Source organism: Pipistrellus kuhlii, unplaced genomic scaffold (genome assembly GCF_014108245.1).
Source record: "Pipistrellus kuhlii isolate mPipKuh1 unplaced genomic scaffold, mPipKuh1.p scaffold_m20_p_5, whole genome shotgun sequence".
Classification (NCBI taxonomy): Eukaryota; Metazoa; Chordata; class Mammalia; order Chiroptera; family Vespertilionidae; genus Pipistrellus; species Pipistrellus kuhlii.
This window is the reverse complement of record NW_023425551.1, coordinates 64,000,644-64,144,822: the sequence shown is the minus strand read 5'-3', so window position 1 is coordinate 64,144,822 and position 144,179 is coordinate 64,000,644. Positions and strand designations below refer to the sequence as shown.

At 35.5% G+C, this 144,179-nt stretch overlaps 1 protein-coding gene across 1 annotated transcript; it reads right to left on the bottom strand.

Moving 5' to 3' along the window:
• Positions 1–26,937: 26,937 nt before the first annotated feature.
• Positions 26,938–140,090, bottom strand: BMP5 (bone morphogenetic protein 5). Its single transcript, XM_036414939.2, has 7 exons — positions 138,862–140,090; positions 83,352–83,544; positions 67,263–67,411; positions 44,508–44,702; positions 32,754–32,830; positions 31,313–31,423; positions 26,938–27,519 (listed from the first exon to the last, which is right to left on the bottom strand). Exons 1-7 carry the CDS (start codon positions 139,349–139,351, stop codon positions 27,370–27,372), a joined length of 1,365 nt encoding a protein of 454 aa, XP_036270832.1. The 5' UTR covers positions 139,352–140,090; the 3' UTR covers positions 26,938–27,369.
• Positions 140,091–144,179: the final 4,089 nt, after the last annotated feature.

Here is a 144,179-nt window from a genome sequence, read left to right as displayed (position 1 = left end):
AATGCTATGTTATAACATTTCTGTTCTTAAATGTGCATGCAGAGAAAGCAATCAAGGGGAAGAGCTGTAATTATTCTTAAGTAATTTAGTGGGCTGTCTGCAGCTAAAGTGAAGGAAATGAATTCTAAATAGTTAAATTATTTACCCATGTAGAACTATGTCATTTGTTTATATTAAAAACATATGTTCTAAATTGAGAAGTAAATTTTATTTCATGTACATTTGTAGAGGGGGAAATTTTGTAGTTTCACTTGTCTGAAAATGACCATAATATAGAAACTAAAATATGCTGCCTTAAATTAATTAAATCAACTTAATTCATAAATTAAGGACAATAATTGTATGTATTAGTCTCTATAGTGTCAGCCTTGAGAATCTTCATATTTAAAACTACATTGCTAAATATCTCTAGGGATAATACACCAATCACAAAAGAAGCTCATTCTCATCTTTTTATTTTTGACCTCAAAGAGCATTACGAATTTGACCAACTTCACTCTTCAAATTTAAATTTCAAATCTCTTATTCTATTTTTCTGAAGAAAATCTGTTCTTAAAGGGTATAAAATTATACTGCCAAAGTTATTAAAAAGGCTTCATTAGGTAAATGAAAAGTTTTTGATTGTTAATATTCATCTTTAAATATAACTTGTAATTTAAAAATCAGTCTCATTTCTTTATATAATATACATAGTAGGATTAAAATGCATTTCTTAATAAATATATTAATTATTTTTAAAACTCTAAAAATCACATTTTTTATTAACTCAAATAAATTATTTTTTAAAATTCCTTTTAGGAGAATAAAATACTGAAATAAATTACAAATAAAGGGTTACTTTTATTTATTCCTTCAAAAAGTATTAGTTATGTATATATAATTAAGTAGAATGAATATCAAGTGAGATTAATTCTTATAGTATATTTGTAGATAGTGAACCAATTTAAAGAATGACTGTTTTCAGTCCCAAAGATATAATTTGATGGATTTTTTTTACACAGAAAAACAATGTTATTTCATTCAATCTCAAGCATGTGATTTACAGGGAGTGGAGGGAGGCAGAAATAAACACAAAAACTTAAGAATCTGACCCATAATGCTTTGGAACTCTTTATGCTACAGATTTGGACTCATTCCAAAAGTGTTAAAATAGATTCTGCAGACTTTTAACTCTCTACTCCCATAGAAACCTTCAACACTATAAAGAGAGAAAGTAATTTTTAATTTTCTGTATATCTTACTCTGTTCCTTAGGAGAAGAGGTCGAAGGGAAGAAATCTACTTACAGTCAAAGAGGCAACAGAACCAAGGAGAACATTTCTAACAAGGGAAGAATTACATTATTCTGCCCTTCTCAATGATTAAATTACCTGATATCAATTCAGGGTTCACATAAGACTGATTATGAAATCATTAAGAGTTAGGAGGAAGTGCCAAAGCCAGTTTGGCTCAGTGGTAGAGCATCGGTCTGCAGACTGAAAGGTCCCAGGTTTGATTCTGGTCAAGGGCATGTACATTGTTTGCGGGCACATCCCCGGTAGGGGGTGTGCAAGAGGCAGCTGGTCGATGTTTCTCTCTCATCGATGTTTCTAGCTCTCTATCTCTCTCTCCCTTCCTCTCTGTAAAAAATCAATAAAATATATTTTTATTAAAAAAAAAAAGAGTTAGGAGGAAGTACCAGGCACTCTTTTATCTTTGAACTATCCCTAAGGAAATCTGTAACAGAAGGAGGAAGTGTGGGGGAAAGGGGGAAGCCATAGGACAAGAAAGAGAAAAATAACTCTAATTTTGTACAGACTTTTGGACCACACACTTTAGCTTTTTGAAAACTACTTTCCACATAGCTTTCTTCCCAATGCAAATGTTATTAATAATACATTTATGTTATTAATATAAATATATACTGGGACAACAGTAGGACATTTAACAAAGTGAAGTTTATGAGTGAAGAAAAAGAGGATGAAGTTATTTATAAATGCTGGGAAATGCAAAGTTCTTTCCAAACATAGTGGAGCCCCATCCATTTATTTTAATCCTTGGATTGTTAGCTTTTTTTTTTTTTTTTGAATTATTTATAAATGGTGTTTACTCATGTTTTAAATAAAATCCATAGCTACTTCCTATTTCTATATACACAGTATTTATTATTCATTGTGACAATTTCAACAATTTAGAGTTTGACTTAAGTCAAACAAATTAGTTTCACATTTTTTAGTTTAAAAGACTGATGAGTTCAATCATACTATATATTCATTTATACACATTTACACACAGTTACACTAGTAAAATGAACAGATGACTATAAATCATGCCAAAATAGAATGCCCTGTAGCATAGATTGCATCGTCTGTGATATATGTAGCATGACCCTGTTTAAAAAATGCTAGTTGCACAAAGGGAAAATGTTAACCTATCTGAGAAGTATCCTGTTGACATAAAATCTCATTCTAGTATTTAGCTTTTTCTGTTTTTAACAGTGTCAGGCATAATTGCAAAATGAAGCTTAAATCAAAGTTGGTAAATGGGCCAAATAGTCACACCTGGGAAGAGAATGAGTAGTTCATTGGATCCCAAAGGAGGACCAGAGAGAGCAAGTGTTTACCAGAAGCTGTGGGGGATACCGAAATAAGAGAAGTTGAAGGAGTCAATAACTGAGCTGGAAACAGAGTTTAGTAAGTTCCAGAGGTGAGTCAGTCAGGTAACTAAAAGACGTATTAAAATGTAGAAATAGGAACCTGAGTTGGAAAAGTATATAGAAACAAAGTAGAAAGGGGCTGTGAAGGTTCATCCAACCTGGTATTGCCCAAGGCTGGCTTTAAAGAACTTGTTAAAGGGGAACTTATTCATAGTTTGGCCCACAAATGACTGTCAGTTCTCACTACCTCATTTGACATTTTCTTTTCAGATTGACATGTGTGTGTTTTTCCAGCAAACTAAACTTAAACAATTTGAGTAATGAGATTGTCTCTTCTAGTTATTATCCATTTAAAGAACAAAAAAGGTATCAGAACTTGGCTCCAGATTTAGTGTTTGTATTCATTTTATATGGTTGCCATAACAAATTTAATAGCTTGCCACAACACAAATTTGTTATCTCCCAGTTTTGTACGTCAAAGTCTCTGCCTATTTCATGTTTTTCATAGGCTATCATCAAAGTGTCAGCATGATAGGCTCTTAACAAGAAGCTCTAGGGAAGAGTGTGCTTCTAGGGTCAGTCAGGTTGTTGGCAGGTTATTCAGGGTGCTCCTTGCAGTTGTAGGACAGAGTTTCCCATTTCCTTGCTGGTTGTCTACTGGTGATTGTTCTCAGCTTCCAGAGGCCATTCATATTCTCTGGCTGGAATTCAAGTGATTGCACTGGACCCATCCAGGTAGTCCAAACTATTCTCCCTATTTTGAAGTCACCTTACTAGCAATCTTAATTTGATCTGCAAATTCCCTAAATAGTAGTGCCTGGATTAGTGTTTTATTAAGTAACCAGGGAAGGAAAGCTTAGTTCCGGTGGGGGTACCTTTATAATTCCGCCTAAAACAGTTTTACTACCAAAAAATTGTGTGATCCCAGACAGAGAAAGCATCTCCCCCTTAGATATAATTTCCCACTGCAATATTTTAAAAAAAAATGGGGCCAACTAAATTTTAACGTTCTTTCCAGCTCTGTGTTTATACCTAAGATCTCAGAACTTAGCACAGTGACAAGCATTCAGTTAGTGTAAAATTAATATTTGAGATTAAATAAATGGCTATCTTTGTTGAATATTGACCTTGTTTCATTTTTTATTTTTAAAAACTATATTAATAAAAGTGTATATAACATCTAATATTTTATTATATATAAATAAAAATTTATATAATATTTTCACAGGCTTAAAAATAAATAAAGAAAAACTTCAGTGACACATTCTCTACCTTAGGACCATCTTACAGAATTGGAAAATCCTGCTGTTTACATTGTCCAATGCTGAAACTATGCCTTTAAATAATATACTTATCCTCCTCTATTTTGATGTAGAACATATCTATTGCTTAGTCACAATAAAAGATGAGAAACTTACCAAAATTACACTCCATTACCCTTCTTCACTTACATCCCAAGTGCATTGGTGACTGTGGCAAATTACAATTTCCAAGATAAGATCTCCCATTCCTCATCTGACAGTGTGATGCTGATCTCTGCTCTCATCAAGATGTGGAATGCTTGTTCCCCCTGCTTGAATCCCATACTCTTGTAAAACAGCAGAAGTGATGTTATTTGACTTTCAAGGGTAAGTCATAAAAAACCAATATAGCTTTCTCATCGTTCTCTTGGGATGTTCATTCTTGGAATCCAGCCACTGTGCTCTAAAGAAACCCAGATCACAAGGAGAGGCCATGTGTAGGTGTTTCCAGCCAGCAGGCCCCACTGAGGACCTAGCTGACAGCCAGGATCAACCACCAGACATGTGAGGAGACCTTAGAAAAGACTCTAGACTCAGCCACCATTTGACTGTAGCCACATGAGACACTCCGGGAGGAGTTGAGCCAGATCAATCCTCAGAACCATGAAGGATAATAATAGCATGATTACTGTTGTTTTAAGCTACTAGGTTTGGGGCTGGCAATAGATAACTGGAACATTTCTATACATATTGTATATTAAGTTTTATTGTCTTGGCATTTTGGTCAGAAATTCATTATAGTTTTATTTGATTTGATGAATGGTTTGCTTTACTATATAAAGAATAAACATTTAAAAATAGTGACACTCTGGTTAAGATGGCAGAGTAGATAAATACTGTACTTATCTCCTCCCACAACCACATCAAACTTACATATAAAGCAACTGCCCTTGAGAACCACCTAAAGATTAGCTGAACAGAACTCTTATAACTAAGAATATAAAGAAGCCATGTTGAGACTGGTAGGAAGGGCGGAGACTCAAAATGAACTGGTGCAACATTCATGTGAAGAAGTTAAGAACTAGGGGAATATCTGGTTCTTCCTGAGGAGCAAAAAATCCCATTCCCATACTGAGCTAATGATCCCACTGCACCAGTGCTGGGAAGAGAAGCCCTCACAACATCTGACTGTGAAAAGCAGTGGGGATTCCATCCTGGTAAGACAGGGGGCTCCTGTAGACTGAGGTGTCCTCTTAAGGGGCCTAGCCAAAAACTCACTTGACCACAAACACTTGCCCTGAGCTCCAGCAAAGAAAGAGCAGCTTTAAAAGCACCAGGATCATACAGGGAGGAACTGAATTGTCTGGTTTCAAGGTGAGAGCTGTATCTGTAACAGAAAGGCAACATTTTTCTTTGTGGAGCCCCCACACACAGCTGGCAGATGTACATTGTACCCATTGGCTTGGCTACCACCACTCACCTCAACCTGAGATTATTCTCTGAGACCCCACCTCATTCAACCCTCACACCAGCCCAAAACTCATGCAGTAGACAGTCCTCATAAGCTGCCAGCTTCAGCCCATGCTGTTGACTTTCCCAAAATCTCTCAAAGATCCACTAACCCAAAACCAGCAACTCAGCATGCCCTATACTTCTTGGTAAATGGCCCTGGGCACTAGTGACAGCTGGCCTCCGTTCACAGCATAGCCTCTCCCAAGGGCTTCCAAGTCCAGCATAGATAGCTACCAACTGCAGGTCCCTTTATAGCTCTTATCAGGTGTCCACAGGACAGGCTCAGGCAGTGGCTGATCTTGGCCTGCACTAAAACCCCTCCCAAGAATGTTCAGAGCCAACACACCTGGTGAACTGCTTCAGAATACTGCAGAGAACCATTTAATTAGCCCTACAAGTGACACGCCCAAAAGGTGGACTCAAGAGGCACCTGAGCCTTGCTACAACAAATCCCACTCTGGAGGACAAACTTGGCGTGAAACTTAATCTGCTTTAGTCATTACCAGTCCTCATCGGCAGTCAGCTTGAGGGTCAGTTCCACTCACTGGCACGCCAACAGCAATAAAGAAGCAATTCTAAGAAGAGGACACACACAAGGGACATCTCTGGAGCACCCAGCTCACATGACCAGGGAAACTATGCCACTGGGCTACATAGGACAAGTACTACATAAGGCCACCCCACCAAGAACAGGAGAGACAGCAGATCTACCTCGTACATAGGAAGAAACACAGGAAGGCAGCCAAAATGAGAAAACAAAGAAATGTCCCAAATCAAAGAATAAGACAAAACTCCAGAAAAGCAAATAAACAAAATGGAGGCAAAAAAAATCTACCAGATACAAAATTCAAAACTTTTTATAAAAATGCTCAATGAACTCAGGGGAAGAATAGATGAACATACACAGAGATGGAAACATTTAAAAAACAACCAGTCAGTAATGAAAATACAATAACTAAGGTGAAGAGTACACTAGAAGGAATCAACAGCAAATTAGATAAATCAGAGAACCCAATCAGAAATTTGGGGGGCAAGGTAGCAAAAAACACCCAGTCAGCAAAAAGAAAATTAATAAAAAATTTAAAAAAAAATCCTGTTTGGCACAGTGTATAGAGCATTGGCCTATGGACTGAAGGGTCCTGGGTTCAATTCTGGTCATTGCCACATGTCCAGGTTGTGGCCTCGATCCCCAGGAGGGAGAGTGCAGGAGGCAGCTGATCAATGATTATCTCTTATCATCAACATCGGAAAACACAGATATTTACATTATGATTCATAACAGTAACAAAATTACAGTTATGAAGTAGCAACAAAAACAATTTTATGGTTGGGGGTCACCACAACATGAGGAACTGTATTAAAGGGTCACAGCATTAAAAAGGTTGAGAACCACTAGTATAGAGGGTTGCTACTGGCAGTAAGTATAGGTCAGGAATATTGCTAAATATCCTACAACTCACAGGAAATCTCACTAATAGAAAAAATGATCTGTCACAAAAGGTCAACAGTGCCAAAATTGGGAAACTTTGGAACATACCTATTAAATTTAAAATTTTACTTGTTCCATATATCACTTTTGATTCCTCTGGATTTAGTGGATATATTTTCTTCCTTCTTGTGTGTGTGTTCTCTAAATATGTGTAGATCTTAGTTTATATTTATGCCAAAAATAATTTGAAAATACAAAGGTGAGCCATTGATTTTTCTCTCTGGTTTATCTTTTTTTGACAGTTTCATCCTTAAATGAGAAAGTGGACTATTAGTTTCTGATAGATAGGGGTAATGTCACTATCTATCAGAAACTATCATTATGGCTTGCTTGGGTATGGAGCAGGCAGGCTAGGGATCCCTTCAATTATCAAATAAAAAAGACTTTTATCCTTGGGATAAAGTAATTTACTGTATTTTACCACCAGTTGGAACTTATTTTTCTTCTTTCTCTCTCTTTCTTTTAAAACATTTTCCCTGTGTCTTGATTTAAAGGTATGGAGTTATTCTATATTCTTCTCTACTTCTCTTTGAGACCCAAAGTCATTCTAGAATACCTTCCCAGATACCGTGTTTCCCCAAAAATAAGACATCCTCCGAAAATAAGACCTAGCGCATGGAAAGATAAGACATCTCCTAAAAATAAGACCTAGCACAACTTTGGGAGAAAAAATTAATATAAGACACTGTCTTATTTTCGGGGAAACGGTAGGTTTTAGGTTCTAGCTTGGAGGCAAATATTATACTACTGCTGTCAATCACATTATCTGCATACATGGCAGAGAAGGAGGGAAAGGGACTAGGTCTTTTCAGGCCTGCTATTATGAAAGCAGTGATTTAATTAATTAATTTCCCTGATGACTCCCAAGTCCCTCTCCTACTCTTTATATTGTCACTGAACTTAGAGTTTCTCATGGGCTCCATTAGGATTGATTGCTCTCATTTCTGCAATCTTGGCTGGGATTCTTGGGCTCTGTTTTCTCCATGAATTCCACCCCATCTGCTTTTTAGCTCCAGGGTTTGTTTCTACTTTCAGGTGTACAGGTAGCTCCATATATTGTTTTCCAACACTTTTGTGTTTTGATTGTTTTAAATGTTTGTCCTTAACATTTTGGGAATCCATGGGTAGGGGGAGAAGTAAACATGTAAACCGGAAGCTCCGCTGAATCAGTGACAGACCTTAGCTTTACATATTTGTCATATTTATTGTCAAACATCATGTATTTGGTCATGCTCCCCAGAAACATATCCTTAGACAATGATTCTTGTGCAAATGATTTATTGATGATATTCTGCTAGGGGACACTAGTATGAGTGTAGGGAGGCCAGAAGGAAGATACCAAATGTGATGGGAAGAATAACACCCTCCCTCCAGAAAACTGTCACACTCTAACCTCCTTAATCTATTTACATGGCAAAAAGAGTCCTACCCTTGTGATTAAGTTAAGGATCTTGAGATAGATTATACTGTATTATCCAAGTGGGCCAAATATATTCACAAGAACCCTTAAAAGTGAAAGAGGAAGGCAGGAGTGTCAAGGACTAAGATTTGAAAACACTGCCTTGCTAGCTTTGAAGATAAAGGAAAGGCCCACAAGCCAGAAATAAAGAGAGCTTCTATAATGTAGAAAAGGGAGAGAAAGAAGAAAACAATTCTCTCTTAGAACCTCCAGAAAAACCACAGCACTTCCATATTTCATTTGCTCAAATCGACCAATTCTGGATATCTGATTTTCAGTTTGTATAGTTTTAAGCCACTGAGTTTGTGGTAATTTGTTATAATCGCAATAGGAAATGAGTACATCAAGCAAGGGCAAAATCTCAGGCAAAATCCATCAGAAAGCATCTTGGCCTGACCCCACAGAAGCACTCCAGGGTGCCAGAACAAGGGGCCCATCACCTGGATACTACATGGCTGTGATACTGATTGTTACTTATAGTTAAACACCCAGGTTTTCTGGCTTTCAGGCTGGGGTGAGGAAACACCGAAGTGTACACAGGGTTCTTGGATAAGCACTGACACCACTCACTGTTGTATTGTACGTAGCTGCGCCCCGTACACTCTTCACCTGGTTTTCTTCTGCCTTATGTGATCCGGATTTTACAGAGGTAAATACATCTCTAATTTCCATTTTCCAAGTCAAGTTCTTCAGTACAGTTGATTCTCTCTGAACCTAATTTATGGTTTTATCTAGAAAAGTCCTTTTTTGACTAAGACATAGTCATTTTCTATTTATTGTAACATAAGTTTAGAACAGCATAGCAAAGGAGTTACAGGGAAGAAAAAAACCTCCAGAAAAATGTAAGGAATTTGGTGCTGGTCATCTGACTGAACTTTTAGAAAGCAGCAACATTTTCATTAATATTCCAAAATAAACATGAAACAGCTCTTAACATAAAATAAAGGCACTGGATTAAAGTTATTATCTAAGGTCATCAGTAATCAAAGGCAAATTGGAGGCAAAGATCTGGGATACTGTGAGTCTCATGCTAGGGAACAGTATTAATGGTGTAAAGAACTTAAAGGTATAAGGATAGTAATTAATTCTGAATTTCGAATCCTATATCATAAAAGGGTAATATGCAAATCGACTGAATGGTGGAACAACTGGTCGCTATGATGCACACTGAGTAGGCAGGCAGATGAGTGGGTTGGGGGCAATTAGGCAGGCAAATGGTTAGGAGCCAGTAGTCCCAGATTGCAAGAGGACGTCCAACTGCCTGGGGCTGGACCTAAACTGGCAGTTGGACATTCCCTGAGGGATTGCGAGAGTGAGCAGGCTGAGTTGAAGAATGCTGTCCCCCCCCCGCTTCCCTGCCCATGCACTGAGCCTCTTGTGTTTACAGAATCACCACCACTATCACCTTGCTCAACAAAATTAAACACTAAATAATAATCTCAAGAAATTATTCCAATAACACACATCCTCAAGTCTAAATCTCTGCCCTTAACCTAATAAGTGAAAGAGAGAGAGAGAATTGTTTCACTCATCTTTTCTTTCATCTACTCATTTATTTGAGTGTTGTCTATAATACATACATTGTACATTGGCATCTGGCTAACTATGTGAAATAACAGGTATAATACTAAACATATGTACAACTTAGGTTTCAGAAAGCTTTCAGTCTCATACTGTAAGGCAGATATAGAATATCCTAAATATAAGATACAGTTATATTTAACAAATATAAAATATTTAGTACATTAAATATATCAAGTACATTGACCCTCTGATAAAAACACAATTCTGTCATTACTAGTAGGTCATTAAAGGTAAACTGGCTCAAGAAATACCATGTTGGTTAAATAATTACCTCGAAAATATGGGATAGAGAAATATCTAATCTAGGTAACATATTCCTCCCCACCAACACACTCTTCCTGATTCTACAAATAAGTTTCCATCAGCTTTTATAGAAAAAGTGTATTATGTATCATCTTCACCATATGAGAAAGTAATTGTCTACATCATCAAATCAACTTGGTACTTAAAATGTGTAAAGATTTAACCAGCTGCTAAACCTTAAAAGTTACATTTCTTTGATTTATAAGGATTTCCTTTAAAAATATTCAAACTTAAACCTGAAATCCAAAGAACTTACACTTGATTTTCCTGAAGTTAGAATCATATCCAAAGATTTCAGAGTACAATTAAGGTTTTAGTGTCCTAATGAATGTATAACAATCAGATCTAGAGCTCTGGTTTGTCAATTCAATCAGATATGCTGAAATCCAGGTGAGGAAAATTATATTTAAATTAAATTGTTCCCTTTTTGTTGAGCCAGAACTATTCCAGTCAAAATTGTAAAATCTTAATCATATGGCCCAATTATCACTATCTTATTGCTATTCTTCTGTGTGTGTGTGTGTGTGTGTGTATGTGTGTTTAATATATTTTATTGATTTTTTTACAGAGAGGAAGGGAGAGGGATAAAGAGTTATGAACATAGAAAAGAGAGAAACATCGATCAGCTGCCTCCTGCACACCTCCCACTGGGGATGTGCCCACAACCAAGGTACATGCCCTTGACCGGAATCGAGCCCAGGACCTTTCAGTCCGCAGGCTGACGCTGTATCCATTGAGCCAAACCGGTTTCGGCTCTTCTGTTGTTTTTTATACTCTTCAGCATGTACAGCTTTTTCCCAGCTAATATAAAGGCTGCTAAGGCATTTGCTTTTATTGTACCCCCTTGTCATTAGTTTTATGTAGGATTGTGCCAAGCCAGCATGGTCAATGGTGACCCTGAGTGGGGGCAGCTGAAAGGCTTAGAAAAGACAGATGAGAATGAAAACTGGGTCTCGGTGGGATGCTGCTTCCTCGTGTACAGACAACACCACACCCCACAAGCTGTGTCTTTATTTTATAGCAGATGCCACAAGGCAAAGTAGGGGAGTGATCAAGGTGTTTACAACATTATCTTGCATTTCAATCCTACTCAACTACATGCACCTGAACTCCATCACTCAGGTACCACGTGTTTGAACCTCAGGTTCAAGATTACAACTACAGCTGCTGGCTATAATTGTGCTGGAGGGCTCTGCCCTACAAATGGGGACTTACATGTGGCTATGAGAGGACTGTGCCCTCTCATCAGTCCAAGGCTTAAATCTGTCCAAACACTGTAGCTGCGCCCCATATAGGATACAAAATTTTTAACCAAGTCTCAATTGTTTAACATTCCTGCTGCTGTTTTAGAGATGTGTTGTCATTGTTCCTGCTGATGTTGATTTTGTTATAAGCAATATCAGATGAAATGTAATTTCTTAGATCTCTGTCAGAAACCATTTAGTCAGGTGTCCAATGCCAGTGTTACAGAGACTAAGTCCTTCACAGTTGAGTCCTGGACCAGGGAAGTACAGTAAGAAGCTCCATATGATCACCAATACAAAAGCATCTTCTTCACTGAATAGTTTCTGTAATTCCTGTTGTCAAATTACCCTCTTTCAAATTGTAGCTACAGTTTATTTCTACAAATTGAATTTTTCACCTGTTGAAACTTAAATATATTTCTTGCACTGAATGAGACACTAAACTAGTGACATCACCCTTATGAGTTCCTGTACATAAATTTAATAAGAGTAGAACAAAACAAAAATGGTACCCAATAGTTTATGGTATTGGGCTGCTTAAGTAGAGCAGAAAATAAATAAAAGAAGTTTTCATATCAGGAACCCATGCAGGCATGTACAAACTGGACTTTTGAGGTGGATGAGCCTTCCAGATACTTGTGAGAGAAGTGACCAGAATCGGTATGATATTCTAAGAAAAAGTATTCTGAAAGAGGAATGGGGACAGATGAAAAGCAATGTAGTCTTTCTATACCCCATATTTCTCAAGATCAGCCCTTGAAGGATAAAATACACAAATATTTTCTCATTTATTTTATTCACCATAATATACTCCTTTGGAAAAGTGTCCAATTATAAGGACTTGTTAAATGATTGCTTAATCAAATGTCTCCCACCAGAAAATAATTAACCAGTTCTATAAAAAAAAAATAACCTTATGTTAATTAGAATGTATAATAAACAATGGCTAACAGCTACACAGGTACTCAGAAAACAGAATATACCAGCTGGTAGGAGACAATAAGTGTCAGGATTTTTCTACTATGTTATTAAACTAAAAACTACTCTTTTTCTTTGTCACCAATTGTTCCCTTGACACAAAATAAGTAGAGGATTCTTTTTTATTATTCTGGGAAAAAACATTGTTCCAGATTGACAATGTAGATGCTTGTGACAGAAATGGACCAGTTGTTCTTTTTAAAATATATATATATATATATATTATTGATTTTTTACAGAGAGGAAGGGAGAGAGAGAGTTAGAAACATCAATGAAAAACATTGATCAGCTAGCTGTCTCCCACACACTCCCTACTGGGGATGTGCCCACAACCAAGGTACATGCTCTTGATGGGAATTGTACCTGGAACCTCTCAGTCAGCAGGCTGATGCTCTATCCACTGAGCCAAACCGGTTTCGGCTAGACCAGTTGTTCTTTTTTTTTAAACCATCTTTTTTTTTTTTTTTTAATATATTTTATTGGTTTTACACAGAGAGGAATTGAGAGGGACAGAGAGTTAGAAACATCGATGAGAGAGAAATATCGACCAGCTGCCTCTTGCACACCCCCAACTGGGGATGTGCCGGCAACCAAGGTACATGCCCTTGACTGGAATCGAACCCGGGACCTTTCAGTCCGCAAGCCGACGCTCTATCCACTGAGCCAAACCAGTCCCGGCTGGACCAGTTGTTCTTAAATGCCATGAAAACTAAGGGGAAAGAAAGTACTGGATACAGTACTATGTATTTACTGCTGCCAAATTAAAGAAAAACACATTGTGAAAATAACTCCAATGGTAAGTCAATGCTACTTGTTTTTGTTTAAAGAATATAATAATTACCTTTGTGGTTTAATAACACCATTAAGAATTATTTGACATGTACAGCAAAAATTAATTATAGCTTTTTTCTCTTCCATCATAATTTAATGTGGGACATGATCCTAAAAGTAGAGCTTGAGTTTCATTCCCATGGGAAAATAAACATATGAGAGATTCTGTGCATCTACAGTCATTCTAGAAATACGAAGCTGTATAATGCAGATCTCTGCAGTTGCCCAAAACTAACATTTCTGAGAAACCAGAGCATGATGATAGCCACACTAGGGGTTTTGTGAGTGTTTTCCACCACTAAAAAAGAAAAAAGGAAAGAAGAAAAAAAAAGAGTACTTGGAACAAACAAAAATTGCACCTTATGTTTACAGCTCTGTATCAGTAAGTTAAATCCACAATAATGTTGTGTAACAACCAACCACAGAAATCTCAACAGCATATAGAAATAAGCATTTATTTACTCACAAGTCTTTAGTTAATCTAAGTTGGCCAAGACTTGGCAGCTCTGTTGATTTGACTAAGCTCTTTCATATGTCTGTGGGTCCTTAGCTCCGAGATGGTCTCATTCTTCTCCTAGAACGGCAAGCTAACCTAAAGACATCCTTATGGTACTGGCAGAGGTGCAATAGAGAAAGCTCAATCATATAAATTCTTTTCAGCGCTTTCTTCATATCACACTCATTAGACATTTTCATTAGACAAAGCAAATTATGGGCTCAAATTCAAAGGTAAGGAGAAATATATACCAATTTTTTACTGAGAGAAAATGTCAAAGATCAATGTCAAAGGATATAGATACAAGAAAGGGTGACTAACTCTATTACAGTCTACCATAACCCCTACTGTAGCTACAGAGGAGTTGGCCCCAACTTCTATGGTTTTCATCTCTGTTTTATGGGCCTCAAGAGCCATCCCATTTTTTATTGGTGATTTTCATTTGCTTTTAAACACATATTTATCACTTAATCACCTTACACAAACCATTCACAATTAATTTAACTATAATCATACTTTTCTTTATCCATAAAGATGTAACTTAGATAATGTTAGGTCGCCGAAGGAGGAATTCAGGAGGCAGGAGTGTTGAGGGATTATGAATTTATTTGATCATCCACACACCAGGTGGATGCAACTTTTAAAGGACTTTTGGGGGGCTATTTTTCTGGATGGAGACTTCTTTGTGCATACCAGGAGGGGAGATAATGGGATGTGGTCACCACAAGTGAAATGTGGACTCAGCAAAAGGAATGTCTATAGAGAAATGGCCTGAAAAGCCAGTTCCCAGGGGAGGGCTATCGTTTCAGTTGCTCAACCAAACCTAACAGATAACACCTCTTCCAAACTGCCTGTTTGGGGAAGTGATGTAGAGAAATATATTATAATATTTGAGGTTTATTCTTTGGGGAAAGGCTGACACCACAGGCCAACAATTGAGCATCTTAATGAGGAGGCCTCTTAGACAGTGATGCACATACATGTGGTGATGAGGTGGCAAAGGATAACAAGGAATGGGGGCATGCACGCTCTCTCATCTGTGCTTCATGCTTCCACTCCATTCTTTAAACTGCAACGAGGCAAATCTTTTCTTAGTATTTTCTTTCTAAATCATTCTCCTTATTGCATTATCCCCATTTGTTTTAAATTCTTTGCTATGAGCCATATACAGCTATTATGATAAAGTAAACAATGAAGCTAAACACATCTCAATAGTTTCAGAAATTACTTTTGGCTTGAACAAACTTAGCTATTTACCCACAATTAACAAAGTAATAAACTCTTCCCCTTGAAACATTTTAGATTCCAATTTCAGAGTTTCTGTAATCAACTAATAATTTTCACAAGATCCTTAGAATAATAATAATCATGAATAAAATTGCAGTATCAGATTTTTCTGACTTCCTACATTTTCCTGCTCATTGTGTACAATACTTGACAAAGCACAAGTCCTGACTCTTTAAGTAATCTTTTATTTCTTAAGAATCAAGTAGGTTCATTTGAAGAAAATAAAGGATCATCTTCACATTCTTTTCACTGGCCTGTTGAACATAAACTTGGATTCTAAGAGATGCAGGAAGAGAGTTCTAAAAACATGTTCAAAATACAGTAGAAAGACTTAAGAATAACATATATCCTGATAAATGTGGAAACTCTGGAAATTTTTTGAGATTCTGGATTCAAAAATCATCTAAAAGGCATTGTGTTTTTGAAGTAGCTTTTATTTTATTGTCCATGATTAAGATTCCTTTCTATAAGGCCAGTTTATATGCACTGAACACTGTTAGCTAATCTGGTGCCTTTATAAATTTTTGCTTCCTACAGTCATACCGCATAATTTTGGTGTAGTTTTCTCATGATTCTTTTGCCACAAGAAATAAAACGACCACTTACTAATTTATTTTGTTGTTATTTTTTTGCATGAATCACTCTACTATATTATTTTAAAATACTATTACCAAGAAAACAGAAACACTAACCAGGAAGGATATATACACCCCTATGTTCATAGCAGCACAATTTACAATAGCTAAGATTTGGAAATATCCTAAGTGCCCGTCAGAGTCATAGAAGCATCAAATAGACTGTCCAACCTTTGAGGGAAAGTGGGGTGGGGGGCGGGGAGTGAGGGGGTAAGAGATCAACCAAAGATCTTGTATGCATGCATATGAGCATAACCAATGGACACAGATGGAAGGGGGGTGAGGACATGTGCTAGGGGTTGGTGGCAGCCAGGGAAAGGTCAATGGGGGAAAAAGGAGACTTGTATAATACATTAAACAATAAATAATTTAAATTTAAAAATACTATGACCAATTGTCACAATAATAATTATTATTATTATTATTATTATTACCAAATAAAAATGAGGAAACAGACTCAGAATCTTATATGGCATGTTAAGGACTTAGGATATTATTCTCCAGGAAACACAGAGTAATTGAACAGTTTTAAGCAAGGTAATGAAGTGATCAGAGTTATATTTTCGATAAATTATTCTTACATCATAATTTCCCTAACCATGCTGATTTGACACAGTTAAGAATAGAGGTGGAGCTTGTCAAAAGATACTTATAGTAGGAGAGATGAATAATAATACTAAGGCAGTAGCATTGTTAGTGAACTTTAGCTTCACCTTACTTTTTTTTAACTGTGAGTAAACTCACCATAACACTTTTCTCAACAAATAATCTTCCAGGCAGCCCTTACTAACATATGAGAATTGAGAAGCATATAAATATCTTTGCTGTTCTTTCTTCCCAGGATTTGTATTAGCCTTCTAGATGGATTTGCCACCCTACTTAACTTTCACCCTATTGCCAAATAGCTTAGATTACACTAGAGGCTCGGTGCATGAATTCGTGCACAAGTGGGACAGCTGACTCGCCCCGATAGGGGCCTATTGGACAGGGCCAGCCTGGGGGTCTAATGCTGGAAGCTGTAGCTTTCCCCCAGCTGAATCTAATTATACTTTCAGGATGGCCAAAAGAAAACCCACAACAGAACTGTTTTGAATCTCATGTGCCATGAGATGAGGTTGTTTATGTGTTGTTTGCAAACGTATAACAAGATGGATGATGGACCTTTAATGATTTTTGGGTTCTTCCCAGTGCTCTGCCCTTAGTTTTCCAATGTGATCTTCATGTCTGTTTGTTTAAAAGTTTTTCTGAATTCGAGGGTGTCTACCCTTCGCTGTTGCTCCTGGCAGCCTATGGGTCTTCTTCACCACAACTTTTAAAGAGAGTCTGAAAGCTCTCCTAATCTGCAAGGCACCGCAATTTGACAAAATCCCCACCCAGCCTCTCTACATTCCTCAGCAAAGGGCCGCCATCCTATTAATGCTTAGGTCAACTTTTTGGCTAACTTGGAAGGTCTCCTGGGGCTGTGGGCCAAGGAGGGAGAATTCCATACCTTGGCTGCAGGATTAGCAGAGCCCTCTGGAGACTCTGGTTGGGGACAGAAGGAACTGATAATTATTTTATTGTGTTTTCACTAAATGTACATGCACCAGGGAGCCAGGGAGTGATTTAGGGGTGTTGGGGGCTGATCAGGGGATGAACTGGCTTGGGGGAGGAGGGTTTGGGGGGCTGATAGGGGCCCGGATCAGGTTGGTTGGCTGCCACAGTGTCCGTCACAGCTGCTAGTCATTCTGGCCATTTGGTCGTTCTGCCATAATGTCGCTGGGCTTTGTATAGTTAGATAGATATCACAATATTGTTATAAGAATGGCTAATGCTATAATAAAAAGAAGCCAAAATGAAAATACAGGAAGTATGTCTTCCCTCCCTTTTTCTCTCTGCCTCCCTCCTATCTGGCTGAAAACCTTCACAATCCAACATTCCACTTGAAGGATAGGGAAGGAGAAGGAGTCCAAAGCAGTTAAACTTTCTTCGTTCAAATTAGAAACATGTTTCACACATCACTTCACTCACATTCATTGGTGAGAACTATGTTATGGGGCCAGAACTAGCTGCAAGGTGAGCTGGGAATTATGGATTCAAGCAGAGCAGCTACATGTCCAAGATGAAGAGAAGGGATTTGAGGAAGACACAAAATTCTTCCTTAAGTTTTTTTTTTTATTATATAATTACCTTAAATTTTTTTCCAATTATTTTAATTAACCCCAAAATAAGTTGCATACACTTTCTCATTCAAGTCTCCATGTTATCTGACACCTGACTACGTAAAGGGCACTATTTCCAAATGATGTCATTTAAGCTTATTGTCACAATAAAATTAGACAGTAAAAATTCCTCTTCAGCCTTTCCCTCTCTTGTTTCAAGCTCATTTATTCTGCTAGACTGTAATGCATTCTCACATCCCAATGCTCTACGTCGATATAATATCAAATTCCATGTCAAATGCTTCCTCTTCTATAGAGCCAGACTTGATCACTTTAAACAAAATAACCATTCCTACATTATTATCCTGAACTCTTTACCTAGAGTTAGGGTTAGGGACTAATTATTTTTTTTTAAAGACTGTTATTTTGGAGTATTTATAAATGCAAAGTAATCTTATATAATAAAACTCTAATAGGCAAATTGACCAAATGACAGAACAACTGGCAAAATGGCTGGTTGCTATGATGCCACTCAGCCAGGAAGTGTGAGAGAGGGCTAAGGAACAGCAATTAGGTGGGCGGTAAGGAGTGAAGAGGTCCTAGACTGCGAGAGGGAAGTTCACCTGCCAGCGTAGGCAGACATCCCCCGAGGGGTTCCAGACTGTGAGAGAGTGCAGACTAGACTGAAAGACCCACTCCCATTGCACAAATTTCATGTACTGGGCCTCTAGTACTTATATAAAAACTAGAGTAGAGTCCCCTGGTGGTCAGTGCACGTCATAGTGAGTGGTTGAACAATCTTATCATATCATTAGCATATTACACTTTGATTGGTTGAACAACGACTGGATGACCAGACACTTACTATATTAGGTTTTTATGATTCAGGATGAATGGAATAGATTGTTGCAATAATAATCTCCAATTTGTTCATGCCTATTTGTATTTATTTCCTTTATGTATTTCCCTTTCACATGATCCCTGGGCTTGTGGAACAATAGGAAATGTGATACAATATCCTAAAAAAGACTTGCACATAAAGCTGTGCTTTCTAACTTCTTTAGGAATCCTGTGACCACTAGCATGTAAGTAAGCCTGGGTCAGCCTACTTGAAGACATATGGTCTAACAACCATCTTCCCTCCTGACAGACTGCTAGCACAAGCCATATATACCCTGAACCAACTACCAGAAATGTGAATGAGGCCATCTTGGACCATCCCAGCCCATCAGAGTCAGAAACCAACTGCAGCTGCAGGAGTGAGTCCAGGTAAGATCTCTAGAATAATCATAGCTGAGCCAAGTCCATGTTACTAATCCACAGGATTGTGAGCTAATAAATCTTTGTAACCCACTAAGCCATAAAGGTATTCTTTTCTACAACAAAAGCTGAGACAATTTATATAGGTACATTTTATAAAATATTAATAAAACATTTTTATTACCAGTCATACTAAATAATAGCATTGTACATGGTTCCCTTCTCAATTAAAATTACTTCTCCATCCCTTTGGGATAGCCAATGCCTTGAATTATACATTTTTAAAATCATTGTCTTCCTGTTGTTTGAAGTGTATATAAGATTATATCATTTAGTATTGCTTTATTTTTCAATTTATAAAAAATTACATCATGCCAAATGTAATTTTCTATGATGTACTTTATTTTTTTCAACATTATGTTGTGATATTTAACCATTGAGTTATGACTTACATGTTTTCACTACTATATAATATGATATCTTTGTCCATTTCCCACAGATGTTGATCTGTGACATGCCTGGGTTTTTAGTTGTATCATACATATATTATTGGTTATTAAAATGAATACTTTTGTCATAAACCTTCTTGTATAATTTTTTTGTTCAGATCTCCACAAATGTTCAATGTCTCCACAAATGTTTCTTGTAAACATGAGTTTAGAAAAGAAATCATTAGATGGCAGAGTAATCATTAGGTGGCAGTGTGTTCTTTACATGCTTATGCTCAATTGTTTTCAAAGTTATTTTACCAATTTGTACTCCCATTAGCAGAATAATAATCCATATTCTCTCCAACAGCCAGCGCTAAAACAATCTTCATAATCTACTTGCCAATCTGGTGGGAAATATTATCTCACTGTGGTCTTCATTTGACCTTTCATAAATGTTAGTGAGATCAGGCATTGGTTTATATTTAATTGGCCATAAGTTCTTTCCTTTTTTGTGAAATGCCTAGTCAAATTTTTACTCATTTCTCCTTTGGATGGTTCCTATTCCTTTTTCAGCCATTGCTTTACTTCCCCCACCCCCCCTGTTTTCTTATCCCTAGAGTGCATCTCATATAAAATTAGTTAATAAATAGGAACTCAAACTCTTCATCAAGGAAACTACTTTTTTTAGATAATAGAGAATGGCACATGCTCATTTACATAGCCTTTTCACCGATAATATTATAGTAAACTGGTTTGAAATACTTATTTCGACACATTAACCATTTGTCTTTCTGGTTTGAATGTTTGTCACTCTCCACATCCTGTGGAGAGAAAAAGTAAGAAAACAGACTTCTTCCAGTTGCTCATTCTAGTTAAACAAGACAACAGACTTGGCTAAGATCTTCTAAATCAACTCCCACAACAGCATCTAGGATGCCGCACTCCCTAAGAGGGCTGTTCGAAACCTTGAATAATAAAACAGATAAAATACAGAACATACTTAAAAGACTTCTTCAGGCTCTAGAGACACAATTTGAGGCCCTGATAGTTTAAACTAGTAAAACTGAAATAAAAGCAACCAGCACAGATTAAAGGTATCAGAAAAAAAATAATTCATGCATTCTATTTTTGTAATTAGTATCAACACACGATACATGATTATGTCTAATGATAAATAGAATATCTTAACCCAAGAATAATAACATCTACCTACAGTATCGTTACACTACACCAGTGTTTCCCAAACTTTTGACATATGTGTGCCCCTTCTATAATTTTCGTAACTCTGAGTACACCTCGTACTAATGAGAACATAGAATTAAGAGCAGTTAAGCACGGTGCAATATATATCCCCACCAAACTCCGGTGCAACACATACCCACAACAAACTCTTCCCGTACCCCTGGGGATACACGTATCACACTTTGGGAAACACTGCACTACACGATCAAGAAAATTTTGGACTCATTTTCAAATTGTTTCTTTGTGATGTAAACTTTTTGTAGTAGTACTAGCATATTTGATTCTCTAGAAAACAAACTTTCATACTAGCTACATTTTAATGCAAAAAAAAAAAAAGTTCAGTGTTACAAAGAACAATTGCTGTAATGTTAGCCCAATATAAAGCTGTCTAGTAAACAAAAGACATTTTAATAATATACAAATGAACTTACAGTCAAGAGGTTAAAGAGAGAATTGTACCCTGAGAGACAGGGATGATCAAAAATCAACAGCACTTCTATGGAGGGTTTTCAAAGTATTTTCTTAGCCACTTTAACATTAAGTAATATTTTAAATCATTATGCCTCTCTTAAACCTTTAAAGCTCTCCCTCATTACATATCCAGAATTTATTGAAAATAATTTATTACTCTTTTGTTTTTTGTTTTTAAATGACTCATTTGAATGTAACATCTGTGCCAGTGATGATTCATTCCTGCTCCCAGATATTTAGCATCAACCATCGTTTTTTTTTTCCCTCATTACCATATTCACTTTACCAAAGCTCTCTCGACTGTTCAAAATGCACAGCAAACATTATTCAGAAAATCATATCACAATGTTTATTAAACATATACCTATTTCGTTTTCCCCCCCTACAAAACTTAAGAGTTCCAACTGACCTTTCTCCGTAAACAGAGACAACCTGTTTCATAAAGTCCTTTGGCAGACTGGAGCAGAAGTAAGTTGGCTGTCTTCACGTAAACACCTGTTTCACATGATTGGGCACAATTAAGCTGTTGGTAATAAAACCTGGAGGACGATTCTCGTTTGTTGCTAGCACCTTGTATCTGCAGCGATGCTGTAAATACTACCGAGGTCTGATCATTTACAGATTTGTATGTCTGGCCAGACCTCTCCATTAATCCTTGGATTTGTGTTTCAAGCCACTTTCTGCACATCTCCCTCGGAAGTTGCCATGCCCCAAATCTAACTCTCAACTTCTTGAGGTGACAACTCCCTGTCCTCTGCTGGAGTTCTGTCAATGTGTCCTACTTCTTCCCATTTCTTCAGGTCGTGTTAATGGGAATCAGCCTTAGCTCATTCCTCTCACATTAGCCAATCCTGTCAACTCTACCGCTCAGAGGTTCAGATTTTCATTAATTCTCACCACTCCTACAATGACCTCAGCTCACCAGCCCACCTTACCAAGCCCTCTGGGGCTGGATTTCCCAATATCCCCCTCACTGTCCTCCTGCTTTGGCTCTCCTACCCAGGGCTCTCCTCACAATTGCCAGTGGTCCCTTGAAAAACCCAAGCCTCTTCCACTCAAAATCTCCTAATGGCTTGGCCTATCTGGATACCATTTCAAGTCCTTACAGTGGCCTTTAAGACCCCTCAGAACCCGACTCCCTGCTACCAGCCTGAGCTCCTTTCCCGGGGAGACATCTCTCCTCTGGCTTGGCCACACCTGCCTCCTGGCTGTCTCAGAAATGCCGGCCACCTTTTGGCAATTGCTGCTACCTTTGTCAGCAACACTCTTCCCCAGATGTGCACAGAAGCCACTCCTGCGCTGGGCTCTGTATTCCATTCTGTATCAGCGCTGTACAAAGGAGGCGCTGCTTTTCCAGGTTCATGGGGCCCCTTCCCTCGTGTACTTTATAAATGCTAAATCACCCCTGGGCTCCAGGTAGCCTCTTTGTTTTATCAGATTCGCATGCCCTACAGGTGTCCCTTCTAGAATCACCCTGACCTCACTCCTCCCAGAAACACAGCGAAACTACATGGAGTCTGTATGGAGCAGTTCCCTCTGGGGGGAAACAAACAAACAAACGTCCTAAAAGCTGGAGGACACCTTCACATTCGGCAAATGAAGGAAACCACATCATCGAAGCCCAGGAAGGGCTGACACACAATCTCAACACAGTGACCAACGACTGGGAGGGAGCTCAAACGCCCAGCACTGGACACCTGACAACTGAGCGCCTCCAAACACCTGGCTTTGGTAATCAATGGGGTTCTGGCAAAGTGAGGAGCCATGGAAGCCGGCACAGACTTACCTGCTGGCCCATTTCAGAAGCAGCCCTTGGAAAGCGCCCTGACTGGACAGACACTCACCTGCGCCTTATGAAGTGTTGGTCTGAGGGCAGAGCCCTGCTGGGATTTTCTAAGGTGGCTGGTAGGTGCCCTCCTTCTGCTCCCCCCACCCCTGCCTTCCTAAAGCCAGATAGGGGCACCTTGACTTTTAATTTTCTTTTCCTTTCTAAAATTTCTTTCTTTTTTCTTACTTTCTCTTCTCTCTCTCTCTCTCTCTCTCTCTCTCTCTCTCTCTCTCTCTCTCTCTCTCTCTCTCTCTCTCTCTCTCTCTCTCTTTCCCAGCAAATGCACCTTTTGCACTCCTCCTCCAAGGGTGCTGTCACTGCTGCTCCAGAGGCCTCATCGCCCAGAGGGGACCCTCCATGTTGCCCCTGTGTTCACATCAGGAGACCTGGTTTTCTGCTGGTGCCTCCCAGCTGACAGCCCTAGGTCACCTGCCTTTGGAGGCCAGGGGAACTTGCATTCTTGGGTCCCATGGGACAGTAACAGCTGGATAAACTGTTCTTTGGCAGACTGTCACCTCCTGCAACCCAGCCCCTCACCACTGCACAGATCACAGACCAAAATGGAACTCTTGCTCCCCACTATTATTAGCAGCCAATTGCTTCATCATTAGTCTTGGACTGACCTGTTTGGTGTGTTCAACGGGAGATAGTTTGCCTTCAGAGAACAAGAAAAATAGGTTTATTTGCATTACGCTTATTAATTTGTGCAGCTATGCAGTGACTGGTAAGTTAATGTTCAAGAAAAAATATTAATTTTCATTAAAATGTTCTATTCTTTTATGTTAACGATGACTCATTTATTTCAGCCCTTTGTATTCAGCATGTCTCTATCGAAATAAACCTACGTTTCTATGAAAATTGAAGCTTTTGGTTTTTTTGCGGCCCACATAAACTCAAACCTTGTTTACCTGGCCCATGCTAGCCTTTGAGTTTGACATGCTTGGTTGTACATACATTAACTTTGAGGGAGGCTAGCTGAGTTACCTGATTCTGACAAATTGAAACTAAGATGCAAAGGCGAAAGTGCAAGTTTTTCTAAAATATCTAAAATGTCTTTGTCATTTCTAATGGCTATATCTAATCTGGTTTCTTCTGTCTTTGAAATCCCCATCTTTCAAAAAGGCTTTAACAAATATTACAACTGACTGAAGTAATTTTTATAGAATCTTTGCTCTTTTGAAATTACTGACTTGGATATAGTGTCACTGTCCTGCCTAAATAAGAATAAATACTGGCATTTCTTCCTTTTCCCACTTTCTCTTCAATTATGATCTTAACCAAACTTGATAAAATACAGATGTATAGATATATACTTAGCAATGTATACTCTTTATCGGCAAAGCCTTCTTCACTTGGAACTTTAAAAAGTTTGAAGCAAAAAAAAAATGCAAAGAGAAAACATAGAAGAGGAGGTAATCTGAGATGAAAATTGGATGATAAATTGAGCACTTGACTGAACGGTTATAAGACGATGGCTTGTGTTTGGGAATAAGGATTTCTTCTGCCATGAATGGAGCTGCAGCATGAGCTAATTATTCATTGTAAATGTCTTGGGAGATGATATTTGCCAGACTGTTTAGTAGCCAGTAGACTTTGGCTTAGATTCAATGATAGTGATACAGGGATTATAAAATGAGCTAAAAAATACTTTTGAATTTTCTTTCTTGTAGTTTTCTTATAATTTTGTTCAATGTAAACATTTATTTTTGCCTTAGTTTTAAAGAATTTGAATATTTGTGATTTATAACATATTTCAAAAAGGATTAGGGACGCATTATAAAACAAAAGTATTATAAAGCAGAAAAATTAAAAACAAATACACAACAAAGTCAATATATAACTAGCTAAAAAGACTTGAGTAGTTGGATCCTAATGAAATAAACCAAGCTAGTCTGATTTTTAGTAATCAGAATATAACTGAAGAAGTTATGATAATAGTTATTTGAGAATATGTAGCTGAACATGTGTATACTAGAGGCTCAGTTCATGAAATTCATGCACAGGTAGAGTCCCTAGTGGCTGCCAGCTGCCAGCCAGGGCCTCCCTTGGCACCCACCTTGGCTTGGTGCTGCCCACTCACCTGCTCTACCATCCCATTGCAGTTCCACTCTTGTCTTTGGGCTTTGGGGCCAGCAGCACCTCCACATGGCTGACACCTGCCATGTTCCATGCTGCCCCCTGGTGGTCAGTGCACATCTAACTCCAATCTGTCAAACTCCCACTGGCAGGGACAATTTGCATATTAGTCTTTTGTTATATAGGATATTTATACAGATATTTAGATATCATTTGAAAAAACATGAAAATACTACTACCAATAATCTCCCTTCTTAAATGAAATAGCAAGTGAGATATTTTCTTATTCGAATAATTTTTGCTACTTAAAATAATTTGTTGTTTAAACAAATTAAGAAAATATTAAATTTATTGAATTTTGCTTTGCTTATTTAGCAGTGAGTTATTTATTAACACAAAAACTAGTTTTGGCAATTAAAAACAACATAAAGAGTCATGTAATCCACATACCTTTTATATCTGATATTCTTATAGTCTCAGTTTGTGACATACTTATGTGCTATCTATATATCCTTCAAATAAAGACTCAAACCAAGAAGCACAATAGACACTAGCATAACAAGTTTAATATATTTTAAAATATAGAAATATATTTAAACAGCACATTTAAAGAATAATATAATAGACTTCCGTTTCTTATTCTTACAATGGTATGCCATTAATTAAAAAATATATTATTTAATGTACCTCCAATATAGTTATTATCAAATCTTTAAGATAAACTGTATTTTAAAAAACATTGCAACATATCTGAATTACAAACAAACCCATAACATTTTAAGCTATTTCTATTTTTACTTGAAAGATCCAAAAGAGTGATTAATAAATGGTGCTTTATGAATAATCTAGATGAACTTTAAATAGGGCTAGCCATGGAGCCACGATAAATGGCAAGTTATCCATCTAAATGTCATTCTTTAAGGAATCAGTGTGTGTTAAAGAAAAGCCCTAGAAGGCAGAGCAAGAAACAGAGAGAGAAAATAAATTAATTTTAGAGGGGAGAACACACATGCACATACACACAACAGAACCTTCCCGTTTGGAATTATTTGTGCTTGAAGAAGGGTTTACAAAATCCCTTTACAAAATAAGGTTTTCGTTGAGCTCATTCTCAAAGATATGAAAAATGGATTTCAGCTGTTCTTTCGAAATGGCAATTCTGTCAAAGCCATTCTGGGATTTTTGGTAATTTCCTCCAGTTTAGTTTCAGTGCTTTTACCCTAAATAAAATCCCTCGCATCACATCAATCAACGGACTCGGTTATGAAGGAGCGCTAAAGAAAATGGCTCTGTCGGCATCTTGCTCCGGTATATTTTATGCATGCAGTGACTCTTCTCTGCGGCGGGGAGGGAAGTGGAGCACACGTAAAGTTTTCTTTATTTTGGACTCCTTTTAAACCAGGAAAAAAAACAACAACCTGCAGCAGTAGTGTTGTAGATAATAGGCAGACATGACTTATTTGAGGTAAGAAGGTTGTACTGCCATTTTTTAGTGTTAACTTGGAAAGTTATGGACATGGGCTCAAGCCTGTCTCCACAGAGTTCCTAAAGCTTTGAGCTCTTTGCAAAATCTGCAATTCACCAGCCAAAAGGAACATGCTCCTACAGTTACACCAATTCTGTGAAAGCAAACAGTTACAACAATTATGTGCAATCTTTCAGATTCTATGTTCTGCCTACCATTTATTTATTCAAATCCAGTTCAACATTTCACTTTATTGAATGAATTAGAAACTCTAAAAGAAAAAAAAATGTATCTATCTAAACATTTTTGTTTGGGCTGTTATTTTTTTTAAGTTTTACTTCTAAATAAATATCCTATCATAGTTTTTATTGGAGCAACATAACCAAATGCATTCATCAATATTTAATAGTAAAAGGAGTTCTTATTTCAAAAAATATATTAAAATTGTATTAGAAAAAAAAAATGTTGACATGGAATTGAATTGGATTTATCATACCTCATTGAAAGTTAGACTGGGCAATATATTGTTTAATGTAGTGACCTATAAAATAGATTTCATTGATAAGGCATCCATAAAGGAGAATATATACCTTTAAATAAATAAACGTGACTATATACATGATATTGTACATAGGTAGAGATGAAATGAGCCAGACTAATTTTACAAAATTCTCCTTTTGTCTGAAAGTATACTTTTTATTGTAGTCATAAACCTTAATACAGACCCTTTTTTTTTCTTCTTATTTCCATTATGACTTAATATTAGTGGCAGCCACAGGAGCGCACTACCATGTTTCTGTATTTTTTCAAAATGACATTGGAGCTGTCATCAAAGTAGAGCACAGAGATGGCGTTTAATTTGGTTGGAGCACAACAAGGCTTTGGTACGTGGTCAGGAAACATCAGATGAACCTGGAAAAGAGAAAAATGTTTTGTTTCTTTAAGAAATAAGGTAAATATTTTGCCTGCAGCTTTAAAATGGTATGCTTGTCTTATCACTCACCATCCATCACACCCTTCACTATTCTCTTTGTGTTCAGTAGCTGAGTTGGCTGGCAATAAAGGATGTGTTCGTAAGCACTGACACCTAGAATCAACCCAGCAGTTCTAATTATGTGGTGGGATCTTAAAAAATGTTCAGACAGCTAAGGAAAATACCTTATATGGAAAAACCAATGAAATTTTTTCCTGGGGAAAAGAACATGGCAGCTAGAACTGAGTTGCTTTTTGGTTAAGACAACTTCTATTTACTTCTTGAGAAATAAGAATTTATAAATGTAAATCAGTAAAGCTACACAATTGGGCTGTAGGAAAATTTAGCTCTAAGAATTATTTCAAAGGGATAATTAAACAATAAGTCATCAAAATTATGTCAACTCTTCGTTTTCCATTGTAAAGGGAACTTAAATATAACAGCAAAATAAACTCCAGGTATAACCCAATATTTGCTTTAAAGTTTAAAGAAATGGTTTCAACTCTTCACAGATTTTTTCTGCAGATTGGTTAGAGTTTAATATCTTTTTTTTATTTTTTGAGCTGACAACATGTTTTATTTTTCCTGAGTATCTATCTGTTGATTATGTTCCTTTTTTATTATTATTATTTTTTATTGATTATGGTCTCACATAATTGTCCTTATTCCCCCATTCCCATCCCAAACTCCTCCCTAGGTATCTTTTACTTTCTTTATCCCGTAGACAACTACTAAAATGCAAGCTAAGCTAAATCAGAGGTAAAAAGCCTAAATATTTTATGAATTGAATATCTATCCCCCCAAAAGCCTAAAAAAGGTAGCTGCACATGGAAAGTGAAATTCTTAAATAAAGGGTTTATTCTCATTTTGATCAGACTGGCAGTCTGCCTATGGTCTGAGCAAGGAGCCAAGACCTGGTTCCCTGTTCCCACCCAACTACCCTAGTCCTTCCCTCAGAGGGGTTTATGGGAAGTCCCATTGATGAGTCCAGAGGGATCTACAAAAAGCAAATATAGCATCCTAGAGTTTGGCTGTACAATGTCCTGGCTGAAATGATATAAGAGCCCTGCATATGGACAAAAACAGAAAAAAAATGAGGTGATCTGACACAAACTTGAAATTTCCTAAGACCTCACAAAACTAAAAGTTGGATAGTTTCTACAAATTTCAGATGCAGCTTGTGTCCCTCATCAGTTTTATCTTCCATAACACGCACATACGTGATTGATCACCCTGTTTCAATGGAGCTTGGCAGCCTCACGGAGCATTTGCTTAAAATAAAAAAATAAAAAGGATTGTTCTTGAATGGTTTCTCAAACATATTAGTCACAAAAATGCTCTCCTTTAACAATAAACATGCCTGTCTTCTTGTTTCATGCCCTTCACAGAACAAACAGAGAGAGCACAATGCCAGGGGGGAAACAGCAAACTTCCCATGGGTGCTTCAAGTTCTATGATGACTTATATCCCACACCCCAGGACAGTGGTGCAGAGTGGGGTCTTGTTCCAAGTGCAGATTTTTTTTTTAATGTTTGTTTTTTGACACTGCCTTCTATACTATACCCCAAAAGCTGACAATATGTAAATATCTATAAATAAAAAAGCCTAAGCGACCATTATGACTGGACAACCTGACGACTGGCTGGTAGCTATGATACACACTGACCACCAGGGGACAGATGCTCAATGCACAGGTTCGGGCTCCCTTCTGTCTGGATCCGGCCTACAGAGATCAGGCTGAAACTGGCTATCTGTCATCCCCCTAGGGGTCCTGGATTGTGAGAGGGTACAGGCCAGGCCAAAGGACCCCAATGGTGCATGAATCCATGCACCAGACCTCTAGTATTTTCATAAGAAGAAAAAGGGAAATGAGAGAAAGGGTTGTATTTGACAGTTTCTTCAATAAATAGGCATTGCTTCTCTTGAGGGAAATGTTCATACATTAGATATGTATCTCAGGAAGCAAAAGGCTACTTTCTGAGTCATTAGAATGAAAGTAATGAGAAGCAAAGTAGTTTTTGAGAAATTAAGCATTATTTTTTATAGGCTGATAGTGGCTGCCCTTTCTGACACTACAGAAACACAGTGAGCATGGCTATCCCTTCAGGGCATGAAATAGCAGCATTGTTCTCTGTATGGTCAGCTCTCAGTCAACGTGAATTCTCATAGACATGAAGAAAAGGCTAGACTTCATAGCATTTATTTTTCTTTTTTACAAGTGGGTGTTTGAATACAAACATTCATCCTTGCAGAGCATACCTGCTCCAGACCCCCCCAGAAAAGTTGTCCTATATCATGAACTACTTATCTGTAATTGTTAGCAAAGATGAAGGCATATCATCCCTTAAAATTCCTCCAGGAATTCTCTCTATACTTTGTATATGGTATGGAAGTAGGCAATCTCATTGGTCAAGTCTCAGAAAAAGAAGAATATGTATAAGTGACTACCTTTCAAAATATGTATTTTGTTTTACCCCTCTGCTTCTCTTACACCACATTTATTTCCAAAGTTTTTGCCAATGCCCAAGCTCTAGTTGTCATAGACATGTCTTTGGTGTCTAGCTATTTGGTAGTACATTGGAAGTCAGTGAAGACACCAGCATAATGGGCATTCAAGAATTTAATCTATCAATATAGATACCCCATTTCTTATTCAGAAGGAAACTGAGCTACTCTTTTCATTAGCTTTCAATTTTCAATTAATTTTGAAGAAAAGAAAAAAAAAGGTAACCTCCTGAAGGGTCAACTCCTCACAAATTCTAATAGTTACTCCTTTTTTGGTCATAAACAAGCCTCATCCACTAAGATAGATTATTTTACTTGTTTTTATTTTTTTGCCCAATAACTACTGCTCTCTTATTGCCATTCATCAAATAACCCCATTCGCATCAGTAAGTCTGGAGTCTAAAATGTTTTCTTTTTCCTTTTCTTTTCTCCTAATTTCAATAGTTAAAATTTTCATATTAACCCTCACATTAATTTGGAATAACATCACATAGTCTATTGTACCTTCTAGGAGCCTGTCACTTAGTCTTCCAGAGTTTGTCCCTCTGCCATAAAGCAGGTTCATCAGACTCTTAAAGAGGTTTCATGAGCTCATTAAATAGAGTAGAGACACTTAAAGACCACGGAGTCAACACCTATCTTTTTCACAAAAATAAGCCTAAGCTATTACAGATTAAGTAATATTTGATTTTTTATTTCATGAGTCTGGAAAGGGGAAACATTGAAAATTATTTTTCCTCTTAAAGGTAAAAAAAGGTATTAAGAAATAGAAATGTAACTTCTACAGAACTTTCATAATGTCACAGTGGGTTATGGAGCATCCTTAAATAATTAGAGTAAAAGCCCTTAGATGAAACTCACTACAGCTATTATTCAATGTTTTTGAAATAATTATTAATGAATTGTTGGGTTAGAAATAAGTCACTGGGATTCTGTGTGATCAGTCATGTTGCATAGTGAAGCGATCGCAAAATGAACACATAATGTGATTACAACTTCCCTAGCTGCATCCTTCCCTAATATGAAATCAGGATTCATCTTTAAACCAGATTGAATTTCCTGACTATACCCATAATTTATAATATTACTTTGGTTCTGAAGAGTCCAAACGAATTTGAGAATAGAAGATAATACATTGATAATTACCAATGGATGCTTTCCATTAAAATAATTTTATATGAAGTTTTCATCTTAAACCAGTTTAAATCCTACAAAAACAAAGCATACCAGAGTTTGAACTATGGCATGGTTGGTAGCATTCATATGGGCATTGAGTGGAAAAGAACATTCTCCATCACAATAAAATGCAGCATATCCTTCTGGTGCTATAATCCAGTCCTAAAATGCACAAAAAAAGAGGAGAAAAAAAGTAATATGAAAATATAATCTTAAAAATACTCAAATATATATAAATCTGGATATGTTTCTTTCTCTTCTTTGTCCAACAATTAGTCTAATAGGATAGCCTCCCGCAAGTCTTTGATTTATTTTTAAGTTGACATTCACAAAAACATATAAATATTTTCACAAGAAAATGTCCTCTATAATTTCTCCCACGAGGTTACTATGCACAATATTCATAGTATGTATAAATCCATGCATTCATGAATAAAGCCATAATCATGAAATAATATTCTAAATATTCTTTAAACAGGAAATGATGAACTCTGGAAAGTTCAAGTGAACCAGACCAAAAAAAAACCAGTATAAACTTGAGATAATTCTCATTACTTCTTAATAACTCATTCCTGGTTTTGAAACTTGACAACCTCCAAAAGCTTTAATATTTGTTTCTTGTACTGTTTTTCTTTTCATTTGTGCATTAGCTTTATAGACTCTTTAGAAGAAATGAATTGAATCCATTTTCAAAACTGCACATGAAAAATTTTAGAAAACTAAAAAATTGACATGTCATAATTGCTCTATTTTTTCCCCTAGAGAGGTAAAAATTGACCCAAATATAAAATTTGAAAATGTTGACATTTTAATATGACTTCTCAATAATATAGCTCATATTCTGAGAGCCATTGTAATAGAATAATATAATCTAAAACACTTTAATTTAAATTATTAGTACATAGAATTATTAAAAACTCTATTGGTTAAATTCTCCTCCTTGCCCTATTGAAGAAGCTAATCATATGTTTATGAAGCTAATCATATGTGAAAGACAGCAATAAGTTTGAAGTGCAGAAAACCAACTTTATCTGGAAAAAAAAATTTTAATGACAGAGACAATAAAGTCAAGAATTTTGTTTCCTAGACTGATAGTTTGGAACCATTGGGAACAAAGAGAATTGCTTTAGTTAATCTAAAAAAAAAAATAGTATTAAAATCAAAAGTTTGAAATACTTAAAAAATAAACCTTTTTTTCACTTTCTAAATATTATAAATATCCTTTCTTCTTCAACATAGTTTTATTATTTTTACTATAAAACCTAATAATTATGTTTTTTTGTTTGTTTTTAGTATGTGGTCAAAAGGAAAAATAATTATGTTTTTATGCTGAAAGAATAATGGAGAAAAAATAATGTGGATAATCCACATACTGAATAGTCGGTTAAAATAACTGATTATTGTATTGGAAAATTTACTGACAAAAGTTACAAGGAACTCAGGATTTATCATAAAGCAGAAAAGAACACTTGAATTGACTGATCATTCTTACCTGCCATCCCAGGTCCCGGAAACTCACATAGAGTTCATGTTTCTTACAGGCTTGTTTTTGTTCGCTTGTGTTATAATCTGAAGACAAAAATCAGATTTTAAACAGATGGCAGCTCATTGCATATACTACTACTATTTCTTTGGTGAGGTCACTAATAAAAAAAAAGAAGCTATATTTGAAGTTGTAAAATGTGAGTTTGAGTCTTAAAGCTAAAGCAACTTGCTAAACATGTGATGTTACTCAGTTACTTATTCTGAGTTTCTTCCTCTATAAAATGTAGACAATAGCATTTACCTTTTGGGGCTCTAACAAGAATGTGGTTAGACTCCTTATGTGATGGTGCACAGCATGATGCCTAGCTGCTCAATGAATGCTTATTCATTAATTTGTGCATATTATAGCAGCACTTCATATATTTATATCGGGTCTAATAATAATTAATGCCGTTTTTAAACATTCGTTTAAAATCGCTTGGCGTTGACTTGAATTGACATAACCTTCAAACACGTGGTATCTACAGAACGTGTGAAATGCAATTAACAAGTTTTGCTTGAAAAAGTTTGTGTTTGGTTTAGTTTTTGTTGCAAAACTAGGGCTAAGAAGATGGCGGATGAAGAGCATATTCGGCACTGCATGCTTTACGAGTTCCAATTAGGAAGAAAAGCAAGTGAGGCTGCAAAAAACATCTGTAGTGCTCTTGGTCAAGATGCAGTTAGCGCCAGAAAATGCCAGCGTTGGTTTGAGAAATTTCGCGAGGGAAATTTTTTGTTAGATGACAAGAGTGGTCGAGGCCATGTGTCCAATTTTGATCAAGAAACTCTTCAAGCTCTTTTGGTGCAAAATCCTCAAATTACCCAATAAGAGCTTGCGACAACTTTAAATTGTTCACAAAAAACAATTTCCAATCAATTGCGTGCACTTGACAAAGTCCAAAAGTTTGGAAAATGGGTTCCTCATGAGTTGACCAACAACAACCGTAATCAAAGAGTCACAATTTGCAGTTCGCTCCTCTCTCGTCAAAACCGTTTGCCGTTTTTAGAGCAAATTGTTACCGGAGATGAAAACTGGGTGCTGTATGTTAATTTGAAAAGGCGGCCTCAATGGTTGGACAAAAATGAGGCTCCGCAGCCCACGCCAAAACCTCACTTGCATGCAAAAAAAGTGATGTTGTGTGTTTGGTGGAATTTTAAAGGAATTCTTCACTATGAACTTTTACCATCTAACCAAACCATTACAAGTGCAGTGTATAGTGCCCAATTGGAAAGGTTAGCCCAAGCTTTAAGAGAAAAAGAACCCGCGCTGATTAATTGGAAGGGCGTAATTCTTCACCACGATAACGCACGACCGCATACTGCAAGAATCACTGCTGAAAAACTGTGCCAGTTGGAATGGGAAGTTCTCCCTCAACCTGCATATTCTCCTGATATTGCCCCTTCCGATTACCATTTGTTTCGTTCTTTGCAAAACTTTCTTCTTGGAAAAAAACTTAATAATGAAGAGTGCCTCAAAAATGCATTGACCGAATTTTTTGCATCAAAATCACAAGAATTTTACAACAGAGGGATTAAAATGCTTCCTTAGTGTTGGGCACAAGTAGTAGAAAACAACGGCAACTATATTGTTGATTAAATTTTGTTGTATTGTTTAAATAAATTCGATTTAAAAAAAGTATTAGAAAATGACATCAATTATTACTAGACCTAATATATATTAGATATTCATACAATATTTTTCAACATCATCCATGAAGTAGACAGTGGAAAAGTACCAATTGGGACCCTACTGAGTTGATTTTATTTTGACAAATATGTTAAACTCAGGATACCCAAAGTTGGCCATTTGATCATCCTCCCCAAATCTGTCCTACTGGTAGACCTCTTTGTTCTTAACTGATGGCAGTTGCCCAGTTTTATAACATTTCTTAAATAAAAACATTTAAAAATATTTGAAGTAAAATAATTTTTTTTTCTCTCCCACATCCAATCTTTCAGGAAATCCTACACATTTTGCCTTCAAATTTCACCAAAAATACACCCTCTCTCACCACCTGCATGACTGTTCCTTGTCCAAGGCACCGTCATCTTTCACCTGAATTACTGCAATATCCTCAATAATATTTTCCCTGTTCTGCCTGGCTCCCCTACCACAAAGCAGCCAAGTAGACCTTTTAATAAGTCAATTGAATCATATCACTCCCCAGCAAAATGTCCCAGGAGGTTCTCCATACCCATAAGAATGAAATATCCCCACGTGCTTTATTAGGCCCCATTACTTCTCTGATGCATTTTCCACTCCTCCTCCTCTCCTTCACGCCAGTATAGCCAGGACACTTCCTTGCTGTTTGATGCACACGTCAGCTTTCTGTTACCTTAGGGTAGGGGTGTCGAACTCAATCAGAGAAGGGGCCAAAATCTAAAATCCAGCCTAAATCGTGGGCCGAATGGTTTACTGAACAGTCATAAACTGTCATTGTGATGGAAACGCAGCGGAGTGCAGTGATGACAGCGCGGTGCGGGCCACATTGCAAGGCCTGGCGGGACGGATTTGGCCTGCGGGCCTTGTGTTTGACACATGTGCCTTAGGGTCTTTGCTCTCATGGCTCCTTCTTCCTGAAATGCTCTTCCCTTGCATATCTATATACCTAATGCCTATAGCTTGTTCAGTTCTTCACTTAAGCATCATCTTGTCAATGAGGCCTCCACTGACTTCCTTAAACCAACACCCTAATATTCCCGGTCTCCCTCCCCTTTAATGTGCTATGTCATTTACTCATTGATTATGTGCATTGGTTCTTGTCTATTTCCTACTTTGTCAACTACTCAAGGGCAAAATATCTCATTTGATTCTGGTATATCTGGTATATTTTGGTTCACTGGTATATCTCCGTGTCAGTGACAGTGCCTGGCATACAGTAAGTACTCAATAATTCTTGGAGGCATTAATGAATGAATTCCTCAGAGTGTTTCACAAATTATTTGGAAATAATTACATATTTTGGAATATAACCTGAAAAAACCATAACTTTTAAAAATTGTTTAAAAGATATAAGGATAAATGGAGAACCCTGATCTTGTTTCTGGAAAAAACAAAATATGGAAGAAACAGATAACTTTACAGAAAATCTTTCAATATTGTCTTAAAGTTTGTTCACACCTTGCACCAAACATATTTTAAAAGTCAACCCATTTTGATTTTTTTTCCAACACAAAATAAGAAAGAGGGGCAATTTTAGGGTAAGGGAGCCAGCAAAATAATTTATTTTCAAAGAAGACAGCTACGTTGTTTTTTTTCTTCCTAGAAATAAATGATGCATTCACTCTGACAGTCATCTCTGGCAAACCTACTTAGCAGTTTACTATGCAAAGCAATCTGTCATAAGATATCACCTTTCAGTGTAATTATCCTCCACCACTAAAGAAAATATAAGCACATCAAAGATCCAAGGAGCCTGTCTCAGTGGGCCCTGTCATCTCCTTTCACAGTTACTTCAACTCCTTATTTATTTAACGTCAGTCTAGAAAACAAGATAATGATTAAATTTTAAACCTAGACAGGTTGCCTTCTAATTCAGACTTATTCCTACTGTGCAATTACCTTCATTAAAACAAATTAAATATGTTGATAATGATGGGAGATGGAGGAAAGAGAATTTATTTGAAACCCAGCACTCATTCTCAGTAAACTTCTCAATCAGAAGAACATAGAATGGACAAGCCTCCTATAACTATGTAAAACAAGATGAAATGGATAATATTTCCTGTATCATTTTTAGAGAAAAGAGTTATAGTATTAGTTTGATTGCATAAACTTCTTGATATTTGGATTTTTTAAAAAGCCAGGTATGCATGATACCAGGGGTCAACAAACATTTTAAAAAAAAAAAAAATAGACAGTTGCCGAAACCGGTTTGGCTCGGTGGATAGAGCGTCGGCCTGTGGATTGAAAGGTCCCAGGTTTGATTCCGGTCAAGGGCATGTACCTTGGTTGCAGGCACATCCCCATGGTGGGGGGAGGGCATGTAAGAAGCAGCTGATTGATGATTCTCTCTCATCAATGTTTCTAACTCTCTATCCCTCTCTCTTCCTCTCTGTAAAAAAATCAATAAAATATTAAAAAAATAAAAATTAAAAAAAACAGACAAGCCAATATTTTAGGCTATGGAGTATCCCTTGCAACACTCAACTTTGCTGCTCTAACTTGAAAGCACCCATAGACAATATAAATGAAATGGATAAAACTTGACTTATGGATTCTGAAATTTGAATTTTATATGAATTCTACATGAAACAAAGTAGTATTCTTCTTTGGAATCTTTTTCAAACATTAAAAACATTCTTAGCAATTGGACCATACAAAATAGGCAATAGGCTGAATTTGGTTCATACTTCACCAACTCCTGCATTAGACAATATGAGGGATATTTATTCTTTTGTCTTTGTCTTAATTAAAAACTCTGGATATGAATAACGACGTTGTAGCCAATAACACATACAAGTACGTATAAAAAGCCATAAACTATGTATGTGGTTATTTGAATTCCATGTTTATAAAAAAAAAAAGTAGAACTTAAATGTCAAAATATATCTGTTCCATCTATGCAGCTTTTCATGCAAGCTAAGTGATGTATATAATGTAACATCACATAAAGGTAACGAGCAATGAAATTTATAACAGAATCTGGTTCCAAGAGTCTGATTTCATAGAGCGTTAGGACCATATGCTTATTCTGTCAGAAATAAAAATTAATGGATACTGAGTGAAGTAAATGTTGTACCCAAACCAGCAAAGTCTGCAGTTAGGTTTTCTATAAATGGTTGGCTGAATAACTGGGGGAGGAAGGGCAGGGAAGTTAGATTTATATCTTTAAAAAATACTGATTGGCAGCCTTTCAAATATTAAAGTAAAATGAACATAATGCTACTGTTGATGAACCTGCCCACAAATAAAAAGTTGTGCCAGAAATTACCAAAATGATTTGGTGCCAGAGCACACACTAGAAAAAATTGCTAATATTCCTCAGTCACAATGCAGATATCATAAATATAGCATTTCTTTGTTTTGTATCTTTACGGTAATAATATTGGGAAATCAGTGCCAAAATATTTAAAGCATTATTAAATATTTTATGCTAATTTCTTTGTAGTCAATTTCTAAAAAGAGTAAAAAGTCAATTATTTTTCTTAGTTTGATTTTTTAAATTATTTTTTCTAGAAAAAAATAAACATTGTAAAATCAAAATCAAATACATGGTGATTAAAAGTAGTTAAAAAAATTTCTGAGGTTTACAGAGAGCTTCAATAGTCTGTCCACTCATTCCTGAAAAAAAGCAACCAATAAATAAATATAGGCTAGCCTATCTCTGAAGGATACAAAAGAAAATCGAGTCCAAAAATATCTAGTTACCAATATGGGTTTCTTTTTCTTTAAAATTTAGTATTAGCCCCTTTAAGGGAAGAAATATAGATAAATCTGTAACATAACAAACAAGAAAGAGAAAAAAAAATCCAAAATAGAATTTAACATTTAAGCACATCAATTGCTTAAACCAAATATGATAAGATATTGTGTTTCAAAGTAAAAGCCAAGATGTTACCATTCCTATGCTTAGTTCCCCAAAGAAAAAGGAAGTCAGCATCTACAGCATCAGGATTTTAATCGATTTATAAAAATGGAAATGACAAATCAATGAGGATACAAGAAGAGGTAAAGAAGCAGAAATGGTAAAAATTTTATTTGGCCTTGGGAATAGAGAAATTCACAATAAACCCAAAACAATACCAATTGCCCCCAAAGATGAGGAATTTCAAAATCCAATGAACTCCTCACTTGAATGTATGCACAACCCAGTAGGAATTAGTGTTATTTATTTGTGTAGAAATAACTTTTTTCTTTGTTTGAATGTGTGATGCAAAATAGACATCTCAAAAACAATCATTATCTAGAGTGTTTGCTTCACGTGCTTAGCAAAGCACCTATGATCCAAACTTCACACCTTAGAGCTCATTGACTTAAAAACCTGTCCACAGACCTGAGTTTCAAACTGCCTTCCAGACATCTCTAAATGCAAGTTTCCCAGATGCCTCCTACTCACTATTTTAATTTCTGACTTCACTCCTTTGATGTTTACTATTTTGATTAACAGGATACCAGTAATCTAGCGGCCCAAGTCAGAAAATTTAGTAAGTTTCTTGGTTTCCTCTTCCTCCCTCATATCCTTCATTAAATCAGTGCACAAAGCCTCACTAAATTGACCAATTTCTAGACTACTTAACTGCTTGGAAGCCCTTTTCACATTTGATCACCTCCTATTACAACATCCTTTCCTGGTAACTTACTCTAGGATAACACTTTATCCCTGCTCTCCTACATCTCTATCAGTCTTTGGTCTCTTTCATAGAATTGCTTTTTCTCCTGATTCTATACTTGAAGTGTTGATGTTCCCACTGGAGTCTCTCTCCATGCTGTTTTTCTCTTCCTGTTTCTATGGTACTGTCAAGGCATAGGCTACATCTAACAATTTGGGCTCACATCTACATCTTTTCCTTTGCCTTCCACTTATACTTGACACTCCCATCTCCAGAGTCCCATTTTCACTCAGTCCTTGTTGGCCTCATTCCACATATTTTGGTTTCCACTTCCACTCTCTCCAATCTATAATTTTTATTGCATGAGGTGTTGGACTAGGCCCCTACTCATATTTGGGATTTCAGTTTCCTCCCTTGGCGTTCCACTCTTCACTCTGATGCCAAATTTAACTTTCAAAATTGCATATCTGATTATGACTCTCCTTTTCTGAATGCCTATATGAAGACACCATAGCTCCTTATCATCACATACCTACTCTTTATGACTTGGTTTCATCATCGTTTTCTTGCTGATATAACACTCCTTTCACACAGGAATACTTGCACACCCAGCCATTTGACACTGGTACTTGGCTCTATAACTGTGCATATCAGTCTGAAAAGGCTTTATCTACACCTCCATTTCTGGAAAATGTCTACTCTCAAATCAGTGCTTTATGAAGTCTTCCAGGCTATACTAGGGCACTAGCTTAGGTTCTTATAGTTTAATCTTAAATATTAAAAATTAATACTATAATAAGCATGTACCATGGTTATCAGTTCTTTATACACAGTAATTCATTTATTCCTCACAACTCATGTAACCTTACCCTATGGGGCAGGTACTATTAAAATTTTCAATTTATCTATGAAGAACAGAGGCAAATAGAGGTGACATATATTGTCCAAAATTATACAACTAGTAAGGAGTGGACCTAGGATTAAGTGATAGAATGATATGGTGATGATAGATAGGTAGGAAGATAGATAGAGTGAACTAGATGTTATATGCACCAAAATAATTGTTGTTTTAGGAAGGATTTCCAAAGTTTTGTATAACTCAGTATATAGACATAAGCTTTTAGTGTTAATTACAATAGAAATCATGAAGATTAGATGTATTCTTATATGTGCAGTCTTGCAGAATTTTCATTGATTTTGAGAGCCCTGATTTAAAAAGAACCAAATGTTCTTGTTTAAGAGTGATATGATTAAATAAACTCTCACAAGCACTATTGACTATATTGCAGTAGAGGTCATCAAGAATAAGGTCACCAATTTGAAAGATAGTGGAGACATACTGTTAAAAAAATAGATAAAACAAGGATATAGCATTCATAAAAAGGCAAAACTATGGAGACAATAAAAAGATTGGTGGTTTCTAGGGAGAAGTGGGGGATGAATAAGCAGAGGATAGAGGATTCTTAGGGCAGTGAAAATACTCTATGTGATATTATAACAAAGGATATACATCATTTTACATTTGTCCCAACTTACAGAATGTACAACACCAGGAGAGAACACTAAGGTAAACTATAGACTTTGGGTGATTATGGAGTGTCAATGTGGGTTCAACTTTGGGTACACATCTGCTATTCTGGTGAGTGATATTGATAATGGGGGAGACTATGCATGAGTGGAAATAAGGAGTGCATGGGAAATCTGTACCTTCCTCTCAACTTTGTTATGAACCTAACTAAAACTTCTCTTTAAAAAGTTCTTAAAAATACATAAAATATATCAAACATGTAGTTAAAAACACATAACAAAAATATATTCTCCAAAAGAGACTATCTATGAAAGAAAATGTTTGGAAATACATGTACCCTGTTGATATCGGGGTAACCTATCTCAAAAGGATTAATTGATCAAAGGAGAATCTAACCTTACTTGATTATTTTTAAACAATGAAAGTGTATAACAAGTACATAAAATATTCTAAATAATTAATCCCAATTAATTGTTCTTTCCGGTTTTGATTAATATGTTTGTCCAAGAGATATTACTTTAGATCGCATCCACTAGGCAAAAGATAGTGCCTGTCAGAGTTAGAACAAGTGCACAATGCTTTCATTATAGTCGCTTTTGGAAAGAAAGTGTCCTAAGAAATCACCATGGTGTAGGGCAGGGCCACCAATAATTGGATTCGCCTTCAAAGATCTCTGGTATGGAAGCACACAATAAGTAATCTCATCAAACTGTTCTGCAGTGAATCAGGACTTGCTTTCTGGCCTTTTAGTGTGTTTTTGTTTTGGTTTGGGTTTTGTTTTTTTTAATTCTTAATGCTCTATTCTTGCTGGCACTAATATAAGACAGCATCTTGCTCTCGGTAGGTTCTTTAAAATTTTTACCAACCCTGTGCCTTTATATCTTAAAGAGTGGCTAACCTAAAATTTAGCTATTGCCTCCATTTTCTTCCCCCACACCCAAATTCAATAAGCATCCACTGTACTGCTTCATCATGAAACTGGCTATTTCTCCCATAACATGCCTGCTCAATCTTCTTGCCAAAAACTAGAGGAACAAAGAGGGATAGTTTCTGCAGAAAACCTGGGAGCTGCAGTTCAGTGTATTTTAACCTGAGGAGGGGGTTAGGTTTTCCCATACAGTCAACACATTAACTTAAGCACCAAGTATTTTGGTGGTTTCTGTTATATGCTAGACATGGTTTTAGGTTCTCCCCCAGAAGTATGCAAGGGTAAAATGGTATTAAGAAATCAGAAGGCAAGAATCTTTGAAATAGGAAAGAAGTGGTGTAAACACAGCAATAATAACCTGGGTTTTAATTCTCCTCACTAATTGAGACTGTCAACATTTGATGATTTGTCTTTAAAAAAAAAATGCAATGAGGCAAACATCTACTAAAACACTCCTCCTTCCTTTCTTAGCCATGGAGTCTTTGCACAGTGTTTTATTGTAAAGGCCTAGTACTATTACAACATTTATTATTTATATTTGGATAATTTTAAAATTTCACTAGCATTTCAAGTCTCCTACGTATCAAATTTTGTGTTTATATTAGCATTCCCTTTCCTTAAAGCCCTGTCTTTTAGGTCAAATTCCATAAGACTTTTTCCCCGTCTGCTTGATTAGTACCTATTGAAAGGTTAAGTCTCATAGACACAAACCAGCTACTTTCTTCCTCTTTATTATCAAAATATGAACTCGCTCCAAAACTATCTACCACATAATTCATAGAAATAGTTGCCAATGACAAACTTTTAAAAGAGAAAATATTGGTCTATATTAGAATAATTTTGTGCTCTAAATGGTGTGAGGAAACTGGTGAAAACTTACGTGATTTCTGCCCCATATGTTTTATTCATCTCTCGGTATAAAAGTACAATTGTTACTTGTGGTCAGGAAGAGAAGATAAACAGAGTTCACCAATGGGGAAAAGGACTTTGATGATTTTGTCCTCTAGAATGTCTCTGCCAAAGATGTTATGAGCTCAATAATAAGTACAGGACTTGGGCTTTTGCCTTTGTAGTTTCCTCAAAAAGTATTTACTCATCTATTCAAGTTTTAACAAACCTTTTTCTTAATGCAGTCTGCTACATTAAATTAAAAACATTTCAACCAATTTCAGACCATTCTACATGAAAAGAAAAATATACAACTTTGACAGGGGAGTATTTACAAGGAAGGAAAGGTCTTAGAAAGTTGTTTTTCCCCCAGCTTTCATATTAACCAATTACAATTTTTGCCAAACTAAATATCTTGTGAAGATCTTTATAAAATAGATTGGTAATGAGGCACTACTATCATGTTTTATTTTTATGTGAAAAAGATGGTTAAACTTATTTGTTGGATAATTATTTTAAAACATTGCTCTAGCCCTGACTGGTATGGCTCAGTTGGTTGGAGTGTCATCCATACACCAAAAGGTTTCAGGTTTGATTCCTGGTCAGGGCACATGTCTAGGTTGTGGGTTTGATCCCTGGTTCAGGTATGGACTAGAAGGCAAAAGACCAATGTTTCTCATCTCTCTCTCTCTCTCTCTCTCTCTCTCTCTCTCTCTCTCTCCCTTTCCCTTCTTTCTAAAATCAATAAGCATGTCCTTGAGTGAAGATTAAACAAACAGATAAACCAAAAAACCACATCCCTCTATACATAGCATGTAATTCAGTATAATGTTTTTGGGTTTTGTTTTTTTCCCCATAAAGAAATCTTCCCTCTTGCTTCTGTTGTTAAATATACCACATAGATTTCTTTCTAACAGTATTCTCCTAGTGCCCATACTTTAGGAAGTTTCCAATGAATTCCACTTATTATTTTTGTTGACAGTCCCAGATGCAAAAACAAACAAAAACGTATGTGTTTTTATATGATTTATCAGTTTCAAGTGATTGAGGGAGGGGAATGAAGAGTTCAGGTATAATGGCAAACACTGTCTAGATGTGTCTTTTTGAAAGAGTTAAGCATCCTAATTTGCTGAAAAGCCATATACAAGGATTACATCTGTTTTATCTGCCAGCTCATCTATTGTGCCTCGCATGTGGTGACCATTAACATGAAGAACACATATTTCACAAATGAACCAACATGTTAGACTAAGTTGAGTGCTACAGTAACTTTTCCCCTCCAAATAGACTTATTGTTTAGAGATAAAGATAATTTCTTGGCATAAAATAGCCATCATTTTTATCTAAAAAGAGCTTATAAAAATCTGTCTGTGGCCTGGACTAAGCAAGGCACTTATTGGCATAAATAATATAATAAAATCACTTCAGATTTTGGCAGTTAGAGGCATTTAGATCAAATTTACTTTTATAACCCTTCTACCTATCAATAGATTAAATTGCAAGCTCATTGGGATCCATTGGGTGTTTATAATATTTCATTGTAAGATTTTATATATACATGTGTGTATACACACACACACACACACAAACACACACAAAGGCAGATTATCTAGATAATAGCCCTCCAAAAATTAATGGAAATATAAATATTATCTTAATTACCTTAATTCCTGTTTCTGTTGTCAGGGGGGGAAAAAATTTAAACTGCCTGATTCACATGTATTGTTTTAAGTACTAAAGAAACATTTTATGTTGAATTTACCTGGCTACCCATCCATATTTGCGAGGTCCTGGGGAGGTCAGCTCAGCAAGCTGTGCAATTCACTTTTGGCTAGACTTTGTTGACGTAGCCATTTCATAATTTTATTACTGCCAGCTTGATTTTAATTTGAACTGAATCTTTCAACATAGCAAGGCCAGCCATACTTATTTTAAAATGAATTACCAAGTGATTCACTGATGAAACATTCTAGGGATGCTAGAAATATTGCTGGGTGATTTAATAAACCAAATAAAGGTATATCCAGAGAGTAAATTTACGGTGGCTACTTGATTTGCAACATGTGACCCCATAACTCTGCATTTCTGCTCCGGTGTTACCTTACCTCCGGCACTGGCCATTCTGGAGGAGTCCTGGGGAGAGCTGGATTTGCTGCGGTTTTGGTTTTTCCGTTTGTTGGCTGCTCTCACGGAGCGCAGGAGTACCTCACTTGCCTTGAAGAAAGCCACCATGAATGGTTGTTTTGACTGAGGCCCATGTCTCCCCACCAGACCAGCAGATTTGACGTTGATACTGCGTCCTAGAACACAATGCACAATCACACGGTTTATGAAAAACGAGATCAAGTTTACTTGATGTGAATGAATTCTGAGGATACTTTGGGGGGAAAAGTTTTAAAACATTATCAGAACCTTTTCTTTTCAGGCCAAATATCTTTATAAACATTGTGAGTTTACAATTACAGGTAATTATTCATGCTTGGTTTTGCATTTTGCATCATTCTTCCACCACAGAATACCCTCAGGCTGCCTCCACTGACAGAGTCCTCAGTTCTGGAAGTCAGCAATACTGTATGTGGGAAGAAGGTTGACTACCATCAGCCAGGAAATGTCCACATGGAGTGACAATTTCAAAAATATGAGCTATGGACTCTTCTGTATTAAGTTCCCTACAATTTTCCTCCGAGTGATAAAAGCTGAATGGCTGGCTGGATGTTGCTACTTCCCCAGCTTCCTTGGAGCCCTTCAAGCATTAATTAGTGCTGATAGCCTCCCCCTTGCCCTCTGGCCTGTGCCCAGCAGACTTTACAGAGCTGGACTCTACCTAAAGCTCTTCCCAGGTCATTCCAGAAGCCCCACTGGGGATGGGAACTTGCTTTAAGTGCCAGTTTCTTCTCAGTTTGGAGGTAAACATGAAAATTTCATAATTCCCACCCCCCTTCTGAGTTTTGACACAACTGGATGTTTACTGAAAAGATTTCAGAAGATGCAAACCAAGCCTGGCGTCTTTCAAAAGGGAGAAAAATGCCCGAAGGGCACAAAGACTGACCTTCATCTCTAACCTTCCTGAGCCACTTGGTGTGGCTGTGCATCAGAGAAGAATGGCCAATAAAGGAGTGAGTTAGAAGTCAAGATGTCCTAGGGACTAGCAGCAGAGATTAATAAAGTACATCTCCCTTTGGGGTAATGATAACATTTGTAATTATAATAAAGCCAAATGTTTTGGAGCACTTGCTACGTATATGCAAGGCATTTTACTGTTTTCCTTGTGTTATTTGATTCCAGAATAATCTAGAAGTTACTTATTACTATTTCTCTGTTTTACAATTCACTCTTATTATCCTATCTAGTTTAAAATAATCACTGAAAATATTATATAGACCATAAATATCTAATATAGTTTAATACTATCATATATATGAAGCAAACCATTGGCTGATATTGGTCCATGAAAATCACACAAAGGGAATGAACTATGTCATCTTATGTTGTAAATTTAGTTGAGTTACTCAAAACTCATGCAAATTTTCTACTTGACAGACAGGAATTGCCCATCTTTGAAGAGTAATATATGATGTGGTTTGAAATACTAGTATGTGCATGACTGACTCTACTCTGCCCCACGGGAGATGTGCATGTTTTCTTAAAACATTTATTCAGTAAAGGCTGTGGAGCAACCTCAGTCCACTCTAAGGCCTGACCCACCTTAGAAGAAAGAAAAGGGAAACAAGCCCCTGAAACAGCATCAATGGCTTTTTAGCAAATAAACTCTTGCTCTTAACAAAATTTATCTTGGCAGCATAAATACTTTTGTGTATCCTGCATTGTGCAGAGACCTTCCACCATCAGAAAATGAGACTGTGTCATGTGAGGCTGTGCAGCTGTTGGGACAGACACAGAGGTCCTTTAAATGGGGAGGTATTGGCTAAATAGAAAAGTGTGCTCCAGTGCAGGCAGCATCAGGATCCTCACCAATTGTCCTACAGCATATTGGCACAACCTGTTCAGTCCCTACAAGTATTAAAACGGCATTCCACCTCACAAGTGACACTCTACTCAGTCCTACCCAAGAAAGAACTTACAAATAATCAAAGCAGTAAACCTTAAACAAATAAGCATATAGGTTTCTCTTTTAAATGCAAACTTACAGTGGCTTTATGCCAGAGTCTATATTTCTTAGAAAAACTCTATCACTGGCATAAATGAAAGAGGCAGTTTGATTTGTGGTCAGAGCAGTTTCCATTCTACTTCCACTGTAACAAATGTATTAATTCAGCTCAGACTTCCTCCTTCTGGCAGCCCTTTTGCTGTAAAAAGAGAAATTAGAAGTTCCAGCCAAATACCATACCTTGAACTGACCCACTTCAATACATAAACACTTTTACAACATGTTTATTCAGGTGTAGCAGTTGAAATTGGTTTAAGATGTTTCCAGTGACAGAGAGCTCAGCAAAAGAAAAAAGAAAAAAAAAGAACTGAGAAACTTAACTGTTATGGAATAGAATAACTGGCAATCTGTTCTTCAAATTTTTGATTTTTTCCCCCTGTCTTGGAGTACAGCATAAAAAGTATTTGTTGAGCTTTTATTTTGATTTTTTAATGAAGTGTTAATTTAACAGAAACTACATTTTTACTTGTATAGATTGATGACTGCATAAATTATTTTTAATATATGATCTTTCTAATACCGAAATAGGTTGCTGCAAGATGTTCACAAATGGAATACAGTAAAATCGGTTTTCCATTCATTACAACACACACAGACCCTTTTATAGCTAAATAGGCACTTAACGCAAAGTTCCAAGTTTCCTTTGGTTTGCAGGAGGGTTTCTTTTATTATTTTTCTAGAGACTTTCAATATTTTAATTTTTATCTGTGGAGAAATACTACTGCTCTAAAGATTTATGTTCTGAAAACCATAAAGATGTGCGTGTGTTACAAATATGGGTTTCTTGGGCTTTACAAAGGTGGATATTGTGTGTGAAGCAAAGTACCCTTCAAACCAATGTGAACTCCCTTTAAAATAACTTTTGATATTATTAAGTTTCCTCTTGGTTTCCTTTTTACTTCAGCAATGAGGTGACTATTAAGATTCCATAAGTTAATGCTTGCTCAGTTTCTCTTAGTCTTGAGCTACACCATAGCTTAACTATTCGACTACTCCTTCAGACACAATACACCTACATTGATTATGTGGACTAAACCTTTTGAATGGCTGAACAGTTGTTTTCATTAGAAGTGCTAATGGGAACCCAGACTATATTACATGTATTGAAAATATTGAATCTTTTATAAAATTTATTTGAACATGTTTAACTTTATTATTAATTATACAGTATGTTTTAGATATGGCACATATAAAAATAAAGAAGCCTACCCAAAAGCATTCGATTTAGGAAAATCTATATGTAGGTGTACGTTAGTATGGATTTAATTTTCAAAGCTGATCCTTATTTTTTACTTCTAGTTTAAAAGATATAGAATAACAGACAGATGATTCATAAAGAGTAAGCATTAATATACCATAAAAATGGGGTGGAATAATGAAAAGAGTATTAAGTCACAAGGGTGGGAAGGACATCAGCTGTGCCCAAGCTTAGTCACCTTGAGATTCAGACATGTCTAGGCATAGCTAGAATACTGGTAGGAGTAATCCACTGCACATGTTTTTGGATGGGGATGGAGCAACCTCATGGGAAAGTCATCCTAAGGAAAAGGTGAATTCCTAACTCAGATTCAGAACCATGTCTTAATGAGTATACGGAAACAATGATTTTAAGTCTGTGAAGCTCCAATTAGGTTGTATTACTAACTTCTAAAGAACAAAGAGAATTCAAGAAGATGTCATAAAACTGTTTTTATCTAAAGTCCCTATAAAATACTAGGAAGGCAAGACATCACTACTTTGGAGCTTGGTTAGTAATGTGACACAAGTGGTGGAAAAAGGTTTTCCCGAAGTCAGAAGAATAGCTTTGGAGCATCTCCTCATTGGTACAGGATGTAGGACCAAGATTATCTCCTATACTAGCATCAGCATGAGTTTCTGAGAGTGGTCGCGGTTCAAAGGTGAGCAGAGCATTGGGACTTTAAGGTGCATCAACAACTGTACCAAAGTGAGAGACGGTGCCAATGATGCATGAAGTGACTGTTAGATCAAGAGGTCACCTCCCTTGCATTATATCCAGGCCCTGATGTTGTACACTGGGCGGATGGAAGGGATGGGATCTGTTAAATGGGTCGGGTGATAACAAGAGAAAGAGAAGAATTTGGTTGTTCAAGTTTAAATAGCTTTGGCGTCTCCTACACAAATGGGAGAAGACAAGAGATAGCAAAGGCCCTTGAAGAGCTTACCAGCAATCCAGTGATTTCACTGATGGCAGCTACACACAAAGAAACAATGCTTATGCCCACTTATCCTAGGTTTGTGTATCATAGAATTCTTGGATTATAAAATGAAAGAGACCATGAGAACAAAAGTGGAAGTCCGGGGATTAGTACTGGCAGAGGTATTTGTCTTTTACGTTTATAAAAAGAATACCCATTAGATTGTTGCATGTAAAAACTTTTAGAACTATTCATATGTTGGCTGCCATATTGCCCCTCAAAATGACCGTACAAGTACCAAGGGAAGAGAAATAATGTGAGCAGCAAATATCTGGTCATATAATTTCCCAGTTGTATTAACCACACAGTGAATAAAGACATGGCTAGGATGATATCTTCTAAAAAGAAATAATTATTCTCTTCACACTGCAAGCAAGAAGCACGGATGTGAGTCTGGGGCTCGTGCCTAATACATTTTATCATAATTGAAGCTGGAGATTCAAGACTTCTAGATACACCACTAGGACCCTAATGACTTTGGGTAAGCACTGGGGTCAGGGCATTGTATTCACATCTGTCTAAGGACACACTATTTCACGTTTAGAGTCGGAGAGAAGGTAAGCTGGCAAACCAAAGATCCATCCCAAACTCACTGGTTTTGTATTTCAGGCCATTCTTTTTGGAAAATGTGACTTTCAAAATGTTTATTTCTTTAAAATCAGGGTTATTAAAGGAGACTCTGACATAAAACAGCTCTTTAGAGACATGTTGATGTTATAAGGATAAGTGGTTCCAAATAGGAGCATTTAGTTTCCCTCCAGAATATACAGTTTGAAAAACATTCATTTGAGCATTTATCAGAATCTAAACGTTCATATCGCTCTAAGATGTTAGCATAAATTCCAGTTTGTTTTTTCCCTTATAAACTCACAGTAATTGACTGCTTAACCCAAAACACCTGTGATGGAACCCGTGCACAAATTGTCTTTCCTTCATTTCAGAAAAGATTCTTGCAGTATCCTTTATGAATGATTTCATAGAAAACAAATCAGTGCATTGTTTCTCATTCACATATGCTCCTGATCTTTGCTTATTTGTAATCTGTGATTAAATTTAATTCTGGGGCTCTTAAATTATAGTTTCTGTAATTCCAAATTATACTGGAATTTAAATCCTCTAGAAGCAGATGATTTAAAATGTGCAGAATTCTCTACCCATCATATAGACCAAATCATTTTATATCAGATTTTAAGGAATGTGGAGAAGATACAATTTTGTCTACTTAAATTGCGTATATAGTTTAACTCAGTGTGACCTTAAAGTAAGCACATTGCAATCTAGTTCTCAATTTCTACTCTGTTGTAATTTGATGAAAAATTTGCATAGCTTCTAGTTTTATAGTACAAACATAGACTTATGACCAGATATAAGCACATGGATTTGATATGTCACAAGCAGAATTTTACATTTGTGCTGAGAACTTTCTTGTTTTTAAAATGTTTTACATTGCCTTATAATCTCAAGCACCAAGAAAGGCTGGGCAGTAGATGATCTCAGTGATACAGGAAAACTTTTAATTTATTGGGATAACAGAGTGTAAGGTTTTTGAATTATTCTTTATATCAATAGTTAAGTTGGGATTCTGTCTGACAAACCAGACTCTTCATGCAGTGCCTTTGCCAGAACTTCCCACTCTCTTCTTTATACTGATATTTAAATGAGTAAATTAAAAATAACCACTTAATGACATATTAAATATTATAAATTAAATATTACATGTGTACAATTCTATACTCTCTATTGAAAAGGATTAAAAACCAAGAAGGAGCAAATGTAATGTTATAGTCTTTTTTCCCAGTTATGATGTGACTTAAAACAAAAAAGTGTACACACACAGATATTTATTTCTTTAAAATCATAAGACATTTAAATAAAAGTATAATGATGCATATTTTAGCAGAAATAAACCCATAGGGTCTTTAAAAATTATTTTTATGTCTTAATATGTCAATGAAGAAAAGCTTTTCTACTTCAAACTCATTTTAGTTTATTTCATAGTCTGCATTTCATACTTGGCATTTATCAATAGTGGCTGAAGTGGTCCTCAAAATGAACTTACTACAGTTGTTTGGGAAATTTATGAGTGTCTAAAGGAAACATTCTTTTATACTAGCTTATATGATATATTGTTCAAAATATATATTTTTTTATCATACAGAAAAGCATGGTTCCCTAAATGTTTGACCTTCCCCTTCAATTTGATACATGAACCTGTGAAATGACCACAAGCTGCTTGTAGGATCCTTGCAATAGGCCAGTATTACCAAAACAGAAGAGAAATACATTATTTTGACATCCAAGAGAAAGAGTGACAAGAGTAAAAGATGTTTTCCCAAATATGCAGTAAAGATACTGAGATATCAGATGCATGTGCCGTGATAAGTGTCTACTCTGCCAAAAAAAAAAAAAAATGGAGTTTCAGACATTTATGATTTATTTCTTATACTATGAAGATTGGATCAAAAAGTATTCATCTGAATGAAGAGAAGCAGACCTTTTCTTCAGTTTCTCCTGTCTTTGGCTATAGCAAGAATGTAAATTGGCCTACTCCACATAAGGACCATTCCCAAGGGGAGATCTCATGCCTCATTGATTCCATGGTGGTCCCCAGAACAAAAGCATCCTTCTGAGCTATAAGGATAGGAAATAATATGGCTTTTTGGAGTGTTTCCAGAGTGTCTCACTGGGGTAATGAGCATCATCTGATCTCATAGCATAACTAGAACTTTTATATAGTATTAGAGGCCTGGTGCATGACATTCATGCGGGGGGTAGGGGGGGAAGGGGTATCCTTCAGTTCAGCCTGTGCCCTTGCAGGAAGCAAGCCTAAGCTGGCAGGCAGACATCCCGGAAGTGGTGCTTAGAGCTGCCACGGAGGCAGGAGAGGCTCCCGCCACCATCACAGCACTCGCCAGCCATGAGCCCGGCTTCTGGCTGAGTGACACTCCCGCTGTGGGAATGCACTGACCACCAAGTGGCAGCTCCTGCATTGAGTGTTGGTCAGTGTGCATCATAGCGACCAGTCATTTCACTGTTTGGTCAATTTGCATATTAGCCTTTTATTATATAGGATCAGTTGTATTACTTCAAAGAGAAATAGTGTGCTAGATGTACATGTAGCTAAAGCTGGTACCCAAAAGTAATAATGAGCATGCCTTTCAATAGGGTCAGAGCAACTAAGAATTGATGTGGTTGCTAATTCAATGCTTCTCAAGTTAAGAGAGAAACAGCAGCTGCCATTCACTGAAGCATGCTTTATTTACATGCATGATCTTATTTATGCCTCATAACAAAACAATGGCTACATTTCAGAAATGAATAAAAATAAGGTTTAAGAAGTGTCAGGTGTTTGTTTAACTCCACCCTGTCAACCCTAACATAGTGTGCTATTCCTTTAAGTATACAATGTTCCCTTTGTCAGGGATTGTTTAGGGCTGATGCTTTCATCTTGAGAGGAGTGGAGGAAAACCATCCATCTCATTGGTCTGTCAGTGACCCACAAACTGTCTGTCAAGAGCAGTGTTGGAGCTGCTTGTTTTGTTAAGTTTAAAATCGGATTTTCCTTAGGAAGTGGGAAGATAAGCACCGAGCACTCCTTGCCAGCCACAAAAGGGCAGGTGGTCTCCCCGGTTTCTATTCCATTCAAATGGAAACTTGCCATACTGCAGAGAAATCGGTGTGCATTTTTAAGGACCTGGGGTATATAATTTCCTCATCGAAACAGTTTCCCTCTAATTTCAAATTTTGATCATCGCTTACACTCTAAACTGTTGGTTTGTTTGTTAGATGCTTTTGTTTCTGTTTTGGTTTTCCTTCCTCCTCTGTGACCTTACTCCACATGTGCCAAAATTGAACTCTCAGCACCAGAGAACTGACGTGACTCCTCAGACCTTACACTGTCTAGAGGTTCTCTCTTCTGCCCACAGTGTTCCCTGCTCGTGATGCAAAACCAGCCCTGCTATTTTTGCAATATGTCTTTAATAAACACGTACCAGCAAGAAGTTAAACTTATAGTGGAAAGAATAACAGGAAAGACAGCGTTCATGCTTTTGAGTGACAAAAATAAGGAGAATTTCGTATTCTTCATGGTGTTACATCAATGTAAACCAAGAAAATATTTACCCCTCAGATCACTACTTAAACCAGGGGTAGAGTCTAGAATAAGGAATACAGCAAACAACAAAAACTGGACTATGTTCCTGACATTGGCATTTGTTGGGCAAGACTGGTGTTCCATGATTACTGTTCTGAATTAGGGAAAATCAAAAACAGAAATACAGATGTGGCCAAACACGTCCATATCCATTTTCATTAGGGAAAGCTAAGTGATGTTAAAGTACATCTTTCACCAGATAATGAAGCAAGACTAACTCCTGTTTGTCTCTGCTTACTTTATAAATCACTGATTTCAAAACTCTCTTTTATGTATGTTTTTTAGTTGTGATGCTAAAATTTGGATAAGCAAATTATGTTTGCCATGTGGCTTTCATTCAAATATAAACATACTATAAATTAAAACAAAGGAAATTGCCTTTAAAACCTCGTTCTGAAATGTTGTGTATAAAATAGACACGGTAAAATAGCAAAGGCGAGTTTTACTATTTATTACTGAATATATTCTATAATCAGCATCTGTTTATAAAGGAAAGTTACTTTCTCACTACAGATTGTTGCATAAGACCAAACTAGGCTATTTGATGCCCATTTCAGAGTTCTACCTGAAGAAAAATATAATATAGATATCAAAAATAGATATAGATATTCAAAGAGAAATCAGAATCATGGTTTTTCATTATCAACAGAACTAAACTATCTATAAATTAGAAAATTCAAACCTTTTGTTCAACATATGAGAACCTAGAAAAGTAGTCTGATGAAGTTCTGCTTATATGGGTAAGGAAAAAACAAAACAAAACTAAGTACACTGTCAATTTTAAAATGTGTTTCATTGCCAGAGATTTTTCTTTTTTGGAAGTAACATTATCCCAATGTGTTATTCTCCCAAAACACAATTCAGGTAGCCCAAGACCTTTTTAAAGTTGGAACTATACCAACTCACCATCAGCCTTGATGCTGGGAGAAGGGATCATGTGATGAGAGAAAGGAATGATTTTTTTTTTTGAAACTTGAGCTACATTCTTGACTAGCCTGAGGATGAGTTTGCAACACCCCTGGTTTAAATTAGAAACTTGAGCACCAATTCAGACTTGAAGAGAGTGGGGGAGAGGTAGATAGGAGGGTTCCATGGTGGGGAGTATGTATTGAGGGACAGTACAGCAGAGAAGGCGAGAAAGCAAGGGGAGGAGAATCTATCAGAACATGTTAGTGAGTGACACAGTGCAGAAAAGAAGGGTGAATTTGGTTATCAAATTAAAAATAAAGAAATTAAATATGGCTAAATTCAATTACACAGTGAAGTCAATCCCTGGCAAAAGAAAAGTTACTTTTTCTTCTTTCATTTTATGAATTTATCAAATTAATTTTACTTGTGTAAAGGGGGGGGGGGGCTAAAAGAACTATTGAAGTAATGTAGTTAGATTGAGAAAACAAAAAATATGATAAAACTTCTATTACCTTTTTTTGGGCCAGATCACATGTAAATTCCAGACAGAAAGTACAGAAAGTATAAAAAAAAAAGAAGGTAATGCCAAACAAATTCAATATAAAATCCAGTGTTGTTCCACAGCAATCATTATTAAATAGCATTGTTTTACTTGGAAATTATAAAAATACTTTTTTTATCCAGGTTATAATTTATACAAACTTCATATAATTTGTAATAGTCATAGTATGTAAGATCTGGCTCTGAAAACAATGCGTGTTTAGGTTCATGGACAAGATTCTTAAACTATCTAAGCCTGTTTATTCATGCACAAAATGAGATAATCATGAAGATCAAGTAGACATTCAATTTAAAGAGCTTAGCAAAATGCCTAGTATTTAGTAAGTGCTCAGAAAAAAATGTTAGTTTTCTTTAAACTATTAAAATTATTTTGATTAAACATCACAGCAAATACATAGTTTAACTATTTACTTCAAATGAACTAAAGACATACCTACAAAGTAAAACCTGGAATTAATCATGAAAAAGAAAAAATGTGAAATATTTAGCATAGAAGAATAATTGATGTTGATAAAAAAGTACTACAAAAACAGTAGATTTTCAATTAGACAGAAAATACATTTTGATAGAGTGAGTTTGAACATAAGGTATAGTTTATGAAAATATTATATGATTAATAAGATAATTAATAAGATCGTGGGTTGAACAAAGAAATTTAACAGTGCTCCAACATTTATGTTTGGTTACCCTAGCCATGAAAGGCATATTGACAATCTCGCTCATTTTTATTCAGTGGGAAATAGCAAAAATCTAAAGCATACAGGAAGATTTATGTTCTTTGATGTGCCTTAATACATTACATGAGTTAGAAGACCCCTAGGTCACAGTGTACATGAGTTTGGGAAATAAACAAATGCTGTTTCAAACACCAAGGGAAATCTATGTAATATTTATTTTCAGTAGAAATCTAAATATTTTTACCATAAAAATAAAGGAATCCTCAAGTTTTCTGAATCATCCACATAAAATGACTGTGCGGATGGCTATTAAGCAATGTTATTTATTTAACACAATATTTGTTTGTTTATTTATTTTATTGAATTTATTTGGATGACATTGGTTAATAAAACCATATAGGTTTCAAATGTGCAAACCAATAAAGCATCATACACTCACCACGCAAAATCTAGTTTCTTCATCCCCTTTTACTCCCCCTTTGACCACTTCCATCTTCCCCCAAACGCTTTCTCTCTGGCAATCACCCTACTGTTATCCATGTCAACTGTTATGTATGTATGTTTTGGGTTAATTCCTTCACCATTTTTTTTTTCACCCAGCATCCAATGCCCCTCTCTTCTGATATATGTCAGTCTGTTCTAGGTATCTATGCTTCTGTTTCTATTTTTTTATATATATATTTTTTCTTGATTTCAGAGAGGAAGGAAGATAGAAACATCAATGATGAGAGAAAATCACTGCGTTGAATAGAACTGTGACCTGGTTCATAAATCACCCCTCAACCACTGAACCATGCCGGCCTGTCCTGTGTATATATATATATATATATATATATATATATATATACACAGTATATATATATATACAGTATATATATACAGTATATATATACTGTATATATATATACTGTATATATATATACTTTTATTATTAAATAATTTTATTGATTAGATTCTATGTGTGATTTCATTTGGTATTTGTCCTTAAAAAATTAGAAACTAATACATTGTCAAATTAATTTGTCTTCATGTTTTTGAAATTTTATAGAAATATGAAACAAGCCATTTTAATATTCTATGGAAATTTTTAGATTTTGTTTTTGTTATAATACTGAAAAACTTTCTGTGGCACTTAAAGGGAATATAATCCTACTAAAAGCTGTAATAAGAAGTCTCTAAAACCCTTAATAATGATAGATTTTCAACTATGAACTTATATCTGATACCTCACATGTAACTAAGTTTCTGCCTCAGTATTCCCCAAAAGAAAGTGCTTGGAATTTGTTGATTTCCTATACCAATTTCTCAATTTCTGATTCTATGTGTCTTGAGTTTGAGTTTGACTGTAAATACTTAATATCAGGCTCCTTTACCATAGTAATTTCTATTTATTGTGCCCTCTCTGAATATATTATCCTTTCTAATAAAATAGTAATATGCAAATTGATTATCACTCCAACACACAAAATGGCTGCCCCATGTGGTCAAAGATGGCCACTCCCATGTAGACATAAGGTGGCTGCCACAAGATGGCCAGCAGGGGACGGAAGTTGTAGCTGATCAGGTCAGCAGGGGAGGGTAGTTGGGAGGGACCAGGCCTGAAGGTGAGCACAGTTGGGGGTGATCAGGCCTGCAGGAAAGGACAGTTGGGGAGGACCCAGGCCTGCAGGGGAGGGCAGTTAGGGGGAACCAGGCCTGTAGGAGAGGGGAGGTAAGGGGAACCAGGCTGGCAGGGGAGGGCAGTTGGGGGGGACCAGGCCTGCAAGGGAGGATAGTTGGAGGCAATCAGGCCTGCAGGGGATGACGGTTGGGAGGAACCCAGGCCTTCAGGGGTGGGATTTGGGGAGGACCAGTCCAGCAGAGGAGGGCAGTTAGGGGCAACCAGGCCAGCAGGGCAGGGCAGTTGGGGGGAAAGGCAGAGCAGCTGGGTGAGGCAGTTGGGGATTATTAGGCCAGCATGGGAGGTCAGTTTGGGGGGACCAGGCCTGCAGGGGAGATAAGTTGGGGTGGACCAGGTCTGCAGGGGAGGGCAGTTATGGAGGGGGACCAGGCCTGCAAGGGAGGGCAGTTGGGTATGACCAGGCCTGAAAGGGAGGACAGTTAGGGACAACCAGGACAGCAGGGGAGGGCAGTTAGGGGCAATCAGGCCAACAGTAGAGCACTTAGGCATCCATCAGGCTTGGCAGTGGAGTGGTTGGGGGGTGATCAGGCTGGCAGGCAGTAGCAGTTAGAGGCAATCAGAAAGGCAGGCAAGGATTGGGAGCCAGAAGTCCCAGATTGGAGAGGGTGCAGGCTGCACCCCCCATGCATGAATTTCATGCACCAGGCCTCTAGTATATGTATAATGCTTAAAGTATCATATATGCTTCTAAAATTACAATTACCTAACAAATTATCACATGCAATATAATAATCCCTAGACAAAAGATCAAATAAATGATGAATTCATTTCCACAGCCATTAATTCCCATTTCTTAAGCATTTTTTTTTCTTGTGCCTTAAATCTGCCTTTGTGTGTGTGTGTGTGTGTGTGTGTGTGTGTGTGTGTGTGTACATTGATTTAATTTCTGGACTATGTGAAAAAATCCAATATTATTTATTTATGTTACCTACTTAAATATTTGAAGGTAAATATTCCTCATCTATCCTTCTAATTTATTCTTAAATATTCATCCAAAAGCCAAGCAAGTATGCTCTAATCATTCTTAACATTAAACACTACATAAACAATTAATTCTTTTATACTAATATTTATCTAGAAAAATCATAGGAGTATATTTTACTTTTTACTTCCAGAAAATTTACAAAGATATGCGATTCTTGCAATTTCACTGATGTAGACTCTCATTTATTTACTTGAAACCAATTGTCATCACCATAAATTCAGCAGAAGGGAGCCATATGCTTTTATGAACAAAAATGGCAATTGCTTTATAAGACAAAGTTCAGATAAGGAGAGAGAATATTATTATATCTCAAAATGTTTAAAAGATCCTTTGATAAGTAGACATAATTCAACTTTCTGAACTTAGATAAATAATCATAAGAAACTATAGTCAAAATAGCAGGACAAAAAGAAAAATATCACCCTTGATCTCTGAGTTTCTTTTGCTACTTATTAGCACTATGTCAGCTGATAGTCAGATTAACCAGCCACATAGATCATCTGAAACTGGACATAGATAAATAGTCGTTGGACAACAGAGTGGTTTAATTTAGAAATTTTCCCATGAGATTAAAAAAACAATGACTGTCTTTGAGATCCTAAGGATAACACAACAACAAACTTATTTAATAAAATACTTTCATTTAAAAATAGCACATTTAGGAGATATCACAGGATACTGTAATTGTGAAGAAAATTTTTATCAGTATGATAAAGAACAACAGGAATAAAAAACACCTCAAGGTTATAGAAAAATAACTAATCCTATTCGTTATTATTAATGTAGATATAATGGTTGTCAATTTCCAGGAATGAATAGCAATGACAAAAAATCCCACAAGTCAAAGAGTAGAGAACATGGAAAAACCCTGGATAATAAAAGTTTTAAAGGACTCACTTTTAATTTCATTGTGTTGGTTACTAAAGTGAAGACTTTGTTTTTTTAAGTTTGCACAATAATTTCTTGGGGGAAAAGGAAATTAAATTATTGGAGCTTTTAGGACAACTCTAAATATAATATAATTCCTAAAAAATAGAATAGAGAAAACTCTTGTGTACCAACAAGCAGGAAATAAGCTGTACCTTTACCCCTTTACAATGTATGAGAAATATAGCTGATGGTCAACACGGGTTACAGTCTAAGAAGACAACCATTACAATGGTTCATTTCCTTGACTTTCAAGGAGGTCTTCTTTAATGTTCTTCCATGCATTTCATAAGGTATCTTCAGTTTTCTGATGGTTTTATGGGAAATATTCATACATTGGGAATTTTATGCAAATTTCTACAAATATCAGTACAACATGTTATATTATGAAGTATCAGGTCCCCCACTCTTTTTTTGTTAATATATTTTATTGATTTGTTTTTTACAGAGAGGAAGGGAAAGGAATAGAGAGCTAGAAACATCGGTGAGAGAGAAACATTGACCAGCTGCCTCCTGCACACCTCCCTCTAGGGATGTGCCCGCAATCATTGTACATGCCCTTGACTGAAATCAAACCTGGCACCTTTCAGTCCACAGACCAACGCTCTATCCACTGAGCCAAACTGGTTTTGGCAGGTCCCCACTCTTTAGCAAACACTGTTAATATTTCTCTAGCCATGTGTTCTATGAGCAATAAAATACTGAGTGTAAGTCTACAATCTTTGTGAGAAGTCATGTTGATGTGTAAGGCTTGCTAATAGGTTTACTAGTCAATTACTAATAATTCTCATTGAGACCTGTTTGTTGTTATAAATTCTTTTCTAATGGTAATTAATATAGGGAAGAATTTAATTATTTATCCCTGTATATAATAATATCTAATGACAAAAAAACTTTTCCTTATATTATTGATGCAATTAGTTATCCACAAAATAATTTTTTCTAATAATAAAATAGCTGTCCCCATGTGGTCAAAAATTGCTGCCTTCATGTGGACACAAGATGGCTGCCACCAGATAGCCTAAGAGAAGTTGGTGGGGACCAGGGAGGGCAGTTGTGGGAAATCAGGCCTGCAAGGGAGGGCAGTTGGGATGACCAGGCCAGCAGGGGAGGGAAGTTGGGGGTGACTGGGCCTGCAGGGAAAGGCTGTTGGGAGTGAGGGGAAAACCCAGGCTTGCAGGGGAGGACAGTTGGTTGGGACCAAGCATTCAGGGAAGGGAAGTTGGGGGTGATGAGGCTAGCAGGAGAGGGAAGTTAGAGGTGACTGGGTTGGCAATGGATGGCAGTTGGGGGGGACCAGGCCAGCAGGAAAGGGCAGTTGGGGGGAACCAAGATGGCAGGGGAGGGTAGTTAGAGGTGACCAGGCTGGCAGGGGAGGGCAGTTAGGGGTAACCAGGCCAGCAGGGAAGGGAAGTTAGGAGCAATTAAAATGGCAGGGGAGCAGTAAGGCATTAATCAGGCTGGCAGGGGAGTGGTTAGGGGATGATCAGGCTGGCAGGCAGAAGCAGTTAGAGGCAGTCAGGAAGGCAGGCAGGTGAGCTGTTGGGAGCCAGCATTCCTGGATTGTGAGCGAGACTGGGATAGGGTCTAAACAGGCAGTCAGGCATCCCTCAAGTGGTCCCAGATTGGAGAGGGTGCAGGCTGGGCTGAGAGACAACTCTGTGCATGAATTTTGTACACTGGGCCTCTAGTATGGTATAATAATAATCTTACTTTTCTTTGGTAAACTATGATTTGTGAATTTATTTAAAACTTCCTTAGAACATCTGTAAATCTGCCACAGTGATATAATTGATCCTAAGTTAAAAGAGTGCCATCAAGAGTAAATAAAAAAGCCTCTGTGAACTACTCTAAATAATTGAGCATGAAAGACCTACATTCCTGTCTTATTATATTCCAGACCCTATCATCTAACATAGCCTCACACTGTCCTTGTAAGATAATTACTATAGCACTCATTTTATTGGTGCTGTAGCTAAATATGAAGTATTTTGAATGAGTCAATATTTGAATCTAGCTTTCTTAATGATTTCTTCTTAGAATTATATTTCCAGACTGGAGCTATCTATTCTATTTACTATACTTCTTATTTAAATTAGGTACCAAAAATTCTAAGTTACCTGTAACATTGTAATATAATTGATAAAATATGATGGAATTTATATTGGACAGTTTTGCCTCTGAAACATTTTTCTTACTTGATTTGGCTACAAAATTTAGTAAAAACTTTGATATTTCTAACTATAAATCTTAATCTTTACCTTGATATGTTTGGAAAGTATGCCACAACTTTGTTTGAAGAAAAATGGATTTTAGAGTCTTATTTTTTTTAAAAAGAACTTTAAAATGTTTCTTGGACATTAAACAATACCTTTACAAAACAACATTTTGATGACTTGAATACAAATGAATCAGAAACATACGGATTGAATTTTCCTTTATGTATAAATGGGTTTGAATAGAAAGAAAAATACTCATTGGCAAAATTCATTCTGAATATTGCCAAACCTAAAATGTCTGAAAACATAGGGTTTTAAAAAGACATTCTAATGATCTCAGAAAATACTATATTTGTTTTTCCTATCTCTAAGTTATTCTATGAACTCAAGTTTGAAAAATAATTAATTTACTTAGAAGGGTTACTCTATATAAAATATCAAACAATTATAGGATTTAGGGTATAAACTTCACTTGAACACTAGATTATACTGCTGTTTAAAAAGCCTTATGTGCATATATGTATAAATTATAAGAATTATAGATTTAATAACCATTTTAATAAAGTCCTAATAAGTCATATAATTTAGAGAATTAAAAATCTAACACTAAATGATAAGACAGACCTAAGCCTACTTATTTGTTAGTAAAAGAGCATACATATTCTATCATGGTGGTTTATTAATCACTATGAGAGTGTTCTTGAGCACTTGGAAATTGATTTTGCACAATTACATAACAACTGCTTCCTTGGAAACTCTATAGTTGTCCATTAAAAGGCAGCATTTTGTTTACTTGTTTACTTGCACCTTTGTTCACTTTATTTTCCTGAAACAAGCCTATGAAACTCAGAGAATCATCTATTCTGCATGAAGAACAAAACACAACATCAATAGAATATTTTTAAACTCTCATGCCAAACCCATGGCAGTTCATTTGTCAGAGTTTTAAAAATAATATTTCACAGATTGACATATTTTCCACAGGTCCTCTGAGAAATCATAACCTACTTTTAATTTCAACAGCCTTTTGATTTCCAAAATATATTTAGGCCTCTGCAATCTTTTCTTTGGAGGAGCAGGATAAACAAAATTTAATAATATTCATCATTGACTTTCTCCTCACCTTATGATTGAAACTATTTTAACTACTGCACTGTGGTTTGTGGTACAAATTTTTTCTCCTGTGTTATACCAAACTGGTTTGGTTAATAATCACCCAAAATTTACAGTTTGGAATGTCTTTTTAAGAGTAACATGTTCAGTGTCAGGTGTCTAAAAGAGCCTTTTAAATCACAAACTCATTCAATGATCATTCAAGACATGTTTTTAATACCTACAACCTGCATTGTACGAAGCACCAAGGGTGTGATTGTGAACAAGAAATACACATCCCATGACCTCATGAAACTGATATTCTTTCCAACATGTAATCACAATGGTGTTGCTGTGATTGATTAAAGCAGCAAGTCTAGTTCTTTTATGAAGTGTGAGTTAGCTACAGAATATATTATACATGTTACATTTCATGTCCCTTCCATGATTTGTCTCCAAATCACTTTCCTAATAGCATCTGCAATCGTATTTACACATGAAAGTTGTTCTAGCCAACTCTGGACTATTGACTTTTCCCAGACCATACCATGCCATTTTCCCAGTCCATGTATTTACTCACATTGTTTAATTCAGGAATGAATTCTCTCCTTGGGTTTGACCACTATTCCATATGCATCCACAACTCCTTTCCACCTCAGCTCCATTCCTTGCAATCTTACCCAGCTGACCTAGTTTAAAAGTCGTCTGAACCATGGTCCTTTTATCTGTGTCCCATTGAAACTCAACCATGTCTTTTCTGTTTTCTTATAGTGTCTTGATTATATTACTATTTTTAGCATTTATAGTGTCTTATTCTTTCTAAGATTAACTACAAATGTCTGTCTCCCAAGTTATATTGTCCTTTAACATTGTGTCTTACATGTATAAATGCAATAATTTTATGTTGAACAAATAAATAAATGAATAATAGTCAGTGAGTGAATTTGAAAGCATACTTTTCTGAGTATCACTCTTTTATAACTTCCAGGTACTTTTGCTAAGAAATAAACATATTTAAAATCCATTATTGCAAATAAAAGATGGTCTGTCTGCTCTTTTTGAAGTAATATCCTAATATCATGTTTGAGAGCATCAACAGTAGTAATGAATGGAGCAGTAATAAGTGGAAGCATCTGGTAATCTATGTTTATAGAGAAATGTGAGTTGTATATTCTCCATGAGGTTGCAGTTAATAAAATTAAGGTACTGGGAGGGTCACTCGCATTTCTCGGGCTATATATGCTCTACCTCTGGTTAAAATCTGTTTTAAGGATTGCTTAAAAGAAAAAAGCCAGATTGTCTAGCACATTTAACCATTTTAATATTTTCACATTAGACAATATTAGAGAGACAAAGAATACCAACAAAATGCTGTATATATTAAACCTTAATTTTAAATAAAGAATTTGGAAACCTTTGAAAAAAGTGAAGTGCTTAAAAAAACATAAATAATACAATAGTAATTTGAAGTACATTTACCCTTAAAATGTAAGAAAAATAATTTAAGGGAAGAGGGGAACTCAAAATGCAATGTAGTTCTGGCAGAGAAAAAGATACATTGAAAACATATAGAAACTAAATTATATAGATAGTAAAGGAAAGATAACCAATATAACTGGAGTGAAAATACAAAAGAGAAATTTCAGAATTTTCAAGTGGGTGGGGGAGGGGGTGAAAGGAAAAAGGCTGATCATGTTTCACAGATCTCTTGAGTTGTTTGGTTAGACATTTCAAGCATAACCTCACGAAAAAGACTGGGAGAAGGACACATCACTGGTCCTTTAAATTTTTTGTTTGGGCCAATACTGGGGAAGAAAGGACTGGCTCCCTCCCACACTTCCCATTTCCAAGTCACATTTCTGACCATAAATGTACAGAAGTTTAACACCGTACGAATTTTTGGAAGATTATATAAATATGTGCTTTTTTCAGTCCACATTTATAATGTTTGAATACTGAGAATCCGTAACACTCATCCCAAAGCCATAATTGAAAAATAACCTATAATTCAAAATATTTAAATTGTTTATAAAAATCAGCATTATAATTAAAATCCATGGAATGTATGGGTAGGGGAGTCTAAAACTTGTCTATAACACTTACAACAAAAATATTCTGTTTCTCAACCAAGATCTGAGGCACACATGAAACCTTCACTACACTAACTCCAGACTATATTTAATTTATGGTAGTCCACCTCATTCCATATACAAAACCTTGGAATGACAACATTGGTTATACTATTATTCTTGGACTGTGAATTTACCTATGGGTAAAACAATGCCATGTAAAGCCTTGTGCTTACAGTAATAGACTCCCTTGCAAGAGACACAAGAGAGACACATCTTATGTTTAATTGTAGTTCAGTAAAACAAAACAAGGAGAAATGAGAGATTTTACAAGTCATGTTTCTACTGCCTGATCCTGCGAAAAACTAAAAGCAATAAAACTTAATAAGGCATGTTCTCTAATTATCATCCCTTTGAAAACTACCCTCCCTAGGGCTGACCCTAATATTTTCAGGGTATGGGGCAAGAACACAATATAGGCCCACATGGTAGACTTCTAAATATTTAAAGATGACTAATCAAGCTAAAATAGCATTACATAAATTATGTTTGTTCCTGCTACCATGACAAATACAATTTTAAAAAGGTTCAGATTTGAATATAAAATTTTTTTTGACCCTTGGAGTGATCAGAGGCCAACAATGCTGTGATTAAATGGGCCTTGGCTCCCCTAACCTTTGGATCAAATGTTCCCAGGCCCCTCTCACCACAGTCTGTAAATTGTTTTCCATTCGTCTGAAATGACTACCCTTCCACAACTTCTTTTCCTAATCACATCTTCATAATATTTAAGATAGTAGCTTGATTTCTCTTGCTGTTTATTACTCGCTGTTCAAGACTCTTAGTGTGTAGTGATATACATTCATCAAAATTCTTATGTAGTTACTACCTCATGCCTCACCAAGCATCATGAAGTCATCTCTGCATTATCTCACCATTTCATCTCTAGCATCTAGCCAACCACCCAGCACAAAGTTGCTTAATGAATGCTTGTGAGCATAAGAATAACTTCTGGGGTGTCTTAAAAATGAAGATTTTCTACCAGCCCCTCCCATTAGTGATTCTGGAGCTGTGTCTTTGACTAAATGTTATAATATGTTAAGACCCAACTCAATATTATTTTCTGTTTTTTTTGTGTGACTCTTTTGGTCCATCTCTTTTGGCCTCTCTTCCCCTTTGCATAACTGTATCTAATAAAAGAACAATATATACCCACAAGCTATACCCATAAGCCATCTCACCAGCCAATCAGGAGTGGGCATGAAAATTAACCCAAGATGGCTGCAGCCACAGAGCAAGCAGGAGCTTTGGGTTTCCCCAGCAATGGAGGAAGCCAAGATTCCCACACATCATGGCAGGCCCCGGACTCCACTCAAGGCTACAAAGTTTCAATTATTGAAGATAAATAAATCCCAACAAAAATGGCTGTGGCCATGGAGTGAGCAGGAGGCTTGGGTTTCCCCTGGCAATGGAGGAAGCCAAGCTTTTTGCCTGCCCTGGCCTCCTCTCAAGGCTACAAAGATTCAATTATAGAAGATAAATAAATTGCAGATACCAGGGCCATCTCTTGGGTTGCCAGAAATGTGGCCAGCCTGAAAACTACCACAGGCCCTTGCCCAGGCCACCCCAGGCCCCAAGGGAACCCCCACCCTGATCCAGGACCCCCTCCAGGGCAAACCAGCCAGCCCCCAACCATGCACTAGGCCTCTATCCTATCTAAAAAAAAGACTAATATGCAAAATGACCTCACTCCAACACATAAGATGGCTTCTCCCATGTGGACACAGGTGGCTGCCCCAAGATGGCCAGCAGGGGAGAGCAGTTTAGAGGGACCAAGCCTGCAAGGGCAGGCAGTTGGGGACAATCAAGCCTGCAGGGGAGGGCAGTTAGGGTTGACCAGGCCAGCAGAGGAGGGAAATTAGGGGCAACAGGGCCTGCAGGGAAGGGCAGTCAGGGGCCATCAGGCTGGCAAGGGAGTGGTTAAGAGGTGATCAGGCTGGCAGGAAGAAGCAGTTAGGGGCAATCAGGAAGATAGGCAGGCGAGCAGTTTGAAGCCAGCAGTCCTGGATTGTTAGTGGGGTGTCTGACTACCCACTTAGGATTGGGCCTAAACTGGCAGTCGGACATCCCCGAGGGGGTCCCAGATTGGAGAGGGTGCAGGCTGGCCTGAGGGACACCCCCTGCCATGTGCACGAATTTCGTGCTCTGGGCCTCTAGTTATTAATAGCTCTGTGGAGAGCAGCCACAGCATTTGGACAGGTTCAAGCCTGGGACTAAAGAGAGGGCATGATCCTCTCATGGCAAAGCCACGTGAAGTCCCAGCACAATTATAGACAAGGGCTAGAATTGTTAGTTTGCCCTGATATTCTAAGCCATGGTCCAACAATGCTGAGTGATGTGGGCTTGATAGAATCCAGGCGCTTGTAATTGAATTGATTCAAAACCTGTGAGAACATCTTGACCACACCCTTACTTTGCCTCAAGGAATCTGGCTATAAAATAAAGACTTGGCTTTCTGGCCATGGCGCGGTCTCTCCATCAGAAAGCAGCATCCCACCTAGACCCAGCTTTATTTTCATGTCTGTCTTTGCTAAATCCTTCACTGCCCCCTCTCAGGTTCACCCATGTGCTGGTTTGGCACATATGAAGCCCAAATCGGGGCTGAGGATGGGAACCTGGAGCCCGCTCAGCACAGTTCTTTTGTTTGCTTACTTAGCACCTTTTAAAATATATATTCTTTGTTATTTTTAGTCAGGTTTTGAAATACAATTTACACATGGTAATACTTGGTCTGACTTAATGTATAGTTCTATTGATGTTTACGAATTATATAGTTTTGTATCTACCACCATATCAAGACATAGATTCATAGCACATTGTATTTAGTTTCTTTGGGTCTTATTATATTACACTATTTCTGCTTGTGTAGATATTTTCAACACAAGATTAAAAATTCCTTGAGAGCAGGAACAGTACCTCCTTCTTTACCTCTCTACCCCCAAACACAGAGCTTGACAATAAATGCATGTTGAGTAAATGTGTACATAAATGGATTAATTACAATAATTACTATACTGCACTATCCTATGGAATATACTACCTTACACATCATAAGTATAAAGAACATATTGGTTAAATTGAACAAAAAGCTATAATGTGTCAAAACCAGCACCACAAAAAAATACATGAAATTGAGTGCTTACCATCTCCTGTTTCTGCACAGAGTTGTAAGCCCAAATTGTTCTGTGGATTAATCACCCAATGATTGCTGGTCACAGTGATATCAAAGACAAGCCAACCCACATCTAAAGCCTGGGCCTTTCTTGTGTCTAACAAAAACAGATCTGCATCCCTGAGGAGAAAAAGAACAACAATTAAAAAAAAAGTTATAGGTTGGAACAAAGACCATCATTTCCTATACTTAAGTGAAAACATTACCAAGGCACTTTTTAAAATAACAGGAGTTAATTAAAGAACAAGGGAAACAAGCAACTCAAGTGATGAGTAATAAGATACAGAACCTTTTATATTGTTACACTCCTAACCCAAACCTTGTGCAGATTAGTAATATCTGAAAATAATTTTCATTTTCCTGCTCTTCACTGGCCTTTACAAACTGACTTAGTGAGCTTGATTTGGTCCCTGATAATCAGTCCCCGAAAACTGCTATCTTTTAGTAGCTCTCACTGGCAAGTTCACAGGCAGGGATTAAACTGAGTAGAGACAAAAGTGAAAGTAGCTCCACTGGTTTGGATGAATGTGGATTCCTAAAGGAATCAAGCACAGAGAATGTTTTCTATTTGTTTCTATGTTCATTATAAATTTTTCCATTTTGTTATACATATTTTTTATTTCATTTTCCATTTTATATAAATTATTTGATGGATATCCCAAGGTCTAAGAGCAAAGAATGCACTATTCAATTAAGGGGTAAATTCCATGGATTGAGCAAAAAGTCTACCCTAAGTTGCTTTAATATCTTCAGCATACGTGAGTCCCATGAGGACAGTAACAGCTATAAATATGAACTTGTATATTTCAGAAAAATCCCTACAATGTTGCTTTTATTAGCTTACCACTGTTAACTTTAGCATTAAATTTCCAAATTTATGAATATTTAATTACGATTAATTATTTTATTTATCCTTTTTTCTTACTATAGGCAGCCTCTGAGCTGAATGTCACATATTTCTGACATTTAATCTTTACAGAAGCTCTGTTATATTGATGAAATTGGGGTTCAGATAGATTAATGGTAAAATATTGGAGCTCCTTCAAAACAAAATGGAAATAATTCCATTACGCATTTTTATGACCTTTTATACTGTGATGAATCTGTGAAAGAGCTTATTATTTATGTGAGGTAAATCAGAATTATGGTATAATAAGCTATGTTAAATACTGTTTACTTCATTAGCAATCTATGTGCATCATAGAAGTCATTTCAAAGATGACATACAATATGTAAAAAATTTTTTTGAATAAAATCAAATCGTGTACATGGTAATTCTTTAGATAAAATGCTCTATAGTTAAAAATGAACCATTTTAACAGAAGTGAAGAATCTCAGTCAATATTTTAGAAGCTACATCTTCATTTCTTTATTTCAACTTGATTTATGCCATTCTCCCATTAACCTGGAGAATATTCTATGGAACTTCCATTCTCCTTCACAATTTTATTTTTTTTATATATTTTTATTTATTTCAGAGAGGAAGTGAGAAGGAGAAAGAGATAGGAACATCAGTGATGACAGATAATCATTGATTGGCTGCCTCCTGCATGCCCCACACATGGGGATCAAGCCTGCAACCCTGGCTTGTGCCTTGACCAGGAATCGAACCGGTGACCTCTTGGTTCCTGGGTTGATGCTCAACCACTGAGCTACACCTGGCTGGGCCTCCTTCTCAATTTTAATCATAGGGTCTATCAAAGGAGGTTTGCAGACACTTTTTTTATATCCCAATTGTGACTCCACTTAAGATAACAGACACAGGACAAGCATGTACCACAAAACAATGAAAAGTTTCAAACCATTCCCCACTTGAATTTTAAGAATGTCAAAATCTTCCTCTTCTAACTTAAAAATTCATCAAATAAACAAGCTCTAAGAAGACCTTATCTTTATAATTTTGAGATATTTAGTAAATATGTATGACACTACAATCTTATAATATTAACTTCATCACAATAAGTTAATAACAAAAGTCATCCTGTATCTTGGGAAATATCCAAGTGCTACCTGTGTCAAGTCTGCTTTCATTTGAAACAGGTAGAATAATATTTAATAAATCCTGCAAAGCTTATAACAACATTCCTTGGCATGATATAAATAAACTCTTAAAAAACAAAGAAGTAAATTTTGACAACAGTTTCAACTATTATAGTTAAAAATATCATTAGATAATTATTAAGGTGGTATTTTATATTATTTGTAAATTGTTCTACTTTTCTAGAAAAAGTAATCCCCAAACTATCTATGTGCAAGTCTCAATACTATCAAGCATGTGCCTGAGGAAAATAGTTCCAGTTTTAATAGCTTTACCTAGAAAAAACACCAACCAAAGAATTGAAGCAAACCCTAAATATCTGGATTTCATTGGAAGGTAAATCTAAGTAAATAGTGCTTTGAAAAATTCATATATTTGTAATTTACCTCTGGGAGATTATAAAGGTTCAGCTGCTTTCATAAGGTTTATGGTTCCCTATTCTTGACCAAAGCTACTTTATTTTTTACTTTTTTAAAATTTTAGTTTGACCACATGTATTCTTTAATTTCTCCTCTCTTATATAAGAAGCCCTTCCAAATTACCTACAGACAAGAGAATATGCTTTGAGAGAATAAAGTCTATTATTAATAAACAAAATATTAATAATTCTATAATTTTCACTTAAGTACCAACTTTCACACAGCACCTTAAAAATAAATCTCACAAGTTTTTTCTTCTGAAGTATAAAAATTACTCCACTAAGGAATATCACTCATCTCACTGGAAATAGTAGACAATACTAAATATGTCCTATGAGCAATATAAAGTAAACTTGTTAAAGTTGCCCATCTTACCATTTTTACCTGACTGCTTTTAAAGAGAGGGGAGGGTTTTTAATGAAGGGATAAGAAGTACAAATTGGTAGTTACAGAATAGTCATGAAGATGTAAAGTACAGCATAAGACTATATTCAGTAATATTCCAATAACTATATCATCATATGGATGTGAGATTTATCAAGATGACCACTTATTTATATAATGTCTAATCACTGGGGTATACCCTGAAATTAATATAATAATGTATGCCAACTGCAATTGAAAATAAAAAAATGAAAAAAGATAAAACTAATAATAATTTTAAAATAAAATTAGGGCAGAAAGAAAAAGAAAAAATATTAATGTATTTAAAAATAATGCAGTAGAATATATATATATATATATATATATATATATATATATATTCATTTATAGCAGAAATAAATCCATAATATAATTTCTTTATATTTTGTGCAATCATAAGATTGAAACCAGATTAAAGTCTGCATTCTAGCCAAAAGTCCATTTAAATAGATGTAAATAAGCAAATATTATATTAGTTTCCTAAGGCTGCCTTAACAAAGTGCCACAGGTTGGTTGGCTTAAGCAACAGAAATTTATTGTCTCCATTCTGGAGGATAGAAGTCCAGTCAAGGTGTTGGCATGTTTGGTTGGTTGGAGGAAGATGAGGGAATGGTTTATTCCAGGCCTCTATCCTTGTCTTATAGTTCTCATCTTCTCCCTATGTATTCCTATCATCTGTGTGTATCTGTGTCCAGATTTTCCCCTTGTCTAAGGGAAACAAGTTAGTTCTTCAAACTTTAACAGCATCACCACATGCAAAAACAGCAACCTTACATAAACTGTTTAACTGGGTCCCACAATTGCAGAGTCAAGTCACTGTAATAAATCCCTTATTCCTTTTCATTCATAATGGCTCTATTTTTCTCATCAAACACTAACGGACAAGCTCCCTGGTATGAGTTGTATTGTATCCTCCCAAAAATATGTGGAAGTCCTAGTTCTTGTAAATGTGGTCTTATTTTGAAATAGGGTCTTTACAGTTATAATTAAGTTAAAGCCAGGTCATTAGGGTGGATTCTAATCCAATATGGCTAATGTTCTTATAAGGAAGAGACCCCTGGCCGGTTCACTCAGTGGTTAGAGCAGGACCAAAGAGTACTTGCCTCAGTTACAATAAAGGACATGTACCTCAGTTTCAGGCAACCAATCAATGTGTTTCTCTAACATCGATGTTTCTCTCTTTCTCTCTCTCTCTCTCTCTCTCTCTCTCTCTCTCTCTCTCTCTCATGCTCAGGTAGGGTTGCTCTGCCTGGCTGGCAATCGGGGCCGATCAGGGCCATCTTGCCCAGTCCCAATCATGCTGGTGGCCAGAGAATGACCCCAGGAGGGCTCCAGGGCATGTCTGGTCCTGTCTCACCCAGTCCCGATCCACCAGACCCCAGCAGCAAGCTAACCTACTGGTCAGAGCATCTGCCCACTGGTGGTCAGTGAATGTCATAGCGACTGGTCAATCGACCACTCAGTCGACCACTTGGTCAAACACTTAGCATATTAGGCTTTTATATATAGATATAATTCACAAACATTTCTCAGTAGTATGTTACTGCTTATGCATAAGGTATAAGGCTCATGGATCCTTTAAGAGCTTCATTTAAGTTTATATTTATAAAGCAAAGAATCACAGAGTTGGAGCTGGTATTTGTTCAATTTTAACAATGACTTTGCTTGATTGTTAAAAAAAAAATAAGTTACTTTTATGAGTTTCTGTTTCTTCTTCTTCAAATGAACATTAAAATAATATTGAGAAGGAGGCAAAATGGAGGCAGTGACCTTAGTCTCCAAGGTGATGGCCCCCAGCTGGCCCACTTGAGGACAAGCACTCCATGGAGTACTTTGGCTGGCACAAGCTGATGGTCAAGAAACTGTGCCCAGTAAAGGGCCCTTAGGCTTAACCTTCAAGTTCAAAGAGGGAGCATGTTGGGGAGTGGCCAGCTGATCTCAGCCCCCAAGGCCTGGCTGTCGGGTGGGGGGAGGGCAGCCCACCTGGAGTACAGCCTGGTGGCAGAGGCCAAGGCTAAGCCACACTGAAGAACAAAGGCAGTCAGAGCAGCCTGCCCAAGAACAAGCACTGAGGCGACATCATGACCACCTAGAAGAGCAGATGCTCATGACAGTGTTCATGATGCCATTATAGAAAAAAAGAAAAAGAAAAAAAAATGCCCACAAGAATGGCCAGTGAAGTGCACCACAAAGCCACCTCTCCTTGCCTGCCCAGCCTGCTGCCTCCCAGCCTGGATGGGCCTACTCTCTCAGGTGTCAGAGCAGCAGATATCAGCTGTTAAAGTTGTCTGTAGTTATGAAATAAAACCTTTCAAGTTGCTAATCATCATCATCTATCATAAGTCTATGACAAGGAGAACAGGATACAAATATAAAAGTGCTTTATAAATTATTCTAACTGCAATTTTTCTTAGCAAAACACATTTATGGCATTTAAGTGTGTATGTAAGTTGTATGTATTATGCTTAATACAAAATTAGGGCCAGAAATGATATATGCACCCAGCCAGTGTGGCTCAGAGGTTGAGTATTGACCATAAATCAAGAGGTTGCTGGTTTGATTCCTGGTCAGGGCACATGCCCAGGTTGCAGGTTCGACCCCCAATAGGGGACATGAGGAGGCAGCCTATCGATGTTTCTATCTCTGTATTCTTCTCCCTCTCTCTCTCTCTCTAAAAATCAATTAAACAAAACAAAACAGAAGAAGTGATTATGCAATAATCATTGCTAAAAGTCAATAATAACCCATAGTTATAAATTTTGGATATAGGAATTCATTTGTTTCCTTTAACTTCAATAACATTTATTGATACATATGAGATAATAAAACTTTGTCTCTGCTCAGCCATGTGATTCAAAGGTTGAGCACCAACCTATGAACCAGGAGGTCATGGTTTGATTCCCAGCCAGGGTACAAGACCGGGTTAGGGGCTGGGCTCCCAGTGGGGGGCATGCTGGAGTCAGGCAATCAATAGTTCTCTTTCATCATTGATGTTTCTTTCTCTCTCCCTTCCTCTCTAATATCAATCAATTAATCAACTTACATATATATACATATATATATATATATATACACATATATATACACACACATATATATGTATATGTATTTATTTATTTATTTAAAACAATAAACTTTGTCTCTAAATTCAATAGAAGAAAAATTTAATTTGAAAACTTATCAAAAAGCAGTCAAATTATTTATTAGAGTAAAAGGTGGACTCCTCCATTTTCATTAGAAATGAGCCTTTCAGTCCACAGTGACATCGCCATTATTTCCCAAATTTCTATTATAACTCTTTCACCTCCTTCCATCTCCTTTTGCCTTCTAAGAGCTTATTAAGTCTAGGAAAAATGTACTGATGGCCACCCAAGAAGAAACCATCCATCTTCCTCTGGGTCTTTGACATAAACACCACCACCCCATTTAAGGAACGTGACTAGAGCTCTCTCGCCAAATACGATAACAAGGGAATACAAATTAATGAAGGATATTCTCTGGAGTTTGTAATGTCAAAAGTTGCTCTCTTGAGCCACTTTCGCTTAAAAGTGTAGGAATCAGCAAAAATGTCTCCAAACATTGCTAAATGTCTTGTGGGGGCCAAGTCGCCCCAGTTGAGAACCACTGAAATGGAGCATGATCCCAGCACAATGAAGAAATGCAAGCTGTGCTTGTGTGCTGTCCTGTACACTTAGGGCAAATGTCATGGACCATCTGAGTGTCCTGCTCTGAGGCACTGCTCTCCAGAGCCCACGGAATTTTGCTGAGTAGAAATTGTCAATGTATGTTCTGAAGTATGTCCACAGAAGAATCACAAATCTTAGAGCAGCAGGAGAGGGGAGATGATGTAAATATGAAGCTGACTGTGAACTGGAATGATGACAGCTTAACTAAATATATCCAAGTAGTAAGGGTGGCTAATGACATGGAGCAAGCTAGCTTAAAATGTTTTTACAATGGAGTACAGACATTTATATTCATAGCAGAGCATTAGGAAAGGGTTGAGTTATGCATAGCAGATTTTCATTGGGGAATATATAAATACATATATTTGTGAAAAAATTAATTCAAGTAAAGCACTTAGCACGGTGCCAGACACATGGTGAGTGCCCGTTAAATGGATAAGTGCTGGCTGCTATACTTTGTAATAGTATTACAGGCATTGATCATTTTATTTGCATTACTTAATTATTTTATACATTTAAACATTTTAACACTTAGGAATATTTCTTCTAGCATATAATACTCTCTCTCTCTCTCTCTCTCTCTCTCTCTCTCTCTCTCTCTCTTCTCTCTCTCTCTCTCTCTCTCTCTCTCTCCTTCCCTCCCTCCCTCCCTCCCTCCCTCCTTGCACTTCTTACTCATCTCAAAAGACCCAACTCAAGAGTGAACTCTCAGTGGCTACCCCTAAGTCTCTGACCCCCCTACACGAAGAATTAATTTCCCCTTCATTTGTGTTTCCACAACACTTAGTGCATACTTACATCATAGTGCTTAGCACTTTGTATTATAGTTATTAAAGTCTGTGTGTAGCAGGCCCACCACAGCCACAGCCCTCAGGCTATGAGCTTTTGAGATCTTATTTACCAGGCCTTAATGCCCTTGTGCTTGCCACATGGTAGGCATTCAGCAAGGCATGCCGAACTCTGCTGAATTATCTGGAAAATTCAATCATGTGGAAACCTCATTTTCCAATAATGCCAGATATATGAGGTGTGACTGAAGAGCAATGCCTTCTCTATAGAAATTGGGGCTGTCAGCCTTTATGAAAAGATTAAATAAGTGAAATGATGCAAAGTGTGTTAACTTTTGACCAAGAAAAATAAAGATTTGGATAAATATCAGAACACTCCTTTAAATTGCACACATTTAAATATGAGTAAGGATAAATGGGGGAGGTGGGAGATGGTAAAATAAAATATATAATTTTAACAGTATTAAGCCTCACTGAGATAAATAAGTGTGAAAAGAGATGACGTTATAGATATGTTTTTTTTTCTTATTTGATTACATAACAGTGTCAAAGAATTCATGGTTAATAGATCCATGTTTTAACTATAAAATATACCTAAAATCATCAGTTTATTGCAAGAATTCAAAATATATGCATAGACACACACACACACACACACACACACACACACACACACACACACATGGATTGTCAAGCATACTGCATTAAGGAGTACAGTCTGCACTGACCTTTCAATTGTCTGATTTTAATACAACATACTAAATAGATAAGATCCACAAGTTTGAAGACAGATGTTTAAACAGGTGACCCTAGCTTTAAAAATGGCCAGAAAACTAGTACTAGTTTTTTCTTCTTACCTCCAATTCTTTTTTTTTTTTTTTTTTTTTCCTCAATCCTCACCCAAGAAGTGAGGATATTTTTAGAGAGAGTGGAAGGGATGGGGAAAGGGAAGACAGGACACAGAAAGAGAGAAACATCAATGTGAAAGACATTGACTGGTTGTCTCTTGCTCCAGTCCCAGCCCAAACAGGGCATTGAACTTGCAAACAAGCTACATGTCCTTAACCTGGAATCCAACCTGTGACCCTTAGGTCCAGGGCCCTCTGAGTCAAACTGGCCACAGCTATTTTACTTTTTTATTTAAGAAATATATAAAACCATAGATAATCCATACTACACAAATAACAACAACAATCAGATTTTAAAATTACTTTTACAAATTAAAATTTTTTTGGTTTTGCCCAGTTGGCATGGCTTTGTTGGTTGAGCATCATCTTGTGCACCAAAAGGAAGGATTAAAAAATAAAACTTTTAAGTTTTAACTGTTATCACATGATATAAAAATGAAGTATTTTTCATCTATTTCTTCTCATGTTCAGCCAATGGAAGTCAAGGTTCCCAACTGGTAGAAATGTTTTTCCATAGAATAAAGGAAAAAATAAAACAGCATTTATTTATCTTTATTTTCTGTCGGGAAAAAATGCCTTTCATAGCTTATGAAAAACCAATAGCAATTTATTTTTATATCCTGATGTTTGTTTTGTTTTGTTTTTATTTTTCAGCCTCTCTTCCTGGAAATGTTAATTTATAAAGTAATGTGTGGTATAAAGTTGTTTCATATCTCTTTTCTCTACTATAATTATGCATATTTCTGATTATAAAAATAATGTTCATTGTAAAAACTTAGAAAATACAGAAAAGGGGAAGAATTAAATTTTAAAATTACCCACCAGCCTGCAATGAGCACTTGATTTTTTCTCCCAATCTGTTTTCTACATTAATTTATTTAAAATTAATATAATAATGTATATAATTATGTTTCCTGCTTTGGTCAACTAACATTACAGTCTGAGCATTTTCCAAGATTACTAAATATTTTTATTTTATTTATTTTTAAAATATATTTTTATTGATTTCGGAGAGAAGGAAGAGGAAAAGAGAGAGACAGAAACATCAATGATGACAGAGAATCATTGATCAGCTGCTTTCTGCATGTCCCACACTGGGATCCAGCCCACAACCCAGGCATGTTCCCTTGACTGGAATCCAACCTGAGACTCTTCAGCCCACAGGCTGACACTCTATCCACTGAGCCAAACCAACTAGGGCAAGATTACTAAATACTTTTAAAACATAAGTTCTACTTGCTTTATAAAGTATAGCATTTTCACTTTCCAGGAAATTGAGTGTAACTTTTTCCTCTTCTGTTTAAAATGTGTTCTCAAGTTATGCAATTTTAAACAGTAACATTGGAATAAACATTTATTTATTCATGAAGTTTTCTTTCACCTTTCTACATCTCTGATATTTATGTAAAATAAATTATAAATGAACAGTCTCCAATCCTCATACCTTGTTAACTGCATTTTATAGAAGAGTTCAACTATTATCTAAAACATGTTTTCAGTGAAACAAGTTCAGAGATAGCTCCAATCATATTGCTGTTAAATTGGGTGATGTTAATTTCATTACTAGACATAAAAACATAGCAATTCCATCTATAGGAATCAAACATCACATAATTTTTTATTAAGTAAATGTAATTAGCATCATTTTGCTTACTACATTGTTACAAAACAGTAGGCGTCAGCAATGTTAATTACTGTTATCCTATATAATAAAGAGCTAATATGCTAATTAGACTGAACAGCAGAACAACCATTTGGAAGGCCTTCTGGACAAAGCCAGGGCTGTGAGAGCTGGCAGACGCAGTGAGGGGCTGTGAAGGTCAAGCCCCTTGCACAAATTTTGTGCATTGGCCCTCTAGTTATAATAATAATCACCACCTACTTATGCAAATCTTTAAATACTAGTGAAATAAATGCTCCTATTAAACTATATGGATATATATTTACCAATGTATTTATTAAGTATGAACTATGATCTTTGCACATTAGTCCTGCACACAGATTGGCAATATCATTTATTGTTATGAAATACTTATTTTTGCTTTTTTTTCACATGTATAAACTGAGACTCCAAGACGTACAGTAAGTTTCCCATATGTGAATTCCAAAGTCTGTTCTCTTATTGCTGTATATTACCATTTTCTATGGAGACATTGGAATTCTATGAAGAAACCTGAATATTCTAAGGTGTTTGTGCTGCTTCTATATTTTCTGTCCCTTAAACATTTTTATTGGGAAGAAAAAACAAAGTGCAAAAAGTGAATTCTAGATCTATAGTCATGATTGCATTTTCTTACACTACAGATTAAAAAACCCCTGGCAATGATTGAGCGATTATTTGAAAGAAAAGGAAAGCAGACATTCTCTCACCTGATCAATGGTACGTAAATTTGAAATGTTGGGAATGTATATGTGAGTTTATATTTTTCAGAGATTGAAAAGGATAATCGGGGGAGAGGGAACCATATACATTAGCAAAAACAAATATCACAGAAGTCAATGGGTATATTATAATCCTACATGTTCAGCCACAATACTTAACAACAAATGTTTAAAAATGTAAACTTGGTAGACTAGAATTAATACCAAATTGCATTTTTCAAAATAATAATCTGTACATTGGAAATAATCTATTCAACCTATGCCTCCTAGAATTTGGAATGGCAAAGCAAGAGAACACCAGATAAAGATATACATGTACTATAGAAATCATTTTTTAAAACTTAGGGGAAAATTTAGGAAAAATATCAGTAAAATCTTAGATCTTAGAATAGATTCAAAAATGCTAAAATGTGTGAGTATATTTCTATGAGATATGATCTGTATATTGCATTGTATATACACTTGAGACCCATATGATCTTACTAACCAATTTTACCCCAATAAATTTAATTTAAATTTTCTTTTAAATAATTTGGCTAATGTGAAGACTTAGCCAAATTATACCCACAATACTAAAAAAGCATATTGAGCTCTTGCTGGTTTGGCTTATTGGATAGAACATTGGCCCATGGACTGAAGGGTCCTGGGTTCGATTACAGACAAAGACACATGCCTCAGTTGCGGGATCCCTGGCCCCCTATCGGGGCTCATGCAGGAAACAACCAGTTCCTGTGTCTCTCTCACATTGATGTTCCTCTCTCACTGCCTCTCCTCTTCCCTTCCACTTTCTCTTAAAATCATTGGGAAAGTATCCTCAGGTGAGGATAAACCAAAACCAAAACAAGCAAACAAAAGCATGTCCATGTAGTTGTAGAAAGTGAGAATAATATTTTTATTGGTATATTGGGAAATACCAAAGTTTCAAGATACACAACTGTCCTGTTTTTAAAGGAAACTTAATTTACCAAAACTATAAAATCTGATAAGCTAATCATCAATACCCATAAATATTTCACAATGTATTATTGATAAAAATCTGCATGGATTCATTCAGAAATAAATCTATAAATAACTGTGAATAGATTTTCTATTAGTCCTTATTTTCATCATTGTTATCATGTCTTAAATTATACTGTTCACATACTTAGGAAAGCTCAAAGGGGTAGTTAGTTAAACAAATAATATTTTAAAATATCCTGAAAAGATAGAACAATGGACCTAAATAAAAGTGAGGACCTTTAATTGTGATCAATGTAAAAGCCTGTATATAAATTTAAAAGGTAAGTAAATATAATCCAGAGTAGATAAACACCTGATATACCAATAGATCTTATAAAAAAACCAATAACACTTGGTATGCTAACCATGTACAAATTCAACATGCATCCTACCTAATAAAGAGAGAATATGCTAATTGATCCTCACTCCATTGCAAAGATGGCAGCACCCACAGCCAATAAGAAAGGAGTATGCTAATTGTCTATCCCACACTCAAAGATGGTGACTCCCACAGGGAAGAATAAGGCAAGGATATGCTAATTGACTGTCCCACCCTCAATAATGGCAGTGCCCACAGCCAATAAAGAGGGAATATGCTAATTGTCTGCCCTGCCCTAAAATATGTCAGCACCCACAGCCACAAGATGGCAGTGCCCAGTTCCCTTAGCCCCACCATGGCTGCAGGCATGTAGCAAGGCTGGGCCCGCTCCCAGGTAAGCTGGGCCACTCCGTGTGTCTGTCTCCAGAGTCTCTTAGTCCCCTCAGTCTTCCAGTAACCCAGAGCCAGCCTGAGGAGCAGGCAAGCCTTGATGGTGGCTGCCCTGCCACCCAGGGCTGCCCGAGACTCAGGTACCAAAGCCAGCTGAAGCTTGCGCTGCCAGCAATGGCAGCAGGAGAGGTATGATGGTGCATTGCCTTCCCCTGATTGCCAAGTCACCTCCTGCCCCAGAGATTTCCTGGACTGTGAGAAGGGGCAGGCCAGCCTGAGGGACAACCCCTCTAGTGCATGAATTTTCATGCACCAGGCCTCTAGTAAAAATATAATGTGGATGACTGAAACTAAAGATAATTCAAGCATTTTAGAATAATATTAATGGAAGTATTACTCCAGTCATGGGTAATAGTTATTTCAAAACTTTAAATAATACCAAATAAATATATAGTGCTGGGGATTAAAAAAAATAAATAAATAAAATAAACTTATTTAAAGACACTATCTCTTTTTTAGGAGCTCACAGTCCAAGTGGGGAAACAGACAAAGAAATATATTTGAAGTATTATTTTCAACTCTTGCCACTTTATTTCAAAAAATGCCATCATTATTTAGTATTAAAAATAATGTATTATAATATGCCAGGTCCTGTCTCTGAGATAACTGAAGTAGTATCCTCATTTTATAAATGGAACCACTAGATTGAGATTTAGAAAACAAACAGAAAAGCAGTAACAAAATACTCACAGAAAAATATCTAGGAAGTGTTAAAACAAATAAAGGAGCATAGAACTTTCTGCTGTGGAATTACTGCTCTTAAAATAAATTACATATGGATCGGTATTTTTTTAATAATAAATTAAAAATAAAATATATTTTTCACATTTTTTATTAAAGTGTACCCTGCTGAATCAATGTTTCATAGAATATTAAGTATCTCACACCTGAAGAAAAAGATTCTGTAACCAAATAATTTTGAGTAAGACTAGTTGTTGTTGTTTTTTTATTATAAAGCATTTCCAAGACTAAAATTCTGATTGATCTGCACTATGATTCTCATAGAGGATGGTCTCACAGATTTTTCAAATGCATTTGATCTCAGATTCTTTATTTTTATTCACTGAGTATTGTGAGGGGCTGGTGTTCCATTGAACAGCCATTGGGAAACTCTGGCACTCCAGAAAAACAAGAAATATTAATGTCAGGAACTGGAAATTCTATATAATAAAAGCCTAATATAAAAGCCTAATATGCTAAGTGTCTAACCGTTCCTTCAATTGTTCGACCAGTCACTATGATGCAGACTGACCACCAGGGGGCAGACACTTTGACCAGTAGATTAGCTTGCTGCTGGAGTCTGGCCAATTGGGACTGAGCAAGTTGGGCCTAACACACCCTGGAGCCCTCATGTGGCCCCTCCCCAGCACTGATTATGCACCAGTGAAGTCCCTCACCCTGGCCTGCACCCTTCAGTAATGTCGGAGAGCCAGTTTTGGCCTGATCCCCACAGGCCAGGCTGAGGATCCACCTGTGCACAAATCCATGCACCAGGCCTCTAGTCTATACTAATAAAAGGATAATATTTTCATTAAACCAAACATCTTCCGGATGACCTTCTAGACGTCCTTTCAGACAAACCTATGGTGGCAGGGCCGAGGCAGAGGCAGATAAGAGCAATCAGGCCGGCAGTGGAGAGCAGTTAGGAGATTAGGCCAGCAGGCAGGTGTGTGGTTAGGAGCCAGCAGTCCCAGATTGTGAGAGGGATGTTCAACTATCAGACATCCCCTGAGGGGTCCTGGATTGGAGAGGGTGCAGGTCGGGCTGAGGAACACCCCCACCCCCATTCACAAATTTCATGCACCAGGCCTCTAGTTTTCAATAAGGAGATAAAGGGGCCTTAAAGGTGACATGATACCTGTCTTTAAATCTTTGTCTTATTTTAAAAAGTACATAGTATTTCACCAAAGGAAAGATCTAGATCTAAGGAATAGAAGCTACCAGAAATGGATTTTACCTCAATATAACATTTCAATAAGTTAAAAGAAAATGTAAAAGCTGTCCAACAAAGGTGGCAAATCACCTTTAAAAGGTGTTACTTAAGCAATTTTATCATTGTGTGAAAGGTTTGAGAACTCTGCTAAGCTCCCTGTTTTACTCTTTTATCTGATGGTTCATTTGCAGTAATTATCAACTGAGATTTCCATACATTTAGTATTTCAGATTTTCTATTCACATTTTTATACCATTTTGAATTAAACATTTTAGAAACAGAAGACATAGGTAAACTGTCAAACCTATTGCAAACATGATGTCTCACATCAAAACGCAAATAACATTCTACAGATTTTTCAGTTCTTTGTTATTCAATCTAGGAAGGCTATATATTTTGAAGAATTTGTCCATTTCTTCTAGGTTATTAAATATGGTGGCATATAGTCTTTCATAGTATTCTTATATGATCCTTTGTATTTCTGTGGTATCTGTCATAACTTCTCTGCTTTGATTTTGATTTTGTTTGTTTGAGTCTTTACTCTTTTTTATTGGTGAGTCTAGGGAGAACTTTGTCCATTTTATTAGTCTTTTCAAGGAACCAGCTCTTTGTTGCATTATTTTTGTATTGTCTTTTTGTTCTCAATTTTTATTTAATTCTCCTCTAATTTTTATTATTTTCTTCCTTCTACTGATGTGGGACTGTATTTGTTTTACTTGAGATAGGCCTATAATGATATAAGCTTTCTTCTTATTACTGCCTCTGCTGTATCCCCAAAGTTTAGTATGTTGTACTGTCATTCTTATTTGCCTCTATGTATCTTCTGATCTCTTCTATTATTTCTTCTTTGATCCAAAGCAATTAATAAAATTAAAAAAAGACATGCCCCGCAGTGACCAATGAGCAAGGAGGTCACAGTTTGACTCTTGGTGAGGGCACATGCCTATTGTGGGTGGGCTTTGTCCCCAGCGAGGGGCTCGTAGGAGGCAGCTGATCAAGGATTCTCTCTCTCATTGATGTGTCTATCTCTCCCTCCCTCTTCCTTACTCTCTGAAATCAATAAAATAAAAAAATAAAATGTTTAAAAAATAAGAAAGTAAGATAAACAAATAAATAAAAGCTCAGAAACACAGACATCAATATGGTATTACTATAGGGGACTGTGGAGAAGGTAGCAAAGGGTAAAAAGGGTCAAATGTATGATGACAGAAGGAAATTTGACTTTGAGTGGTGACCACCCAATGCAACATACAGATACTGTATTATAGAATTGTACCCTTGAAACTTCTATAACGTTATTGACTAATGACACCCCAATAAATTTTAAAATACACATAATGACACATACAACTTACACTCATTGCCAATGAAAACCAAAGTCACTCTACTTTAATTTAAAACACACACCAAGCGAGCTAAATCATTATTATATTATGAAGTTCATGTGTGCAGAATAAAATGAAAATTTCCTCGCTTATACAATGGTACAAGAGGCCTTGAAAGCACATGTGGGGATGCACAAGACCATGTGGCTCACAGAGACTGGTGTCAGAAGTAGGGAAAAGATGTGGAATGTAGACGACTCATTTCAGATCAATTACTCTTGATATGTCTGAACCTCGTCTTCAATGCCATTACACCCAAAGAAAACATGATGATGAATTTTACAATTAACATTTGTTTGCTAAAACAAGTACTAGATATAAAGCCCATACCTATTTGCATATTCCTTGATGATCTGATATATGCTAATCTTAATTGTTTCATTTTCAAATCGATTGTTGCTTCGGTCCTTGTATATTCGAAATTCAGCTGCTGTAACTGCTTCTCCATGAGGAATTTGAGTAAGATCAAACCTGAATTCTTTGTAATGCCTTCGCTGGTGAGAAAAATCCTTGTCTCTTTCAACTAGAAAAGAAAAAAGGAGAGAGAAAATGAGCTTTTTATAAGATATGGAAAGGAATGACAAATTCTCCAGCTTTGTAATTAAAACTAATAAGCAGGATATTCTAAAACTGGGAAAACAGTAAAACCACAGACTCATACACGTTTCCAGTTGAAGGAAACTCCACAAACCAACAACCTTCGGTTCAAAAGCAATATAACCTCTGTGGTTTTATTACAAATTCCTGGATCTTAAATGGAAAGGCTATCCCAAAATGTTTCTTAAAAGTGGAGTTTGAAAAATGATTTCTACTATGTATCCAGTACCAGAACACAGGAATTAGGAATATGTTATAGAAACTTCCAGAGTTCCAGGTGAAGTTGATGTTGAGATTTAGCACAGCCAAGGGAGGAGGAGGAGAAGGAAGACTGAGAAATTGCAGGCACATAAGGACGGTGTTTATGACATTTTAGAGATCAAGTACATAAAACAAACTCATTTTCGGAATAAAGATTATCTCAAAAATGTCTTCCCCAGGAGAGTTTTTATTCTCCATTCAGCAAATGAAATGTTTTGTTGTGTTTTAAATATACTCTTATTAGTTCTTACAGATTGTTTAGTACAATCTCCTTACCTGTGGTACAGCATACAAGCTCTCAAAGACCCTTTTCTGCTCTTCCTCAGAATTGAGAGGGGAATATATTTCCCCCTTCAGCAATCTTCCAATAAATAAAGTAAGAGAACGTTGTCTCTTGTGCATATTAAGGGATGTTGAAGAATTCAGCAGAGCAGGTGTCCGGCATATTATTAATTCGGCTTTGTAAAATACTTTATTACTATTTGATACACTCTATCTGTACTGGTACCAAAAACTTTCTTACAAAATACCTATTTGAAGGGTGCATTTTTAGTGATGCAATATCATTTGATGTTTTCTCAAAAACTCAGTTATGTAAGCTCATTTACAACAAACTCACAAAAAGCCCACTGAAAAACACTGCATGCAAGGTGTCTCGCTTTTACAGTTTTCCAGTGATAAGTTTCATTGCTAAATTTTGTTCCAAGAAAATAAAAAAATGTATGAGTTGTATAAATAAATTCACCAAGCTCTTGGATTAAGATACAAAAATATATTCAGGAGTTCAATTGAATTATGTCAACACTGATATGTATATCAGAAACTTGAGGTCCTACATGAGAAAAGGATCCAAAATAATCGCCAGTTTACTTTCCCCAGAAGAGCAGGTAGTGGTTTAAGAGAAGGCAGAGCTCATCCCCACACTCACCACAGATATCTATGCCAGCAAAGAGAAAGCTATAAACTCTACCGGGAGGCATTTCTGTCCTATGGAGTTTCGCAAGGATGGTGCGTGCTCTTGGGCTGTCAGACTCACACTAACACAACCTCACATGATTCATGAAGTTTTGTTTGTTTTTTTAAAAAATATCATTGTCTTGGTCCTAAGATAGACCCATTGCCAGGGAGATTATCAAATTTTCCTTAAGTAAGGAAGATACCCTCATTTTTAGGATCCTATTTGGACCCCTCTTTTCGATAGCAATAGTGGATACTGCCATGAACTTTTCTTTGCTTCCATTTGTCCATTCTCCTGATTGAGCCTTTTGAGAAGGATAGTGTAAGGTTAGAAAATACCTAGAAAATTGATATCTAGTCACTGAAAGTGCATGTATGAATATGAAAACTAGCCACAACTAGTTTGTTTTCTGAGAACTTTAATTCTGTGTAAACCTGTTCTTTTCTGATCTTAATTTAAACAAAGTGGGAGACAATATGAAATAGTTCTGTCTTATATGAAACAGCTTTAAATAGTACTGTTCTAAACATTTTTAAATATTATCTTATCACACTTCATGACAATCTATGAGGTAGGTTCCATCATTTAAGACATAGGGAATAAATTCCTTGCCAAAAAGCTTGAACCTGGCTATTTGATGCCACCTGGCTATGGTTCTTAAATGCCAAATATCCTGCTTCTGCTTATAGACTATTTATTACTTTGCCCTAACTTATGAAGTATTCATGCTTTAATAAAAACCTAAAACCTCACATTCACAAGCTCAAAATCCATAAAGCTCTGAAAACAAAAAGTTTGGCTTCAAGTTCGTTTGGCAGAAGAGCTGAAGATTAACTGCTTTGAGGCCATTTAAAGTTCCTATTTATTCCACTTTAATATGAATATTTATTGCTTTGCTGCAAAAATGTTCACTTGTTCAATGAGGTGGCACTACCCCAGCTCTACTTCAGGAGTCCCATACTTTGTGATCCATACACCAACCATTCAAAACTGTGTCTTCTCTATTCTGAAAGTCAGTATTCAGCATTCTAAGGTGCAGCAATCATCATCCAATTTTTCACTAGCAATCCATTTTACATTTGAAATTAGAATTAAAATAACTACAGTCCTAGAAATAAGGGCTGAGGCGAAAGTTTGCTAGGATCCAGTCTACAGCATGCACCTGGATAATGCAGATGAGTTTTGAATTCATATTATGTAAAGTCATCTACTGTTCTGGAATCCCCTGTGAGATGTTGGTGTAATAAAGTGGAAAGCTAGAATTTCAGCTGTTATTATAAAATTTCAGTTTTATAATCCAGGCTATTTAACCTGACCTCTTAAGGGGGAGGGGGCAAATACTCAGAGTTTCATAAAAATGTATATTAAGTGTACCACACAGAATACAGTTGCAGTGCAGATTTGTCTACTGACTCAAAATCCTATATCCTACTGCTTTGAATTATAATTTCACTCTTAAGTTTCATGGGACATGTTGGAGTGAGGAATGAAATAAAACTTGTTTTTCTATAGCATTGCACTACTAATAATGCTCACAAATATTCACAAGGTAATCTCAGTTACCTCAAAGAGTAATGCTAGGGAGGATCAAATATTAACATCCCTGATTTAAGGATGAGAAAGTGGGTGATGAAAGCTAGGCAGTAACAGATGTCTGTCTTCTAATGCTCATTATAAATCTTTGTTCAATGTCCATACCACCTACATAATGACATCCTGCTGTTCTGTACTTAGAGACTAGTTCATTGTTAGTATATTTAAGCAATGCTCCTCAGGAGTAGACAAAAAAAGTGGCAAGTATTATGGAAAATTAGGGGTTTGACCATCAGTATGAAATTAACAACCAGCACAATACATTGCCTAATTCAAAGATGTCTTCTAATAGATATTGGTTGGATGAGAAACTGTATAAATGGATCAAAATCAAGTTCTATCTTTTTAATTGATTTTTAGAAAGAGAGGAAAGGAGAGGAATAGATAAAAACATTTAGGAGAGAAAAACATCATTGATTGGCTGCCTCCTGCATATCCCCTTCTGGGGGGCAGCCCAGGCATGTACCCTTACTAGGAATCGAACCTCCATCTCTTGGTTCCTGGGTTTATGTTTAACTTTAGCCACACCAGCTGGGCAGGTTCTATCTTTTTAGGCAGCACAATCTTTGCTGCATTCCCAAATAACTAAAAGCATAATAATTTACTTAACTTTCATTTATTTGGCACATACTGTGTTTAATCCACAGAACCTTACTTATATACAAAAGTTTCTATAACATGCCCAAGAAACTTAATTTGATCTGAAAACAGATTAGATCCCAGGGTCAAGATTTTAATTCCCAAGTCCTCAACATCACAGCCCTTTGCTTGTTTGTTGTTCCTGGGTTTAGTTTTGTTTGTTTGTTTGTTTGATCTAACTCTCACTCAGTAGAGCTGGTCTTCTTCCAATACTTTCATTCTCCTGCATGGCGCTCCTACTCTGTAGGAGCTCTGCTCATTTCTGAACTCTGCTCATTCTTCTAGAACTCACACCTTCCAATCAGTCTTAGCAAATGCTGTGTTATATTCACTTATTTAATATTGATTCTATATCTTATCTAATAAAATGTTTATGAATAAACAATGGTTGTATTCATAACTTGAATTAGTCTTATCTAATATTTATACACATGTGTGAGGTCATCCTTTTACTACAACCATATTTTTAAATAATTGTAATTCACCATCTGGATCCCTTCATACTTGAACCTTTTTCCTACAGTACCCACTACCAAAAACAACACTCCCAAAATAGATGAAAAATATATATATATACACACACATTTTATATTCTCTAAATATATGATTTTTATATAAGATAGTAATGCCTTGTTTATATTGTAATAATTTTGGTCAATATTAGGTACTCTGTTTCTCTATATATTACAAAGGCTTGAGAAACTTAAAAAATAAACAAGAAGGAAAAAAATTAAATGTATACTATTCTTGGTTGTTGTTTTTTTAACTTTCTATTGTGTTAAATATTTGGCCCTTTCAATTCACTCTGTAATTTACATGTTATATCAACTAAATAACATGAGGTTCCTAAAAAAAAAAAATTCTTTACTATAATTTCTATTAAAATTACTAGATTAAAATATGCTAGATCCCATGGAAATCATATTTGTTACTATTTCATGGTAGGAAATACTCTCTTAATTACTACAAAACAATGAGAAACAAATAAAACAGCAAGAAGATTATATCCTTCAAGTTAGAACCCAGGCTTGCCAAGGAGATAGAATGACAAAAGTGTTAAAACATACTGAAACAGAATGATAACGCTTTTCTCTACTAGTGGAGACCATTTGTTTATCGCATTCCATAGCCACCATTTCCCTCACATAAAGTGGACAAGAGAGTTCAGGAACAAACATAACTAGATTTACAACACACATCCTGTATCAATCAATTCCCCTATGAAGATTGTCTTTTAAAAGAGTACACAGTGACTTTCCCAGGCTGCCATTTTCATATCTGCTTGCACTACTAACAAGGTCAACAGGCTACATTTTGCCAAACAGTCACACATACATTACACTTAATGCCACATGCTCTTCTCCCATTGTCATTTATGCAACACAATTATTTAGAAAATTGTGTATAAACCAATGAATATCATTAACATAGGGTTGCTTATTTATTTGAGTTGATGATTGCTAATGATGCTTTCTACAAAAATTAAAGAGTTGCTTTACTGCATATACATACACCCAACCTCCCTAAAAATAAACCATCAAAAATGAAGTAATATTGATTCAACTTAACAATCAAACACAGTCATAATGATGGGGGTGAATATACTTCCTTCTACTTCTAGGATAACAGTTTTTGTTCCGAACTTTTCCATCTATGTGAACTACCTAAAACAATAGAAAGCTCACCTACCCTGATAGAACCAGAGAATGAATTTATTATTATATTTTGGTTTTAAATAGTGGCAACATCAAAGCATACAAGAAATAAAATATGAATCAGAAGATTCCCATTCCATGATTAATGGACTGATAGTGAAAAGAAACAGGATTCCCCTTATATAAGCATCAAACTACATTCTAAGTGCTCTAAATTGCCAAATTTCTGTGAAGATTAAGCTTCTCGTGGTTAAAGACATACACTGAAACCTTTTATTGTTGCGATATGACTTAACAGAAGTTAATGACTGATTGCACTCTCTCCTTTTTCTAAACAAACACCTCTCTGAATGACTTTATCATTAATAGAAATGGGATAGAAATGTCAAGACTAAATATTTTCATGTCCACAATATCTAAAGAGTGTAAGTAATTAACAGAGGCTTGCCATTTTATCTCTTTAGTGATTTATCTGCATTTTTCAGGAGATGCCTTCATGGGCAATCAATCTTAATCTCCCACACAGGGCTGTAACTTGGAAGACACAAATAGAACCAGTAGCTGCAAGGCAAAGATAGCATTCTCCAAGGAGCCTAACCAGCTGTTGAAAGAATACACATCATTGTTTGCTGCTGAGTGCAAAAAATCATTAAGAGATTAATCATAGAATTATTACTTATCTCTGTTGCATTTTAAAGTAAAAGAAAAAAAGCAAATATATCATGTGTCCACCAAAATATGTCACTTTGCAAGACACCCTCACCTACTAGTCCACTGAGAAACATAAACTTGGTCTTATAAAGGCCTATTCATTCAACAGCAAATGCACATTACGTGTTTCTTTGAATGGAGAACCATTCCAGAGAGTGTGGTAAACTCCAGATTCCAGAAACCCTAACAGCCTCTTAACACCGTAGCAAAGAGTGACCTGGAAAGAGAAGATTGTCCCCATGAATGTTTTGTTTCACAGAACAATGTCAGTGGACTTTCATATGTTAAAATAGTCTTACTTATGAAGAGATAAATGCTTCATAAATACAGTTTTGTACTGAAGGGAAATCTCAAAAGAGATGGTTAAATGATTTAAATATCGCAATAAGATAAACATTGATTTTTGAATCAATTTAAAATACAGTGCATGTAATTTGAAATTTACAGAGTGTAATTAATTATCAAATATGTTTTATTATTTTGCTTTAAAAATATAATTAATTTTACCCTGGTGTTGTGGCTCAATTGGTTGGAGCACCATCCCATGCACCAAAGGGTCACAGGTTCCATTCATGGTCAGGGCACATAACCGGGTTGCAGATTCAGTCCCTGGCAGGGACATATACAGAAGGCAACTAGTCATTGTTTCTCTCTCACAGAGATGTTTCTCTCTCTCTCTTTCTCTCTCTCTCTTCTTTTCCATCCCCTTTCTCTCTTAAAACATTAAAAACATACCCTGGATTAAAATATAAATAAATAAATAAATAAATAAATAAATAAATAAATAAATAAAACCTATTTAGTGACACAATGAGTGAAGTCTTATATAAGGAGAGCTTTGGAATTAGGATGAAGATGTCCCATGGCCTACCTCCTTAGATTGGATGGTCTCAGCCCTCAGCCCTCAATAGTTATTCAGAATACTATAATGATAAGAGCTATACATATCAAACAGTGGTATAAAATGAATAAATTTAAGTTAATAAATAATAACCATAAAATTAACTACTGATATTATAAAAATTAACATATTTCACATTTTATTTCTTCTCCTTTATTTGGTGCAATAAGGTAGATCTCCATTATTTTTCTCATGGTATGGATTTTAAAAAACCAACACATTAATTTCCTCAATGTCATAAAGTGAGTTAACTACAAAGCCAGGAATAGTAGTATCAAGAACTATGACTCCAAATTCAATGTTCTGTGCATCAGAATTTCAACTATCAATGACTGCTATTTTTGTCTCCTGGCAAAAGTCTTCCTCTTTCATTCCAATGTCAGTGTTTCCATTTGAGTCTTGCACTCAATTTCCTGTGCTCATTCTTAGCAATTTTTCTCCTGTGTGTTTAATTTTTCTTTTTACTCTTTTGATTTTTCTTTTTTACTCTGTCAATAGAATACTGTAAACTTGCCTATAGATAAATATATTGGGTTTATTAACTTGTTTCAACATATGTCCTGGACAGATTCCATAGATATCCTTGGTAAGGGATGTTAGAATTCATTGGGATTATTAGAGTGATTTGGGCAAAGATTCAAAGAGGCAGGTTTTTGCTCTTAAACTGGGTGCCCTCAAGAAGCAAAGGTAATGACTGGTATTTTAATAAGTTTTTTCAGAATTTGGAAAAAAGAGAAGTAGAATAAATAAGTAAGTAGAATAGTCAAAGCAGCAGCAGTCACTAATATTATCAAAAAGGGTCATTTTCAAGATTTGAACAAAGTTCTTATTTTTAATTTGTCCTCAGATATGATTGTAAAATGGTCCTATTTTTTACTCCTCCCTCCCCTCTCCCCCATGGTCATAGAGTAGACTTATCCAGTATGTTCCCCAGGAGGACTGTGAATGCTAGGCCATCTCCTAGCAACTGCAAGTTCAGTCCACCTCCTGTCTGTCAGGAGGGCCATTTCTTGTTCTCTCCTTCCATATATGCTAATCTTGACACCCTAAAGATAGATAGCTACTCTGCAACTCCTACATTTATTCCATCTCCAAACATTTATTGGCTAACTGGTCCAAACCCTAAGAGTAAAGAACATATAAGAAGCAAAAGGATAGGAGCGCAGACAAAAAAATACAGTTATTATATAACTAGAGGCCAGGTGCACAAAATTTGTGCACAGGTAGGGTGCCTAAGCCGGACAGGCAATCAGGGCTAATCAGGGCCTTCTGGATGCTGGCCAGGCCTTCCTTCATTCCCTGCCATCCCTGGGTGGTCTGGAAACGTCATAGTGAGCAATCAAACTCCCAGTCTCCCAGTCAAACTCCCAAGGGGACACTTTGCATATTAGCCTTATATTGGTATAGATTGTGATGGGGCTTATGAGGGATATGTGTAATGTAAAGCAGATTAAAATGGAACAAAACATTATGTGGGAGGCTTCAAAAGAAGATCATTTTGAGCTTGGTCTTAAAGAATTATCCCTGGTATAGAAAATAGTTCATATAGAAATAGAGGTGATAGTTTATGGGCAAAGTAGTAAATAATAAATGGTCTTTGTTAATGCAGATTATGGGATCTAGGAGATCAGTGGTAGAGTATGAGTAATATTAAGACTTTTTTGGGATTTGATCAATATTTTCTAGTATTCCCATCCCATTGATGAATTCTATAATAATTAGTTAAGAGGAACCTATTTTTGTAATAAAATATACATAATTTTTTTATTGATTTCAGAAAGGAAGGGAGAGGGAGAGAGATAAAAATATCAATGATGAGATAGAATTATTGGTTGGCTGCCTCCTGCACACCCCTCATTGGGGATCAAGCCCGCAACCTGGACATGTGCCCTAGACTAGAATCCAACCTGGGACCCTTCAGTCCACAGGCCAACACTCTATCCACTGAGCCAAACCAGCTAGGGCACTTTCAAACCTATTAAAAATAAATAAATAAATAAAAATTTTAAAAAAACTATTTTTAAAAATCAGTATCACCTAGCACAGGCAAGCATATAGTCAACACTCAAAGAGTTCTGAAAGTCAAGGAAATTAATGGTTCTTCAATAATTATCTTCCTTTCCTAACTTGATGGTTTTGCTCATCTTCCCCTGTAATTAAAATGTTTCCCTCATTTTCAGTGATCCAAATTCTACCTCTTCTTAAAATTTCTCATTCTAACCCCACAAAGATAATTTTGGCAATTGCTATCCAAATTAATTTTCCTGCTGAGTACCCACTAGTACTTTTTCTGGGTCACCCCTTTTGATAATGGAGATGGCTTATACTATAGTTAAGAGTCCCTAATTTCAAATGAGAAAAACTTGAATTTAATCTTAATCCCTAGCTTAATAAAGAGTGTGATATAAGAAAATCTACTCATTATCCCTCCCTCTGTCTTTATTTTTCCATCTTTAAAATGATGATAAAAGGCCTACTCCACAGTGTGCTGTAAAGGTTAAATGATATTTGTCTTGAGAGAGAATCTTAGCATAGGGTCTGCAACATAGCAAGTTCTTCAAAAGTGAATCTATCATATTAATCACTTTCCATTTACATTATAATTATTATGTCACCTTATATTTAACCCATGAGTAAGATAAGCCAAAGAAATGTCCATGTTTTTTTTTTGTTGTTTTTATTTTTATATTTTTGGACATACTTCAAACAGGGCTTTTTGTATAGTAATGGTCAATAAAAGTTTAATTATATAAAATCTCTACTTGTCCTAAAGCATAGCCATATTGATTACCAAAATGTCAATTTCTTTATCTGTAATATGTGTATTAAAGAGGATTGATGTTGTTGCTTTTTTAAAATAATTATTATAGTGAAATTTAAAAAATCTTCAGCCTAGATTTCTATAATAGTAAAGAGATAGACATTTCACATCTATAAGATAGAGAACATAAGAGCACATATTTTGACATTTATATATTCCCCATCAGTTCAATGGAATTTGCTGGTTATGACACAACTCTAATTAAGTCACTTAGCTATTTTTATCCCTAAAGATAATAATGAATACTGAAGTAAAAAAAAAATGTTTTATCATTTTTGGTATAGGCATTTCATATAGGAAATTATTCATTAAAATTTAAAACAAATATTCAATGTTTATGTGTTGAATATGAATATTAAATTCCAATTAGTTTAGAATACAGATGATATATGATTAATTCATTTTATATAATTCAAAATGATTACTTAACGATGAGTAAACATTTAGTATATAAATAATGAATTTTAATCACACTATGTACAAATATTTGAGAAAAGTATGTTTGCGTATAACAAATCAATGTAAAGTCACAACTCTCTGATAATCATCTTTTGGAAAATATTTATTTCTTGTGTTTTAAAGATTGCCTGGCAGCTGAAGGTCAACTAATCTCACCAGATTTCACTGAATGACCTGGTGAATTCTTCTGCTACACAAGTTAAAAAAATAAAAATCCATTTTAACCACCTGAAGGTGACAGAGGTTTCAGTAAATCGATATACAGCAAAGTCCCTTTCTTTACAACTTGAATACAATGAATGATACTTTATCTGCAATGAATATTTGCGGTTGTCTGACAAAAAAAGGTCAAAGGTCTTGTGAGTTCTCTTCTGAAAGTACTCAGTGCCTTCTCTAATGACTGATAATTGAAAACAGAGACTGGGACTATCGAATATGGAGGGTGACAGATAAGCAGATTAATGCCAATACTTGGTTAGGAGACACTGAAAGGTCAGAAGTCACAGGAATTAGCTATTGTGCTACTGTGAAAAGACAGACATCAAAAGTCCATTATCCCCTTAATAGCTGTTCCCCAAGCCTGAAATCCATTCTCACTTCCTCTGGTTATAATTTAGAGATAATCTGTATGTCCTTATTTACATGATGTGAAAGTGAAGCCACTTACCCTAAGTAATTAGGGTTCGCATATTTTTATTATACACTAAAGAAAGATTTCTTTCAGAGTACATTTTCAGTGTATTCAGTGCTCATTTTGGAGAGTTTAGAAACATTTTACACAAGAAAATGATGCCTATTGAGAAGGAAGAAAAACTAGAAAATTTTACATTACATTAAATTTGTTTGGAATTTCTCTAGGGGGTTTTGAAAAAAATAAAGATCACAGTTTGCATAGCACAAAAGATATGAGATTTTTGTAGCTGTGCAAATAAATGTCTCTCAAGTTTACTGCTTTAGATTTTAAATCAGTGTAACTTTTATAGAGTTCATTCAAGTTCAATCTGGGTTTCAATTTGTCATTTTTTCCACCAAATGGGTTGCATCAGTGAGTGACATTTGGTACATGGAAGGAGGTCATAGAGAAATGTGATTACACTTAGTCATGTGTAACATTATTAGAGATGCAATTACTTGGTTGTACAGATTTTTAAGAGGAATAAAATGATGTATAAGATTACATATATACTGTATAGCAATAAAAGGGTAGCTGATTTACCTGTTATGATTGGGCAAGAACCACAAGTAGCTACTGGGGGCCTATGTTTTTTTCCTAAGAAGGGATGATTTGCTTTCTGTCTCCCCAGGAGACTTTAAGCTTGACAGCAATAACATTTTTACTTGGCTTATTACTGTAGACTCAGCTCCTAACTCAAACTCTGGCACACAGTAGGTATTTATATGGGGAAAAAATGAATATAAAAATATATGTCAGGTTCTGATTCTTTTGTTTTGTTTTGCTTGGGCTGTTTCAGAAGCAAGACTAAATGCGGACCCTGATGTAACAAAATACTACTATTCCCACTGATTTGTTTTTTTTCTTTTTCTTTGAAAATAATTCAAATAAATGACGATAACTAAATAACTTAGATTGAATCCTAATGTTCTATTAGCTATCTTGGTACTTAAAAACATATGTTAGATGAATAGAATCTTTATGATTCTTAAAAGGATATATTACTCTTGGTGAAAGGTAAAAAGGTAATAGAAAAATTAAATAACATTACTCTTATTTTATAATTATTAATATAGTTGTACTTAAAATAATGTTCAGGATAAATCATATGTCAAGGAAGATAATATCTATGCATTTTTAAAATATAACATAAAATTCCTATATTATAATTGACTTTTCTCTGTTTATACAAAACACTTAAGAATTATATTTCCCTATAATAAATATATGTAATATAACAAAATCTTTGGTAGCATGGTCATAATTTTTAATTTTCTTCCTAAAACATTGAAAATAGTTGTTCTCTTTGAAAATGTTTTGTTTTTGTTAGTTCCTTTTTTGTTTAAAAAAATTATTATAACTGCTTTTATCTGGTATTTTTTTTAATATCATCCTTGAAAGTGAAAGTTTATTATATCCTCTGCATGTTTACAGATAGAAATGGGACTGCATAATACATGACTTGCTTAACATTTTTTTATGGCACTTTATTAAAATTGTGAGTTAGATGAATCAATACATTGTATTAAAAGATGTTTTCTATAATTAAAACATATGCTGGATTTAATAAATATATAAGTTGCCAGAATCAATAAAAAAAAGTCACACATCATCCCACATTTAGTGAATGAGACCACATTGCAATTAGAGTCAAGGGATCCTTAGTGGTTTCAGGATAGAGAGTATTCATATGAATAGTCTCCTCTTTTGGTTGATCTGGTTTCACACTCTTGGGCTTCTCCTTTGTATTGGGATTTTATGTCAACCACAAAACTCAGAGCAAAATTTAGCTAAGAATCATTGAGCTGCATCTGGTTTCGAGTTCAAGCTACACAAACCCTCCAGATTCCTTAATATACACACTTGGAACAGTAAGTCTTCTGAGATCTGGGTCAGACAATCTCATTTTAGATTTAAATTTAGTAGCCAATTTAATATTATATTAATTATCAGATGGACTGTTTTCTGACACTTTTGTTGCTAAAAGTTTAACTTGTTTTTAATGCTATTTAATAATCCATCCAATTAATCCAGATGTACTATACATAAGAGCTAAATTCAGCAATAGAAAAAGCTGAGTATTAACCTTATTTAAACCATCTCAAAATGGTAGGAACTGGTGATATCTATGCAACATCTAGATTTGAGTATAAAGAGCAGGTATGAGTACAGGGTTAAACAATGGTGTGTAATTACTGGATGTTTAAGGAGCAAGTGAATTCTTAGGTCACGCTCCACATCTGTGCTGCTGACTGCTCTTCCCACCTGAGCAGTTTGGAAATTTTCTGCACAAGGGAGAATGGTGGCGTCACAGGGCACCATTGAGGGTAGTATTCTGGGGGGTGAGGAAGGAAGAGGAACTAGAGAAACCTATACCTACTAAATGCTGAGTTCCACAAAATGGCAAAGCCAAAATGTCTTATAGAGAATGTATTGATAAGGCCTATGCATATGCTAAAAGCTTCTAATTAGATTTTCAATTTTTCAGTATTAAATAAGAGAAGACAAGCAAAGATCATTAAATATCAGAGTAAACTCTACTTGGAACTATAGAGACAACAGTAGATTTTTCAAAGTAAAAAAAAATAAACAAACACAAAACAAACACACACAAAAAACACTAAAAAGAACTTTAAAAAAAAAAAACACAACTTGCCAAAACTGGTTTGGCTCAGTGGTAGAGTGTCAGTCTGTGGACTGAAAGGTCCCAGGTTCGATTCTGGTCAAGGGCATGTAAGTTAGTTGTGGGCACATCCCCGATCCGGGGTGTGCAGGAGGCAGCTGGTCAATGTTTCTCTCTCATCAACGTTTCTGGCTCTCTATCTCTCTCTCTTCCTCTCTGTAAAAAATCAGTAAAATATAAAATAAAATTAAAAAACCACAACTTAATGCACTTTGAAAACTAAGAGAAGAGAGAGATTAAAAATGGCAGTAGAGCAGGTGGCTTCTGCACAGACACGCTCTTAGGAACAAGCTTGAATTACAACTGAAATATGGAAAGGCTTTCTAAATAATCAACGGAAAACTCACAGGAAAGAACCCTGATACCCAAGGACCAAAGGTAGAGACCTCATAGAGACTGGTAGGAGGGGCAGAGGCACAAAAGGGCTGATTGGGCACCCACAGACAGCAACTGAAGACCTGGAGAGATATCTCAGAGGTGGAGGGGTGCCATTGAGAATTCTGGAATCTAATCCCAAAGCTGGGCTCCCCAGCAGAGAGCACCAAACTGAGGAGGGTACTCACATAACATCTAGCTGTGAAAAGCAGTGGGGTGCTGTCTGCCAGGAAATAGCAGCTAAAAGTTCACGCACCTTCTTGAAGGGCCACTGCACAAAAATTCCCTTTGGAGTCACCCACCTTGTGCTCTGGCAAAGGGAGGGTGAATTGAACAGGAACTGTGAGAGCAGAACCCAGGACTGGGGTTTTGGCAGATAAAGCTCAGAAGGCAGACTATCCAAGTTTCCTAGGCTAATTCCCTCACACATTGGAGAACATCTTCCTCACATAGACATCTGCCTTGCCTGGGGGGAAGACAGCTGACACACAGTATTGGAAAACACCTTGCCCTGAGGCCACTTAAGAGATTAGAAGTAACAATTAACCTCCAGGCAAAAGCAACTGCCTCATCCTGTTGAAAAAACTCTCCTACATCTGAGGACAATTGACTAAGGCAGTGGTCTGCAAACTCATTAGTCAATAGAGCCAAATATCAACAGTACAATGATTGAAATTTCTTTTGAGATACAAATTTTTTAAACTTAAACTTCTTCTAATGCCACTTCTTCAAAATAGTCTGGCCCAGGCCATAGTGTTTTGTGGAAGAGCCACACTCAAGGAGCCAAAGAGCCACACTCAAGGAGCCAAGGAGCCAAAGAGCCACAGTTTGCTGACCATGGGCCTAGGGGCAATCCAAATTAGAATCCTATTTGTCTGTAGACAGAGGCAGTCTCTGGAGGCTTTGAGTCTTTGCCTGAGCCAATTAGTCAGAAACAGCCATTGACACTGTCCTACACCAGAGATTGAGAGGTATAGAGGATCTACCTCCTAACACATAGTCACAAATCCAAACCGACAACCAAAATGTAGAAACAAAGAAACAACCCCCAATGAAAGGACTAGGGGATTTTTCAGAAGAAGAGATAAATGAAGCAGATAAGAAATTTATCTGAATTAAGAGTTCAGAGTAATGATGGTAAAATGCTCAACAGTATGAAAAAAGATATAGTAACTATGGGGGAAAAAAAGAACTAAAAGAATATTTTGCACCTATGAAGCATGAAGATGATGTAAAAAAGAAAATTCAATGCTAAAACATCTCTTGGGAATAAAACTGAAAATCAACCTCAGTTTGAAATATTAATTTGAAGAAATTTTCAAAAAGAAAGCAATTACTTAAAGAAGTGGAAGAGACAAAGATGGGAGGAAGGAAGAAAGGAAGAATGGAAGGAAGGAAATACAGAAGCTTTAATAATAGTTATTCTATAAAGAGAGATTAGGGGGAAGAAGGGGATCATCAAAGAAATAATTCAGTTCACTAATCCAAAGTGCAGAAGTTTTAAGACTGAAAATGTCTGCTTTGTGCAGAAACAGAAGATTCAATAAACTTTTAGGAGATAAAATCACAACTCACAGATATAGGAGGAATCAAGAATCAAAATGGATGTAGTTGTCTTAAAGACAACCCTGAAATCCAGAAGACAAGGCTATATGCCTTTCAAAATCATTAGGAAAAGTTATTTCTACTCTGGAATTTTCCCACTCATCCAGTGTGGCTCAGTAGTTGAGTGTCGATCTATGAACCAGGATGTCACAATTCCCAGTCAGGGCACCTGCCCAAACTGTGGGCTCATTCCCTAGTGGGGAGCTTACAGGAGGCAGCCAATCAATGATTCTCTCTCATCATTGATGTTTCTATCTCTCCCTCTCTCTTCCTCTCTGAAATTAATACTATATATATATATATATATATATATATATATATATATATATATATTAATATATCTCCAAAAGATTTTCTTAGGAATTTCCTAAAGAATTTATTCTACAAAAACAAGGAAGCCATAAAGAAGATGAAGTAATGAGTATAGGAAAGAGAAAATTTAACATAAGAGAAACAAAGCTAATTCCCAGAATGATTATGAAAGGATATCTCAGGGTGACAGCTATGCTCCAGGCATAGAAAGCAAACAGTTAATATTGGAATAGGCTGTGTTAGGCTAACATTACAATGATTTCTTATCATCCTTAGAACCTGACAAAGTCTAGGTGAGCCTGATCCAGACTTGCAGCTATAAGTAACTTTTTGATACACATTTATGAAGTCCCTACTCTCTCCTCAAAGCCCTGATGGCTGTATCATCTGAGTATACTCACTTCTTCCCACAGAAGTGTTTTCCTTCCTCCCTTCCTTCCTTCCTTCCTTCCTTCCTTCCTTCCTTCCTTCCTTCCTTCCTTCCTTTCTTTTTTCTCCTTTCTTCTTCTTTCTCCTCCTCCTCCTCCTCTTTTGTCATCCTCCTCAAAGCTGGCTGCTGACTATGGCGAGTCTAGAAACTGCCATTAGAAAAAAGCTCTCTCATCAAATTTCAGGTGCCTGGACCATACCAGGCCCCACCACTCTAGAGGCCCCACCGTCCCAATTCACCAGCATATTCCAGAAAGGAGCTTTTAAAACTGCTTAATTTTATGTAGTAGTTATGATTAGCTCATCTTCTAGAAGCATACACCTAAACACTTTTACTTAAATATCCTATTGAGTTTATATTTACTTATATGTAAAATATATCTGATAACATATAAAAATATAATTGAGTCAGAGAAAAATTTTTCATCCAAGTTGATACTGAATTCAATAAGAATGGCTTAAAATCTAGCTCTAACTGCTTCCCTGCCTCTTAAGAAAAGTTCTAAGAGCCTACTAAATTTCTTTCTGAATTATCTTTATGCTTTGCCTCAGTGTATATACTAATTAAAAATGTTACTGTTTCTCACTTTTTATTTGAACATCTTTGCTTTACAAATAATTATAGAGTGTTTTGAAATAATTTTACACCATGGAGCATTTATTATTATTTTTATTTATTTTTATTTTTAATCCTCACCAGAGGATATGTTTTCACTGATTTTATTTTATTTTTTAAAAATATATTTTATTGATTTTTTACAGAGAGGAAGGGAGAGAGATAGAGAGCTAGAAACGTCGATGAGAGAGAAACATCGACCAGTTGCCTCCTGCACACCCCCTACCGGGGATGTGTCCGCAACCAATGTACATGCCCTTGACCGGAATCGAACCTGGGACTTTTCAGTCCGCAGACCAACGCTCTACCACTGAGCTAAACCGGCTTCGGCTGTTTTCACTGCTTTTAGAGAAAAGGGAAGGAGGTAGGGAAAACATCTCTGTGAGAAAAGTATTTATCAGTTGCCTCCTGTACTAAGAATCGAACCTGCAACCTAGGAATGTACCCTGACCAGGAATCAAACCTGCAACCTTTCTTTTTCTTTTTTCTTTTTTTAAAATATATTTTATTGATTTTGTACAGAGAGGAAGGGAGAGAGATAGAGAGTTAGAAACATCGATGAGAGAGAGTCATCGATCAGCTGCCTCTTGCACACCCCCTACGGGAATATGCCCGCAACCAAGGTACATGCCCTTGACCGGAATCGAACCCGGGACCTTTCAGTCCGCAGGCCGACGCTCTATCCATTGAGCCAAACCGGTTTCGGCAAACCTGCAACCTTTCGATGTACAGGACAATGCTCCAACCAACTGAGCCACACCAGCAAGGGTTAGGGAGCATTTTAATAATCCCCATGGATCACAATTCATTGCTCTTGTATACAAACAGAGAATGACACTTGAAGCTGCATTTTATTTCCCCCCCTCAATGTGTGCTACAAGGGTAATGAGGAATAAGCTTGAAAGCATGTGAACATCACTAAACAGTCTATTGCACATTGCACTTAACACACAGTGAAAACAAAAGTCATCTCAAAGCATATATCCAGTTATAACTAGTTTTCTTTTTTTGCCTTTGAAGAAAACCAACTGAAGCTGAAAATAGCCAAGTAAATAATTATTGAAGAGAAGAAAACTGACAACGTTAATGGAAATGGACAAGGGAACTTATAAGGAAGGGAAATTATATATCTGAGAGAGTATGGGGTTAATAAAGCTCATTAATATCCATTACCTAACCACAACAAGCAAGTAATGTCACAGAATATGTAGACAGGACAGCAACCTAAGAAGAATGGAGCGAAATCTATTTCATTAGCCATAGTAATGATGGAACAGAGATTAGAAGCTATAATTTTTATCATGGGCTTGTTGCCATCCATATCTCTTATTTGTTTAAGTGTCTGACCACATTTTCTTTACCTTTTATATTGAGCTGATTGTGAATTTATTTTTTAAAAATTGTAAGTTCTTACAAAAAAAAAGAAATTAGAAACTACAGTGTCTCCCTTCTTATTCAAAATCATATAAGATATTCCACATTTGATCATGGAATCCTAATGAATTTATGAAGTTTAGATATGATTTACAAGTCAAATACAAAGTATATTTAGTGAGAGAAGAAAAACATATTTAGTTAGATTTGCCAAGTGCTTATTATTTAGCCACTATTTTAGGCAGAGAAGATGGAGTGAATGAAGAGGGACGATAGAGAGCCACATGCTATCTTCCTGCAGGCAAGGGACTACTCTCTGAGGTAGTGAGCACCTATTTCGTACACATACTTCATTTGAGGTTGGAGAAGACGGGGCAGGAGCAGAAGACCGACTATAGACAGTGCTTTTGTACTTAAGACTAAACTATTAATACATTACTTAGAGCTCAGGATATGTAGTTCTATTTTCCATCTCCTTCTGTCTGAGGCTTAGATTCTGTTCAAATTCCATTAACCCATTTTTTTTTTTTTCCTTTCTAGAAGTCCAACTATAGTCTCCATTGTGTTTAAGAGAAAGGCAATAGATAGAGCAGATTTGCAATACACGAGAAACACTTCAGTGGCAAGGGACTAAGAAAGGAACTTTCTGTCAGAAACTATTTGGGGGAAAGTGTTACAAAGGTTTCAATTTAAACTTAAAGCCAAGGTGAAAGATAAATTTAAAATCAAACACTACTAGTTTAGAACTAAAAAATAGGAATAAAATATAGACTACTGTTGATATGTATTTAATACCTTTTGATTTAAAAAATAAAATACTAAATTTGTTTTCTTTCTTAAATATTAGATGGAATCATAACACCACCTCATAATTAAGTGTGTAGCCTGCTCAATTTCCTCAACAACAGCAAAACTAAACAAATTAACACACTCGTGAACTTGATTAAAATATGCTCATAAAAATATCAGAGAATAAAAAATGTTTGGAATTACAGTTGGTGTTCACTGAACATTTAAAGTAGGCCACGCAATGAATTAAGATACATTTTTATGAAATACTACATAAAAATCTATAACTAAAATTTGAAATAACCTTGAAATAAATACCATGGTATTTATAAGAATAAAATATGATAATTTTTCCAGGATAATCAATTAATTAGAAATTCTTCAGTAATAATGATTTAATTTTATTTTAACATATTTTCTAAATTAGACTCTTTTAAACCTTTTCAAAACAAAAAAAAATATGGAAAATGTTAAACCTAAGAGAGAATGACATTCTTTTTATACTTGATCTCTGAAACATGTTCTATTTTCTGTCTATTCTAGCTCCTAGATGACAAATATATATATATATATAAATGATTGATTTTAGAGAGAAAGGAAGAAATAGAAACATCAAAGTATCAACATCCATTGGCTGCCTTATGCACACCCCCTACTGGGAATCAAGCCTGCACCCGAGGCAGGTGCCCAGACTGGGAATCAACTGGGGACCTCTTGATACATGGGTTGATGCTCAACCACTGAGTTGGGTCCAGGATGACCTTTAGGGCAGATTGAGTATCACATATTGTGTAAGAGGGGTCTTTACTCTTTCATTTCCCATGGCAGGCTCATAAGTATCTTCCTGAAGCTTCTTAATCAATTGGAATGTTGACAGAGGCCAAAAAATGGACAGGTGCTAAAAGTGATATTGGGAAAGGTTTCTGATGTGCCAGCCACTTCAGAATATAGTAAAATGACAACCTAATAAAAGCTACTATGCATCATCCACATTGAAAAAACAACTCTCTCCCACTCTCTCTCTCTCTACATCTAACACACACACACACACACACACACACACACACACACACACACACACGGAGGCAGGAAGACTCACTTTACACGTTACCATGTTAACTGAAATGTGTACACATTGGAGCTGTGTCCTCACTTTGTACTATTCTGTTGTAGTCTCAGTTGCCACAGAACAAACACATGTTCTGCCATACTATACCTGTACCAAAGCATTTTACAATAAGAGGGTTATTTCACATTCATTTGAAACATATGGATTGCTCAAATTCATATACTTCAGTTTTTTAATGGGGCTTTTTCTTAAATAAGGTCAAGTCGATATACATGAGATGCAGAGGTTTTAATATGCAATTATAAAATTTGATGAATTTGGACAAATGAATGCACTCATATATAACCAACATCCAATCAAGATATAATTTGCATCATCTCATAAAGTTTCCACATGTCCCTCTTTAGTCAATCCCAACTACCATAAATAATTATTCTTTTTTATCTTAAAAGCTTAATTTTTCTTGTCCTTGAGTTTCTGGCTCCTTTCACTCAACAATAAATGTTTTTGGAAAGTCATTTATGTTTCTGTGTCTATCAATGTTCATTCTCTAAGTATGCACACACCCCACACCGGAGCTTAAGCCCACAACCTTGGCATATGCCCTGACCTGGAATTGTACCATAACCTCCTGGTTCATAGATTGTTGCTCAACCACTGAGCAATGCCAGCCAGGTGCAAACACAGATTTTTAAAGTCTCTCAAATATCTAGTGCCGGTTATAGGATACACATTTTATTTTACTTTTTTAAAAGCAGCCAAAGAGTGTTTCAAGGTAACAGCTTCCTGTACACCTTCTACTGGGGATGAAGCCTGCAACCCAAGCATGTGCCCTGGCCTGAAATCTAACCATGACCTCCTGATTCATTGGTCGATACTCACCCACTTAGCCACACTGGCTAGGCTATTGCTTTTGCTTTATAAAATACATATGAGTGAAATCATATGGCTCTTGTTGATTTTTGTCTGACCTATTTCAATTAGCCTAATATTCTCAAGATCCTTCCATGCTATCACAAATGGCAGTATTTCTTCTTTTTATGACTGAGTAGTCTATTGTATGTATGTACCACATCTTCTTTAGCCCATCATCCACTGGAGGACACTTGAATTATTTCAATGTCTTTGTTATTGTAAATAGTAACTTTGCGTTTACTTTAATTGTGTATTATGAATAGAAAGATTTCATTTGATGAAGTTCAATTATCTATCAAGACAGAAAGGGGGTTACTTAGTTCTTTCAGAAGATATTACCCATTGTTGTCTTTTAGCATTATAATTTTAACTTTTTCATTTAATTATATGATCCATCACCATTGATCCATTAGTATGTGTATTAGTATATATAGCCTCTGGTTGATGTGTATACTATGAGGCAGAAGTTAAGGTTCATTTTTTTCTATATGTTTATCCAGCTGTTTCAGCTCCACTTGTTGAGGACTCTATCCTTTTCCATTGAATTTCTTTCCTCCTTGTGTACTTTGTAGAAAATTCTTTAATGTAATTCTGTGGGTTTATTTCAGCACTCTCCATGTTCTATTTGTCTGTTCTTTCTCTACTATCACATTGTCTTGATCATTGTAACATTATACTAAAACCCAAAATTATTTTGTTCTTCTTTTTTCAAGATTATTTTGGCTCTTCAAGGTCTCTTGCAATTTCATATACATTTTAAAAGTAGTTCATCAATTTAGATTTTTAAAAAACCATTGATATTTTAATTATCATAATATATATATATATATATATATATATATATATATATATATATATATATATAAAAGGCTAATATGCAAAGTATCCCTTTGGGAGTTTGACTGGGAGACATGGATTTTGATTGCTGACTATGACAAGTTCTGACCACTAGGGGGAAGCGCGGAACAAAGGCAAGTCCCAGCTAGCTGCCAGCAGTCAGGGGAGGAAGGCCTGGGCCAGCAGCTGGAAAGTCCCAATTGGCCCTGATGGCCAACCAGACCTAGGGACCTACTGTGAACAAATTTTGTGCACCAAGCCTCTGGTTGGTGTATAAATAAAGTTAGAGAATATTGTCGTGTTAACAATATTAAGCTTTCCAATTCATGAAGTCAATCTAAGTCCTCTATTTGTTTAAATATTTTTAACTTATTCCAGTTATGTTTTATAATTTTCAGTATAGATGTCTTAAATATCCTTTCTTAAATGTATTTTGATGCTATAGTAAATAGTGTTTTAAAATTGTGTTTTCTAATTGTTTGATTCCCAGTTATAAAAATGCAATTACTGTAATTAATGTTTTACATTGACATTGTATCAGTGATATTGCTAAAGCCACAAATTTTTCTGTTTATGATAGTCTTTTATTATTTCTTTTTTAATCTTCATGCCTTTTATTTCTCCTCACTTCTTTACTGGCTAAGAACTTCAATAAAATGTTGAGTAGACATGGTTAACATATTTTTATTATTATATTATTTCTATTATTTATTATCTTAGCATAATAAGATATATACTAGTCTTTTCACCTTCCAGTATAATGCTAACTATAGAGTTTAGGCAGGTGTCCTAACCAGTACTTGATGTTATTTATCTGACACCGAAGATTTTATTCTAGCATTTCTAAGGATGCAGGTTGCCTTCCTTTGAAATAGCTCCTTCTTTTATGTAAAATACATAATTATTTTAGTCACTGTTGTGAATGATATCTTGTAGAGAATCTGTACATTTTCACTCTTTAAAAACTGTTGGGTTTTATTTTGATAGGCAATTAAGTTTCTGATGAATCCTTTGAAATCTGCCAAGCTTTATTATAATGAAATTGTGATTTCTTAGCATAGATCTATTTTAGGTTGTCTTCAGTTCCAGATTATCAGCCCTAACTTAGGTATCCTTACTCCTAAATTAAGATCTTTCTGAATGTTCAAGAAGTCAGCAAGGTCTCTGCACTCTGGGGGGCTATATTTCCCATGTTTCCCATGATTTGGCCCTTGGTTCAATCAACATCCCAGTGATACCTGTTCTTGCTAGGCTTCACAGAGTCTCAGCTTGCACATGTAGAGCCCAAACTTTGACCAAGTTCTCACCTACAGTACATTTCTCTGAAAATTCCAACTGCCTCAGAAGCAGCTAGTACTCTCAGCTTAGGTCCCACCTTCTCACATCACACACAGAAATGCCTCCACACAGAAAATCTGAGCAAATGGGTCTTACCTTCCATTAAAGATTATAAACTACCACTGTCTACTATTCAATGCCTAAAAAAGTTGATTCATATATATTTTCCATAGTCAGGCTATTTTTGTTCAATTTTATATCATTCCTAAAGATCAAATGTACAATCTAAGGTCAGTTAATTAGTCTGTTACCATCAGAAGAAAAATACTATTTAAATATTTTTAAATATTTGAGCTACAATAAGGTATATCAACTTTAAAGAAATATTTTCCCACACTCAATCTACCTACCTCTTCTTTGCTATGAGACTAAAAAGAAACTAACTGGCCTAGCCAGTGTGGCTCAGCATCAGCCTATGAACCAGGGGATCATGGGTCAATTCCAGATCTGGGCACATGCCTGGGTTGCAGGCTCAGTCCCCAGTAGGAGGCAGCCAATTGATGATTCTCATCTTTGATGCTTCTATTTCTCTCTCTTTTTCCCTTCCTCACTCAGAAATCAATAAAAACACATTTTAGAAAAATAAACTAATTGCTTGCCTGTACCAGATGCAATCTCCTAAGAATAAGCATCATTAAATATTCCTGGCCATTGATACTGATTCTTATGAAAACTGTAAAGCCAAAAAAATAAAATAAGACTTTTTTAAATTTTATTTTTACATAGGCTTATTAAATAAAAATATAATTTGCATAGCTATATTCCACCATGTAAAAACATCCTTTTAGTATCTAAGTATCACCCATTAGGATATATAATTTTAAGGCTTACTGATAAATGACTAGCTTTTAAAGCAGACTGGCTGGTTCATTAGATTGTTTGGTACATGTACCAAATTTTTAAAAGTTACTTTAAAATACCTAAGCATTTTCTAAATTATACAAATTAATACATTACTGAAGTCAAGAAATATCACCAACTAAAGTGTAAACATATATCTCTGTAATAACATTTGGACCAAAACTTGCATACTATCTTAAACGTTTGATCATGCTTAATGTTAGTTTCCCAAAGTCAGCATTCTTTTTTTTTTCTTCATTAATCTAACATAGAGGTCCTGAATTTCACATTGATTGGGCAGCCTTTATCTGCACTAAAATCTATAAGGTTCTCCTGCAAGCAAAGGTACAGTGAAAGTCAAATCAATTGCAAACGGGCTCAGATAAAAGGGTTTGGACAAATTGCTATTGAAAGATAATTTGAGCACACTGATAAACTCATTATATATTTTTTATCTTTCAGGTTTTATTATTTCAATTTTAAAAACTGAAAAACAAAAATAATATACTGGTGCATACCTTTGTGGAATCTTTTAAATTCTAATAATAACAAAAATGAAGTGTTAGTTTTGAGGTGAGACTTTATACAATTATTTAATAAATGAAGAAATTATTTTTCATGCTGTACAGTGCAGTAATTTGATATTCAGAGAGAGAGAAATAACTAATCTAAAAAAGCAAAAACATCTTATATAAAATCAAATGCAATTTTGAAACACAGAATCCATTTAATAAATGGATGATGCACAAATAAACAAGCTTTACGATACTGCCTGAGTGAAGATTCAAAATGGGTACTTTTAATATCCTACACTGAGTAATATTTTTAATATAATACAAAGAAACACATTTTTTAAAATTATTTTAAAATAGAGATTATGATGTCTTCACCCATGATCCTTTGGATAAAACATCATATTATTTATGAGAACACAGCAGGAATCTAGGAGCTGATTGCTCAACCTTCTCAATTAAACCATTTCCCCCACTAAGACAATGTATTTAAAAGAGGAGTACTGAGTTTGGAGATGGTCCACTTATAATTTATCAACTTTTGAACTGCATTGCTGTCATCTTGTCATCATGCCTCATTAATCCAATTTTGATTGTGATAACTGAATAAAAATAATGTCAGATTCTCTTTTCTGCAACATCAATCTAAAGACAACAAACATTTTAAAAATAAATAAATAAAAACTATCAGCAGAGGGAAGATATATTTTCATGGTTACCCAACTTTATAATGGTATATATATATATATATATATATATATATATATATATATATATAAAACTCATCTTTTAATATTATGTATTTAAAGTACAAATAATATTCTTTTAATATACACTTTTTTCCTTGATTGTTACTTTTTGAATTCTACAAGTTGGCATGTCACATTGTTTCCAAAACTTCAGACTCACAGCAGGTCTTTAAAATTTATTGGGTATTCAATAAAGAAATACCAATATTTTATGCATAATTTTATAAATTACATAATTTACCAAAAATTTGATTCTTGCCTTTTAAAATCTAGTAAATGTAAAGGTTTGCTCTTGCTGTAAGTAATTTTGAAATTCTACAGAAGAACACTTATGCTTTCATACTAAATGAGATATTCAAGACATAAAACTTATGTAAGAAAAAGTAATAACTCTGTATAGCACCTACCAAAATATTTTCTAAAAACCATCCAAATATTTTTAGATGTGTAGCTAAAAATGTACATTTTGAAATATTGACTTTGACATGTTCAATTCATTTTAAGTTCATTTCAAAAGCAAAAATAATGACACTTTGTATATATCACATATATTCAGTTTAATTCACCATACACATGACTGTCAGTTGTATTTATTATTTCCTATACACATGAAAAATCATAAACAAATGCTATTCTACAAGTTATTTGAAACATACTAAAATTTGAAATCCCCTAGAGGACATTCAACCAATTTCATGGCTTATATCTTTACACTGTACATGTACATAATAGGAAACAGAGCTGTCATATTTACTTCATTTGACGTTTATGATGAGATTTATATTTTTACCCAGAAATTCACATTTCATTACAAATCAGATATGAGACAATGAAAAATAAACATTGAACTTTATGAATTATTCCAAAATACGATTTTACCATCCAAAATTACTTGACATCTGCAAGTAACTAAATCACTATAGCAAATTCACCTGAAACCTAAAATAGATCTGTGTGGTAACTCTTGAAACAAATTATGTCTGGATGATTTGTGCTAGTGATTTAACCAGAAGGTACCAGGATTTCCATGGAATGTGTGAATGCAACACTTCACTTATTATAACAATGAGTGTCTCCTACTAGCTTTAAGATTTTTTGCTTATTACAAAAATCTATGATTAATAGCAATAATTAACCATATCCTTGGATTATGGGTCCTCCATATCCTTGTATTCACCTGTGGATTGAGAATATTTTTTTAAATGTTACTTATTGCTTATGTGTGTTATATAGTTAAAGTTAGGATGGCTATGTCTGTACTAAACACATGTAGACTACTTTTCTTATCATTATTCCTTAACCAGGGGTCCTCAAACTTTTTAAAGTGGGGGCCAGATCACGGTCCCTCAGAGAGCTGGAGGGCCGGACTATATGAACTACTAATTCCTACTGTAACACCTCGGCTGCGCTCACTGCCCAAAAAACCTGGCGGGCCGGATCAGACTCCTCTGCGGGCCGCATGTGGCCCGAGGGCCGTAGTTTGAAGATGCCTGCTTAAACAATACAGTATAAAGATTTTGGAGAGAAAGACACCAAATCCAATTTCCTCTTCTCCCTCGCTCCAGAGCACGGGCATTGTTTTAGGTTTGGTAAGTAATTTAGAAATGATTTGAACTATAAGGGAGGACGTGCACAGGTTAGATGCAACTGCTTCAGCACCTATCTGCATGTGTGACTTTTGTATTGTGGGGGGTAGGAGTGGGTCCTGAAACAAACCCTCCCACCCCTCAGTACAGACGATGGCTCTGTTGTTACTTTACATTACTTAAAAAGCCAATATACTTTCCTGGATTAAAATATGAGGTTGAACTGTCATAAAACCACAGCAAGAAGCCCTTCAGAGAATTACAGGTACGTGGGCAGGGGTTTCCTTTCACACAAGAGAGAAGCTGTGGTGCTTTGTCTGAACACTGGCCTTTGTCAAATTTCCCATCTCATCTTCTCAGAAAACATATGTTATACCTTTAGGCAGCTATTTTCGCCCTTCATTATCATATTTTCAAAGAACAAAGTATTTGGGAAGAAGGACACCAAATCCAATTTTCTCTTCTCCTGGACCACACCCTTCACCCGCATGTTCTTAGGCACAGAAAATCTCAGAGGAAGCTATGCTCTCCTTAGAGCGAGTTTTGGAAATTCACAGGGCCTTAACCTTTAGCAAGAAGAGCAACACAAGAATCCCTCACAAGGAAGAATTGGCTCAGGCCCTATACTGGCTATGAATAGCCAGCCACCAGACTAAACCTCCATAAGCATAAACTGGTCATTCTTTCTTTTTCCTTTTTTCCTTCTTTTTTTTTTTATTTCAGAGAGGAAGAGAGAGGAAGAGAGCAAAAGAAACATGAGAGAGAGAATCATTGATAGACTACCTTCTGCACTTCCCACACCAGAAAATCAAGCATGCAACGCAGGCATATTCCCTGATCAGGAATTGAACCCTGACTTCCTGGTTCATAAGTCAATGCTGAACCACTGAACCATGCCAACTGGGCTAAACTGGACATTCTTTTATGCATAATAATATTAAAGTGTTTTTACAAAAACTTACATGAAATACAAGTAATTCCGCAAAATTCAACATGGAGAAGGAAATTTAAGTGGAATAAAGGTATTGTTGAAATCATTGAACGTTTTGGTTTACTTGCTACTCTATACTAGAGTCAATATATTAGCTTTATTGTTGAAAGTATTACAGATGTCCCCTCCCCTCCCCACATTAATCCCTCCACCCTGCTCCCCCCACCCAGGCTTTCAGTGCACTATTGTCTGTGCCCATGGGTTATGCATATATGGATCTAAGTTATTTGGTTAATCTCTTCCCAACCCAACCCCCTTTCCTCTGAGATTTGTCAGTCTGTTAAATGCTTCCAAGTGCCTGGATCTATTTTGTTCGTCAGTTTATTTTGTTCCTTAGATTCCACATATACGTGAGAAATGTCATGTGCCAATAGTAAGTAAAGTGGAAAAAGAAATACCAGTACTGACTGGATAATTTTCATTCTGTTAATATTTTACTTATTATTACTGAAAACACATGGTAGTTGCTTGGGATGATCCTCTTTTTATATTAGAGAGAAATGGTGCCCAAAGCAGTTTAAAAATTTGGCAACCTGAAGGGGTCATGATAGCATTATTTACACCCTCATCTGAGAAATGATGAGTCCCTCCATTTCTCTCCACTTCGTTAGTTGATCAATTTATGACATGCGTCCTATCTTCAATTAAACTTGTACTTTTATCCACATTCATATTACTATCCTCTTTGTCTTGTCATGTGTAAATGTCCCAATTCCTTAACACTTATCCTAACACTAATTTACATATTTCCCTGAATGTGTGCTATTTCATGTCAATGAAATGAGTGTGTGTGTGTTTTTTTGTTGTTTTTTTTTTAACAGAATGGCTTCCTACATCATGTTTCTTAAATTCAAATATTTTCATTTCTACTGAGCAACAATCTTACTGTTTCATCTACTTAACATGTATTTACATATTTAAATAGGTACTGTTTAAAAATAAATCATGGAATTTTTATTCTTCCTTTATATTACATTTAAGCATTAGTTCATATGTTATAATTATGAATAGGTAGGTTAGATTTTTCAGGACTTTCATTTCAGGAAGTACATATTTATAGTTAATCAGTAATTTCAATATGAAATCCCTGCTGTAAGGCAGGGGGAGGGAAGTAATCACAGAATCACAGTGGGCTAACTGGATCAGATTTACCCCGAGCATTGTCTACTCACAATTCCATTATCTCATGGAGTGGGAATTAGAATTCCTAGTTATCTATGCTAGACCCAAGATAAAACCTGAATTCTCATCTCATTTTTTCATTCTCAGCCCAACACTTTCTGCCTTGTCAAATATGTTGTAATGTATCCTTTTCTATCATGAACTAAACCTTCTAGATAATGTACCTTGACTATCTTCATAATTTCTAAACACCAGTATAAAATTATTATTGTAAAGTAATTTATAGGTACAGTTGAAACAGAATTTTGCATTACCAAGAACACAACAGCCTCATATGTAGGCTGAAACATTTGCACTGCCATCATCCTACATTTGATACTTCTTAAAATCCCAGAAAAATACAAAAGGACAATCATCCTTTAACTTACAAGATAGATATGTTAATGGAGATATCAATGTATGTAAAGATGTAAAAATATTTTGTATTTTTAGGTTAAATGGGTTTATAGTCTGGGTTTTGAGTTTTCACCTATGGGAAGGTTCATTGGGGATTAGCAATTTGTGCAAGAAGCAGAAAACTTTTCATTGTGTAGAATGTCCATTATCATAGGGTGTCAAGCACCCCACTTACATATCAGTGATATATGTCAATATTGTGAAAATAAAGACTGCATGTCAATTTTTAAAAATGGCTTTTAGATCAAATCACATCACTCCTGTAGATTTTTCATAGAAATCACTAATTCCAGTATTCTCAGTGAAGAGTGCTTTTTAATTTTATTACAGTTGCTTTTCCTTAGAAGGACAAGTGACTCTAACATAGGCAGTGTAACTCTTAAGTCACTATTTTAAAAACAACTTTTTAAAGATGTCAATTTACTTTTTTTTTGTCGAAACTGTTGGTGTAACCTAAGTTACATGTAGACATCCCTGTGTGAGGCCAAAAATGTCTACTTTCAACTGGAATGGGTCTTTGTGTATATTTCTACAACATTGCTTGTAAAATGTTCTGTTTGTGGTTCTGTTTCCTGGAAGACCACCCTAATGTAGGAATAAATATCCTGCAAAATATCAGCAGAGTCCTGGTTCTGGTTGACCAGTTGCTGGCACTTTGCGGTAATCATTCAAAGGCCAAAAGAATGCAAATTTTTAAACAAAGAAAATACTGCAACCCTGTCACTACATTTTATTCTCTATCTTTGTCATAAGAAATAACACACAAAGCTTTGCTGGTTGGCATACTGCTCATAATTCAACATATTCATATTATTCATAAACTCAATATATATGTATATATGAAATTCTAGCTCCCAGATGATAAATGGAATCACAGTGAGAAAGTACTTGTTTATCTCATGTCCTAACGTAACCCCAGTGCCTGGCACATCACTGGAGCTTAATAAATATTTGTTGATAACTGGGATTTTATGCTGTGCTATGTGGATGTCCACAGAGGGCTTCATTGCGGGGGATAATCTTATTTCCTAGTATTCAACTTCATCATCTATAAGATCTCTTATTTCTCAGCTCTAAAATGTTAAGATTCTAAAAATAAGTCATGTAACATATTTGACAAAAAAATGCTGCAGGAATTTTTTTCTTCTTCTTTTTAGTCATAAAGAGTGCAGAGTTAAATCAGCTCTTAAATTAACCTAGTCTTAGCATGATCCCCTCTAAATCATAACTGAGAAGTTATGTGGATGCTGCTTGAATATATTTGATAATAGGGAATGAACACTACCCATAACAGTCCACTTCATTTTGGACAGCTAGGACTGTCAGAAAATCCTTCCTCATCTTGAACTGAGATGTGATTACCAATAATTTAGTACTATGCCAGATAATGTCTAATCATACCTCTATGTAAAAGTAATTCAGGTATTTAAAGATAATAGCCTCACTGCATTTTTCCCATTTCCAGGCTATAAATATTGTGAGCCTACTATGAGTCAGTCAAAGTTCTGAGTATTGGGTGAACAGCAATGAAAAAAATTGACAATGCCCCTGTCCTTACAGCGTTTATATTCTACAGGAAAAACTACAATAACAATGACTAAGAATTGATAAGTAGATAGATAACATCAGATGGTAACTGCCATATTATGTAAGTAGATGCATACACACATTCATATATACATGCATACAAACATATATATATAATTTTAAAAATTTTAATTATATATGTAATACACTTGAAAGCTATAGAGTGATTTAATGATAAAATATATGTACAGCATTTAGTATTTGTGGATTGCTAAGCAGGTACATAGTAAAAGGTGGTTATTACCAAAGTTATTATTTGGATCTTTCTAACGGACTATAAACCTAAAGAAGGTTTTGTGTCCCATGCTTCCTTATATCTGGTGGCATGAACTGTTAATGTTGTGTTTTGTTTGCATCTTTGACTAATGTAATAGAATAAGGAAAAGGAAAGCTGTTTATAATTTTCTTCTCTTAAAGAATTTTCCTTTTCCCATTTCAAGCAACTAGACAGGTCTTTGTGCTACCTTTTCCTTCTGGGGATGATTATATTTTATGACAGAAACCAGAGGTTGCCTGTAGGCAACCTCCCTTCCTGGTTCTTTTTAGGTCTATAACTTAATATCATTGCAGGGATTATGCTAGGGATGCCAGAGTCGAGAGAGAGAGAGAGAGAGAGAGAGAGAGAGAGAGAGAGAGAGAGAGAGAGAGAGAGAGGTTAATGCCTTGAAGGGGAAAGAGGAGGGAGGAGTAGCAAGACAGAACTATTTCAAGACTATGTAAGGGTCCAGAGCCAGTTCCTTGATGGAGACTGAGAATGGCAGTACCTCTAGAAGGGGCAGGAAAGCAAGCTTCCAATCCTAAGGAATATTATCGGAATATTTCTGGAAAGGGGGAAGGGTAGCAGAGTCACTAGACTTTAAAGAAATCTGTGAATTTGGAAAATAGAGCTTACGTTTTTAGCAAGTACATGCATAATTTTTTATCAAAATCAATGTAAAAGAATTTAGTACTTGTCATGACTATTGTGTTATTACTTGGAACAGATGTTATAGAAAGCATATAAAAAGAAATCTACCTATCACTTCTAAAAAATTCTTAAAAAGTATAAAAAGCCTACTTTTAAGCTAGTTTTATAGAATTAAAGAAGTATTTTCATTGCAAAACTATATTGAGTGTATAAGTCTAAAAGGGAATTGAAGATTCTATTAATCTTCCAGTAGATTCAGGAAAAAAGGGCATTTACCCAAAATGTCATGCCTCACATTACCAAAAAAAAATATTTAAAGATAAACATTTTTGCATATCAAGCATTTCTCATTAAATTTTTTTCACTCCCTACCCAAAAATAACATATCTTTAAATCTTTAAAAAAATGTTTTGATCAAATTCTCAATAACTATCACTTGTTTATCTACCTTCTCATTAATATTTTTAACTTATTGGCATAGAGTTCATATAACCTATGAAGGGTTACGTGTATATTTATAATTATATGTCATTTCTATTTTCATTTATTTTTTTCTTTCTATTTTGATGTCTGCCCAACATTTGTTGATTAAAAACCCTTAGATTAATTAATCTCACAGTTTGTTTCTAATTCAGTAAATTTTCTTTTTATTTCTATATGTCATCTTTTCAGAATTTGATGGGGCATATTGGATAAGAATGCATGATTTATTAATCTATATTCATATCCTTTTTTTTCTTTTAACAAAAGCTAAAGGCATGAATTTCACATAGAGAACAGTGTTGGCAACCACTCATGATTTGATAAATTTTCATATCTGATATTTTCTAAATATTATTTCTTAAACACTGAATTTTTTAAGTCAAGGGATTTATTTTAGAAAATAGTTATTGTATATTTTATGAATATTTAATTATAAATATAGCATACAAAAGTTCTGCCTCTTTGTAGTATGCTCTTACAAACAAAACGTGGGGTTAGTTCTATGGCTGTGACAATGAAGAGTGCTGTGCCCACTACCGCAATCAGCACACAGAACCGTTCCATCACTGTCTGCAGCTACTCTGTAGTCAACCCCCGCCTCCCTTGAATCCCTGGCAAATGCTCATCTGTTCCCCATCACTACAGTCAGCTTTTCATAGAATTTCATATGAATAAAATTATACAACATGTAGCCTTGTGGGTTTCATACATTTTCCTTAGAAAAAAATGTATTTTAGGTTTACCTATATTTAAACATCAGTAATTCTTGCCTTTTTATTATTAAGATCTCCATTGAATGGATATACCACTGTTTGTTTAACCATTCACACTGGTTTCTGTATAAACCTAAGATTTCATTTCTTTAGGATAAATACCTAGAAAGAGATTTCAGAATCATAATGGCAAATGTATGTGAAATGTAAGAAACTGCCAAGACTTTTTTCAAAGTGGCTAAATAATTTTGCATTCCAATCACTAATTTATGAGAGCTCCATATCCTCATTAACATGGTATTATAAGTTTTTTATATTTCCCATTTTATGTTTTGTAATGGTATCTTTTTGTGGTTCTTATTAGCATTTCCCTAATGACTGATGATGTTAAACATGGTTTTAAGTGCTTGTTGGCTATCCATATATTTTATAAGATTTTAAAATTTATATATCATCTGATTATTTAAATGTCCCATGAAATCTTAAAAAAAAAGTATACATATTCTCTACACAATTTGATACATGTCAGTATATTCAAAGTATGATCCTTGAGATGTTATTAATGTATTATCTAAGTAAATTACATTTCAGGGGGCTCTATTATGTAGCTTTGATTGAAGTAAGATTTCATATGTTTGTATCTACCAATTTTTATTCACACTGCTAACAATTTTTGTTTCATGCATTTTGACTTAATACTTTCCATACAAAAAGTTGGCAATGTTGGAGCTTTGCTGAGTTTTAAATAGTTCATGGTCATAGGGACTTGTTCTGTCCCATGTCATTTATTTTCCCTCACATCCTAGACATGATTATATAAAACTCTGACCCCTGCTTTCTTCTGCTTCTATTGTTCTGAAATATCTTTCTACTCAATTCAGAATTTATCTAATTATTTGATTGTTACTTCTCTTGAGTTATTTTGTCAGTTACCACACTATTTTACAAAAATTGGATTTCTAACTTTTACTTAAGTGTCCTTTCATAAAACTACACTATGATATAGTATTGACTTTCAAAAAATTATTATGCATGATCCAAAACTTTTCTAAGCTAAAAGAGGTTGTTTCAATGATAAACATGTACAAGGAAAAGCCAAGACTTAGAGACTACATTTAGCCAAAGCAAAAATGCAGACATATCCTGGTGCTCAAATGTCACTGTCAACCTAGAAAGTGCCTGGAGATCGTGGTGATGAAAGTGAGGTATTAATACTCCACATCACAGTGGTCATTTAAATAACTGCTGATGACAAAGAGTGATTCCGTGAAAAAGGCTTAGACTCAAAAATCAAATTTGATACTAAAGTAGAAAGTATGTAACTTGTGGGTAAATGTTAATAATTGCTAGTCAATTTTAAAAGAATGTGCTTATTTAGTATTCTCTCCCTCCAATGGGAAAATACCACCTTTAATCAGTGTAATAATTGAGATACTTATTACACCTATCCCATTACAATTGTTCTTAGGTCACAGGTATATTCATGTTTTATAATCAAATTAAGAAGATCACCTTGACGTAAGGTTATTTAGACCAAATTCATTCATTCGGTTGATTTGAATTCTAAAACTGTGGCTCTTTGAAGTCTATGAATTCTTCACTTTTCTTAATTTTTAACCCAGCTACAGTACATCGTTGAGCATTTCTTTCTAAAATGGAATATGGGTGGTATGTTTTTCAAACTTTTAAATATTTTAAAGTGTATTCATGACCTTATAAAAAGTAAAATTGAAAAAGGACAAAAGTAAATAATTATTAAATATATAGTCCCAAGAGGAATTTATATAAGATAAGCAACAATGAAATAAGGCAAACAGAAAAAAAGACATCAACTTGCCAAAATATAAAATATAAAACATAGCCGAAACCGGTTTGGCTCAGTGGATAGAGCATCAGCCTGCGGACTGAAAGGTCCCTGGTTCGATTCCGGGCAGGAGTATGTACCTTGGTTGCGGGCACATCCCTAGTGGGGAGTGTGCAAGAGGCAGCTGATTGATGATTCTCTCTCATCAATGTTTCTAACTCTCTATCCCTCTCTCTGAAAAATCAATAAAATATAAAAAAATATATATATATATATAAAACATAAAAGCTTGCCAAAGAGAAAATATATGTAGCCAATAAATAAATTTAAAAAAATAAATATCAGAAGAAATACAAATCTAAAAAAAGATAAATTGTAGATTCTCAATAATGTAAATATTCATATTTAATTTATATTTGAGTCTGTTAAAATAGTACTAGCATTAACTGTTGCTGCAAATAAAAATTAAAACAACTTTAGTGAAAAGCAATTTAGCAATATTTTCCAGATTTAAAAACAACTATATCTTTTGCTCTAATAATTTATTTCCTAAGAATAGTCTAGAAAATTATAAGAAATTTATATAAATACTTATATATAAAGATATCCCTTAAAACAGAGTACATGACAATAAAAACTGGAAAAATTGCATGCCCAAAAATAAAAGAATGTTTAACTAAATGATTAATTATTCAGCTGAAATATTATTGTCATTAGAAATGTTCTTACACAGAGCAAATGAACACATGAAAAAAGTCATATACTAAGAAACCATAAAAAATATAAAGATACATATTGCATAAACATTGCTAAACTCTATAAAAAAGTATATTTTGAAAGTATGGAAGAGAATACTAAAAATATCAACAATGATTGGTTCTAAATAATGAATTAATATTTTTTTCTTATTTCTTTTCAATTTTGGATATGAAGAGACCACAGTGTCAACAAATTGGGTTATGCTGCTTGTAATATTTCCAACATGGTGTTTATAAACAGTATGTCCATATGGAAGAGTGATTCTCAGAGTGAGTTTCCTGTAACACTAGGCACCTATGGTGCTCTGTGAAGAGAGTTCCTGAGTCCAAGTACATGTGAAACCATATGAAATATTCCTCCTTGCAGAGATTCACAATGCCCATCTGCATAATAAAGATACTGAGAAGTCTTGTCTTGGAAATATTAAAACCTATTTCATTACTGCTCCACTGTGGTGTTCAGATTTATTTGACTACAAAATTTCAGATAACACCTCTTAAAAGGACATAGAAATACTTTCAATAAAACACACTTTAGGAAATACTGACAGAAAACTTTGAGTAAAAAAGTAAGTGATTGACAGTACCCGAGAGAGATTTAAATAATTATGATTCAGCATGTGCTTTAGTTACTATATGCCAATGTAGTTGGTGAAATTAAAATGAAGTCCAATTTTTAACCTATTTGTAAATAATAATTTTATTATTTGACTTCCCAAGTAGATTTCAGTCTAAATAATTATAAATCATTTATTGAAATTGTTTATGCTTCTTTTTAGATTGTAGTTGGCCTATAAGTAGACTGTGTAGGAGGGGTTAGATAAAGGGAAGAAGGGGGAGATAAAGAAAAAATAATCTTTAAAAGGCTGCAGGTGACATCCTCAATGTTTATTTTTATTCTGCAGCTACCACTCGGTTTGCTTTTCAAAGCAGAGATTAGTCCTCAGGTGGGTAGCAAAAAGTTGATATAACAATAATACCTACTTTTTACAACACCTCTTTTGCTTCCCCTTGCTTGGTTTTGAGAGCATTTGAAAGCTGAAACTGAACTGTCTTCCTATACATTAGTATTTTTGCTTTAAGAAATATTATCATCTCAGAAATATTTTCTTTTTTTTTTTTTTTTGAGGGGTCGAGGGGGGGGGGGGGGGGCGCGTTTCCAAAGGCCTTAGCCTTCAATTTGTAAGATACCGAAGGAGCAGACATAATATATTTAACGTGTGTGGTATAGGGGCAAAGAGTGAGCTATGCGAAAGGAACTCACTTTACACATGCAAGAGATTAGGGCTGTAGCTGCTACAAATCAAGAGATGTGTATTAAATGTGGAGTGTTCAGTGTTATATGGAACACAGAGGAGACTTCAACCGTGACTAGCATGATGGAGCAGAGGCTATCTGCCAGACTCTCTCTCTGCAGCAGCAGAAATTCTCTAACTTGTTGGATGTAGATGTCCCTGCAGCCCAAACTCCCACTTCAGTAGATTTCTCATGCGATTCACTGGTCAATCCAGTGTCAGGTCAGAAAAGCTAGGGCAAGGACTCATATTTAATTGCGGGGCAGCCCTGCCTGCTTGTGTGGCCTTCTATACTAGCCAGCAAGTTGGTAGTTTTTCAGGACCGAAAAGAACTCACTATTACTTTGTTCCAATACCCAATCATTGCGTTGGAGGCCCTTGACTGTGTGCAACTTGGATATTCTTCCTCTTGTCTGTTTTGCCAAATGTTACTCCTATTCACGTCAAGTGTGCTAAGATAAAATCAGCACAGATCACCTTTACTTTCTTCATAAATGACTTGTAAGATTGCATGGCACAAAGGTCCGTACCTTTGGTGTCTACAAAGCACTTTATTCCTTCTGGTTTGTATTTCATTTGCTCCTTTCAAAAGCCACAGAATCCCAATTCAGAAGGCCTGTAAGAGCCCAGCTTTAGGGATATGACTCTTGGTAAACCTATTAGTAGAGATAGTTCGCTCACACACAAAGCATTACTGATGAAGTGAATATATTCTAAATCCAATACCTGAAATGTTGGGAAAATATATAGAATTTTACAAAATGTTCAAACAATATCCCATGACAACCTTCCCAATAGTGTTTACAAAGACTCCACAGCACAGCAGTGAAGAGTTGGACTCTGAATCCAGTTCCTCCTCTAAATCCAGTTCCTCCTCTTACAAGATGAAATAATCTAGCATCTCTGAGTCTCACTTTGCTCATCTGTAAAATGCAGTAACTCTGAGAATTAAATAAGTTAGCACTTGAAATGCTGTTAGCACACTATCTTGTATTTTATGAGCACTGAATACACACTAACTGTGGAAGATAGTGGATTTCCTGTAGAGCAATCATTACCAGTCTTACTCTAGTTTTAATAGAAGTCTTAAATGCACTTTGATGACCGGGTGTTTTGTTGATATGAATGGATGGATAAACACTAACAAATGTGGTGATGGGCCAGGAAACTTGGATCTACATTTTGCTGCAATTATTCATTTCACAATCACAGCAGATGGTTGGTAAAAAGTAAAGCAGTTGTAAAATATTGGTGAATTTTTCTCAACAATCAGCTTGAAGTAATAATTGCCTAGTGCCTAATATCCTGAGTAGATTCGAAGCAATGTATCAAAGGGCTCTTTATACCATTTCTTGGCATTCTCTGCTATTTTCCACATTGTAAAATGTGTCTCTATTGCCACTTATTATTGTATAACCTGTGTCCACATCATGTTCAGTGTGCACAGCAACAAAGCAAGCCCTGAACACCAACTTGTTAGCACACAATTGAAGAAGGAAGGCAGGGTCAGGGGTCAATATTTAGACAGATCAAACAACTTAATTTTGAAAAATTGTATGACCTTTTACCCTTATTTCCTGAATACAACACAAATAAATAACGAGTGTTTAAGCCACACTTATGCTCTGGAATGTGCAGTAAGCATCCAGTGTACAAAGGAAACCTTTTTAGATATTTCCTTCAAAATCGCTGGAGCCTCAACATTAGGAAGGCCCTCCAGCTACACAAGCAGGTTTCCAGCAGAGCCCCTAAGATTTGCTAAAGCTGGGTTCTACTTTTGCTTTATGTCTTTTGGACTAAAAGGCTTCCTTAGATACTATTTAACTAGTAACATGATTTCCTTTTTGCCTTAAAGGGATTGAGGTTTGAAAAAATATTTTGTCTATAGACAGGAAGTTAATTCCACCTGGTAATTTAAATAACAAAAGAACATTCTTTTATGTAATGTTTGTTAATACTTTTAATTTTATTTGAGGCTGGAATTTTGTGTGATTTCTGTAAAATATATGATATTGAGCAAAAAAATCCTGGCACAAGAATCAGGGATCCTGGGCCTAGACCTGGCTCTTTGTGCCCTGTAGTTTTGGCAGTAAAACAGGCACTCTTTTGCACAGTGCCTGGACCAACAGTAGGTAATCAACTTATATTTGTCAAATGGCTGAATAAATGACCTTTCCGATTTCCAGTATCCACAGATGTATATTGTAGAATCATATCTATGCCTTGAGTACAATATACTGCAATAATATATTAGTACTGGTAGATTGAAGCACAGAATATATGTAAAGATCCCTTCAAAAAGTATTAATCACTATTATTGTTAAAACTTGTACATTTTTATCTATTTTTCAAAAATGGATTATCAAGTTAAAGAGCAGTGGCAAAGAACAAAAAAATCTGTAGCCAGACAGACCATGGATCCAGGATTGACTCTGCCATTTACCAGTAGGGGGACTTTTGTAAGCTATTTAACTTCTGATAAGCCTCAGTTTTCACATCAATAAAATGGGAATTGAAAAATATTTACCCATACAATTGAGTTATAAGTTATTGAAATGCTTGCATTAAAATTACTTAGTCCAATTTTTGCCACAAGGATTATTTGTATTGTTTTTAATGTTGCTTGGATTACTATAATTACAAATACACTATAATTTAAAATTATATATTTCTAATAATGTCATATACTTTATTTATTCCCTTAAGAAATTATTGTGAAACTTTTTTAATTGGTTAAAGTATTACAAATAGTAGTCTCCTTTTCCCCCCATTAATATATTTTAAATGTATCACATTCCACAGAGAAAAGTATTTCACTTAATCCTAAAATTTTTTCCTCAAAGTAAATAACTGTAAAATAATAACTATTTGACACAACAGTATGAAAAAGAAAAATCTTAAAAGTTGATTAGAATATGTCAATAAATGTAATTGGAATCCATATTTTACAAACTTTAGTCATCAAAATTAAAAATTTAGCAAAGATCATCTCAATGACATCTTTCAGCATGTTATCAAATAATTAAAACCAATAAATCCATGTTTTCTCACTCAATATATTATAAAATATCAAAAGTCAATACTTTACAATATGGATACTATACATAGAAGATGTCCACAGTATTTATGGCCTTTTGTGTGACTTTTTGAATCAAACCTATAATTCTTATCCTGCTTCAAAATATTATAACAAAAGGCAATTTAGGAAAAATAATAGAAAGATCTGTCATCTGGAAAAAAAAAAAAATCAACCCAAATAAATAGTCTAGAAAATTAAAAATACTTTAAATTAAATGGCATTAAATAGAAATAGAGTTATAGTAACAAAACCAATAGTGATGAGAATAGCTACAAATTAGAAAATCATAAATTTAAACATAATTTGAGTTACATGCAATACGAAAAGCTCCTGATTGAATGATTATTTGAACAGAGTGGCTGTCCTATTTAGAATTCAGGAGTTTATTCCCCAAGATTTTCATCATGAATCAACTTAAAAAAAAAATCAAAACTAGAAAACAAGCCAAGTTGGCTTATGAAAATAAGCGTTGAATCCTTCAACATTTCCCCTTACATCCAAGGGTGTTTTAGAGAGTGCCCATGTCTTCACTACCACATATTTTCTAATTGTATATTATTACCTTGGCCTGCAATCAGTTTCCCTTCTCCATAACACGCAAGGAAATGGAATTGGTAATATCTGGAACTAAAGTGAAACTAGGGGTTCGTTCTAGGAATCTGACCAAATGTAACATGAATAACACCTTTCAGCGGCAATCACAGAAAATGTTGCCTTTGGGTGCTCAGATGGAAGCCCTACAGGCTCCTGAAGGCTCTGTTGTACACTGACCTTTTCCAAGACACCCTGATGAGGAAATACAGTCCATCAACAAGCCAGCTTGGAGACAGAGTCAATGAAATCCCAGGGTTCATTTTTCTCTTGGATAAAGAAAATGTCATGTGTTTAATGGTCCACAAATATTAGCAAAGGCGTTGATCTGACAGAGTCTGGTGGAGTGGAGGTGGCTCTCCTCTGACATTAGAATGCCATATTCTACTCTCAGAGAAACAGGTATAGTAGCCGTGGAAAGCCTTAAGTGAGCACTTTCTCCTGTAGATTTAAAGGCCTATAAAATTACCTTGTTAAGTTCTAACTATATTATGATCTCCACCTTACATATAAGAAAACAGTTTCAATGTCGTGAAATAATTTGCTGAAGAATAAGTAGCGGTTAAGGCAAAGCAGGTATCCAAACCAGTATGAGTCCAAAGCCCTTACACTTAAATAGTTAAAGAATCAAGTAATTTCTCCTCTTATAGTTTCTAGTGTACAGATTTTTTTCCTCCTTAGTTAAAACTTATTCCTAGATGTTTTATTCTTTTTTTTTTACACAATTGGAAATTGAATTTTCTTAATTTTTCCTCTGATTGTGCATTAATAGTGTATAGAAATGCAACAAATAATCTATATATTAATTTCATATCCTGAAACTTTGCTGAATTCATTTATTAGTTCTAACAGATGTTTTTTGGTGGAGCCTTTAGGGTTTCCTATACATAGTGTCATGTCATCTGCAAACACAGTTTTAATTCTTTCTTCTTTCTTTCCACTTTGAATGCTATGCTTTTTTTTTTTTTTTTTTTTTTTCTTTCTGTTGCTTAATTTTCTGGCTAGGACTTCTGATGCTTTATTGAATAAAACTGGCAAGAGTGGGCATCCTTATCTTATTCCTGATCTTAGAGAAAAAGCTTTCAGCTTTTCACTGCTGAGTATGGTAGCCTGTCCACACTATCCCCAAGCAATCTACAGATTCAATACAATCCTGAAAAAACTCCAATGGCATTTTTCACAAAATTAGAACAATTAATCCTAAAATTTGTATGAAAACCAAAAACCCAAATAGTGATATCAAGAAAGAATAACAAAGTTTGAGGTATCACACTACCTGATTCAAAATATATTACAAAGCTATAGTAATCAAAACTATAGCACTGGCACAAAACACAGATCTATGGGGGAAAAAATAGAGAGCTGGAAATAAAGCCATGCTTATGTGGCCAATTAACCTTAAGACAAAACTAGCAAAATACACAAAGGAGAAAAGACACTCAAAGGGTGCTGAGAAAACCAGATAGCCACATGCAAAAAAAAAAATAATAATATGAACCACATTCCTATATCATGTACTAAAATAAACTCATACTGAATTAAAGACTTAAATATTCAGACCCAAAACCATAAACTCCTAGAAGAAAAGGTAGAAACGTCTTTAATACCAGTCATATAAGTTTTTGTATGGATATGTCTCCTAAGGCAAGGTCATCAAAAGCAAAAATAAACAAATAATAATAAGTCAAATTAAAAAGCTTTTACACACTGAAAGAAACCAGCAACAAAATGAAAAGGCAACCTGCTAAATGAGAGAAGATATTTGCAAATAATATTTTAGTTAGGAGTAGATATCCAAATATATAAAGAGTTCAAACAACTAATTCAATAAAACAGTCTGATTAAAAAATAAACAGAAACCCTGAAAAGATATTTTTTTAAAGAAGACATAAAGATGAAAAAAAAAGGCATAAGAAAAGATGCTCAACATCATTAATCATCAGAAAAATGCAAATCAAAACCATAAGGAGATACCATCTTATACCTGTCAGAGTGGCTATTATAAAAAAGATAACAAAAAACAAGTGTTAGTGAGAATATGAAAAAAATGGAACCCTGGTGCATTGTTTAAAATGTAGGTGGTGGAGTCACTATGAATAACAGAAAGAAAATTCCTCAAAAAATTAAAAATGAACTATGATCTGATCGAGTAATTATACTTGTAAGTATTTAATTTCATACACTGAGCCTCTAGTATTAACTGTATGGTAACAAATAATAACTAAACTTATTGTGGTGATCACTTCATAAGGTATAAAAATATTGAATCATTATGCTGTATACCTGAAACTAAAATAGTATTGTAGTTAAACTATAATTACAATTTTAAAAAACTTCTTCACATTATGAGCAAAGGAAATATCTACAGAATATTAATCATAGTGATTTCCAATCAAGAAGACACTGTTGGTAAGCATGGTCTTTCCTCCCACAACCACATCAAAATTACAATTAAATTACAGGAAAACCATCATTCAAAACTGCCTGAAACTTAACAGGTTTGGCTTAGTGGATAGAATGTTTTCCTGTGATCTGAAGGGTCCCAGATTCTTGTCAAGGGTATATACCTTGGTTGCGGGCACATCACCAGGAGGTGGTGTGCAGGAGGCAGCTGATGGATGTTTCTCTCTCATCAATGTTTCTAACTCACCCTCTCCCTTCCTCTCTGTAAAAAAATTAATAAAATATAATTTTTAAAAAAGTGCCTCGCCAAAACTGGTTTTGCTCAGTGGATAGAGCATCCATCGGCCTGTGGACTCAAGGGTCCCAGGTTCAATTCCAATTAAGGGAATGTATCTTGGTTGCTGGCACATCCCCCAGTGGGGGCTGTGCGGGAGGTGGCTGATCAATGTTTCTCTCTCATTGATGTTTCTAACTCTCTATACCTCTCCCTTTCTCTCTGTAAAAAAAATCAATAAAATAGATTTTAAAAAGTAAATAAATAAAAAATAAAAAACTGCCTGAAATCTAGTTGAACAAAAGTTCTATAACTAATAATATAAAGGAGAGGCCACAATGACACTTGTAAGAGGAGCAAGACGTGGAAGGAGCTGGTCCCATATCTACATATGGCGGTTAAAAAAATCAAAGGGATAGCTTTGCTATGGAGAGCCCCCTGAAGAGCTAGGACTCCCAAACCCGCACCAGAATGACCAGTCTAGGGTTCTAGTGCCAAGAAGAGAAGTTCCCATAACTTTTGGCTGTGAAAATCAACAGAGATTATGTCTGAGTGAGATGGGGGCTTCTAAAGTTCCAGGGGTTCCTCTTAAAGGGCTTACTCAGACTCACTCACTGTGAGCTCCAGCTCTGGGCTCAGAAGATGCAATGATCCTATGGGGAGGAACTGAATTGTCTGGCTTCAGAAGGACTGCAGAGGCAGCTTTCTATAAAAAAAAAAGGGGGGGGGGCACTGGCAGAGGTTATTATTTCTTTGCTGAGTCCTCCTCGACAGAGCTGGTTGGTGATTACCATAACTGAGACTGTCAACCTGGCTAACATTTTTGTCCCACCTTGGTGATTCCCTGAGACACTGCCCTACCCTACTTGCTGGCCTATCCAAGCCTTTTCAGTGGCTTCCCCATACAAACAGCCTCTCTTGGCTCATGCTTCAGACTTTCTTAAAATCTCTCCAACAAGCAGCATCTTGCCAAGTGTCCCTAGGTTAGGTACTAGCAAGAGCCAGCCTTGGTTCACAGGTTGGCCTCTCCTGGACACCTCCAAACCCAGCACAAGTAGCAGCCATCTGCAGATCACTCTGTAAATCATGCTCAGTGGCCCTGGGCAGAACACAGGTGGTGGCTGACCTTGATCTGCATTCCCAGGAGGCACCAAAGCCAGCATAGCTAGTGGACAGCTTCAGACCACACCAAAGCACCACCTAACCACCCCCACAAACGACACACTCAAGAGGTGAATAGCAGGCAGCAAAGTCCCACTAAAGTGAGCCTTGCTCCATAGAGTTAGTCCCTGCACAGTAGCTCCTTTACTGTAGTCACAGCCAGTCCTCCCATCTGACTGGCCTGGAATTAATTCCTCACAATGACAAACAAACAGTAATCAAGGCTCAAATACAACAGGCAGGTGCACACAGCCCACACAAATGTGCACCTAGAGTGCCCAGCTCAGGTGACTGGGCTAGCTGAGCCACTGGGCCCTATAGGACACCTACTACATAAGGCCACTATACCAAGACCTGGAGAAACAGCATCTCTACTTAATAGAGCCAAAATGAGGAGACAAAGAAACAGGTCCTAAATTAAAGAATAGAACTCTCCAGAAGCATTAAATGAAATGGAGGTAAGGTAAATACCAGACTCAGTTCAAAAATATGGTCATAAGGATGCTCAAGAAAGTTTGTGATAATTTTAGCAACATAAAAAAATAAATAAATAAATAAATAAATAAATAAATAAAAAATAAACTACATGAGAATTATTTTAAAAAGTCAGAAATGAAGAATATAATAACTGAAAGCAACAATAGAGTAGATGAAGCAGAGAATCAAATCAGCAATTTAGAAGTAAGGAGGAGAAAACACCTAATCAGAACAGCAAAAAAAAATTATTTTTAATGAAAATAGATCAAGGGGCCTCTGAAACAACATCAACTTGACCAATATTTGCATACTGGGAGTATCATAAGGAGAGGAGAGAGAGCAAGAAATTGAGAAAATAACAGAAAATTTCCCTAACTTGGTGAAGGAAATATACATAAAAGTCCAGAAAGCAGATCCCAAACAAGATCATTCTAAAGCAGTCCACACTAAGATACATTATAATCAAAATGCCAAAGGTTAAAGACAGAGAGAATCTTAAAACCAGCAAGATAAAATTAGTTAGTTACCTAAACAGAGTACGCATAGGACTGTCAGATGATTTCTCAACAGAAATTATGCAGGCCAGAAGGGAGTGGCATGAAATTATTAAAAGTGATGAAAAGTAAGAACCTACAACCAAAGTACTCTAATCAGCAAAGCTATCATATAGAATTGAAGGATAGATAAAGAGTTTCCTAGGCAAGAAAAAACTAAAGGGGTTTATTATTACTAAACCAGTATTACCAGAAATGTTAAATGTTATCAGAAGGAAAAAACCTTAACTATATAAATAATAAAAATGGCAATAACTATGTATTATATTTATCAATACTTTAAATGAAAATGAATTAAATGCTCCAATTAAAAACTATGGTGACTGAATGAATAATAAAATAAGACACTCACATATGCTGTCTGCAAGAAACTCATTTCATATCCAAATGAGTATGAAACAAAAGGGATAGAAAATGATATTTTATAAAAATGGTAACAAACAAACAAAGTTGGCATAGTAATACTTATACCAGACAAAACAGACTTTAAAACAAAGGCTGTAGCAAGAGACAAAGAAGGGCCCTGCAACTCCACTTCAGGGTATTTATCTGAAGAAAATAAAATACTAAATTGAAAAGGCACATATATTCATTATTTACAACAGCCAAGGTAAGTGTCTACCAATGGATGGATAAAGAAAAAGCGGTGCATCTTTACAATGGAATATGATTCAGCCATAAAAAAGAATGAAATCTTGCCAACTGTAAAAACATGAATAGAACTAGCAGGTGTTATGCTAAGTGAAATAAGTCTGACAGAGAAAGACAAATACCAGATGATTTCCCTTATATGTGAAATCTAAAAAACAAAATAAAAGAATAAGCAGAACAGAAACAGACTCATAGATACAGAAAATATTTGGATGTTTGCCAGATGGAAGGGAGGATGGGCAAAGGGATTTAAAAGTATAAATTGGGAGTTACAGAATAGTCACAGGGATATAAAGTACAGTATAAGAAATATAATCAGTGTAATAACTACAGTATTTTCCGGCGTATAAGACGACCCCCTAATTTTACAGTTAAAACATAGGTTTAGGCCTATATTCGCTGTATAAGACTACGCCCCACTTCCGAGGCAACACCAGTTCTTTTTTTAATAGACCGCCTCTCTGAGTCTGGCCAATCTGAGCAGGCTTTTTCTCATTTCAAAAGTCGTCTTATACGCTGGAAAATACGGTATGTATGGTGTCAAATGGGTATTAGATGTATTGGGGTGATCACTCCATAAGTTATATAAATGTTTAATCAATTAGATGCACTCCTGAAGCTAATATGATATTGGATGCCAAACTATTTAAAAATAAAAACATATTAACTATTAAAAAACACATTAACCATAAAAGTTATTTAATTGATAACCTTCACTTCTCCACTAAATAAGTCTTTGGTGTCTGCATCAAGGCTATTTGCAGAAGAGCCTATGCAGTTTCCCAGTTGAATTCTCTCTCCCTCTGCTTTTGATAATTACAGAAGTAAAATCAGTGTAAAATTACTGTCCTCAGTGGCTTTGAAAGGGAACATAGACCATACTGGAAAGGGGCTGTTGTATCCAAGGCTGTCTGTGATTAAAGGGCCGAGGAATGGCTCTGGCCTCAAGGCTTACTGGTTGGTTATTTATGAGAACTAAATAGCAGACATACCTGCTCCACTAAATTCTACCTCTGTAAGTCACAGGAACTCTGCCAGAGGAGAGGAGAAGTAACAAGAACAAAGATAATGATCTCAATTTACCTCATCCTAACATTATTTCTGCCTGCAACATGAACTGTGGGAGAATATCAGATGATTCCACTCAGAATTCCAAAACCTTTAACACACTGTCATGGGTCAATTCAGGAACAATGACATGGGATTGAGAATAAACAGGCCTACAGATTAAAGAAAATATATGGCTCTTTGTATTTACCCTACACATTTGCATACACTCTAGTGCTTTCCATGCTGAGTTTTTTGATTGGCAATTGCAGTCTACTGTTTGTATTGTAATCTGAGAGTGCTACTTCTTCCTGGGCTTTTGTTTTTGTTTTAAAGTTCAGTTTGCTCTAAAATAGTTTTAATATATCCCATGAACTTACTGATCCATATACAACTCAACTTCTTTTTTTTCCCTCCCCAGCAAGCCATGTGTGCTGTTGCTGCTTTATTACACCAACTTGTGAATTCACTCTCACATTAATTTATGATTATCTCTGGAATTTTATAAATGAACTAGAACAAAGGTATGCACACAGATGAGTAACTTGCACTGAAATGGAAGTGATTCTGGAACTCTTATGGACAAGATGGCCAATATTCACTTATGGATTTGTGCCACATATCTTTGGTGTGTGGCTCAGGAACCACTCTCCAATGAGAAACATGACAGAAAAGAATGTCTAAGTATTTATTCCTCAGTCTCCCACCCTGCTGAGTATCTAGGGGTTGGCTACATGGCATCTCTCTCAAAAAGGCCATTGTTCCTGTGAAGATACCTTCTTCCTAAAGCTCTGCTTGGAGTTTTCGGGCCCTGGAGGAAAGGAAAGCTCCCCTGCTGTTCCAGGTGCTGCATCATCATCCCATTTTGCCAAAAAGCCCTGCCCACAACCTTTTAAAAACTACATTTGTTACACCTCCTCCAATGATTCATTTTACACATGCTGCCTGTTTCCTTCTGGGACTCTGACCCACCCCTGGGGATTAAAAAGAATGAATAGGTCATGTTGCTGCCCTCACATGTCATCCAATATGCAGGCTGGCCCCCCTGGCACGTGACCTGTGCGGTTCCCCAGAGCCCTGCTCCAGAAGGGCCCCATACTTGGTCTAATGCTCTGCTGCCATCACTCGGAACTCCTGATAATTTTTGAACCAGGCCCCTCAACCCCCATTTTCATTTTGCATTGGGCCTCACAAATTATTTAGCCACTCCTGCAAATATGGTACAGATGTTGGACACAATGCAACTCTGATAACAATAACGCCATTTATTGAGGTCTCACTCTGTTCCAAATACTGTTCTTAAAATTGTGTGTGCGTATTCACTGATTTAATCCTCTCAACACCCAGTGGGGGGGAAATCCTATTAGTACGGGCACTTTTTAGATAAGGAACCAGAGGCACAGAGAAAATTTAGGTTATTTGCCAGGAGTCACAGGGCTAGAAAGTACAGAATGTGAGATTCCACTTCAGACTTTCTGGCTTCTTCTATGCTACTCTGCTTCTGCGATGGAAGCACAAAAAGAAAAGCCATTTGAGCAGTATTATGGCTTGAATTTAAGATTCGGAAAATATCCTGTGTGTCCTATGTAGAAAGATTAACCACAGATCCAGCAAGGACAGAAAATCTGTCCAAAATAAGTAATATTGAATTTTTCATATCATGACAGCATAAGAATAGCCGAAGGCATTTGTAAATATTAATAAATCTTTTGATTTTGACATGTCTCATAGTGTTGAATAAAATCTAAATGGGATTTACATCTGCTAATCCCAACATTTAAAAAAGCTATTTTCCTTTGTTCCTAACCAACTCCAGGAAAGCTATTCAACAACAAGAACAAAAAATATTTGTTGTTTGCCTCCAGGAAGAAGATAAACAATTTCTAAGAAATAATCTAATGATAGTATTCATTTTTAAAACACACAATTGTTTCTTTAAATGCAAGCACTATACTCCATTGTTTATGAAAAAAAGGAAGAGCACACCATTGTAAAGACAGATATCTTCATGGTCTTGGATTTTATAAAATGACACATATCCTAGTTTAATTCTTACATCAAGCTATTAAACATCATGCAAGGTCTTGGTTGCTAAGTTTTATGTAATATTTATGTAATTCACTGTCTTCCAAGTACAGAAGACACCCTTTCTTTAGTCATGAAGGTTCGTTGTTGTTTTCTTTTCTCCCAAAACCATTAACAATCTTCTTCCTAATCTACAGATGATTTTTTTTGTCATTTTAAACATTCTACACTTTAATTCATTATGTTTCTCCCTTTGTAGATTATGATTTACCACAGCCATTTAGACAAGACACACAAATCAGGGGTCACCATTTGGTTGTAGGGGTTCTTGTAAACATTTCTAAAAAGGCAGGTGAAGACTCCCACTGTTATTTTTATCGCACTGTCATAACATTAAGATCCATAACTGGACCTTACACATCCCAATCTGACATCAACATCACAACAGATCCCTTCTCCTCCCAAATACATGAGCCCGTTGTCAGGGCTGACTGGTGTGTTTTAAAAGCTATCTTGGCCAAGGGTATTATTTTAAGAGATGAGCAAATGGGGAAACCCCAGAGCTGAGCCAATAAAATATGAAGTTGAGGTGCAAAGAAGCCCTCATAAACGTGGCTTAGAACAAGGGGTTCATTGTTTCAAGCCAACCCTTGCAGTGGCTCCTCTGATCTCAGCCCCTCTCTGTGCGTCAGGAAAGCCTCTTCCTTCAACCTGTGGTTTTCTTTTTTTTCAAGCTGAGCTATTATGTTATTTATGACTGTACATGTGAGTAGCCAGTCTGTACGCTCCTTGTACACAGACACTGAGAGCCGCCCTCCCTTTTCCCCACGTTGGTATTTCTGTGTGGAAGGATGAAAGGGTTTTCCCCTGGAGCTGGTGTGGCTGGGGATGTTGAATTAGCTGCTGTGTCAGTATGAGGTAGACTGAGGATTTCCCAACACATCCTACACCTGCTCACCCAGACCAGCTTCTGATGACTCAAGGCATTTGTGTCTTTCTTTCAAGGGCTTTTTCGAAAGTATTCTATTTATCTCTCTGTCTCATTTTCATTATGCTATGCCTCTGTGACCCCTCATCTCCTTATTCTCTCTCATCAGCTCTTCTTCACTTAAGAAAAGGAAATCTCTTCACAGAAGTGGCAAGGATATTCAATAAAACTAATATAAGCAAAAGTGTCATATAAACTAAAAGAGAATCGTGTTTTTTATTAGAGTTTCCGTTTTGTAGTTTTTGTTTAATGTTGCATGTTTCTCCCTCTCCCCCCCCCCCTTTTTTTTGTTTAAACTTTCCCTTAAACTTCCCCTTTTAAATTTTAATTGATGTTCTATTAAATTCTGTCAGTGGGATCCTCAGGCAGAGGGTGAGGAAGCAAGGAAGAATGGGATGGTGGAAGCAACAATTACAAGGGATGGCAGCAGAGCAGTTCTCCTGCCCTGGGGAGCTTTGCTCCTGATGGTGGAGGCCGTAATTGGCACGTCATAACCTTTCCTTCCCAACTAAAGGGAAAACAGGAGACTGTACCTAAATGATCACTCTGTAACTAATTGATTTCCAGCTAATCTAAGCCTCCAGCTATGAAGAAACTAGGACCAAAGGCAGATCCCAGGAAGGGTGGGGGCCTTAAGAAGAAGGTGCCAAGAGAGCCTAGGGCTAGAAAGACCTCAGAACTAAAGAGAAAAGGCAAAAAGGGGAGGGGAGGGGAAGAAGAGAAGGAAGGGATGTTTTAAAATGGAAGAATAAAAGGGAAGGCATTGGGGAGGTGGTGGGTGAAGTATTCCCAAGCCTTTCTGGAGGGTGTTATCATACCTTCCCATTTCCTGCTGCTACTTCTCACTAAACGTTTACACTGGTTATTTGTGAATGACCATTAAAACTTCCAAAAAGCTTTTACTTGAACTGTGATGGGAACTCTCTCTGCTGCCACGCCCATCATGGGACAATAAAATACATTTAAAGAAAAACAAGAGTGCCTTTGGTCACACTGATGAATGCTACAGGTTGCTGAAGAGGAGCAAGACCTCTCCACCCATAGCAACTTCTTTTCTCTTCAGAAGTTGAGTTTTAAAGAATGATACTTCTGCCGTTATTAGCATTTGTGACTCCAGATATAGTCCAGGAATGTGTACTCTGATGAATTTAGATTATCTTTCCTCCCATCCCATTCTGCCTCCCTCAAAAAAAAAAAAAAAAAAAAGGAAATAAAAAGAAAAAAGAAAATCTTGCTTGTGTTTATGGGCATGTTTATGTTACACAAGTGTTAATAACCCTGTTGGAGACACGACATTGATAGGCATCTTTAGGTAGATCTCTATATAAATTCCTCTCCACTGGACACTTGAGTCAGCCAAAAACAACAATAAATATTAATGATGTCTTTCAAATCTTTCAACAGAGTACATAAGCATTGTTTTTTTCTTTTCTTCTAGTGCCAGGAGAGTTTAATAATTTGAGGAAGTAAAAGGAGAAGGGTTAATTTAAAGTTTTGAAAGCATTTTTTTTAATTTCATGCCTTATCATACTAAATATTGTTATAAAATAAATACATGTAAGTATTATATTTATATATTTTTCTACTTGAGAATTAATATATATTCTTAAAATATATCTAAGTATTTGACTCTAAGACAACTGATCCAGTCAGTCGAAAACCATTAATAAACCCAAAGTTCTCCTTTATCAGAAAAATACATGGAGACTAAGAATGATATAAACATAAATTTCCTGTATTTACTGATTTTTTAATTCCTCTAAAACATCTACAACATTGTCATTTTAATTATATAACACCATGTCACTGATTTCTAACTAAAAGATCTTAGAAATGCTCTACATGTTTATGTTTATATAAACAGAAGATATATTTAAATATTACAAGAAAATTACCAAGCAACTTCTTTTATTTGCATAGGTATTTGATATAGAACCTTTAACATTTTTTATAAAGAAATGGCTAAACAAGAACAAATTTACCATAAACACACTTTTGTTTCTAACTAACTACTGTAGCATTGACTAAGAAAAAAAAATTCACTGATATTCAATAGTTTTCTGGACAAAACAGAGAAGTCTACCTGTAAAAGCTAGATACTGTAAGATTGACTCAAGTTGGTCTAAAAATAATACATAGAATAGAGTGGAAAGCTGCTCTTCACACAATTACTAATTAACATTTGTTTCTTAAAAATAAACAAATCACTACAATAATTTAAAGGTCAAAATACTGTGTTGAGTTACATAGTTAGTTGTTTATATTGATCTTAACACAATTTCTTTACATTATATTTTTTTCATTTGGTAAACTAAATTGTTTTTCACTTAAGGACAAAAAATTATTCTCATCTGACATTTTTTAAATAGATATTTTATTAAATATGATTCAGAGTTTGAAATAAGTTTAATTGTTCTTGATAAGCAAAACTTATGTTGGAAAAAAATGTCTTCTTGAATGACAAGATAATTGTAGAAAATCTATTATTTGACTTGAAAACAGGCAAGCATTCATAAAAAGGATGTTACTAGATCCTTCTTATATAATTTATCTTATTATGAGAAATGTCAACAGATTCTTTTTATATATTTTAATATCCAGGTGACTTCCTCAATACAATTCCCTTGCCTATTGCTAATTTGATCATTTGCCCTTAGATACTAAAATTTAAAATAAAATTATCTTGAGTCTTATAAGAACATGAAACAAGTTGAAGATATTTGCTAATGAATGATACATAAGGACACTCAAATTCTCAGTGCAGTTAGCAATGATATTACAGTGTCACCTTTTCTAAGTACACTTTGACCTATTTTATCAGGAAAAAATACAGAAAACTTTTTTACTAAGTAATGATAGATTGCAACTTTTGGATATATTAGAAGGTATGGTCTGGGGATAATAAAATGAAATTGTGGTTCAATTTTCCTCAGAGACTAGTAGGAAAATTCAGTATCAGAATTAATTTATCAGTAATTTAATGTGAGAAATTTAGTTTGGTTTTATTAAATTTTAAAAAGTCAATACGGTTTATTATTGAAGATAAATCATTACTCAGCAGTTCAAGAATGATAAAAATAAATAAAAATTTTCTGAAATTTATATATAATTATTTCTCTAGAGTAAATGAATAATTATTTTTCATGGTATATTTAATGAACTAGTTAGTTATTATAATGCAAACAATATAACCAAAATTTCATTGATTTAAAAATATAATCATTTTAAATAATCAAAATAGTTCTAGAAGTCATTGAATAAAACTATTTATTATTGGTTTTGGTTTTCTTATTCTATGTCAATTTATAAAAAGTAATGGTGTATAGGTTCAAAATTATACTTAATTCCTTTCTAAAACACAAATACACTTCTTTTGTGAATGATCAAAATATTTAAATATAATAAAATATTTTACTAGAACAGATTTATGTCTGGGCTATTTTTTTTTTAAAGTATATAATATAAGACACTCTTCCAAAACAGATTTTAGATGACCTGAACTGATATTTTCAGTGATTTATTTTGTGAATATGTAAATCATGCCAGATTGACATTTTTCTATTAAAATAGTAAAATTAATTTAAATTATTGAATAATGTTTAGAAATTGCCACAAAGTAAAAATATATCATGAGCCACATTTGCATGCTACTTAAAGAAGGAAAAGCAATAAAACAAATTTAGAACTAAGCTATATTTTAATGGCTTGGAAGTTTCAAATGAAACCTGTTAATTATATGTCAAAGAAAAGGTGTCCAGGACACCTGATTAGAGCAACCAATGATGACTTACTAAAACTTAATAATGAGAGCTTTGTCTCTGGTAACATGGAACATATGATTTATTATGCACCTTATCCTTCATGCTAGGACTGCTGAGAGCAAATGAGCAGAACACATTAAGCAACATACATTATAAAAGTATCATGTGCTATTAGGAGTTGTTGCTATCTGACTTTTCAAAGAATATTTTTGAGATATATGAGGAAGTTTTTAATTAAGTCTATAATCAAATATGTCAATTTTAAATCAAAGCCAATTGCATATTTAAAACAGTTTTTAAAGTTCTTATATTAAAATGTTCTCAATTCTTTCAAATTGATTAAACTTGTTAACACTATTTTTAGCCTTCAAAAATAAACATATTCTATCTTTTCATTATCTTGAATGTCTGAAGAGAGTAAATTTTCACCTTCTGTATCTATTAAGACATTTAAATAAAACTATAGCACTTGTAAATTCCTATTAATTTGGGAAACTTTAATATTATTGCAAAATGAAATATAAGGCATTAATTTACCATTTGAGAGTGCCAATCTTTTAAAACTGCCATGAAAGTATCAACATTGAGAAAACATAATTTTAAAAATTATTATATAATAATGTTACTAATTAAAGAATTTCAATTAATTTTTATCTCAAATAAAAAGAAGTTCTGTATAGGAAAAGACCATCCTGGCATTATTTACATTTCCCTTGATTCTAAAAATAACCAAACAGTTACTATATATTTTAATAATTACAGTTTAAAAATGTTAGATTGAAACTTTGTTTCTAAAATATTTTTCAGAGAATTTCAGTATCTCTCCCTGAAGCTATTTGATAGTCTTCTTTTACATTATTATTTGATCTTGTTTAATTTCATATCAATATTTTGCAGTAGTTACCTCCCCTGAATGAGTGATTTTGAGTAGCATATAAATATACACTTATATGTTTTCTAAATTATTAACCAAAATATAGCTCAAAATGTCACTTTTACTTTTCTGTCTGTAACTGCTATTTAAAAATAGTCCATTATTATTTTTTGCTCTTATAGTTATTATGTTTTATTATAACTATCTTCATAAATCTCTTTTTTAGATGATTGCCTGTTTATTCATACATTTATACACTAACTAAGGTTGATATTTTAACAAGCACTGAAAAGACCCAAATCTACCCCAAGTATATTTGCTCAATTTTAGCTTTTTATATTAAAAATAAAATACATATATGACTTCATTGCCTAAGGCAAAACCTTACATTGCATCAATGAAAGAAAGGAAACAGAAGCCGGAGAGGAGAGTTATAGAAAATGACTTTATGTAAACATGACCACCTATCAGGCAGCTACTTTACCATTAGAAAAACTTCCACTTTGTAATAACACAGATTAACAAATAAACGAACAACATACCTAAGTTGACAAAGCTCATGACCATGTCAGCATCATTCAGAAAGTTGGTATCATGTAGGCTAGCTAGAGGAGGACTCTGGGTGGTCAAGGGCGTCGTTCGAGATAACTGTATGCGACGAGGATATCCATTGGGAGAGGCTGGGTATCCCTTTCTTGCTCCTCTGGGCTCTCCTGCCAGGGATGCCCTCACTGAGTATTCCGACTCCTCCGGATTTTCTTCGCTGGCCATGGCATTGTAGAGGTCCAGCATGAAGAGAGGTGCAGAGGAAGCTTGCTTTCCAGGTGAAAATGGTCTGGGTCTGTGAGGCAGACCCAAGATAGAGAGAATTTCCCTCTGTATTTCCCGTCTTTCATGGTTCCGCAGTCTTCTATAAATAAAACTGGAGTGAACGTGATTGTCTCCCAAACCTCCTTTTGCATAACCCAGTAAAACCCAGCAGCTCCAGAGGAAACCCACAATACCCCTAAATAAAAATACACTCAGATGCATTTTTGTCCAAAAGCAAAGTTGATGTTTTTAGTTCTTCTTGTCCTCTTAAAAAAAAAAAAAAATCTAAGTTTCAAGGAGGTACACTTTCCCAGTAGCAGAAAAAACAAATTTACCTATTCTTCATGACAGTGACATTTCTGTACCCAATATCCTCACTGATTTTCCTGCCCCCTATTTTAAATATTTTGGAATATGTCAAGAGTAGTTATTTCTAAGAAAGCTGAAACTCAAGTTTCCAATTATCCACAGTTGTTAAGAGTTTTTGCTGCATTGATGTAGCAGAAGACGGCTAATATTATTTGATCAGATGACCTAGGCATTCCTATATGAATGTATGATAATCAGGCCTTTGGTATTTGAATGAACGAAAGTTGATCTTCTGACAAACTGTAGTTCCCAAAGTTATCTTCACTGGATCTTGAGTTCTTCTCAACCCTGAAGCTCTTTCCAAGACAAATCCTGATTTCTGAATCACAGATCTATGCTGATCTGCACCTTGGTGTTGGAATATATATTTGTCCGGCAGCCTGGTGATAACTTTAACATCTTTTGTGTCGTCTTAGTGTAAAATACGACTCAAGGTTGTACTAGTCAAGTAAATGTGTTTCCTTGTAGTTACTTGAAAACCTTCCTGTAAGTCCATTCACTCCCTTTCTCCTTCTTACAGTTAATTCCACCTCCAGCAGGCACAAATATACCAGCCCTCTTCAAGGGAGATCTAAAGAGTAATGTAAGCACAACCCTGCTGGGAAAGAAGAGGCTTCTCATTGTAATTTGAAACTGGTAAAGCAAAAAAGAACTTAACCCTTTTGCTACCAGAAAAGCCTCCATTTTCGCAATTTTATAGCCACGTATCTGACACAGAACAGTGGTGAATGGGGCATATAAATTCTAGAGGGGGGAAAAAGTCAATTTTCAAGCAGCAGATTGAAAATGTTGCCACCAATGTTATGTAGTAGTCTTTCAGATCTTTCTTTTATAGTACACATTTGAAACACTTCTGCGTGAAGTCTCAGGTTGTGGCTAAATGAACATGATATGTTTCAGTTCTGTATTTGAGTGTATTTCTGGTTTTTACAAGTTATTAAAGTTCACTTCTTACAAAATAAAAGGAGGAGTTGTAAATTGAGGTTGATTTGTTGTTTCTTAAGTACAGCCAGATCTTTTACAGTAGAGAATTAATCACCGGTAATTATGCTTTACATATCAAAGTCCTAGTTACAATAATTCAATAATGGTAATTAGGTAGCCCAGCTTCAGTGGTATTTAAATACCAATATTTTAAACAAAAAAGAATATTCATATTTCTCTCATTAAGTAAGTGTGGTTGAAATACAAACACCCTAAAGATGTAGTGTCATGATTCTTAATTTTTAAGTCCTTTTAGTTGAAATGCAAACAGACTTACAAATTAGGTACTTCCCATTAACTGTGCTCAGCACTTTGATTGGCTTTAACCCATGCAAATAGACACAAGTCAAATATTGTTCACGACCACATGCAGACTGGAATTTGCCTGTTTAAAAGTTGATGGGTATAATGGGGAAAGTGCGCACTTTTCTAAAATACCATGCTTAATCCGAGGAAATGAGCAAAGTACGTGTTTATCCTTCATGTTTAATGCCTTTAAAAATTGGAAGTCTCAATGTTTTTGTGCAGCTATAATTTTCCTTACAAGCTCTCCCTTAACCTTGGGGCTCACAGTACGTTCATTGTCTGGCATAGTATTCTGATAGCTGTGTTGATTTATCAAGCAAATTCTAGCATGATTATGAAATTTTAATGTTTTTCCTTTACTCTGCCTAGAAGCACCCGCTTTCTTGTTTAATGTATTTTAAAATATTTCCCGTGAGTGTCTAAATCAAAGCCATATTTCTCACAAGTCCTCATTTCATTGGTAAAGGCAAGCTACTGAAAAGGCTTGCAGGATCTGATTGTATGTGTAACTTTTTCTTACACAAACTCACGGGACTAAAATGTGATGATGCTATTTAATATTTGCCTTACTGAAAATTCTTTATTAATAGCCATGTGCAGTAGAGGCACCCAATGTTGACATACATAGAACACGGATATTACAGGACATTTTGGAAGGAAAGGAAGAAATACCGTTTCAATAAGAAATGGTTTAAACCACTAAAATTCTTGAAATTATATATTCCATATCCAAACCAAATGAAGAATTTTTTTGGTCATTGGTGCAAATTCAAAGCAAGCACTTTGAGACAAAATGTTTCCCTTGGCATTTATGAAAACACACCCCCAATAAAGTATACGATGGTTTTCTTCTGCATTCTTCAATCAGTTATCCAGGTAAGGAATTTGCTCCCTGTCTAGAACACAACATAGAGCTACAAGAAGAAACTGGCCACTAAAAGAAGGGACAACTCCTAAAATCTTCCACGTGTGCTTCTTTTTTCCATTAGGTACAGGTGAAAAATAAAAACGATCCTAGGCAGCACGAGTCTCAAAAACTCATTTTCCTAAAGCATGATTTGTAATATCAACCATTGTGATTGTGATTCAATTGCTTAACCAGGCACATAGCCTACCTCTATATTGGAAATCGATTGTTAATAATCTTGGTCAGAATTTTTGGTATCTACCCACCCCCTACTTTCTCTTTCAACTCAGACTAGACTTGGCAAACATTCATTTTTCAAAAGGATCAACATGTGCAATGAGAGAAAGAAAATAAAGATGACAAAAACCTGCCGGGAACAAAGAGGAAATACTAACCACCAAACAAAGAGTCAAACTCATTTTCGATGAAAAGTAAATGTACTTTACCACATCGTTTGGTTTCCCAGGTAGATTTATATCTAAGGATACGGAAGCAATTTGAAAGATAAAGTATGCTGCAAGTATGTGGCATAAATATTTTAAATTTCAGAGCATGTATTCAAAAAGTGTAGAAGTCAGTGAAATTATTGAATAAATATCTGCTGAGAAAGAAGTTAAGACAGGAAAACATCCAGGGCAGCATAAGAACTGTTTCTATTGATAAATAGAAGTACATTTCAATAAAAACTCACCTTGCAGAATGTACTATTTGATTGGGGTCTATACTAATAGAAGTGACCTTTCAGAGGGCAAAAGAGACAATTGAATCCAAGTAGAAATACTTCTCGAATGTCATTTCTTTTCTGTTTGTTTTGTCTTCCCTAAAATTTGACACTCTTATCCCATAAGAATGTAACCCTACTATGTTCCATAGACTGACTTCATTTCCCCCCAAACTTTCAAGGCTGCAAAAAACTCTTTTAAAACCCCCTCAACAGAAAGTTGCAGTATTTTGTAAATCTATTTTGTTCTGGAAGGGTCTTCCTATTTCATTTCTAAGTGTCTCTTTTCATTGTAATGTTGGTTTCTCCATGAAACAAAATTTTTTATGGAAATGTAGAACTGTAGTGAAAGACAGATGTCCAATATAAAGGGTACCTGCATTCCTAAACCATCTCTCAAGCTTGGAAAACAATCCAAAATCATTTTAATATCATCATAAAATTCTTAGGCAAAAGCTACCTGAGATTGGATTGTACAGAGTAAGGGGAAAGGGTGGGAAGTGAGGAGGGGTTGGTGGTAGAGGGAAAAGGCAGGGAATCTTTTTGGTGAGTACATGCACAAGTACAGAACAGAGCAGCATCTGTGATATCAAACTGTCTTCAATTCACTCTTTTCTTTTCTTTTCTTTTTTTTTTTTTTTTTTTGAGCCAAAAACATAGCATAGAGAATGTGGCACACATAGAAGTGGTCCCAAGGAAAACAGAATGGTGCTATAACACCACCATCTGACTTAAATTCTCCTGTCATACCTGAAAGGAGCTGCAATCATGCAGTCTACACTGTTTGTCTATTTAATGAATACTTGCTAAGGAAAACTTAGAAATGAGTAACAAAATACAATCACTAAAACGGTTTTGAAATTTTTGGCATTATTTTTCATAGATGATGACATTATTGAGTATTTTTAAGGGAATAGAGTATTTTTCAATATGTTTTGTATTATTGTATATTTCTAAGATTGTTTTATATTATTTCAAAAGGGTGGATGCTATAGTCACTTAAGGGAGAATAAACCAACATTTAATCACTAGAAATCAAATACTGTTAATAAAATGCCCATCTAAGGGTTGTATTTGAAAAATAGACTCCAATTACCCGACCTCAGAACATTTGGTCAGAGACATTATTGGAGCAGATGCTTTATCCGTCATCCAAATTGACAGAATATTTTAAATAAGGAGGTTGGCCATTGAGCCATTGTGTAGTTAACCTAAAAGAAATATCTTCATTTGTAGAGCAGTTGATAAATTTGAAAGCTCATTCACAACAATTCACAACTGGAAAATATGTATTCATTTAACAGATATTTATTGCATGCCTGCTGTGTAACTACTATGTTTACATGCTTTAGGTATACAAAAAATTCAAACCAGGTTCTTGTCCTTCCAGAGTTTTTAATCATATGACATTATCCTTTCACATGATTTAAGGGCATAAAATTATTTAACTGTGGTTACAATTGAGACACTTCTTTTTTTCTTCTTGAGAGATTCGCTAGAATGCAAACTGTATAAAAGTAGGGGGTGAGTTTATTTTGTTAACCAGTGTAAAACAGTACATATTAGCAGTTCAACTAATATTTGTTGAACAATCCATTTTCTTAACAATGATGAACATTATTCCAGAGATTTTTCTTTTAAGGTCAGTATTCTTTGGCAACATATCTGTAAAGAGTCATTAGGCACACTAGTTGATGAATTACTGTAATCCTTGTTAGGTTGGCTCACCCCACTTTTTATAAGGAAACTTGCAGGTTGCATGC

Excerpts from the sequence above, each read along its gene's own strand:
- BMP5 (XM_036414939.2), bottom strand. The coding sequence starts at position 139,351 with ATGCATCTGAGTGTATTTTTATTTAGGGGTATTGTGGGTTTCCTCTGG. Across the intron at positions 83,545-138,861 it reads CATGAGCTTTGTCAACTTAG|TTGAAAGAGACAAGGATTTT; the intron begins GTATGTTGTTCG and ends TTTCTTTTCTAG. Across the intron at positions 67,412-83,351 it reads ATCAAGGAATATGCAAATAG|GGATGCAGATCTGTTTTTGT; the intron begins GTATGGGCTTTA and ends TTTTCTCCTCAG.